The 102,238-nt window shown below is 35.0% G+C and overlaps 11 protein-coding genes and 1 pseudogene across 14 annotated transcripts; 6 read left to right on the forward strand and 6 right to left on the reverse strand.

Annotated features, from left to right (window-relative positions):
* Positions 1 to 8,879: 8,879 nt before the first annotated feature.
* LOC110684281 (60S acidic ribosomal protein P2-4-like) lies at positions 8,880 to 11,040 on the forward strand. The gene is made up of 4 exons (XM_021860721.1): positions 8,880 to 9,023; positions 9,109 to 9,198; positions 10,416 to 10,639; positions 10,750 to 11,040. Exons 2-4 carry the CDS (start codon positions 9,111 to 9,113, stop codon positions 10,774 to 10,776), a joined length of 339 nt encoding a protein of 112 aa, XP_021716413.1. The 5' UTR covers positions 8,880 to 9,023; positions 9,109 to 9,110; the 3' UTR covers positions 10,777 to 11,040.
* A 266-nt stretch (positions 11,041 to 11,306) lies between these two features.
* LOC110684280 (SKP1-interacting partner 15-like) lies at positions 11,307 to 13,092 on the reverse strand. The gene has a single exon (XM_021860720.1). It carries the CDS (start codon positions 11,992 to 11,994, stop codon positions 11,494 to 11,496), a length of 501 nt encoding a protein of 166 aa, XP_021716412.1. The 5' UTR covers positions 11,995 to 13,092; the 3' UTR covers positions 11,307 to 11,493.
* A 1,676-nt stretch (positions 13,093 to 14,768) lies between these two features.
* Positions 14,769 to 16,870, forward strand: LOC110684488 (serine/threonine-protein phosphatase 7 long form homolog). Its single transcript, XM_021860944.1, has 4 exons — positions 14,769 to 15,571; positions 15,645 to 15,732; positions 15,822 to 16,253; positions 16,335 to 16,870. The coding sequence occupies exons 1-4, from the start codon at positions 14,790 to 14,792 to the stop codon at positions 16,776 to 16,778; spliced, it is 1,746 nt and encodes a 581-aa protein (XP_021716636.1). The 5' UTR covers positions 14,769 to 14,789; the 3' UTR covers positions 16,779 to 16,870.
* Positions 16,871 to 20,227: 3,357 nt separating this feature from the next.
* Positions 20,228 to 23,755, reverse strand: LOC110684282 (SKP1-interacting partner 15-like). The gene is made up of 2 exons (XM_021860722.1): positions 22,149 to 23,755; positions 20,228 to 20,767 (listed from the first exon to the last, which is right to left on the reverse strand). Exon 1 carries the CDS (start codon positions 23,365 to 23,367, stop codon positions 22,204 to 22,206), a length of 1,164 nt encoding a protein of 387 aa, XP_021716414.1. The 5' UTR covers positions 23,368 to 23,755; the 3' UTR covers positions 20,228 to 20,767; positions 22,149 to 22,203.
* Positions 23,756 to 38,225: 14,470 nt separating this feature from the next.
* LOC110684283 (probable inactive patatin-like protein 9) lies at positions 38,226 to 40,682 on the forward strand. The gene is made up of 2 exons (XM_021860723.1): positions 38,226 to 39,462; positions 40,158 to 40,682. The coding sequence occupies exons 1-2, from the start codon at positions 38,491 to 38,493 to the stop codon at positions 40,371 to 40,373; spliced, it is 1,188 nt and encodes a 395-aa protein (XP_021716415.1). The 5' UTR covers positions 38,226 to 38,490; the 3' UTR covers positions 40,374 to 40,682.
* Positions 40,683 to 43,351: 2,669 nt separating this feature from the next.
* LOC110684284 (peptidyl-prolyl cis-trans isomerase CYP71-like) lies at positions 43,352 to 56,842 on the reverse strand. Of its 4 annotated transcripts, XR_002503750.1 has the most exons (15): positions 56,502 to 56,841; positions 56,063 to 56,148; positions 54,450 to 54,538; positions 48,848 to 49,087; positions 48,536 to 48,657; positions 47,698 to 47,773; positions 47,349 to 47,456; positions 47,071 to 47,247; positions 46,756 to 46,973; positions 46,484 to 46,616; positions 45,669 to 45,892; positions 44,726 to 44,879; positions 44,458 to 44,602; positions 43,767 to 43,994; positions 43,352 to 43,610 (listed from the first exon to the last, which is right to left on the reverse strand). XR_002503750.1 is itself a non-coding variant. In XM_021860724.1 (13 exons), exons 1-13 carry the CDS (start codon positions 56,720 to 56,722, stop codon positions 44,519 to 44,521), a joined length of 1,932 nt encoding a protein of 643 aa, XP_021716416.1. In that variant the 5' UTR covers positions 56,723 to 56,842; the 3' UTR covers positions 44,047 to 44,518. The 4 variants fall into 4 exon arrangements, 1 of the variants encoding a protein (XP_021716416.1); XR_002503751.1 differs by lacking the exon at positions 43,767 to 43,994 and having other exon boundaries at positions 56,502 to 56,842; XR_002503749.1 differs by having other exon boundaries at positions 43,352 to 43,994.
* Positions 56,843 to 61,285: 4,443 nt separating this feature from the next.
* LOC110684286 (serine/threonine-protein kinase D6PKL2-like) lies at positions 61,286 to 66,958 on the reverse strand. The gene is made up of 2 exons (XM_021860725.1): positions 66,081 to 66,958; positions 61,286 to 62,198 (listed from the first exon to the last, which is right to left on the reverse strand). Exons 1-2 carry the CDS (start codon positions 66,668 to 66,670, stop codon positions 61,355 to 61,357), a joined length of 1,434 nt encoding a protein of 477 aa, XP_021716417.1. The 5' UTR covers positions 66,671 to 66,958; the 3' UTR covers positions 61,286 to 61,354.
* Positions 66,959 to 73,687: 6,729 nt separating this feature from the next.
* On the forward strand, positions 73,688 to 75,767 carry LOC110684489 (protein MAIN-LIKE 1-like). The gene is made up of 2 exons (XM_021860945.1): positions 73,688 to 73,815; positions 74,604 to 75,767. The coding sequence occupies exons 1-2, from the start codon at positions 73,747 to 73,749 to the stop codon at positions 75,765 to 75,767; spliced, it is 1,233 nt and encodes a 410-aa protein (XP_021716637.1). The 5' UTR covers positions 73,688 to 73,746.
* Positions 75,768 to 78,311: 2,544 nt separating this feature from the next.
* LOC110684287 lies at positions 78,312 to 82,791 on the forward strand (annotated as a pseudogene).
* Positions 82,792 to 83,976: 1,185 nt separating this feature from the next.
* Positions 83,977 to 87,245, forward strand: LOC110684288 (putative low molecular weight protein-tyrosine-phosphatase slr0328). Its single transcript, XM_021860726.1, has 5 exons — positions 83,977 to 84,590; positions 84,710 to 84,845; positions 85,037 to 85,104; positions 85,219 to 85,305; positions 86,916 to 87,245. Exons 1-5 carry the CDS (start codon positions 84,204 to 84,206, stop codon positions 86,985 to 86,987), a joined length of 750 nt encoding a protein of 249 aa, XP_021716418.1. The 5' UTR covers positions 83,977 to 84,203; the 3' UTR covers positions 86,988 to 87,245.
* A 516-nt stretch (positions 87,246 to 87,761) lies between these two features.
* Positions 87,762 to 91,994, reverse strand: LOC110684289 (neutral/alkaline invertase 3, chloroplastic-like). Its single transcript, XM_021860728.1, has 7 exons — positions 91,698 to 91,994; positions 90,590 to 91,267; positions 89,774 to 89,939; positions 89,461 to 89,672; positions 88,794 to 89,287; positions 88,662 to 88,710; positions 87,762 to 88,335 (listed from the first exon to the last, which is right to left on the reverse strand). The coding sequence occupies exons 2-7, from the start codon at positions 91,208 to 91,210 to the stop codon at positions 88,009 to 88,011; spliced, it is 1,869 nt and encodes a 622-aa protein (XP_021716420.1). The 5' UTR covers positions 91,211 to 91,267; positions 91,698 to 91,994; the 3' UTR covers positions 87,762 to 88,008.
* A 934-nt stretch (positions 91,995 to 92,928) lies between these two features.
* Positions 92,929 to 98,413, reverse strand: LOC110684290. The gene is made up of 3 exons (XM_021860729.1): positions 95,143 to 98,413; positions 94,000 to 94,304; positions 92,929 to 93,607 (listed from the first exon to the last, which is right to left on the reverse strand). Exons 1-3 carry the CDS (start codon positions 97,845 to 97,847, stop codon positions 93,261 to 93,263), a joined length of 3,357 nt encoding a protein of 1,118 aa, XP_021716421.1. The 5' UTR covers positions 97,848 to 98,413; the 3' UTR covers positions 92,929 to 93,260.
* Positions 98,414 to 102,238: the final 3,825 nt, after the last annotated feature.

The raw sequence follows: 102,238 nt of genomic DNA on the forward strand, positions 1-102,238 counted from the left end.
CATTTAAAGGCAAATTGGATGGTTCCACCCAACCAATTGGACTCCCGAAAGATATTAGGGACCATGGTAAAAATTTCGGCAATTATTATTTCCGGGTGAAAAAAAGTCTAAAAATTCCAAAATTAAAGGCTAATATCCACGCTTTTTGAGAAATTTTGGAGGTCTCGGGGACCGGTATCGAAAAGCCTTGAGATTCTTGACAATACATCTCGGGGCCATATAATGTCGTTTGGAACCATATATGATCACTATTTGTTGTCAAAAATGTTCGTGGTAGGCTTCAGTTAATGAAATCAGGGTGCAAATTGTAAACCGGTAAATTGGTCGTTTAAAGGCAAATTGGATGGTTCCGCCCACCCAATTGGACTCTCAGAGGGTATTAGGGACCATGGTAAACATTTAGGCAATTTTTATTTCCAGGCAAAAAAAAAGTCAAAAAATTCCAAAATTGAAAGCTAATATCCGCGCTTTTTGAGAAAATTTTGAAGGTGTCGGGGCCAGGTGTCGAAAAGGATTGAGATTTTAGGAGATACATATCGGGGTCATATAATGCCGTTTGAAACCATATATGATCATTATTTGTTGTCATAAATGTTTGTGGTATGCTTGAATTAATGAAATTGGTGCAATAAATCGGTAAATTTGCCGTTTAAAGGCAAATTGAATGGTTCCACCCACCCAATTGGACTCCCATAGGGTATTAGGCACCATGGTAAACATTTCGACAATTTTTATTTCCAGGCCAAAAAAAGTCAAAAAAATAAAAAATTAAAGGCTATCCACGCTTTTTGATATATTTTTGGAGGTTTCTGGACATGGTGTCGAAAAAGGCTTAAAATTTTAGGGGATACATTTCGGAGTCATATAATGTCATTTGGAACTATATATGGTCATTATATGTTGTCATAAATGTTCGTTGTAGACTTGAATTAATGAAATCATTGCAAGTTGTAAATCGGTAAATTGGTCGTTTAAAGGCAAATTGGATGGTTCCACCCAACCAATTGGACTCCCACAGGGTATTAGGGACCATAGTAAACATTTCAACAATTTTTATTTCCAGGCAAAAAAATTCAAAAATTACAAAATTGAAGGCTAATATCCACACTTTTTAAAATTTTTTGGAGGTTTTAGGGCTCGATATCGAAAAGTCTTGAATTTCTAAGGGATACATCTCGTGGTCATATAATGTCATTTGGAACCATATTTGATCATTATTTGTTGTTAAAAATGTTTGTGGTAGTCTTGAGTTAATGAAATTGGCCTGGTGCAAGTTGTAAAATGGTAAATTGGTCGTTTAAAGTCAAATTGGATGGTTCCACCCACCTAATTGGACTCTTGGATGGTATTTGGTACGATGGTAAACATTTCAGCAATTTTAATATCCGGGCGAAAAAAAGTCAAAAAATTCCAAAATTGAAAGCTAATATCCACGTTTTTTTGAGAAATTTTGAATGTTTCGGGACCCGGTATCGAAAAGCATTGAGATTTTAAGGGATACATCTCGGGGTCATATAACGTCGTCTGGATCCATACATGATTATTATATGTTGTCATTAATGTCCCTGGTAAGCTCGATTTAATGAAATCGATGCAAGCTGTAAACCGATAAATTGGTCATTTAAAGGCAAATTGGATGGTATCACCTAGCCAATTGGACTCCCGGAGGATATAAGGAACCTTGGTAAACATTTTGGCAATTTTTATTTTTGGGTGAAAAAAAAGTCAAAAAAATTCCAAAATTGAAGGCTAATATCCACGCTTTTTTGAGAAAACTTTGAGGTTTCGGGTATAGCTGTCAATTCGAGTAAACGGGTCGGGTTTGGGTCAGTAAGAGTGGGTCGGGTCAATTCGGATTAATTCCATAACTTATGCGGGTCGGGTTTGGGTTGGGTCATACTTGAGTCGGTCACATCGGGTCATGCTTCTTATCGGGTTTGGGTCGTGTTAATAACAGGTCGGGTTACATTAGGGTCGGGTGAACAATAGATCGGGTTTAATTCGGGTTAAAATGGGTTAGGGTAATTCTCGGGTTCGAGTCGGGTTCAGTTCAAGTCAATAATTTGCGGGTTAGAATCAGGTCGGGTCATTCTCGGGTCTGAGTCGGGTTCGATTCAAGTCAATAATTTGCGGGTTATAATTAGGTTGGTGAAGGATTTATGTTTTCGTCAAGTTCAATTATTAGATATATAATGGATTTAATTATGGAGATAATTAAGTTCGTTATTTTGGGTCATTATTATCTGTTGCTGGACGTGATCAATGATCTTTGGGGTAGTCAAATAGTCCAAAGCCTAATGGAATGGATCCTATAAGGTCACACAAAATGGTGTTGGATTGAACAAAAGAAAGAAGCCCATTATTGGGTCTCATGGAGTGATCGGACATATGGGTTGTGAAGGGAGAGTATTGTGGGCTTGTACTCTAATTATACAAATGATGTATAAATAGAGGCCTTGCCAAGGGTTTGATATAACACACTTGAGCATTCAATTGAGAATAGACTTGCTAGCAACCAAACCCTAGCCTCACGCACATACTCTCTCCTCTTCCGTACGGTGGTGCACGGTGGTGGTCGTGGTTGTTCGTGGCTCGGTTTTCTCCTCCCCTCTCCGTAGAAGGTGGTTCGAAGTGTTCGTGCCCAACTACCTAGCAGTAATGGAGATTCAATCCTATCTCGTGGACTAAGTAGAGGAGCAACACTTGGGCCTCTATTATCTCCCTTATTGTCAGTCAATTACTGGTGAAAATCACGCGTCAAAGGTATGTATTATGTGATTCTTTATGTGTTATGCTTGTAGATCCTATTTAGGTGCAAGCGAATATGATTCGTAAAATTCCGCATTAAAGTACCTAAAACCCTATAATTGGGTCATTTTTAAGTCGGGTCATTTTCGGGTTCAAGCCGGGTTCGTTTCAAGTCAATAATTTGCGAGTTATAATCAGGTTGGGTCATTTCCAAGTCGGGTCATTCTCGGAGTCAAGTCAGGTTATGTTCAAGTCAGTAATTTGCAGGTTACAATCAGGTCGGGTCATTTCCAAGTCAGATCATATTCGGATTCTACTAACTATAAATTGATAATTATCATTTTTATCAAGTTAATTATTTCCTTTGACTATAATATACATGGCAATATACTAGGGAACTATAATTTATAATTTAGGAAGATTATTATCTCCTTTGACCATACAACAAATATATACTATATTTAACTCTTAAATTTGAGGATGATGCTCCTTTCTTTTGCTGGCGTGGACCGACTTGGTCTCCCTAGACAAAATGCTTTGATCAACAATAATAAGTTGGTCTAAATTGCATTTAAGGTGATTTGAAATCGGGTCAGGAACAATTTGGGTTGAATTTAGGTCGGGGCAATAACAAGTCATGTTGATTTCGAGTCAGGTTAATAACAGATCAGGTTGCATTTTTGGGTCGGGTTAGTAATAGGTCTATCATAATTCGGGTCGGGTCAATAACAAGTCGGGTTGAATTTGGGTTAGATTAATTACAAGCCGAGTTGATTTCGGGTTGGGTTTGTAACCGGTTGGGTTAAATTCGGGTCGGGTTTGGAACGGGTTGGGTTGAATTCAGGTCAGGTTAGTAACAAGTCGGGTTAAATTCGGGTTTTGACGGGTTAAAACGGGTTTGGGTTTGTTGACACCGAAATTTTGTTAGTTAATTATTAGGTGTCAGATGTATGTAAATAAGGAGATAATATAAAAAATTATAAGATATTTATCTTCTGAATCTCATAGATAGTACCAACGTGTCAATAATTTTTGATATTATCTCCTTATTTACATACATCTCACACCTAATAATTAACTAACAAAATTTCGGTGTCAATAAGGTTAATTTCGATTCAAGTCGAGTTCAGTTCAGGTCAATAATTTACGGGTTATATTCGGGTCGGGTCATCTTCAGGTCAGTTCATGTTTGGGTTTGGGTCTCACATACTCGAGTCAACTCGGGTCTAGAGTTGGTTTTAGGTCAGGTCGGGTTTAGGTCACCATTTTTTCGGGTTCAGATGGGTCGGTTAATAATTGGGTTTAAGTCTGTATTTCGGGTCGGGTCAACATTTGACAGCTCTAATCATGACTCATAATTCTATGTGGTAGTGTGTTATTTGGTTAATAATTGTTATTTTATTGTATAGGTATACAATTTATTTGATAAAAAAAAAAAAATAATTAATGTGGTAGGAGATGCTATCATTTTTTTTGAAACTTCTCGACCTTTAGTAATGTGAGGCATTAATGGCTAACAAAGTATTGTTGGAATGAAATTACGCTTAGCTGTAAACATTTTATCATATAAAAAAATGTTGTCTATTAGAACCAAACAAAGGCTAAAGTATAAATGGTACATTAAATCGACATGTTGGTGATAAAGTGTATAACACTAAAGGCATGTTCTGATTTACTGAACTGGATTGTTTATGAGAGAAGGAACTTAATTGAACTGAAATTATGCTGAAGAGAGCAGGTCCTAAAAACAAGTACAACAAACAGTTTACTACATTTATTAATAACTCGTAACTAAAGACGTAGCCGAGATTTTTTTTCATTTGATAGGTCATACCTTATAAGTTTTGTACAAAAACTGCATAAAAAATAGAAAAGACCAAAAAAAATGATAAGGATTGAACATACTATTATTAAGTGTTTATACGTTTATGTAAAAACCAACTTTTTTGCCATTTATTCACATCAATATAATAAATACTTCTTTCGTTTTTTATAATTGCAATACTTCACTGAGATGGAAATGTCACAGTAATTGCAACACACAACAAAATGAAGGTTTTGATGGTAAAAATTGTACTATTACCCTTCGCAACACCTCCCCCACCCCTTGTCAGCCATCCCCTCCCTCGACAATGCGTGGTTCCTACACCCAGGCGTATCATGCACATGGTACACCTGAATTTTGAATTTCAAATTTTTTTTTTTAATTTTTAATTTCATTTTCAAAATGTTATTATCCAAAATACTATATTTAGTTCCCTTTCTTTAAAAAAAATTAATATTTTTTTCATATTTTTTCACCAGATTTTTTTTTTAAAAATTTAGTTATAATATTTATTATAATGATTGTTCTGTGTACTTTTTATGAGGCTCTTTATATGACTATATAATGTTCTTTATATAAAAAGTAATTTTTATTCTCTAAAATTATTTCACCTAAAAATAACTTAAGATTTTGTTTTTAAATTTCAAATTTTAAATTTATAAAATTTCGTTTTCAAAATTTTAGTTTTCATTTTTTTTTTATTTCGTTCATATTTTTCACCTTTAATATATATAGTTACAATATTCATTTTAGGGTTGGTATATATAAATTTTTTGTGATGTTCTATATGTGATTTAATAATATTCTCTAATAGAAAACATGATGTACTTTATAGTTGTTTGTAATGTACAATTATTTTTTAAAACTATATCTTTTTCCTTATGTCCATAATTATATCATATAATGATTTTTATTAGATTTTTTGATAGTTTATTTTAATTGTCCATGTTTTTTTATTGTAATTGCAATGTACTTTTATCGTCACATAATATTCATTGCTTAGTGTGAAATGTTCTTTGAATTTTGTCTTTGGATCGTAGTAGGTATATATATAAGTTATGTTCATTAATATTATCATGTTCTTTAATAATATTACGGATGTTCTTTAGATTTGGAAAACAATCATCAATAGAAGAGATCTCAAAAGAATATCATCATCAACCTTCACGATCCTGATTTAAAAAAAATATATACGTAGTTAGTGATAATTAATATTATAAAAAATATATAGAATTAATAAATGATATATTATTTAAAAATACAGAATAAATCAAAGAACATCGAAGCAAAGAACATAAAGGATAAAAATAAAGAACATTCATATAATTGTTCAATAACTATAATAACGAACATAAGTACAATTTATAAAGAACACCATCTTCAACATTTGACAAAATATAAAGAACATCATCTTCAACCTTTGACAAAATATAAAAAACATCATCTTCAACCTTTGACAAAATAAAAGAACATCATCTTCAACCTTTGTCACATGGATCTCAAATTCATAAATATCAAAATTGAAAACAAAAACAACGATATTTTACAATAATCGTGCAAAATAATAACAAAATATAATCAACCAAATAAGCAAAATCCTGAAATTAAAATCATAACAAAGAAAATCAAATTACCTTCTCCGATCCATCGATTACAATTCTCGTAATTTGCTCTGTATTTTTCTCTCTACAAAATTCTTTATAAACTTTATTCTCTCTTAATTCGAAATTGAAATATGGTGAAATTTAATTTAATTTTGAATCCCATGAATTGTGGAAGAGATTATTTTTTCTTTTTTAAATAACAAACTAACAACTTGCAAATGAAATGTTAAAAACACATCATTTAACACTAGGTGTACTATGAGTATTAGGGGTGAACACGGTCTGGTTTGGTGTGGTTTGAGTCTAAACCAAACCAAACCGTAAAAGTTTGGTCAATTTTCCAAACCAAACCAAACCATATTAGTATTGAAACCAAAAACCAAACCGTAATAATGCGGTTTGGTGCAGTTTGGTTTGCGATTTATGATGAGGCGGCATTTTTTCCTAAAAATTGTCAAATAATCAATAAATTTATAATAAAGTTCAAATAATTAGCCAAAGAGATTAAATTCTACTACAAATTTTTAATCATCAATAACTATATACTAAAAGACACACCAACAATGACATGTGTCATTTTTGGTGTGTCCCTTAGTTTTTTTTTATTATTTTTTTTTACTGTATTTAAGGAAACAAATATTATATAAAAATAAAGTATAAAAACCTACACATAAATAAAAGATTTGATGTATTCTTGACAACTATATAAACTTATGTAAAAGGAAAACAAAAAAAAAAAAATCAAACTTAGCTTTAACATAATTTTTGCCAATCATAGTGTCATATACTTCAATAATTGCATTTTTTTATTTAATATCTTTATAAAATAATACATTATATTTAGAAGCTTCAAGAAAGTAACTAGAATATAAAAATTACTTTAAATAAAATATTTGATAAATCCTTCCACAAAAATATTAACAACGGCAGAGTATAAATTTTAGGAAAAAAAACGAAATCTTATATTTGACATATTGAGTGTAATGTACTACTCCGTATTTTTTACAAAACCAATTTACTTTCTAAAAAAAAATAGAAATATATTTACGGGTTAAATACATACTTCCTCCGTTCTTTTTTACTTGACCCGCTTTGACTTTTACACTGTTCACCACTCCTCCTTTGACCGTGTTTTGTGAATAATAATTAAAGAAAAACATATTCATGTAAGATATTTTTAAATTCGTCTCAACAATTACTATCATAATATATAACTTTTATAATTTTAACTTATCGAGAATTAAAGTTATTGATCGTTAAAGTTTTGCATTGGCAAGCGTGATAAAAGAAATAGGTCAAGTAAAAAAGAACAGAGGAAGTAGTACATAGCTTTAAAAAATTCATTTGGTTAATAAGCAAAAAAAAAAACGATACTAATATGTTGGTTAAATATACAAATATATATAGGTCAGGTTTTGTCAAATGTGTATATTAAAATACTTGTATGGCTAATGAGCTCTTTCATAATAAATACATCATACTATTTTAGACAAATTTATATTTTTTGAAAAACAAATGTATGTTTAATTAAATTATACAGTAATATTTATTTTAAAAAAAAATTAAATCATAGTATATTGTTTTTTTTTTAAAAAAAAAAAAATTCATTTTAGTATTTTTTGTTTTTGTTAACAAATGTATTTTTTTTATTAAATATTATTTTATTGAATAATTATTTAAAATTACCGTGTATGACACGGGATCTAATCTAGTAAAAATAATAACCAACTATTCAAGTGCTAAGTGCTAACACAATAACACATAATAAAAATAATAATACATAACAAATTAACAGTGGAAAAAAAATAATACATTTGTCCAGAAAAATAATTCATACTACATTATAGTTATATGACCTATTTAATTTTAGGTATTGATAATTGAGATTGAGTATAGAGTATAGTAGTATACTGACCGTATAGTCTTCTAATGATTTTTCTTTTTTTTTTTTTTGTTTTTTTATTTTTTTATAATATATAATAACTATTTTAATTTATTTAAAAATTATTTAAATATTAAAATGCGGTTTACGGTTTGGTTTGGTTTATAATTTTTGAAAAACCAAACCAAACCGCAAACCGCATTTCCCAAAAAATCGAAACCAAACCGTATTTTTCCAAACCGCAAACCAAACCAAACCGCTAAAATGCGGTTTGGTCTGGTTTGGTTACGGTCTAGACCAAACTGTGTACAACCCTAATGAGTATGGTACACCCTGGTGTACTATACAATTTTGCACTCCCTCGATACTATTTTCTCAACCCTGAAAAAACTTAAATCCCTCCCTTCTCCCCGTAAAATGGCCGGCTAGTCATCGTTCCACCCCTCTCCACCCTAGCGTCATTTGGATGGGGAAATGGTATTAAGGAAGGGGATGGGCGGTGAAGGGTGGGGGATGAGTGGCGAGTGATGGGGTGGTTGGGTGGTTGTCCAAGAAGGAGGGATAGACAAAAATATTGTTGATCTTGATTTTTTTTGATATTGTATAAATTTGTTGTCAAAAAAATATATTGTATAAATATATGGTTGGGCTTTTAGCATCTGCTACTTAATTAATTCTGGCTAGCCCAATCCAAAAATAAAAAACCCAAGAACAGAAAAATGACATAACAAACCCTAAAGGGCTAAGCAGTAAGAAGACCCAACACACAGGGGTATTATTGGAAAGACAAAAATGAACGGCCAGGATAGAATCCTAAAACAACTACAACATTAAACCCTAGAAATATATTTAAGCCCTCTTTCGCCTCCAAACCCTTTTCTTTTCCTGATTACAATCGCCGGACTTCTGCCAACTTCTCTCCTTCTTCCTTCACACTTTCTCGAACCCTAAAACCCAAATCCAGGTATTTTTCTTCATCTTTGTTCTGCAAATTAACTTGTTCTTCTGAATTTGTTTGGTGAATTGAATTTGTGTGATTTGTGTTGTAGTCATGAAGATCGTCGCCGCTTACTTGTTGGCTGCTTTGGGCGGTAAAGCTAACCCTACTCAGGCTGATGTTAAAAGTATTCTTGCATCAGGTAACGTTTTTTGAGTTAATTGCATGATAATCGAAACTTGTTTTGATAATGTGTGAAAAAAAGACTGATTTATAAGATTTTTTGTGCTAATTATTCTGCGAAAATTTGGCTTTATGTTCGTAACTACGTAATAATGTGTTGATTTCTTGTTCAATTAAGTTTAGATTCATATTCTATTTACATGAAATTATGATAAGGTTATCATTGAAATTGGGGTAGAATTTGTTGTTCGATATGAATGAGTTGAGTTTTGTTGGACGATTAGAACATTGGGTTTTGTTGAATTGTGAAGGGTGTGGGTTGGTTTGATTCGTGGGAAACGGGATGTTAATACTTCCTCTCTCCTTTTATTAGAGTCCCATTTATAAGACGGAGGGAGTATAAACCGTTTGTATACATGTATGATGTATATACACTTTGAATACTAGTATTTTGAATTGCGATAATATACTGGTTGTTCCGAGCATGTTGGACTTCTAGTATGATATTCACAAGTGGTTGTGTGAGTTGCGGGTAGACTGATACTGCAATTAGCATAGTGCACTTAGGCTTGCTGTGCGCTACTGCGCTCTGTATGGCACGGGCGCGAGTGCGTGATTATTGTTGTTGATCCTATCTTTTGCTTAGGATGTGCTATTAATGTGTGTTTTTGTCATTGTTTTTGAGATTTAACTTTTGGTCCTATGTTATTAATTGAATACAAGTTTATGACATAGTGTGGCAAGTTATTCGGCTTTTCTCCAATCTTGTTAGGAGTATGGTCACTGCATGATTTAGGTTGCCACCCTAGTCTGTTTAATAGTAAAATTAGTAATACCTTGATTGATGGGAGTCTTTAATGAGTTGATGAAATGTGAAGTTTGGTTGGTTGGGCAATGATACAACAGTCTAGTATGGTCACTGCATGATTTAGGTTGCCACCCTAGTCTGTTTAATAGTAAAATTAGTAATACCTTGATTGATGGGAGTCTTTAATGAGTTGATGAAATGTGAAGTTTGGTTGGTTGGGCAATGATACAACAGTCTAGTATATTCTGGAGGCTGGAATTTCATATACTTTCTAATAAATTATAGCATTATCAATGTTTGAGTGAAGAAAGTTTAAATTAATAGGCTAAGGGTTATGCTCCTTTGCTTTTGTTTTCCTTGGAGGAGCAGGGCTTGGTTGTCTATGACTGTATGCAGTAACTCTTAACTGTGTATTTGTTTGATTGCAGTGGGTGTTGAAGCTGATGAGGACAGACTTCAATTGTTCTTTGACCAAGTTTCTGGCAAAGACATCACAGAACTAGTCGCTGCAGGAAGAGAAAAGCTTGCATCTGTCCCAGCTGGTGGAGGTGCAGTTGCAGTATCAGCTGCTCCAGCTGGTGGTGCCGGTGGTGCTGCCGCCGAGGCTCCCAAGGAGGAGAAGAAAGTTGAAGAGAAAGAAGAATCCGATGATGTAAGAAAAGCTCTATGGTCATCCTTAAAATATCAATTTGGTCCATTTATTAATTTTGAAAATTTGATGTTACAATTTGCTAACTCCTCTATATATTATCTCTATTGCAGGACATGGGTTTCAGTCTCTTCGATTAAGTCAGAAGAAGCCGAGCTTTACATGAAGTCGTCGTCTTTTAAAAGTAGCTCAAGTTTTGTTTTGCTATTTGGAGATGTTTTTAGTTTTTTCTTGGAGATTTTACGTTTCTTTTAGCTAATGTTTGAGGGATTGGCAGACTATTAGTTATGTTGGATTATGTGGTAAGTGGTAATCAATCATCCAATATATATTATACTTTTGGCATCCTTGGCATTCATACCTGATTATTCTAAGGCACAGCTTATTGCTTTTGCTTGATTGCATCTAATTTTTGTCTCAATTACTTGGTTTCTTTATTCAAAAGTTAATATTGAATAGCTACTACATGCACAATATGTTAAATATTCTAGAATATTTAATGATGTCTATCTTAATTCATACGACTTGGGTAATATCTTAAGCTTGAGACTGTCAATTTATCATCAATTTACTGCAAATTTATTGAAGTGGTATGCTTAAACTTGCAATCTTTCTGTGTGTAGCAATCTAGCAACTAGCACGTTGGAATATAACTGTGACAAATTATATAGCAATGCAAACACCTTTGTAAAATGTTGTATTCTAGAAATACTATACTTGCATTCTCAAAGCCATACATTGGAATATAACCGTGACAAATTATAGAGAAGTACATACCCACCTCCATAGGGCCATAGTTATGATCAGATTTTTCCCATAAGCAAGAAGAAATCCAAATGAAAGAGTTACTCACGGGCTCACGGCATTGCACTAAGGCTTGCATTGAAGACAAAGCCACGCGACAACCCATCCCCGAAGTCAGGTGCCCCCTCAATCCACCGCCACTCGCTGCCACCCCCAATCACCCCCTTAGCCGAATCATCCCAAACAGCCAACCTCCCTCCAGGCGTTGAAAAATAAACTTTATCTCCACCTCCAAAATACTTATTGTACAAAATAGTTTCCTCGAAACACTTGTACATATCATAGGGCATTCTGCCTGCCTCTTCCCACTCCAAGCTCTCCAAATCCAGCCTTAGTGTTAATATTGCTAAGTGAGCATAATCGTTTATTAACATTGTTTTCTTTTCTGCTCCCACCAGTAAAATCTTGTTCCCAACCCCATTTAGTAATTTGGGATATCGTAAAATATCAATCCTAACCCCCCACTCTTTCTTCTTTACCAAACTCCACACCAACGACGTCGTTTCATTTTCAGGCAGTTTACAGGTGATTATATCATTACAAGATGACTCCATATGACGCCAACACAATGCATACACGGAGCTCCCTACGAAAATGCTTCTTCTAGGATTCAAATTTGTTTCATTCAACGAACACCTTAAATTCGTCGATAACTTGAGCCAATCTTCATTGTGATTGTCCCTATATAAGGTGGCAAACTGAGTGAACAAAAAAACTCGACCACTTGAACCAGCTAAGACTGACCCATTTTTTTACCATGCAGACCCGAGCTTGGGGAGGACTCGGTAAGCCCGGGTCAAGGGGTTGCATACAACAAGTGATCGAAAAGGTGAGTCAGGGGACTCACCCCAAAGGTAGATACACCCGGGTGAAGAAGTAACAAGGAAAAGAGAGGTGAAGGGAAGGAAGGTAAGGTCAAACTTGAGCCACTGGTTAGATGAGTGGTCAAAGGCGTGGAGAAGAGAGACAGGTGGCGGGGATACGAGTCGGTAGTACTTGTCGTGGAGAGGAGGACAGAGAGCGAGGAGAGGGAAGGGAAGGTTGGAGATGAGGTTGAGGAAGTGAGGAGAAGTGAGGAGGTGGTGGAAAGGTTTGGATATTAACCTGCAAATGATGATTTGGCCAAGTGGGTGTTTGATGAAGATCATGCATAGAATGTCTTGTGGAAGGCTGTACATTGGTGAGGAATCTGCGGATTCCATGCTAGAGAAGAATAGAGTTTCTCAAGGTTATTCATAAACTCTATAATGGTTGAAGATAGTTGGGTTTGGAGCGGAGACATGGTCAAGCAGTGAAGTTCTTTTAAGCAAAGACGTGCAAGCAACATATTAAGTTAAATAATATGCGATTTTGTCATGCAAAAGGCATACTATTCTAAAATATGTTCGAAAATAAGTCAAAAATGAATTGCATATATGATATATCCTTAGTTTGAAAAAACTTTTTACCAGTATGATGGTTAAATTTAATGAATCATAAGAAAGTCCCCTACTTCATAATAAATAAAATATTAAAAAAAAGGGAAAAAAAAAAGAGTAGCCTAATGATAACAAAGCTCGTAGTAAAATTTCAAGAACTTATAGTAATTTTCGAAATATAAATCAAATTCCGTCTATACTAATGTTATATGAAGTATAATGTTATATGAGGTTTCTAACAACAAAAATGGATAAGGGCGTAAGGCATATATTTCAGCAATACTCAAGGCCCAATAAGCCCAGTATAAATGGATGAAACGAGTAGTAGGATCCTTGTACGAATTGTACCAATGTTTGGTTGAGATATCTGGATCCAGATTCCAGAATCCATAAAAAATGATGATGTTTTAAAGTTAAGGTTGCACTTGTCGACAACTTGTTAGCTAAAATACAAAACCGTACTCAACCCATATTGATATTGTTCATCAAGGAGACAAGGACCCATTAACTCGAGCTCTTTCCCAAATTAAAGTCAAGAAGAACCGCAATTCTCAAATTGCAGCCAAAGTTTTAAGAATTCCCAAAGTACCGTCCACGTCACCGGTTCAGGGTGAAGAAATTTTAAATCCGGTCTACAGCAAAACCGCTACCTGAAGTAGCGGTTTTTACTAATAAACCGCTACTTCAGGTAGTGGTTTCTTTTTAATAAACCGCTACTTCAAGTAGCGGTTTTTGTTTAATAAACCGCTACTTCAAGTAGCGGTTTTCTAGCAGGTATAATTTCCCGATTTCACTTTCCTCTTTCATTTTCGTCTTCTCACCAAAATCCCATCCACGCCTTCCACCAAAATCACACCTCCTTCAACGGAAGCCGGCGCAGCCAAGGAATCCACCGACGCCGCCGGAGCATTCCTCAGCAACGAAGGCCGCCGCTGTTGACGCCGAGGGTTCGAATTTAGTGGTCGGCTTCGCTAATTTCAGAAGAAACGTGCTGATCTTCTTGTTTGTGGTAAGTGCCCTAATTATTTTTTGTATTCAGTTATTGGGTTTGTTGTTGTTATTGAGTTTGTTGTTGTTATTGAGTTTCAGAATTGTATGTATGTGTTGTTGTTGTTGGTTTTGGTTGTGTTGTTGTTGTTAGTGTTCTTGTTTATTGTTGTTGTTATTGAGTTTCGGTTTTGGTTGTGTTGTTGTTGTTAGTGTTCTTGTTTATTGTTGTTGTTATTGAGTTTCAGAATTGTATGTATGTTTGTGGTTGGTTTTGGTTGTTGTTGTTGATTTACTTACCTTACATATAACCCTTGTAGAATTATTAATGGTTTCGATCACATTACTCAGTTTAGGTTGCTATAATTGCTGATTTTGAAAGTGAAAATAGAGCTTCTATACACAAAGTACATGAGCTCAAAGTACATGTAGTCATGACTTATGCCCATGTTGAGCTTCAAGAGGTATTAAGACCTTCATAGCTCAGTTTAGGTTGCTATAATTGTGTAGTTTGCTTGCTTGATGTTAGGACATTGCCACACTGTTAATGAATTTTTGCAATCTAATATCTTTGATTAATAATGGTCTTTTCTAGAATGAAACATGGAGGTTCCGAACTACCCTCTATATTGCTATTGGGGTGGAGAAATTGTCCACAAAGATAGCGATATAACGTATAGGGGTGGGAATCAAAAATTTGTGTTTGTACATTCTGCGATGACATATTCACAAGTTCTGAACAAGCTATATGAAGAATTGAGTGTTGATCCTAGAGGTGTGGAGTTGAAGGTGGTTATGCGTTATCCTATGGCTGGGGCATATGTTGCAATTCCGTTAAATGACGACAACGCTGTTAGAGCTATGTGGATTGCTGTGACTCAGAGTTCTTCTGTTGCAATGTTTGGAGTGGCGTAGCTGATAGAGTTCTCTCAGTTAGGGAGCATATGGTCAGCGTGGGACGTGAGTGGAGGGTAGATGGCGGAGTACTAGAGTACGTTAGGCTTGCTGGGTTTTACGGTGTACATAGGATTTTGGGAGGAGGGTTTTTGCTTGATCGATCTCTTCTTACGGCGTTGGTTGAGAGGTGGAGGCAGGAGACACATACTTTCCACCTAGTGGTAGGTGAGGCCACCATTACTTTACAGGATGTCTCCGTCCTGTTAGGTATGAGAGTGCACGGCCCTCCTGTCATTGGACCTCCATTTGAGGGATGGCATGACCTAGTTGAGGAGTTGCTGGGAGTTCGACCTGGCCATGATGATAACGGTAAGCCGTTTCTGGAGGGATCTACTTTGAAGTTGACGTGGCTCAGACGTCACTTCTCACAGATGCCAGAGGGAGCTGATGACTTGACAGTTCAGCGCCATAGCCGTGCTTACATTCTCACTCTCATGGGATCTATTATGTTCGCCGACAAGAGTGGCGATGCTGTGTCACTCTACTACTTGCCGTTCCTTCGAGACTGGGGGACAGCTTCGACCTACAGCTGGGGGAGTGCGACTCTTGGTTTTTTGTATCGGCAGCTATGTCGAGGATGTCAGCGAGATTCAAGACAGATTGGAGGCCCGCTCATCCTACTACAGTTGTGGTCGTGGGAGCATATTACTATTGGCCGACCATACATTAGGAGGCCTCGAGATCCGCCACAGGAGGACCCTGAGGCTGAGGATGAGGATGACATTTTGGGGACTCAGCATCAGCGAGGTGTTGACCCTTTGGCGTGCAGGTACAATGTTTGCTTCAAGTTCATGTTCTTACAATTCTATCTTTCAAGAATTATTATTAACATGTCTTTACAGGTGGTTACGTGTCCATCTATCGTGTGCGCATACTGCTTCTGGACTACCATACTACAGAGATGCGTTTGACCATCAGCGCGAGGACCAGGTACAATCGGTGTTTCTTTTTTTTTGTGCATTGTATTTCTTCCATTATGTTAGTCATATACATGTTGACATACTTGTTTTGGGAATTAGATGATTTGGCAGCCATATACTGAGGCGGTGATGGATCGACTTCCGGAGATTTGTCGCTCAGACATGCACATTTGGCGTTCACGGGCACCTCTGATATGCTTTGACGTCGTTGAGTTCCACCTCCCAGACCGAGTCCTTCGTCAGTTCGGGTTAGACCAGCCGATCCCACAGGATGTAGACACGGACGTTGCTCTACACAGGAAGGATCGAAGGGGACAGCGTAATTGGGAGATTCGGCATTCGGACCATGTACACGAGTGGAGTCGACGAGAGGCATTAGTCGTCCAGGGATACCCGTTCACTGGGACTTCTTCCCCGGCCATGACAGAGTACATGGCTTGGTACCATCGCATCACGAGACTGGTCATTACTCCACCTTCGCAGGAGCGCCCCCCGAGTCATTACCAGCCAGCTACCTCGGACCTCCTGCTTGTATGAACTTCACTTCATTTCAATCTAGTTCTTACGTTTTTGATTTCATTTTACTAACATTAAAACTACACTTAAATGTAGGCACATGCATTTGCTGATTTGCACGTCCAGCTATCGGGAGCTACTGAGACCATCTCCCACTTGCCACCAGAGACGGCTATACCATTTGCCATACAGACGATGCAGGGTTTTACATCATTTTGTGGCCAAACCTTGTCTAGGGTGGGGCAGTCACACCTTATTCAGCAGCCTCGACCGTCCACGTCTTCATCTTCTACTGTGCACACTATGCCGATCAGACCACCACCTCATCGTGGAGGCCATTCAGCACGTGCCTTCCGTCCACCGACTCCTTCTCAGCATACTATCATGACATCTCCTCCACTAGTGCATCGCCAGTATCAGAGAAACCGACGGCGTAGCAACACTACGTCTGGGGTTGGAGTTGGCCTGGATGACATTCCAGAGGAGACAGCTGCATCATCTTCATCGTCACCTCATGGGAAGAAGCAACGCCCGAGCTAAGTGTATATTTTGGAACTAAACTAATTTTTTTGTAAATGCTTAGAATTGGATTTTGTTATATTTAATCAATTGAAAAATATTCGACTTTGCAATTTCGACTTCCTTAGATCTTCATAAACTTGTTATTTATGGTGGTTGTGTTGAAAATATGCTATATATCTCATGTTTTACAGGTACACAACTTGCAGGTTTTTTTTTTTTGAGTGATTATGCAAGTTTGAAAAAAAAACCAGTCCAGGGTAAACCGCTACTTGAAGTAGCGGTTTTTCAAAGTAAACCGCTACTTGAAGTAGCGGTTTTCCAAAATAAACCGCTACATTAAATAGCGGTTTTTTGTAAACAAACCGCTACTTCAAGTAGCGGTTTTAAACTAAGAAACCGCTACTTGAAGTGGCGGTTTATTGCAAAGAAACCGCTACTTCAAGTAGCGGTTTACCCTGGACCGGAAAAAAAAAAATCGGTTTTTTAACCAGTGCTTACGTGGACGGTAGAATGGGAATTCTTAAAACTTTGGCTGCAATTTGGGAATTGCGGTTCTTCTTGACTTTAATTTGGGAAAGAGCTCCATTAACTCACCTGTCTTTTTCCTTGTATTGTTTGTCTCAGTTTAGTTGTCACTTTGAGGTAAATTTTCTTTTTACCAATTTTGTATCACTATATTTTTTACCAAAATCAAATTGGGAGTAATAATTTAAAGAACTACAAGTATTTACATACAAATACAATTAGTTCACTACAAAATTTCTACTTCTTTCGTTTTTATTTTATTTTATTTTTTAATTTGATCACGCATGTTTATCAAGTATCAACAATATCTTGAACTAGATTTATTAAAATTATAAAAACTCGATATTTATTCATGAAACAAATCACATAAAATTTGCAAGATTTGAGCCACCTTTTCCGAAAAAAATACCGAAAATTCCTAAAACAAATTTTATGATGTCAAACTTGAAATCTCAAAATCATCTAGTCCCAACTCCACCGTCGGACCAACCTAAAATCGGTGATTACTACACGTACTTCCGAAACTTCCTCATCACTTTAAGTACATTAAATTTGATAGTTACGCATAGGGGGGTACAAAAATTGGCCCGGACCTGAAACCGGACCTGAACCGACCTGAACCGGACCGGACCTGACCCGGACCTGACCCGGACCTGTTGATTCAGGTCCGGTCCCGGTTCTTAAAAATCCAGGTTCCCGGTCCCGGTCCGGACCCGGTCCAAACCCGGGGTTTTCAGGTCCGGACCTGAAACCCGGGAAAATCGTAATTAAAAAAAAAAAAAAAGAAGAAAATCAAACTCTGAAAAATTGAAACTGTGTTTTCGTGGACTTATTTGTATTTTCGGTGGACTCATTTGTATTTTTGGTGTTTGAGAATCAGGACTTTATAGACTTTATGTAGTTTTGTAATTGATAATTTTGGTTTGTATGTAATTATTAAATTATGCAACAGGTCTAAAAATCACAAAACAGGTCCATATGCAGGTCCAACAGGTTTTGTATTAAAAAAAAAAACGAAAAAGACACAAAACAGGTCCATTCAGGTCCAAACCCGGACCGGACCTGATTTTTCAGGTCTGGCCCGGAACCGGACCTGTTAATTCAGGTCCGGTCCCCGGTCCTCATAATTACCCAATTCAGGTCCCCGGTCCAAACAGGTTCGGTCCAGGTCCGGTCCGGTTTTGGACCGGTGTACACCCCTAGTTACGCGTACATGATCGTAGTGCTCCTCATAAAAACCACGAGTAAATCATCCTAAAATCTTTGTGGACCAAAGGTACCATGTCCCTTCAATATCCAAGTTGAATTACCCTCCAATATCTCGACGACCAACCAATCTAGGACTATATACTTGCTAATGAGGGAAATTTCTTAGAAATTGTTTGTTGCAAAAATCTTTACAAATTCTTTTGGCATCTTAATATTTATTGGCATCTACATTTTTCATGTATAAAGACCTCGCTCTTTGTCGTTTGTTAGAAGCCAAAACTTTGCGTTACCCTTCAATTTTAGGCACATACATTGCATTCTACATGACATTTGCCAACTTTATACTATATTAATATTATTAAAATACCATATTTTATACTTGTAGCTTTTATTAAGTGGGGTACTTATTTTTTGGTTGCTTGCTAATGGATTTAATGGACCACCAAATTTATGCTCTTTTTATTTTATTTTCATTAGTAAAGTATAAAAAAATAAAAATTGTTTTTTTTTGTTGAATTTATAATATGGACTTGAATATAGAGCACGGACGGCAGCCGAAATAGGTGGGTATGAGAGTTTCTAAATGCAGAGGATTGGTGACACGTTAATGTATCACAGCTCATTCAAAATAGGAAACTGGAGTTAGTTCTGGAAACTGCGCACATTTTGACTGTGATGCAACAGAACTGACGACTGTGTGATTAAAACTCTACCTTAACTGCAGTGTCACTACTGTTTGGGACTCTCAGTTTTAGTTACTGCTAGTGCTACCTCTGCTTCAACTGTCATGGGTTGTTATCATATTATGTGGATATGTGATAGCTGCGTGACTATGGTTAATGAGGTCTCAGGGGTAGTTTCGTCATTTTAACAGGTATTTCCAAGGCCGTTTTAGAGATACCGTGGAGAAATACGATAACAACTTAGGGCCTGTTTTGATTTACTGAACTAAGCTGAACTGAACTGAACTGTATATGAACTAAGCTGAACTGAACTGAAATTAAGCTGAAGAGAACAAACCCTTAGAATAAATTTAGGGTAATTATTGATTTAATAGAAGTCGTGGAGTAATTGTTATGTGCTGTGTTAACATTCACGAGTATTCGAAATTTGTCTAATCATGTCAACTTGGATTACTATTATTTATTAACTTTGATTGACGTTTATTGTTAACTAGAAAATTCTGTGTTTGTCATTTAGTTTAGTCATTTTATACTTGTCAAAATGTTGAGATTTAAGAACAGGTGTTGAAAGCAAAAATATAGTAACTAGCAATGTAACATCAACATAACATTACTGTACTAATTAATGTCTTAAAAGAGACTCTCACTGATGGTAGAGGTATCTAAAGAAAGATGTAGATGAATGCAACCTTACTCCAATCATAGAGGAGAGGGGATATGCATATGCTGACCTTCAGCCTAAAGCACATCCATTCATCCATACTCAACTAAAACAACAAACACGCAACTTAAGCAACCAAAAGTGTTTTGTAGACCTTTAGTATTGATAACTCTTATGAAAGATAGAGACATAAAAATATGATTATAGTATTACATGTATGACGTTTTCTTTCTAGGGTAAACACTATGGTACAACAATCGTATGAGAAAATTTGCAGAAATTTGGTATCAGATAACGGGTTTGGATAAACAGTCGGCGAGAAAGTTGTGTCGTAAATGTGTCTGGAATGCCTACTGGCCTCTGATTGACACTGGAAACCTCTCAACATATCAAATGAAAATTTTGATTCAATCCCTGTACAAACTCAAATCAAAAGCTAATCAATATTAGCACCATTCAATCCTTGTACAAACTCAATTCTAAAGCCCAAGGCTTTAATTCATAATCAAAGTTTACATCATTCTCTTTTAGGAAAAATAAAAATACAACACTTTATAAACCTATGGTTGAAATTGCACAGAAAAATGCAATACTACATTCAATGTTTCTGTTGAGAAAATTCTGAACTGGTGCACACGTTTCATGCACATCAGATAATATGACGACCTATTGATTTTTTAATTCTTTAAGTAAAAGAAAAAAAAAACAGCCAGCTTGAACAAAGTAACTCAAATTTATCTGCAGGAAAGAAGTTGATCCAGCTTCATCTGCTTCACATTATGCGATGCATCTTACTATGAAGTTGGGGTTAAACCTCTGTCTCTATTTTCATCAGCCTGCAATTTTTCCATGAATCGCCATCAATGGTTGTAATGACTGATGGCTCGAGCTGGCTCATGGCTTTTTGTATTGTCCATCTCCTCCTTTTCCTGCATTATTGTGCAGAAATTGATACCACCACCGTTATATTTTAGACTAATCAGATTACTAACTTCATATGCAGAGATGATTATTCAATTAAGATTTTTTATTGGCATAATTGTTTTAAGAAATTAATCAGTTGACTACGATCTCACACTACATGTCTGTCTCTACAAGATTATAACAGGCTACCAGACCTCACCTGTTAGTAAGTACTTCATTGTCCAGAGTTTGAACACTAGTTTGGGATGTTCAAAGAAACATTTTACATTTCCTAGAATAGAAATTGATAAAACAGGGGATGGGAAGTAGACAAATATTGAAGGATATGTTGTGAAATCCTAGTGAATCTCTAATCATGAGGGGATGGTACGCACAGCAAAGATGGTAAATGTGTAGTCATATCAAATAGGCACAATACAGAACTATGTTAATGTATGTGTTCTTCCATCACAACATTGAAGTTCCAAAGAGCAGCATTATTCATTTACGCTGTATGAAACTGGTAGGCCGAATATATGGTGAAATTATGACATGTTATAACCAATGATTTCTACATCGTCATACATAATCCCATAAAGTTTTCTTTATCGATGATAAACCTATCTCATGATAAATTCAATGTCATAGCTCAATACATTATCACATCAACCTCTGATAATCAACAAGGCTATTGGAAAATGGGAATAGGAGTTTGGGGGTTGAAGAATGGAAATGAGACTATGAGAGTGGGAAATAGCAATTGGAAATTTCACTAAGTGTGGGAAGTACAAACTCTTACATTCTTGTCAACCAACAACATCCTAGTTTTCTGCATCTCGGGAAATCACACACGAAGAGTATTTCTACAATGATAAAACGACCACTGAATTGTTCTGTGATGGGGATAATTTGGGAATTAGTGCTAGCAATTTACGGAGTACTATAATGTCTTTCATCAATATTGTTGTTTCAACTCTGTCTATCACTCACAAAAACTCACCCCAATAACAAACTCCTCGGCTCCTAACCACTCTTGGTAATGAAAACTTGGGAACATGGCCTCCTAATTTCTACTCGTACTTAATTCCAATCCTAGTTCCTAAAACCAAACACGAGAATTGTAATTCCCATGAATCCCATCCACCTAACTATCCCATTTCCACCACATTGCCATGAAGGCAATAGCACAATCAAACTAATGCTACAATTTGGAAACAAATGCAAGTAACATGCCTTTCTTTATTTGTTCAATCCACAATTGAGTCTAACAATACTATCTCAATTATAGTCATTGCAATCTAAAACTAGTATAATCAGGCAAAACAATGTACAATTACACTACAACTAATCAATTTCATGCTCAAAACTTCACACAACATTCCAACCACACTAAAACTTAAAACATACCCCTATGATCAGATTGATAATGAATAGAAATCCACCAAAGCAACGAGCCACAAAGTCACAGCATTGTCCCAAGGCACGCATCGAACACGAAACCACGCAACAACCCGTCCCCATACCCGGGCGCCCCCTCGATCCACCGCCACTCGCCACCACTACCACTAAAAACCTCTTGAGCAGAGTTATCCCACAATGCCAACTTCCCAACTCTCTTAGCCGAGAAACAAACCTTATCCCCACCTCCAAACACCTTAAATTTCGAAGATTCCTGAAAACACTTATACATATCTAAAGGCATTCTTCCTGCTTCATCCCACTCCAAACTCTCCAAATCCAACCTAAGTATCAATATCGTTGAACATGAAGCATTCAATGAAAATGACGATTTTAGCCCTCCCACCATTAAAATCTTACTCCCAACCCCTTTAACCAATCTAGGTCTTTTCAAGATATCAAACACATCACCCCATTCACTCCTCTCCACCCTACTCCACCCCAACGACGTCGTCTCGAATTCCGGCAAATTACAGCTAAATAGCTTCCAGATGCTTCTCCAAGGTGAACCCACATCACAAAGCGCATACAACGAGCTCCCAACTAAGATGGGACTCCGAGGTTTCGACGGCAAATTCGACGAAAACTTCAACCAGTTATCCTGCTTATTAAAGCCATGATTGCAGTTGTTACTGTGATCACACCAATACAAGGTCGCAAGTTCAGTGAGCACAAGAACCCGATGACCCGACCCGGATAAGACCGACCCGTGTTTGGACCAAGCCGACCCGAGTTGGGGTAAGACCCGGTAAGCCCGAGTCAAAGGGTTACAAACAACGAGCGAGCGAGCGGGTGAGTCGGGCGAGTCACCCCAAAGGTAGATCTGACCGAGTGATGACGTCACAGGGGAGAGAGAAGTAAAGGGTAGGAAAGTAAGATCGAATCTGAGCCATTCATCGGAGGAAGGATCGAAGGCGTGGAGAATCGGCGGCGGAGGAGAGAGAGGGGACGGCTGACGGTGGCGCGTGTGGTGGTGAGGAGGGCGGAGAGCGAGGAGAGAGAGAGGAGGGTGAAGGGAGAAGATGAGGTGGCAGAAGGAGGGTGAAGTGAGGAGGTTGTTGAAGGGTTTTGAGATGGATCTGCAGATTATGATGTCACGAAGAGGGAGTTTGGTGAAGATCATGTGGAGGGTGTCTTGAGGGAGACGGTAGATTGGGGGGGAATCCATTGATGGAGGAGGAGAGAGAAAGTTGAAGGTTGTTAATGGCGGAAATTTTGGGGCTTTTAGGAGAGAGAAAGTGAAGGGGAGGAGTGAGAATGGGTGGGTACTGGGTGTATCCGAGTTAACTCGAGTATGACTCAGATGAGGAGGAAATGTTTTTTTTTTTAGTCAATGAAAAGAAAATTGAACCTATTGGAAAAAAAGGGGAAGGGTATGAATGAAATTGACAAAAATGGAATGGATTACACACTTACACATTGGGTGGAAATTTGATGGGGAGGAAATCTATCAAGGATTTGGAGTAGATTGGGGTTACACTAAAAAATTAATCCGATCGATCTATTTTGATATCACTTGTAAAAAACCCGTTTCAGATTTTGACTAGTATAAAAATTGTCATATTGGGTACAATAGCGACATAGCGAAATTACTCAACTTTAAAATAGACATGACTTGATCTGATTTCACCAAATCCGACCTTAGCATTGAATTGACAGGTTTATTTTCTCCTCATTTTCAAAGTGATTTTAATTTTTATGTTGTTGTTTTTGTGTTTATTGGTTCCACTTGGATTTGTCTCTTGACTATAGTCTTGCCGACCTCACAGTTAACCATCTAGCACCCACAACAAATTTAACGTATTTACTAATACTTTCTATATCCCTTATTAAAAGTTTATTTCTAATATTTATTATTTACATAATAAAGAGAAATAGAATTCTAACAAAAGGACGAGGGAGTATGAGTTATGGATTAGCTATGCTATTTAAAAGGGGGAGGGGAATTGAGGTTTAAATATGTGCATGAAAAAAACTCAAAGAAGAAAACAAAGATGGAACGCAATTGGATGATATTTTGATGGGGGGGGGGGATATATCATGGATGGGTAGCTTAAAATAGGGAGATATTGAGTAATTCAAGTGCTTTTGTAATTTCTTTCTACACTTCTAGCTGTTCTAGCCTTCTAGGTGTTTTTCTGTTTTAATTTCAAAATGGTTTTAATTTCTTTTGCCTTACATAGTTACATACTTACATGTACAAGCAGTAACTATAGCCCACTACCAGTTTGGTTCATACCAAGTACTTTTTTTGTTTTTGTTTATAATGTTATTACTGATAAATATACTGTTATTGTTGATTTTATATTGTTATTTTTTATTCTATAATGTTATTATTCCAACGAGAATTTCAATGAAGAAAGAGGGAAAAAGAAAAGATCCTATTTTTGTATTATACGTACTATTAGTATTAATTTTACACTGTTATTATTAATTTTTATATTATTTTCGTCTCTTGGTATGGACCATACAAGGTAGCGGTCCATCACGCATTCACGCCTCATGTACTAGTATGTTTAATTTGCTTCACTCGCATAGTGGCATTTGTATCCCCTCTCTAGTCTTTGCCAACCTCACTATTTACCGATTACCACCGGTAAGACTCTGTTCTCTTCAAATTATTTCCAGTTCAGTCTTTGCCAACATCACTATAATGATCACGTATGGTTCCACGCTTTTTGAGAAATTATGGAGGTTTCAAGTCCTGGCGTCGAAAAGTCTTGAAATTCTATGGGATACATCTCGATGTCATATAATAACCGTGTGGAACCATATATGATCATTATTTGTTATCATAAATGTTCGTGGTAGACTTGAATCAATGAAATCGGTGCAAGTTATAACCCGTTAAATTGGTCGTTTAAAGACAAATTGGATGGTTCCACCCATCCAATTGAGTTCCCGGAGGATATTTGGGACCATGGTAAAAAATTTCGACAATTTTTTTTATTTCCGGACGAAAGAAAGTAAAAAAATCCAAATTTGAAGACTATTATCCACGTTTTTTGAGAAATTATGGAGGTTTCGAGGCCTTGGTGTCAAAAAGTCTTGAAATTCTAGTGGATACATCTCGGGGTCATATAATGCCATTTGGAATCATACGGGCGAAAGAAAGTCAAAAAATCCAAAATTAAAGACTATTATCCACGCTTTTTGAGAAATTTTGGAGGTTTCGAGGCCTTGGTGTCAAAAAGTCTTGAAATTCTAGGGGATACATCTCGGGGTCATATAATGCCATTTGGAATCATATATGATCATTATTTGTTGTCATAAATGTTCGTGGTGGGCTTGAGTTAATGAAATCGGTGCAAGTTGTTAACCGGTAAATTGGTCGTATAAAGGCAAATTGGATGGTACCACCCACCCAATAGGACTCCCTGAGGGTATTAGGGATTATGGTAAACATTTTGCCAATTTTTATTTATGGGCGAAAAAAGTCAAAAAAATCCAAAATTAAAGGCTAATTTCCACGTTTTTTGAGAAATTTAGAAGGTTTAGGGGTCTGGTGTCGAAAGCCTTGATATTTTAGGGGATACATCTCAGGGTTATATAATGTCGTTTGGAATCATATATGATCGTTATATGTTGTCATCATAAATGTTCGTGGTAGGTTTGAAATAATGAAATCGGTGCAAGTTGTAAATCAGTAAATTGGTTGTTTAAAGGCAAATTGGATGGTTCCACCTATCCAATTGGACTCCCTAAGGTATTAGGGAACATGATAAACATTTTGGAAATTTTTATTTCCATGTGAAAATAGTCAAAAAATTCAAAAATTGAAGGCTAATATCCACTTTTTTGAGAAATTTTGGAGTCTTTGGGGCACGGTGTCTAAAAGTCTTTAAATTATAAGGAATACACCTCGTGGTCATATAATGTCGTTTGGACTCATATATGATCATTGGATGGTTCCACCCACCCAATTGGACTCCCGCAAGGTATTAGGTACCATTGTAAACATTTCGACAATTTTTATTATTGTGCGAAAAAAAGTCAAAAAATTCCAAAATTGAAAATCCATGTTTTTTTCAGAAATTTCGAAGGTTTCAGGGCCCAGTGTCGAAAAGAAATGAGATTTTAGGGGATACATCTCGGGGTTATATAATACCTTTTGGAATCATAAATGATGATTATATGTTGTCATAAATGTTCGTGGTAGGCTTGAGTTAATGAAATCGGTGCAAGTTGTAAACCAGTAAATTGGCCGTTTAAAGGCAAATAGGACGGTTCCACCCACCCAATTGGACTCCCAGAGGGTATTAGGGATCATGGTAAACATTTCGCTAATTTTTATATCCAATGCTTTTTGAAAAATTTTAGAGGTTTCGGGCCCCGGTGTCGAAAAACCTTTATATTATAGGGGATACATCTCGGGGTCATATAATGCCGTTTGGAACCATATATGATCATTATATGTTGTCATAAATGTTCGTAGTAGGCTTGAGTTAATGAAATCGGTGCAAGTTGTAAATCGGTAAATTAGTCGTTTAAAGGCAAATTGGATGGTTCCACCCAACCAATTGGACTCTCGGAGGGTATTAAATACCATGATAAACATTTCGTCAATTTTAATTTCCGAGTGAAAAAAAGTCAAAAAATTCCAAAATTGAAGGCTAATACATCCACGATTTTTGAGAAAATTTAGAGGTTTCAGGTAGAGTTGTCAATTCAGGTAAATGGGTCGGGTTTAGGTCGGTAAGAGCGGTTCGGGTCAACTCGGGTCGGATCAATTCGGATTAATTCCATAACCTATGCGGCTTGGGTTTGGTCATACTTGAGTACTACTACAACAAAATAAAGCAAAGGTAACAGTGAAAAATCATTGCCGAATATAAAAAAAGTGTTGTCTTGTAGCTAAGGCAACACATATGAGGCATAGTATATGCCCCCGTTGTCTATTCATAAGGCAACACATTTTTATTCAAAGGCAACAATTTTGAAAACCAGTGTAAATAATACATAAGGCAACACTTTTACAAAGACAATAAATGAAAAATGTTGCCATCTATGAAGACAATTCAAAAATGTTTCTAAATGTTGCCACTCCCAAGCATTTAGTAGGTTGTAGGGCTCAAACTTGTGACCTCAAAGTCACAAGGTGACTTCACCACCAACTCCACCAAACTATATATATATATATATATATATATATATATATATATATATATATATATATATATATATATATATATATATATATATATATATCTCACTCATTACACACACTCGCCATAAAAGCAATATCTTAAATTATGTTGTCTTTTTAATATAAATGTTGTCGTAGATGGCAACATAGATATTAATTTTACATTTTCAAGCAATAGTTTTGTTATTGTTATCTTTTCATGCAACAATTATTATGTTTGTTGTCTTAGACTAGAAAAAGGTAACACTTTAAGCGACTGTAGCCTTATATATTCTAGAGCAACACTTTTTTATCTGTTACTTTAGTTCAAGGTAACAAATAATAAATATTGTTTCTTTAGATTACTAAGAGTATCATTTATGTAACTGTTGCAATCTTAAGTGTTGCCTATTCTCATTTTTTTTGTAGTGAGTCTAGTCACGTCGGGTCATACTACTTATCGTGTTTGGGTCGGGTTAATAATAGGTCGGGTTACATTCGAGTTGGGTGAACAATAGGTCGGGTTTAATTCGGGTTTTCACGGGTTAAAACAGGTTAGGGTAATTCTCGGGTTCGAGTCTAGTTCGGTTCAAGTCAATAATTTGCAGATTAGAATCAAGTCGGGTCATTCTCGGGTTTGAATCAGGTTCGGTTCAAGTCAATAATTTGTGTGTTTTAATCAAGCCGGGTCATTTTCAAGTTGGGTAATTCTCGGTTTCAAGTCGGGCTCAGTTCAAGTCAATTATTTGCGGGTTATAATCAGGTTAGGTCATTTCCTAGTCGGGTCATTCTCGGATTCAAGTCGGGTTATGTTCAAATCAATAATTTGCAGGTTATAATCAGATCAGGCTATTTCTAAATCAGGTCATATTCGGGTTCAACTAACTATAAATAGATAATTAACATTTTTATCAAGCTAATTATTTTCTTTGACTATAATATATGGCAATATACTAGGGAACTATAATATATATAATTTAGGAAGATAATTATCTTCTTTGACCATACAACAAATATATACTATATTTAACTCTTAAATTTGAGGATGATGCTCTTTTCTTTTGCTGGCATGGACCGACTTGGTCTTCCTAGACAAAATGCTTTGATCAACAATAATAAGGTGGTCTAAATTGCATTTAAGGTGATTTGAAATCGGGTCAGGAACAATTTGGATTGAATTTTGGTCGGGTCAATAACAAGTCGTGTTTATTTAGAGTCGGGTTAGTAACAGATCGGGTTGAAGTTTTGGGTTGGGTTAGTAATAGGTCTAGTAACAAGTCGGGTTGAATTTTGGTCAGGTCAATAACAAGTCGGGTTGATTTCGTGTCGGGTTTGTTACAAGTCGGGTTAAATTCGGGTTTTGACGGGTTAAAACGGGTTTGGGTCAATTTCGGTTCAAGTCGGGTTTAGTTCAGGTCAATAATTTTTTCTAACACCCCTCACAAAGTTAGAGAAAAAAATTGCACCCTTGGAGAGCCGGTAAGTGAGCACTTGGCAATCCGATTCAAGAATGACTTCTTTAAAACTAAACCGTTGAGCAAGCTTGACTGCCAACAATAATTAGTACTTTTGTAATTATTTTCTACATATCTAGATGTTTTTAGTTTTCCCCTTTCTTCTCAAAGTTTAGATAATTAGTTCATTTTTGCATGAATAGCTCAATTTCGTCAAAATCTAGCTTTTTTGACCCCTCTCTCTCTATAAATTAATTAGTTTGATTGTAGTTAGCTAGTCTTGTACAAATCAATTTGTTGATGGAGATTTATGAATAATGGACTTTTTTATTGTTAGTATTGCACAAATCATTTCGTTGATGGAGATTTATGATTAATGGGCTTGTTTATTGTTATTATTACACAAATCATTTCTTTGATGGAGATTTTGTGCAAATTTAAACCAAATGTCATTTATTTGTCAACAATAAGAAAATCATATAGAAATCAACTTCACTACTACAACAAATTGTTAGGTCTTCCTTTCCAAAAAAGTTGTACTATTTGTATACAACTATGATTTAAACAATGACTATAATTACAAATTATCTAACATTAATACAACAACCATAATTTCACACAAAGAATTAGTTTGTTTGTTTGTTTTTTTTTCCCCTTTTCTTTTCAATTTGATATGTATGGTATTTATACAACTTGACCTTTTGCTATTGATATAATTAATTATAGAAAAAGATATCTTCAAATTCTGGCTTATTTTATAAAATAATTTTTTGGAAACAATTCTATAAACAAATATAATGCAAAGTATAAAATAAGAATATGAATATTATTTATTATTATTGTCAGGTCATTTGCTTTCATGAACTAATAAGTGTTATAATAACAAATCTAAACTTAATTGAAGCTAATTAAATTGTTTGAATTTATATTTTGGTTTTAGCTAGTTGAATGAACTTGGAAATTATTATTATTACTTCGCATAACTTACTTTTTTTTTTTTTTAAAAATAGAAAGGTACTTCATTCATTAAAGAAAATTAATGTTCACAAACAAGAGCATAACAGGTAAAACCAAGCCATGTTCCACAGTCTTAGGATCACTACTGTTTCTAAGCATCCCACCCCAAAAACTACAAATCATTTAAGCATATTAACCTTAACTTGAACATTTTCTCTTAAAACCACTAAAATTAAAATTAACAAAACAATACCTCAATATATTACTCGTATATAGATGGCAATAATAACTCAATACAAGGGTTGAATATTGGTTGTCATAGGTTTATCACAAGCAACTCCAAATGTCGCATAGGTTGGTTACTTTAGCCCATTTCACTCATAATTAAGCTAGCTATAATAAAGTGCTACTCAGCTAGTAGCTATATTTCCTACATTCAATAAGTTTCTAAGTACTCTTGTATTACTTCGTGATCCTCCAATACATAAAGGTGCCTTTCATCACCCAAAATAGACAAAAATAAAATAAAATGTAATAAATGTTAAATAATGGGGGAAAACTTACCCAATTTAGAGTCATACAATGACCATGCACTTATATGATTCACAAGTTACAGCATAATAATAAAAGCAGTATATATAATTCATAAACTAGCCATAATATGAATCAAACAACACAACTACACAAGTACTTCGAACACATTCAATAATCCAACTACACGTACAGGTTGAAAAGAAACCTAAATAAAGTTCAATCACTTGATTGTAACACAATATGAGGTAACTAGCACAACCCGACATAATCCAAAATTTATTTGTTAGTAACAGTTAAAATATTGTTTTATTTTACAGATGCATATTCTAGATATTAGGGGAATAAGAAAAATACGTTTATATATTTAAAATGAGAATTCATCTTACTCATAATACGAGTATAATTTATACTTTAATTTTGAACTTTATTTTGCAATGTGGGGCATTTACTCTTACTAACGAAATTTCCTCTCGATAACTTATTAAAAGTTTTATCAAATCGTCAATCTTTGGCTGTCCATGTAACAATTATTTCAACTGCACAATTTTTGTCGAAGGATAATCACTATGTCCTTAACATTTGTTCATCCCATTGCTTGTCGATCTCGTGAGTTATTTATTTAAATTTTCTCCATAATGACAAAAAAAAATAAAATTGTTTTTGATCCTTTGCATGCAATGAATTTAATACTATGTATAATACACAAATTATGGGATATGGATATTACTCCGTATAATATACGTACAAGGATAAGATGTTTAATTTATTTTATTTTATTTATATTTATCATTCATTATTTTTTTGCCAACAACCCACTGTATCATGTTTTTTATGTGGGTGTCACTGTAATTTTTTTTTCCCTGTTAGTTATCGTCGCTTTCTCATTGACGTTTGACTCGTGGAATTTTTACATGCTTTGGCAATAAAACGTTAAGAAAGTAGACTACTCAACTAATTTGTTTTATTTCATTATTTTGTATTAGAAATTAGAAATGTTTTAATTCACACATTTATGCATGCATGGCCTCTAACACAAACTTTATTTTAAATATAATGGATTATTATTTTAATGATTTTTTAAAATTTATTTCGGTAAGAATTAACAGGAAAATGATTCGAATTGAGACGAGATTAATTGCACATATTTAGTGAGAGCGTGAGAGGGCTATACTCGTATTAAGATGAAAGTTAGTGATTTATTACACATATAACTAAGTAATAAAGATGATTTAAACGGATCATTTTCTCTTATAAATTATTATCTTATTAATTGTGTGCTCATTCGTCATAATATGAATGTTGGTTCTTTCATGTGCTAATAACACTAATATGGTGTTGATGAGAATAAAGGGTTGCCAAATACATAGGAATATATAGATCAACCCAATATTCATAAGAATCATAATGATTAATTGTCCAAATTAAGACAGCACAATAATAATGAAGATATCTACGGCATATTGCTAATCATCGGAGATTAATTTAATACTAATAGTGAAGTCACCTAAAGTCCCAAACAATGTCGAAAAGCCATGAACGTATAAATCTCCTAATCAGAATATAAGATATGTTTTTTTTGGATTATTTAATAATGCATACTAAACAACTATATAAACTTCTTCCCTACTTGACGACTATTCTATGATGAGTAACATGTTTAAACGCTTTAACAAAAAGAATATAATATATATATTTGGAATTGTGAACATAGACAAAATTCTTTTGTTACTAATCTTATTATTATATTGTTGCGTCCAAGTTTAACGTATATTATTGGAAATCAAGATGAGTTAAGACTTAGCATAATTGGGTCCAATTTAGTCTATTAAACAAATACTAATTAAAGTATAACACTTGATTAGTCGATTTCCTTGCTTCATTAATTTAAACCTTGATTTTCTTTTTGGTCTCCAACCTACTAGTAATCATCCCAACACCGCCCAAATGAATAAATATAATAAGCTCCAAAATTTGTGTGCCCAATTTATGGGATGATTCTTATAAAAATGATGTTAGGTACCTCAATATCTTCAATCTTCGCCATCATCCATTGTATTTGAATATGAAGGAATTTTCCTAGATGTTCATAAAAGTTCTTAGCTCGTGTGTATTCATATTATAATTAAGGTATATTTCTTTCTCTAAAATAATATAATAAGGTATGATTTAGAGTTTGCGTAGATGCATCTTTGGATCAAAGTCATCAAATTTTTAATTGAACCAGAAACATAATTAACATGATGACTAATGTTCATATAATGTTAATACTATATATATTAACATTATAATTTATTCATTAATAAAACTATACAATTGGATCAATATTGGTTTTGTAAACACCTTTTAATACTATATATATATTAACATTATAATTTGTTCATTAATAAAACTATACAATTGGATCAATATTAACTTAAAATTATCAAGATTAAAAATTATATGGTTTTGTAAACACCTTTTAACACTATATATATTAACATTATAATTTAGTTTGTTGAAAATTTTAGTTTGGCCCACGTATTCATAATTAAAAAAAAAAATTAATTAATCAACAAACTAAATTGATCCATCAAAAAATTAAAAATTAGTAGATAAAATAAATAATTACATGACTTATTGGTAAGTAAATAGAGTTGCAAATTCTCATGCAAAGGTTGGTCATCAAATAATGTTGGTATCATAAAGTCGAATGCGTTCTATTAACCCCATTTACATTTAAGTACGAGTAAAATTTTATTCAACTTGTCTTATTTTACTAAGTCTTATATTTGACTATAGATTGTTGGATAATCTTTATTAACTCTAATAAAATAATCTATCAAAATTTATATTTCTTGAACGTGTCTAACTGACTAACGTAAATTTGCTTATACCTGAAATATACGAGTAAACAAAACATGCATGCCTTTAGTTCACAATGACATATCGTTTTCTTATATATATATATAAACTAGGACATCACCTTGAGAAATTGAGAATGCTTTGTATGAATTGATGAATTAAAACTTCTTCACACTTTACAAAAATAATCACATTTGGGGGATAACATTTCTAGTTCGAGTTAAAGCTAAAAGGCAAAAAATTAAAATTGAGTTTCCATCTCGATCTCTAATCACTTTTAAGAAATATTTTCTACTTTTATAGTTTTATCATCACTTATCTTTAATCTTTGCGCTAATTCCACTTACTATTTGTTCAAATTGTTGATGATGACTAGGAGAAAAATATTCTTTTGGGTCGCCAATTAGTCAAATGATTGTAGAAAAATTAAATACCATTTTCGAGATTAATTATAGGTGTTTACCAAACAATAGTGAAATAAACAGTGAAATTGGTAATTTAGATTATGAAAATCACCAAAATTTTGTATCATCTAAGCACTTTGTTGTCCACTAAAACAAAACGTAACAAATTTAGAATTCAATTTAACTCAAAGATAATTAAAGGGGACCATTAAAAATTTAACTCAAAGACAATTAAAGGGGACCATTAAAAATTATAACCACTTGATTTTTTTGCTTCTTTAATTTAAACCCTTAATTAGTTCTTGGTCAGTTGGTCTCTAACGTACCAATATTCATCACCAACATCTCGTCATCGCCCCACACATAATTGATTAGCTCCAAAATTTGTGGGTCTTAATTGGATATTAATAAAAATTAGTGTTAGGTAACTCTAATTCTTATTCTAGTTTCATCATCATCATCCATTTTATTCACCAATTATCAAATAATAAATGATTTTTCTTAGATATATTCAATAATTAACCCTTCATCAAAAATCTTCCCAATTGTTCTTAACATCTAATCAATAGTATGTATTCGTGATAAACTGATAATATATACTCCCTCTGTTTCGTAATTAGAAACCTATTTCTCTTTATTATGTGAATAATAAATGTTAGAAATAAGGGTTTGTTCTCATTGGCTGAACTCAGCTGAACTGAACTGAACTGAGTTGAGCTGAGTTGAACTGAAATGAGTTGAGCTGAGCTGAACTGAAATGAATATTTTATAAGAGAAGGAAATTAGGAGCTGAACTGAATTGAACTGAATTTCAACGTCTGTAAACATATCCTAAGTTTCTAATTATGAAACAAATGAAGTACTATAATGCTGAGTAATGTGCGTAATATTCAATTAAAACCTTTTTATGGGTAGTTAGAAAAACAAACCTTGCCTTGCGGTTTTCAAAATGGTATGGTATGATTCTTGATGACTTTACAAACTTTATGGTAAAAATAATTTACTTGTTATAATATAAAGTTTTTATTCTTTAATTTATATTTTTTTTCCCGGCAGTGGTGTTGGTTACTTGTTGGGTTGTTAGTGGATTAATGGACCACCATTTTTATTCTTTCTTCTTTTTCTAGTGCAAGTTTTGTTTAAATTTGTATTGTAACTTTAATTTAAGTTTTTTTTTTTTTTTTTTTTTTGACGGGAACTTTAATTTAAGTTAATCACCTTTATTTTTTCTTTTTAATTTTTTGAATATGGACAAAAGAGATCTTTTAAAAAAAAAAGTAAAAACTTGAAATACAAAAGAGGGAAGAAGGTAGGAAAACGAAGGAGTTTCCGTTAAAGTAGCCGAAATTGGCGGGAGTCAAATATACGATACGGAGACACGTCGTCACACGTGCGAAAGTTGTACATTAAATTGTACGAAAACACGTAGGAAACTACGAGTATAGTACTTATGTTTCAATATACGAGTACACTGTCTGTCAGTCAGTGAGTGTGATTGTGTGAATGTGTGAGTGTACACCAGTTCACTACCTACTGTCAAAATAGTCAAAGGGTATTCTTGTCTTTTCACAAAGGGTAAAAATCTTAGGAGTACGTATAATCTTGAAACTCGAGTACTCGTATTTAAGTACATTACAAAATTATACTTGAAACATTTAAGGTTTAAGATTTGATGCTATTCATTCCCTCGAACAAAAAAATTGATGCTATTCAAGAATCAAGATTATGGGATCAAGGAGTATGAGTGAAGAAGTTAAATTGTTTTTTTTAAGTACAATTATGTTCTTGAAACATGGTTTTTGTAGTCTTTGTACATACTTCAAAGAAAATTATCTAGGATTTTCACTTGAATGAAGTTAATAGACTTTATGCCTTCTCACAAGTTTGGTTATTCTCTAGAAATACTCATTTGAAGTAGCTATTTCGTTACCTGACACTTTTACCGAACACAACTAATACAAATAGCTAAACAAACCTGCTTATATATCAGTTACTCAAGCCATCTTTTTAAAAAAACAACAAAACTAACAACTAACCTATCGTTTTCAAAGAGATCCTAATAGTCTGTTCACATTTATTGAACTGAGCTGAACTGAACTGATTGGAACTGAACTGAGCTGAAATGAATATTTGATGAGAGAGGGAAACTAGAAGCTGAACTGAACTGATTAGAGCTGAACTAAACTGAAAAGAACTGATTAGAGTTGAAATGAACTGAAATTAAGTAAATGTGAACAGGCCCTAAGCCATGTTTAGTAAATATTTTTTTTGACAAAATAGGAGGGGCTAAAAAGTAATAACTATCTTTGTTGCTTGATTTCAACAAGATTAATTTGTTTAACCTTTTGATTTCTAAAAAGTTTAAATTGAAGCTTTTATGTAAATTCAATTTTATTATCTTACAGAGCATTTGTTATTTCACATGTTCAAGTAATTACAACAAATTCAAGTAATTAACAAAACAACTTCGAGTTATGAGTTAATTTTATCACACTTTTATAGAATTAGCTTATAATACAACCAATTTGCCAAAACATCTAATACAAAATACAATCCACTCTAGTTAGTCAAATCAGCTACTCGGCTACTCCGTATTATAACTAGCTACAAAATAGTTTAGATCATTAGTGAACAGACAACATGAAACAATGAGTAACAAAATGACAAATTACTTAATTTGTCATAAACAGTTGCGTAGATTTCTTAACCTTTTTTGATTTGTTTTATACAGTGACAATTTGGAGTAGTGGGCGAATTTGTTATTGTATGAAACGATTTTAAGGTGGAGGGTACAGTCACGGGAGAGGCTACATAGTTATAGGCTTATCGTTAGTGATTAATCTATTATTCATGTTTGGTGACACCACAAGTTGTTAGCTAAAGCCAATTAAGCATCATGTATAATATCATTACTATCCACTACTTCATTAATCTTATATTCTTGCTTCAATAACTATTTACTAATCAACCTTATTTACCTATAGCATGATGGCTAATGAAGTGAAAAATCGATCCAAAATGCATTTCATCATAATTTGCTGAGCCCATGAACAAAGCCACATGTGAGTGAAAAACTGAAAGTATATCCGACTTGTCCACATTGAAAATGTATAAAAGTGAAGATGAGTATTGAGATGTGTATCCCACATTAAAGAAAGTAGAAAAGTTACGTCCATATTTTAAGGCTAAAGAACTACTATGCCTTTTTTAAGTTTGCTCCATTTGACCTTTTATTTTTTTTTTGGCTTGCAATAGCTCATTACAATCATTCCATATTTGACAAAAGTGAAATAACTGATGGATTTTCACCGTTGCTGCACTGCCATGCAATATAAGGTTCACCTATCATTTATTCTTGTCACGACCGAACAGTATGAACTAAATGTTACTTATATACATACTGATATATACAGTAAATGTAATGCATGTCATCTGACAAAGTATTATCTAAAGTGCATTATTATTTTACTACTAGGACTGTTTTTTTACATTTTACTAAGGGTAATGCTATACATAGCCCTTAGGGCTATATATAAGCATTAAAAACACTCTTAGAAATTGTATAAAATTAGGAATTCATGACAAAATCACGCGTAGATCAGTGTAATTAGTATGAATTTGTCATGATTTTCTAAATTTAAACAGTTTTCAAGAGTATTTTTAATGCTTATATGTAGCCCTAAGGGCTATGTATAGCATTTTCCTTTTACTAAAGCGTTAAAAAAATGATTATATTGAAGCAAAGATTTAATAAGGTGCAGACTTAACTTCAAAAGACGAAGAAATTAAGATGGGAGCAAGTAGCTAGCTCTTATTTTGATATCAAAAATTAAATAACATCAATCAATAATTAATAAACTCTAACCATATATATTAATTTATCATATATATTACATGCCCTACTCATTTATAATCCGTACTAGTCCTTACAATTAACCCTACACCCTTTAATGAGCTATTCCATCTAGCTACCCCCCTTCTGCCTAGCCATGAATTTTCTCATTAAGAATATAAACTCTAGATTTTAGTATCAATTTAAACTTAACCTAACTAATTCATGAACTAATAAATTTGTAAATTAACCATTATCATGATAGTATAGGGGGTAGATTACTAAGCTAGGTTCACATGTTAAAAGTGATTATATAATCATCTTGTAATGACTACATCCTAAGTTCTAATTACGAGTAACACTACGCTATTCTATGTAGTCAATGTAAATGGGCAACGACTTTGATCTCTACCAATTGACCAACTATATAAGATAACACTTCAGTACAGGTAGAGAAGTAGATAAGGAATCATCTAAACCCAAGCATATATGTTGATGGTAGGGCTAGCGTGCTTAAAGTCATAAGGTGAGGTGAGCTCTCCAGTATCCACCTTCTCTACCAAAAATGCTTGGTTAGATTGTTCAAGGGCGTTAATATTAACTAGGAATAAAATGTGAAAAAAAAAAAAAAAAACAAAAAGTGGAGAAAGAAAATGTACATGTGGAAGAAAAAGGGATGAAAGGAAGAAATACGTAAGAAGGTGCCAACAAGACAACGACACCAAACTCAGTTAGTCAACAGTGCTAATTTGATAAACCCCATAACATACTTCCACCTACTAATACCTTCATACACAGAAAATTTTAATTAAATTTGTACACCACTAAAAACAAAAATCAACAAAATTAGAATTAAATTAAATTACCCCCTCATTAATTAAATTAAATTAAAAAATTAATAAAAACGCACGTCTATCATCAATGGAATATGACTCTCCTGTTCGTAGCAGTCCTCCTCAATACCAAGTCCTCGTTATATATAAACACCCAACTATGTGACTCTATTTATTATTATTACTCTCCATTTCTTCCACCACCACCATTTTCGTGACCAAACTCTCTTCTTCTCTCTCTATTTTCTCTCTCTTCTTACTTTTTTTTTTCTCTCTCTTCTGAGAAAAAAATAAAAAACTATCAAACTTCCATGGAAATGGAGCTTAGTAAGATGACAATGGAGATATTCTCCAAGCTCGAGCAACAATGGCTTTCAAGTAATAACAGCAATAACGGCGGAACAGCTAAGAAAGCGAGGATACTCAGCATCGACGGCGGTGGAACCTCTGCCGCTGTTGCGGTTGCCTTCTTAGTTCATTTGGAGGAGGCGATTCGTTTGAAAACAGGTAATCATGATTCACGAATTGCTGATTTTTTCGATATTGTTGCCGGAACTGGAATCGGCGGCCTTCTCGCGGCGTTTCTCACGGCGGCGGATTCTACCGGTCGTCCGATGTTTACGGCGAAGGACGCGGCGAAATTCCTCGTCGGTAATTTCTCGGCGATGTTTAAGCCAAAGCGCGGCGGAGTTCTCCGTCGCCGGAAATCTCGCCGATGCTCCGGCGAAAGTCTCGAGAAGGTTCTAAAAGGAGTTTTCTCGAAGAATGGGAAGAAAACTCCGATGACGCTGAAGGACACTTGTAAGCCGATCCTTATTCCGTGTTACGACCTCAACACATCTGCGCCGTTCGTATTCTCACGCGCTGCTGCTAGCGCGTCGGAGTTCACGTCGTTAGACTTCGAGCTCTGGAAAGTGTGTCGCGCTGCAATGGCGACGCCGTCGGTGTTTGAGCCGTTCGAGTTAACGTCCGTTGACGGCAAAACAGCGTGTTACGGCGTTGACGGAGGTTTAGTGATGAATAATCCGACGGCTGCTGCTGTTACTCATGTTCTGCATAATAAGGTTGATTTTCCGTCGGTAAACGGCGTTGAAGATTTACTGGTATTGTCATTAGGTAACGGAACGTTGAGTAGTAGTGGAAAATTAACCGTGAGCAGTAAAAATGGAGAATGTTCAACTGATTCTGTTGTAAACATTGCTGTTGACGGTGTTTCCGAGACAATTGATCAAATGCTAGGCAACGCGTTCTGTTGGAATCGTAACGATTACGTTCGTATTCAGGTAATTTCTTTGTTTAATTTAAGTCAAACTCGTAATTAATTATTACCGATTTTTAATTAATTAGGATTATTTGTTCGTTGTTGAGTAGATTAACCGTTAGAAATGGACATTAACGAATATGAATGATGATTAGAAATGATCGTAGTAGTGTATGATGTATGATGAAGCATGGAGTAATAAATTTTGGATGGGACAACAATTTATATTAGAGACCGACGAAGGTCGACAACTTCGTCAACTATGTTATATGTGTAATAATTGTGCAGTCGCATAATTCACGGATTTTATGTTTAAAATAATTTTGCCGACACTTTTGCTAAAGTAGGGAAAAAAAAAGAAATAGAAAAGGCAAAATCATATCTCAAGATTGTATTTAATTTTTTTTTAGCACATTGTTTTTATCCTGTTGAGTCACAAGTGGTATGTGTTAATCATTTTTTTGGATATGAAAATACACAAGAAGTTAGAATAGTTGGTAGTATAGCCTAACTTATTCCAGTTAGTAAAATAAGAAAATTTACTATCTCGAAAAATAATCGATATTATCTAGATGTACTTGAATGAATGTGGTGAATAAGACGTGCTTGGATAATGTAATTATGTTGTTTTACTAGGTAAATGGATGTAGATTAATAATGTATTGTGCGCATTTTACTAGTAATTGGTACTAATGTCGGCATTGTATGTATGTACAGGCAAACGGACTAGGAGGATTGGAACCAACGACGATGGAGGAAGTGTTGAAGGAGAAGGGTGTGGAGTCGCTAACATTTGGTGGAAAACGTATGTTGGGAGAGTCGAATGGGGAGAGAATCGAGGCGTTTGCACAACGCCTCATAGCTGCATCAGGAAAGAGCAGTCTGCCACCTAGTCCATACAAATCTCTGAGTCCTATGCTTGATGGGCGTTAATTAAGGCGTTAAATGACATTTTGTCTGGTCGAACTACCTGTCATTAGTTAGTAGTGTTTTTTGTGCCCCGTTAATGGTGGTGTAGAATATAGAAATGCAGTTTGTAAGATTGGAACCTACCTCAGGTTTAAGTAACCTGCTACTAACTCTTTGTGTATGCCAACGTAGGTGTATGAAATCTATGACTATATAATACGAGTACTCTCTAAATAGAGCCTCTATCTGACTATGTAATTTATATTTCTTTGTTTTTTGTAATCCAAGTGAGAAAAATATAGGGTCGATAAGATCCAGATTAGTAACTGATTACTCTTGTGTCTTTCCCTCGTGCTTCCGCTGATTAAATTAACCAGATCACGTAAAATGTGGACTGATTCGTGGATTAATTTAGAGATTCAGAGTTCACACTTTGCAATTCACAGCTCAGGTGTTACTGTTTAAGTAAACAAAAATTAAAAGCTTGATGAAGACGGTCAGAATCAAATCGCCGCGCTTATTTAATTTTAAGTAAGATTTAGTCTAGGTTTAATTATACAACAACTTGTAAAGTTCAAGTTGATAGATTAATTAAGCCCCGATGATTACGAGAAAATTGGAATCTAAATATGTAAAAAGAAGATTTGAGAGGTTAAGCTTTATTCGGTAGACTGTGGTTACTAAAGCAGTAAAGTGGGAATCTTGTAGAAGGGTAGTACTAATAGTACTAATGCAGTAGTACTTAATGTCAAAATATCACATTTTGTCAGTTAATGTCTGAATATTGCTCCACGCCGAAATGTCTCCTTTTGACTTGATTAACTTTTCCGTGAATATGCAGTCTAAATTGATAAGAGTGTTTCAAGCTTTCAACGAGTACTCATAACCAGATACTCTAAAAGACGATACCATGTTCGAAAAAGGGCTACAATCTGAACCCCCTCGAACCCAACTGATGGCAAAAGAGCACGACCATTATCGAAGCTATACTGGAACCTCATTAGACACGATTAATAGCGAGAGAAAACGAGTAGTAACAAGTTATAACGGTATGTAACACAGAATACAGCTCTAATGCCTCTAAGTACAAATTGGCACACACAAAGTATTAGCTAACCTACTCAGACACGACTAATAGTGAGAGAAAAAAACGCGCATAGCTCTAAGCTCTAACTATGGAATGACACCCAAAAAAAAAAGGTTTAAGCTAACATGAAAGAAGGAAAAGGGTTACTTTAAGGTGAATATGGCAGAGAAAGTGAAAATGTGAAGGTACATAATTTTGTAAGGTTAGATTGGATCTTCAAATTCAGACAAAACACGATTATATGATACATCAGATTCCCAAGATCTGAGAATACAAAAACATGGAAAGTTTATTATAGATCTGAAATAGCTTAGCTATGGGAATCAGAAGCTTCAATAAGATCTTGCAACTAAGTACTTCTATTAATTAGCAGAACAAACACATGTAACGTGTGGGAGCAGATGTTAATGCTGCTGGGACATAATAAAAAAGAAGATATTTGTCTTTCACAAAATTCGATATCCCTCCGTCGATTCTGAGTTTTAATTGTCATATTGTCCCAACATCGGTTTATTTCTTGTAACACTGTTTCACTAAAATAACCTATACATTGATAATCTCTTCCAAGTCCTGTATCCGCCACTCCATTATAGTAGGGATATGTTTGAAAATCCAACCATAATATCTTTCAATGCGATATACTACGTATCACTTATTGTATGTCACTATTATTTCCACACGGAAAGTTCTAATATAGAGAAAAAATCAATTTCTGATTTAAGATTTGATAGGATTTGGTGTACCATAATGAATTGATTTGTATCTGATGAGGGACCAACAATGGCATCACCAAATAAAATTCCCAGATATTTCATTACAAGCTGAAAAGGATGTGGGGAACAAAATTTTGAGCCCGGTACATGAGTTACTCAATAAAGTACACCAACAGCTCGAATTGAACAAAATAAAATAGAATGATCATCTAAGAAAATACCTGGAGCTAAATTCGACTCAAAAAATCTATGGAGTACTAATTTTACAGAGGAAATAACTATACGAACAATGAATGAACTTCTGCTGGGATATTCATGCTTCTTAATCCCGGAAGTTTCTGGTCGGAGAGAGGCTCATGGGATCCCTAAAGGAGAATGAATTTTCGATAAACCATCATAATATTATACAGCATGAACGTTTTTAACTCCATAAAGATGGTTTCCTCTAACAGTGTGAATGACATTTAGGAGTTTAATCAAGGATGAAATTGATCAGAACTACACTTGGTTCCGGTCCCTATCTCAGAGTAAACTAGGTGGAATCGAATATCCTTACTTACTGATGGAATCATAATCTAAACCGACAATGAGAGAGACTCCCTAAGTAGGAGGGCTGTCCCCATACCGCCTTCGTACCTATCTTAACATCCTGAAAATGGGGATAAATTTACCAGAAGTCCTTGTTTAAATTTAAACAAAGAAAATTTAGCTACCTCCATGAAGAAATAATTGTTATAGTAAAATAATTATGCATTTTAATCTAGTAATGCAACAAAAAGTTCAAGCTAACATACAAACACAATGCTAGTTAAAAATAATATCCTCCAACCACGGAAATCTTAATCTTAACTGCTATGATTTCAAAACTGCCATTAAACATTGGTTAAAAGTCTTAAAACTCCTTAAAATTCACTCAACCTTCTATGTACATGAATACCTTCTTCGCTAGAAGATCCCAAAAAAGTCTTTACATTCTGTCTTCATAATACCTAATGAGAATAAAAATTCTAGACCTTGCTATGTGTGACTTTCTTTACGAAGTATTTTTAGACAATTTGACATCCAAGAAAAAAAAATCTTTACAAACATTTAATCATACGAAGAAGTATTATACAGTAATTATAAACACATAAAAAAGCATTTACTTTTCAGACTGGCATGAAATTGCATTGCATGTAAAAATGTATAAATAACATAGATAATCAATTAAAGCTTAGAAATGCAATTTTCTGTAAAATGTGTTCCTTCTTCCATTGTCCAAAAAATACTGATTAAATATATTCTCTAGCCAAGAAAGACAAAACCTTCAACTTAAGACATGATCAGATTTTGATCTAAATAAATTGCGGTGGTCCATATCTGATCATCAACATATACTAGTAGTCTCATATACAGTACATGAAAATAAATAGCAATCCTCTCAACGATGACTTGATGACGATAGCAAAGCAAGAAAGTATCCTGTATCAGGAAGGGGTACAAGAATTCATGATCTGTAAATGAAATCAAACTTCACTATTGGTGGCACTGGTATTGTTTTTCATAAATAACCAAATCCATTCATTATTGTGTTCATGAACTGATTGGCACAAAAGAACAAAACCCCCAATAACTCACCAAGACAATAATGGGAGCATCAACAACCTCACAGCTGCCAACAGCTACTGAATAGCAAGTTTTGCAGCAACCAATTTTCAGAATTTGAACACTTCAACTTAGCTCGACTTATTATACAGGACTTGCCATAAAAAATATTATCTTGGTCCAAAGGCAACTGGCCGAACAGGAAGACATTCAGGAAATATTGCAACCAACTTTTTTAAAACACGGATGAGGCAGCATATTCTGACATATTAAAAAATGTATCAAGCAAAGAAGAACGAAGTAGACTTGTGAATGACATTGAAACAAGAGAGCAACATTTCTAGGGATCATTTTTGTTATTTTTTTTTTGTTAAAAAAAGGTACAAAAATAAATTAAGCTAGAAAGGCCATGTTTTGTAACTTCAAAAATTCTATTAATATAATAGTCTCTAACTCTTGCCCATAAGCAAAATAAGACAACAAGTCAACAGCAGCCCACACCCCCATAAAATAAAAAGGAAATGAACCCATTCTTAAGATTCACAGACAAATTGAGTGTATGATAGTTCCAAAAATCACCAAGCCCCTGTTGGAGTCTTCTTTAGTATAAAACTACATGCACTCATGCAGTCCAGATTTCGGAGAATTTTCTACTCATTCAAACATTAAGTTTCAGCACATGCTGACACAATATTATAGTTTCAAGGTAGATCACACTAAATACCTGGTGTGGACAACTTGCAGCAAGTAACAACCATCATCCAATTTGTAATACATAAGCTCTCCTAGGATTTGGGTACGGTCACGCTAAGAATCTTGACATCTTGGTATGGCTTGTCGTCTCTGTCAGTCTTCACTTTTTCTATGGCCTGTGTGAAAGTAAGAAAAAAAATTGACAATTAGACTAACTATTTAACTGAAAATATCAAAACTAACAATGTGTAGTCAAACATATAGCAGCTTAGGAAATTTTAAAAAGTGTCCTGTCATACCTGTACAACGTCCATTCCCTTGACGACTCTACCAAAAACTGTATGTTTGTTATCAAGCCATGGAGTAGCTACCGTGGTTATGAAAAATTGTGAACCATTAGAATTAGGACCGGCATTTGCCATAGAAACTGTGAAGGGCCTGTCATGCCGCAAACTGTACACCAGATTCAGATAACAGATAATGTTAATGAGAAGATACTAATATCATTCAATAACAAGAGATAAACATTTGTAAATGAACAAAAGCTTGCATCCTGCATCCATAATACATAATGTTGAATGAAATTCTTATTGATGATAACAGAACGTTACATATGGGAGTCCTATTTTCAGAATCAATTACCATCAAAACACAGATAAACACACATCCAGGCGTGCAAGCACACACAGCAACTTCATACATTAAACAAAAATATTGCATTGAGTACCTCCATATGAATCTTTCAAATTACCTAAGCCAATTCCTTTGTTTCATGATACCAATTGCAATATTAAGTCACCTCAGAATAACAAAGCAACAACTATCAAATCCTTTATCCGTGTGCATTAACTTTAAACAAGAGGGCAGCACATCTACCGGAAGTTACGAGATCGCGATTACAGAGTGAAATGCCTTCAAATAGACTATGGGGAATGTTCAAGGAATTAGCTCCTAAGAGTCTAAGGCAAGGTTCATCAAGAAGAGACATAAGCCAACCTTTTGTTCTTCCTTCTTTTCCATTGGGCGGAAGCCTGGTAGGCATAAGGTATTGCCCAGTAAATTTGTTTCAAAAATCAACTCTTAAACTACAGGTTTCTGTTATGAATAATTTTCCAGATTAATTAAAAAAATACGAGGATTGAATCTGTTAGGTGGCTGGCCATACTCCATATACATGAAAACTGAGAAATGAGAACTATTCAGATAGTCTAAGAAACCAGCAACTGGCATAAAAGAGGTCACCTTTTGTGAAATTCATCCTCAAATTCCCTTCCCCAAATTGATTGCCCACCAGTTCCATCTCCAAGTGGATCTCCTGTCTGAACCATGAAACCTTTAATGACACGATGGAAAATCAGATTATCATAATATCCATTCCGACAATGCGTGGTAAAGTTTTCCACAGTTTTTGGACATTCTTCTGGATAGAGCTTCATGTGAATGTCTCCCATTGTTGTGTTTAGAATCTGGATCAGAACAAGAAAAAAGAAAGGATGATAAAACAATAAAGAAAGACAACAGACATATAACTAAAGCTCCCAAAACCATAAAAAAGTTTAAAATAAAATAAATAAATAAATAAAAATCCTAGGTTATCCAAAGAATTGTTTATAATTTTATATAATCTGAATATAGTCAAAGGGATTAGAGCATGCAGGATCTTGAAGATACTCAGATAATAGGTCAGAGTAATATCTCCAGTGGAAGATGTAGTTAAACACAAACACTTGAGGACGCCAAAATTTTTAAGGGAAGAGGAGAGAAGGCTTTACCCACTCCACATTTCCCATCAACCCTTATCTATCCCACCTCCCAGCCGCTCTACCAAATTAAGGGCCTTTTTTTTTTTTTTTTTTTTTTTTTTTTTTTTTTTTTTTAAAAAAAAGAAAAATTAAATATTACCTGATGTAGATTTGTTGCAATATATTGGAAACATCTATCATAGGTGAGTCTTACAGTTTTAAGAAATCAAAGGAATTATAACAAGTTATGTGGTTTTTGCACACATGTATGTTAGAAAGGAGACCATACTGGGAAACATAGCAATGATAGCTTACCACGTTGTCTGGTAGGGATGTTGTTGCTGAATTTCCTAATTCTGACACAGCCAAGAGTTCATCTGCGGGAGGTTTTTCGTTAAACACATCCCGTCCCTTAGTGGCATCTTCAGTCTCTTCTGGTTCTCTCCGACTAGGTTAGACAATATCTTGTATGAGAATTAGATAATAAACCGCTAAATGTCTAAACCTCACCTCAAGCTCTTACGTACAAGGCTATTAGATGAGCAAGATCTACAAAGAACGACACATTGGATTCATTGAGAACATACCTAAATAAATACAGTCTGTGTTTTTTGAATGCACAACATAGCAAAGTTGGATCTATCAAGGGGTCTTTGCTTTCATTAACATTAACAGCAGCTGTAGGTATCTTTCTTGCTCTTTTATTACTTCGGTCACCTTGATACAGGGCAATCCTCAAGAACCTGTCATTACTTTCCACTTTACCAAGAATTCGCGACACAGTATTGGTGTGCAAATTTACCACCTGAAACAAATTTATTGATCTGAATCTCATAAAGTACCAGCATAACAATCTAATAGAAACAGTAAATACGCATCTACAGCATAAACTTATGACATACTTTAATACCGAGGAGTGTAGCATAGATAAGGAAGTTTGAGCTTTCATCAAAGACTGCATTTGGTTGAGGAACAGCCTCTGTTTGCTCAATTTGCTTTTCAACAGCCATTCTTCTTCCAAAATCAATGGCCTCCAGACGATACATAGGATTATCACTTCTTTGTAGATCTTGAGCCACCTAAATAAGAGAATAGCATAACCTCAGTAAAGATTTAAGAAATACAAGTTTAACGTAAAAATTCAATAAAAAAACAGAGGTGTTTTCCAATTTAACCCTACCTCAAGTGATTCATCATAAACTCGCCTCAATTTACCAGTTCTATACCAAAATACACGTATCCTGCGGTCAGGTGAGGTAACAGAAAATTGCTTACCATCAGGACTCACCTAAGGAATAAAACATCAATTCTTAAGTCAGCATAGCTAAAGAAAAAAGAAAACAAAAACAAAATTAAAAAAAAAACACTGTATCACATTCATCAGATTTACACTATCCTTTTAAGAAGATAAATATCAAAGCATAAGCAAAACCCACAATACCATGCATGACTACAACCACAACCAAAGTTAATGGGGGCCAAAAACAGTAATGCTAATGCAGATACATCTATTAGAAGAGGGATAGTACCTCTATTGCAGAAACTGTTGTTTTACACTTCACCATTTCAAAAAGATTTGTATCAGTTTTCAACTTGAAAGTGATTCTGCAAACAGGGAATAAATCTGTCAGCTACAGCTTTTAAAGTTTTAAGTTTCAAAGCTTGGGAGGAAACATTCTCTTCTATAAAGACTACATGAAAAGTATATTTGCATTTACATGCATACTATATGCAAAAGGCTCATAACAAACGGAAAACAGAAACCTTCTAGCTAACACTTGGATTTTATCATGTTACTGGTCTGGAAAGGGGATGGAGAGACACCATGCATTTAATAACACTTACTCTTCTACAAGTTCACGTTCCCTCCCCCCCAAAGCCACTTCTTGATTCATGACTCTCAAGTAAGAACATTGTCATAGTAGAGATGGAATAACAACATCCAAAATCTTCAATTGTGCTAACTTGTATGCTACCAGGCATTAAAATACAGGACATGATGAGTGCAATACACCATACTAACTAAAGTTTATTTTTATGCTACCAGCTATGGACCCTGTCCCCTATGGTATAGATAAAATAGCCAATTCATTAAAGACTTTTTTCAGATACCTGTCAGAAGATGTGTTATGCTATAGCCTCATCATGGTCATATAAATTAGTTGCAGATAGGAAAGAAATGGGAGCATTCTTACAGAAGAATGTAATAGGCTGACCTATTGTTAAGGATAGGTTGAGAGAGAGAGAAAAAGTATGTTGCGTTATATTTTAGATCTAGTTGCTTAGATGCATTCCAAAGCTATTCAATTATTGGAACATGCTCGAATACAACAGGGAAATCATAAAAACAACTGAAAAAGTACATACCCATTCTCAGAAAAATCAAGTGTCACAGGATCCCAGTACTCAAATATTCCCCTTGTATCTGCAGAAATAACGGCATCAAATACAGGGTTGTATTTCATGACTTTCACTGGTCCAGTGTGTATCTTCCAACAGAGGAGTTCACGTTAGCAAAAAAACATGAAAAATACTAACAAAAAGAAAGGAATGCAAAGTTAGTTTTTTTCATTATTCTGCTTTATCTTAGCTCCCCCTACACCCCCTAAACAAAATCCCTCGTGTCATCACTCCTATCCCTTTGATTATCATAAGCATCACATTAGCAATTATATATACCTTTTTGGAAATGATTGGATCATTATTTCCAGCTCGCACATCGTATATATGCACAAATGGAGAGTCCCGATCACTAATGGCCAGCTTTGCTTTAATATCTCCTTGTTTGTAAACCCATTCAACAGCACCCGGGATATATGGTAAACGAACCATGACCATCATGTCATAGTTCACCACATCATACACTTTCACAGATTGATCACTGGAAATTGTACAACAAAGCAAGCCATCAAAACTAACCTGCAAAACTGGATTAAGTCATGGCTGAAGACAATATAAAGCTTATAATCCAAAGTGTTAGCAGTGAATGTAACAATGTGCAAACACCAACAGCACCAGGGATATATTGTAAATGTATACAGCAACAATATGATAAGGAATCGGCTAACATGACTTATCACAAGCTATGTTACATGGACTCGGGGACGGGTGTCAGACACGAACACATGTCCAAGTGTTCGATCCAGCAAGTTCCAAAATTTTAAGACACGGGGACTCTGTTCGATATTTGGACACGGGTACAGGGACAAATCTATACATCACTTAAATTCATATAAAAAAAATTATAGATTACAAAAGCTTTAAATTTTCATTGCGTCCACCCCTATTTTTATTACTTAAATACTTTCCTCAATGAACCTAATAAATGGCAATCTTCTTCACTCCATCTTCTCTATATCAATGGTGGTCTTCGAACAAGATGTATTTTTTTTTCTCCTCTTTTTTCCTCCATACTCTTATTGGAAGTGTCCGAGTGCATAGTGAAGGGTCGGACATGTGTCCCGGGACACTTCGTCATTTAAGCCGTGTTTGATTAACATAGATCACAAGTAAACATAAATGTTGATTCATGTCCATAAGATGTGACTCAAAATTTCCCCTAGCAGATATATACCTAGAGCTGTCAAAAGTTGACCCGACCCGAAATATCAACTCAAACCCGATTATTAGCTGACCAATCTGAACCTGAAAAATAGTGACCCAAACCTGACCCGACCTGAAACCACCCCTAGACCCGAGTTGACTCGAGTATGTGAGACCTGAACCCAAACATGAACTGACCTCGAGATGACCCGACCCGAATGTAACCCGTAAATAATTGACCTGAACCAAACCCGACTTGAACCGAACTTGACTCAAACACGTTTTAACCAGTCAAAACCAGAATTTAACCCGTCTTGTTACTAACCTGACCTGAATTCAACCCGACCCGAATTTAACCCAACATGTTAGAAACCCGACCCGAAATCAACCTGTCTTGTTATTGACCTAACCCAAATTCAACCTGACTATTGGCTCGATCCGAATTTTACCAGACTTGTTACTAACCCGACCCAAAATTTCAACATGATCTGTTACTAACCCGACTCGAAAACAACACGACTTGTTATTGACCCGACTTAAATTCAACACAAATTGTACCTGACTCGATTTCAAATCACCTTAAATGCAATTTAGACCACCTTATTATTGTTAATCAAAGCATTTTGTCTAGAGAGACCAAGTCGGTCCAGAGCAAAAGAAAGGAGCATCATCCTCAAATTTAAGAGTTAAATGTAGTATATGTTTGTTGTATGATCAAAGAAGATAATTATCTTCCTAAATTATAGACTATAGTTCCCTAATATATTGTCATATATATTATAGTCAAAGGAAATAATTAGCTTGAAAAAATTATAAGTTCTATTTATAGTTAGGTGAACCCGAATATGACCTGATTTAGAATTGACTCGACCTGATTGTAACCTGCAAATTATTAACTTGAACATAACCCGACTTGAATTAGATAATGACTCGACTTGAAAATGACCCAACCTGATTATAACGCGCAAAATATTGACTTGAACCCGACTTGAAAATAACCCGACCTAATTATAACCCGTAAATTATAGACTTGAACCGAATCCGAGAATTACCCTAACCCGTTTTAACCCGAATTAAACCCGACCTATTGTTCACCCGAACCGAATGTAACCCGACTTGTTATTAACCCGACTCAAACTCGATAAGAAGTATAACCCGGCGTGACCCGACTAAAGCATGACCCAACCCAAACCCGACCTGCAAAAGTTATGAAATTAATCCGAATTGACCCGACCAGAGTTAACCCGACCCACTCTTATCGACCAAAACCCGACCCGTTTACTCTAATTCACAGTTCTACCAAAAAACTCCAAAAATTCTCAAAAAACGTGGATATTAGTCTTCAATTTTGGAATTTTTTTTGACTATTTTTCACCTGGAAATAAAAATTGGCGAAATGTTTACCATGCACTTTGCCTTTAAACGACTAATTTACCGGTTTACAGCTTGCACCGATTTCATTAACTCAAGCCTACCACGAACATTTATGACAACATAAAATGATCATATATGATTCCAAACAGCATTATATGACCCCGGGATTTATCCCCTAAAATCTCAATGCTTTTTGACACTCGGCCCCGAAAAATTCGAAATTTCTCAAAAAACGTGAATATTAGCCTTCAATTTTGAAATTCTTTGACATTTTTTCGCCCAAAAATAAAAATTGCCGAAATGTTTAACATGGTCCCTAGTACCCTCTGGGAGTCCAATTGGATGGGTGGAACCATCTAATTTTCCTTTAAATTGTTTACAACTTGCAACGATTTCATTAATTCAAGCCTACCACGAACATTAATGACAACAAATAATGAACATATATGGTTCCAAACGACAATATATTACCTCGAGATGTATTCCAAAGAATTTCAAAACTTTTCAACACCGGGCCCCCGAAGACTCCAAAAATTCTCAAAAAGTGTGGATATTAACATTCAATTTTGGAATTTTTTTTTACTTTTTTCCGCCCAAAAATAAAAATTGCCGAAATATTTACCATGGTCCCTAATACCTTCCGAGAGTCCAATTGGGTGGGTGGAACTATCCTATTTGCATTTAAACGGCCAATTTACCAGTTTACAGCTCGCACCGATTTCATTATTTCAAGCCTACCACGAACATTTATGACAACAAATGATGATCATATATGGTTCCAAGAGACATTATATGACCTCAAGAAGTATTCCATATAATTTGAAGACTTTTCGACACCTGGCCCCCCGAAGACTCTAAAAATTCTCAAAAAGCGTGGATATAGCCTTTAATTTATGAATTTTTTGACTTTTTTTCGCCTGAAAATAAAAATTGCCGAAATGTTTACCATAGTCTCTAATACCCTCCGAGAGTCCAATTGGGTGGGTGGAACCATCAATTTGCCTTTAAACGGCTAATTTACCGGTTTATAACTTGCGCCGATTTCATTAACTCAGGTCTACCACAAACATTTATGACAACATATAATGATCATATATGGTTCCAAACGTCATTATATGACCCCGAGATGTATCACCTATAATCTAAAGGCTTTTCGAAATCGGGTCCCGAAACCTCCAAAATTTATCAAAAAGCGTGGATATTAGACTTCAATTTTGGACTTTTTTTTTTTACTTTTTTTCGCCCAAAAATAAAAATTAACGAAATGTTTACCATGGTCCCTAATACCCTATGAGAGTCCAATTGGGTGGGTGGAACCATCCTACTTGCAATTAAACGGCCAATTTACCGATTTACACCTTGCAACAATTTAATTAACTCAAGCCTACTACGAACATTTATGACAACATATAATGATCATATATGGTTCCAAACGGCATTATATGACCCAGAGAAATATCCCATAAAATCTCAAAACTTTTCGACACCAGGTCTCGAAACAGCCGAAATTTCTCAAAAAGCGTGGCTTAATTTTGGAATTTTTTGACTTTTTTCGCCAAGAAATAATAATTGCTGAAATGTTTACCACGGTTCCTAATACCTTCCGGGAGTCCAATTGGGTGGGTGGAATCATCTAATTGGTCTTTAAACGACCAATTTACCGGTTTAAACCTTGCACTGATTTCATTAACTCAAGCCTACCACGAGCATTTATGACAACAAATATTGATCATATATGGTACCAAACGACATTATAAAACCCCGAGATGTGTCCCCTAAAATCTCGAGTCATTTCGCCAACGGGCCCCGAAACCTCCAAAATTTCTCAAAAAGCGTGAATATTAGATTCCAATTTTGGAATTTTTTGACTTTTTTCGCCCAGGAATAGAAATTGCCGAAATGTTTACCATGGTCCCTTATACCCTCTAGAATTCCAATTGGGTGGGTGGAACCATCCAATTTGCCTTTAAACAGCCAATTTACCGATTTACAACTTGCACCATTTCATTGATTCAAGCCTACCACGAATATTTATGACAAAATATAATGATTATATATGGTTCCAAACGACATAATATGACCCCGAGATGTATCTCCTAAAATCTCAAGTCTTTTTGCCAACGGGCCACGAAACCTCTAAAATTTCTCAAAAAGCGTGGATATTAGACTTCAATTTCGGAATTTTCTGACTTTTTTCCGCCCGGAAATAAAAATTGACGAAATGTTTACCATGGTCCCTAATACCCTCCGAGAGTCCAATTGGGTGAGTGGAACCATCCAATTTGCCTTTAAACATCCAATTTACCGGTTTACAACTTGCACTGATTTCATTTACTCAAGCCTACCACGAACATTTATGACAACAAATAATGATCATATATGGATCCAAACGGCATTATATGACACCGAGATAAATCCCCTAGTATATTGTCATATATATTATAGTCAAAGAAAATAATTAGCTTGATAAAAATGATAATTATCTATTTATAGTTAGTTGAACCTGAATATGAACTGACTTGGAAATTACCCGACTTGAAGACAACCCGACTTGAATCCGAAAATGACCCGACTTTGAAATGACCCAACCTAATTATAACCCGCAAATTATTGACTTGAACCTAACCTGACTCAAACCCGAGAATGACCCGACCTAATTCTAACCCGCAAATTATTGACTAAAACCGAACCCGACTCGAACCCGAGAATTACCCTAACCCGTTTTAACCCGAATTAAACCCGACCTGAATGTAACCCGACATGTTATTAACCCGAACTAAACCCGATCCAAACCCGATAAGAAGTATGACCCGATGTGACCCGACTAAAGCATGACCTAACCCAAATCCAACCCGCATAGGTTATGGAATTAATCAGAATTGACACAAATCGAGTTAACCCGACCCACTCTTACCCGACCCAAACCCGACCCGTTTACCCGAATTGACAGCTTTATATATACCTACTGCAACTTTCAGTGTAAATGGCACAAAGTGATTGTAACAATGTGGCTATTGATTTATTACAATCTATGCGACTTTAGCGCACACTGCTATTTCAGAGTAAACTTGTGAACCATAGAGTGGACAATAATTAAGGTTGAACAAATACATCACTCATTCTCCAACCTCAATAAAACACACACAACTAAAACTAAAAACCATACATATAGATTACGGAAATATTACATGCTTATGGCAATGCCAATGCATATGCATATACAAAGTATTTCTTTAAGAATTATGACAGTGCCTTTAAAATAAAGACAGCAAAGGCAGCATTTAGAATTCTTCAATATAAGCAAAAACATGGAAACAAACCAAGACAAGATACAAATATATGAACAAAGAGCACAGTAACTCACAGCTAATCCTTCAATGGGCCCCAGATGAGATCTAAAATGCTTTGCAAACTCAATGCCGATTGGCTTCTTCTTCCAAAACTTCAGATGGCCTACAGAAATGGACACAATGAGTAGGATGTCAATAACAAGAATGATAAATAATACTACCTCCGTTTCTTTTTAGTTGACACGTATTCCTTTTTAGGAAGATTTTTTTTAGTTGACACATTTCCTTTTAGGGTAAATTTTTTACCTTGCATTTACAAGGTACCCCACTTACTTTTTCATTCTCTTTCACTCTCTCTCCTCTCCTTAATGTATGTGCCAAAATCAAACGCGTCAACTAAATAGAAACGGAGGAAGTATTTTAGTTTATTTAAAAAAAAAAAACCCTTAGTTTTGATGAGCTGGTAGCTAAAACACGTTGAATCTCACGCTTAATTATAATAAATTGCCAGATGAACTTAGTTTATATAATGCATACGGGAAACCCATAAAAAATATTAACAAGCTAATAAACATGACATAGAGAAGAATTGAGTATAAATCAGTGATAAGATCATAATGGAATTAGCTTTGAGAACATCTATTTTTTTATTGAGCTAAAAAAAAAAACATTTTTCTTGACAGACTCATCAAAAATATCATTAAAATCAGCGCAAACCAAACAGTTTTCTTGTTTTTATATTCTTCGACAATTCTAGAACAAGTTCAATGAATGACTAAATGGCAGCGTTTTATAAACAAATTATGTAAGCATTATTCCACACACTAGGTTAAACACATCAATCACCAAACTGTGAAGGACGCATGGTTGCATACAATAAAGTTTAAACCAACTTTTGCAGTAAACCCAAGACTTACTTCATCGCTTTGTATTTTGTTTGATCTATAGGGTGTTCATTTGCATATTTTAATATTTACTTGTTAATTTGTTATTTTGTAGCGTTGTCTTCACATTTTGGGCATTTCTTTTTTTCTTTGATCCACCCTTTACGTGCTCCATTGACCCATTCCCTAAAACATCCCTATTTCTCAAAAAAAAAAAAAAAAAAAAAAAATTGTATTGGCTAAGTACAACAAATTTATTTGCCAAAAAAAAAGTACAACAATTTTTTTCCCAAATTTTTGCATAGGCAGCATGAAATTTAGACTTTAAACATAGCAGTAATCCACATAAACAACGCTACTTGTATATAGAGACAAAAATGACTATTTTGGTTGATAGATATTTCTACTACAATAATTATTGTTGAGGATCTTAAAACCCAACTTTGCTTCTTTAGAGAAGTTTGTACAAACCTTTAATTAAGTCATCCACAACTCCACAAGGCACAAGCCACCCTTTGGTACTGTGAATGTTATCTATTTACAGTTATTTCTGTCATAGCCTATATTCGAGATGTTTGGCACAAAGTAACCAATACGCAGGCTTATAAGAGTAGCAATTAAGAGACACCTAAAACTAAACTAAAGGGCAGGATACATCAGGTGATGCCTAGAGAAGCGTTTACGTGTATCCTCCATAACAATCCAAGCTAACCCAAACTAGAATCCAACAAAACCAACAACATAATTCAAAGCACATCATATAACAGATTGAAATCCAAAGCAAGCAAGGCCATTTCACTCACCATCGTAACTTCCGGTTATGAAGAAATCAGCACAAGAAACCGCGACATGGGTGACCACATCTCGATGCATATAACTCTTCTCATACCTGTTTAACCACAAACACTCACATTGTAACTCCTCCACCAAATCTCACCGTCAAACACCCAATTCAGGTAACACAACCAAATTTAAGCAGAAAATTAAGAATTAAGTACACTGTACACATCAAATTACAGCATAAACACTAGGAAAGTAGGGTTATACCCAAATTAAAATCACTGAATTGCATCAGAACCCCATTTTCTCAGCTAACATACCCATTTCACTCAAATTCTAAAATATCCCAAAAACCCCTTCATCCCAATCATAACAAACTTAAACCCCATTATAAAACAACAAAAATAATTGAAATTAAGAACAAGAACCCTAAACCCAAAAGAGGAGTGCGAGAGAGATTACATATTGGCGCAGGGAAGAGAATCGAGGTAAGCATGCTCGAACTGAAGAGGGCGCTTAGGGCGACGTTGAGGAGGAAGAGCTGGGCCCACCGCCACTTCCTCTCCTTCTTCTTCAACTCCTTTAACTGCTGCTGCTTCTTCTCCATTGCTGGGATTTATTAACTGGGTTTCTGAAACTTCGGTCAATTTCCCATTCTCGATCTCAATTTGAGGCTCCTCCATTAATTTGTGCTCTAGTTTCTCTGTATAACAATGGCGGTTGAAGTTGGATTTGAGGTTTCTGGAGTTCGAGCAAAGAAGTGAAAATTTTTCACTTTTTTGAAGGTGAAATTAAATAAATGAAGAGGATGAAGAAAAAATGGGAGATTTTGATTATGGGTTTGTGTAGTTGGGCTAATGTCCAATAAATTGAGTAAGAAATTTGGGCTTTTTTGCAACAAAAATATTATGTCAATTTTTTGGATTTTGAATTTTGATTGTTGTGATGTACTTGGGTATAATTAGCATTGGTATGTTTTTCATGTGGCCAAAATCTAGGCTTCTAGTATGCACTTCAAGATTAAGATGGCCTTCTTAAATCCCACATTCAAGGCTCAACACTAAACCTTTACTCTACCCCTTCCCTCACTATGCTCTAGTTATTGCTAACTAGATTGTGCACTTCAGTGCACAATTTTCATGGTGCACTCGGAACATAGCTTAAGTATAAGAAATGTGAAGCTTTTTGCCTATGTTATTTGATTTTGAATTGAATGTTCTTTGGATTCGAATTCGTTCTTTCACTTTATATTTCATTCATTATAACCCGTGTTCTTTCACAAATGCAAAATAGACATTTTCTTTGAGTTTGGCAATAACTTAATATGGTTTGAACTATATATATGTACTTTGGGCTTGGAGTATACATGCTTTTGTGTTTGAAATGTGTGTTCTTCTATCCACGTTTTTTTTTGTTGCATTTTTCCTATGTGAGATCCTGAAATGGGTGCACATTGAGTTTTGCCTTATTACTAGTGAGTAGAATTGTCATTGTGAGAAGTTGAAAACTATTCATCAATACTTGAAGTGACATGATATAACACTCTATTATGTTGAACGCAGTAATCTTAACATGATTTAGCCTGAGCCATACACTTGATTTGACAACTATACTAATGAGTAATTTAACTTTGAAACATTTGATGGGAAATGACTCGAACGAGCCATGGAATGTATAGGAGCAGCTATCATCAAACTTTATCCTTGCCTTCCATCTCAACTTCTCAAGCAATTAGGCTACATTATAAAAAACATAAACTATACATAGCTACGAGTAGTTAAGAAGTATAACTAGTAGTATACTAGCATTTAATTTTGTAATTTGTAGTTTTTTTTTTTCCTACACAATGAATGTAACAAAGTACATAAAAATATATATAAAATGAAGATTGTATCAAAACATGTATATCAGTATATACATAGATTACATACATGTCCAAATGAAGAGCATGCATTAGTTTAGTAATTGGTACTAGTAATGGAAAAGAAAGGGAAAATAAAAAATGAGGGGGAAAAAAAAAAAAAAAAGAAGAGTAAACTTGCATACATTCTTAAGCTCATGCAATTATGCAAATGCATTTACTATATTACAAAAGAAATTTTTTATATAATAAAGTCAAATCTTGATTTTAAAAGATTACATGATTAACAACTAAGTCACTAATTAACATCTCCTAGATCTTAGCTATGCGTCCTTTCATGCAAATAACACTAAAGCAACTCACATGGGCGGTCCATTTGGACTTTGGGCTAAAAACAAAACCTTTTTTATTCTAGTAATAAAAATTTATAATTAAATTCCATAATTTATAATCAAATAAAAATGGTTAGATAATCCAATCAAACCCAAGTTAACTGGCATTGGACCCGGTTAAATCCTTGTCACGGCGTTACCGACCGGTTTTATCGGCCCAATTAAGTTGAAACTTCTTCTTGTATTTGTTTATACTCACCTTGTCGGGATCCTATGTCTCCTCATTTCCAAACTTTTGCATTGACTTTGATGCTATATTACACCAATACCATATGCTTTTGTCACTAATCATACTAATAATTCTACTACTTACTTCCTTTGTATTTTATGTTTCATACTCTTGTGTATGTTTTAGCCATTGCTAAAGTATGTCGTAAGGACTAAGGAGGGCCTAGCCGGATATTGGCTTGTCATGCTTACGTTCGTAATGCTGTAATGCTACATTTCAATGTTTTGTGCTGTGTAGAGGTTATGTTATGATCGATAATTTATATCTTGTGAGAATAACTACATTTGACGGGGTGATTTTTTAATTTGTTTATAATAATCATTTCAAATATACAACAATTATTGTTTCAAGAAATTAGATGAAAGTGATGACTGATAACATCTAGCTAATAAGATAGAAAATGATCCATGGAAATAAATTTATAAAATACTTTCTCCGTCTCATAATATTTTATCCGTTTTGACTTGACATATTTGTCAACACAAAATATTATTGATCAAAGTGACATAAAAAAGCAAGACAAAAAGAATTAGCAAAGCAAACACCCTAACAAATTGACCTAATCAAGTAAAAAAAAAAAAAACACAAGCTACGTTTATTTACTATAAGAGGCTATAGATGGATCAATAGATGTAAGGGTCAACTTTGTAAACAAGCTAGCTACATTTTTTCTCTATATTTTTAAGAGATGTTAACAAAAAGTAAATTGAAGTGTAATGTGTAAATAAATTATGCTGCTGGTTGCATCACTTGCATGTTACTTCATGCAGAAGTCTTGACTTTTAGAGATTTAATCATACATTTAAATGTATCTAAAGGAGGGTACATTCAATGATGTGTGATATGTGTTGTGCACTTCACCATATATATATTATGCAAGCATAATTAAAACAATAAAAATTTATGGTACTACTTGCATAACTTCACTCTAAACATTGACAACTAGTTACAATGAAATAATATACGTAGTTGAGGGTAATTATCAAATCATCTTCTTTTCGCAATAACTTGCATGTAGGGACCGGAAAAAAAAAAAAAAAAAAAAAAAAAAAAAAAAAAAAAAAAAAAAACCTCCATAAAATAACATAAGTAGAAATAAACGGAGAAAATATATTTATTATAATCAGTAGTAGTTTTTTATGGGACATATAAAAGAAGGCCCCCCTATAACCTTGTACTATACATGAACAGCCGATATTGTGGAAAGTTTGGTTTAGCATGCATATGATCAAACATTTGACCCAATCTACCATGGAATTTTGCATGCACGTCTATTTTCATGAAAACAATATTTAACCCTACTCATAATATAAATTAAAGCATATTCATGAAAAATTAAAGACACCATTTATAATATGTGGCATTTATTCATTATACCCTAGTACCCTACTTAACTTAATTATTCTTAGCCTAGCATAGAGACAACTAGTATATATGCTAAGCTATAATATGAATTTAACAAGGAAACATCACTTGTCTAACGATAACAAAGACAAGTAGAGAAATCAAATCTTTAATTTTGTTTATAAATGTTTGTCATTCTTTGCCTCAAAGATTACACCTCTCGAATTTTATCAGATAATCACAAAACGAACTATATATATCAAGCTAAATTATTTTGATAAGAATGAAATTTGGTAAATGCAGCCACGAATTGCAAGATCCAAACGTTAAATGTTAACATAATTTGATCTATTTGATTAATGGGTCCCTTTATTGTTGGCTATAATTTTCGCCTTCATTAGTTCATTTTCTATAAAAGTAGTCCAAATTATAACATTTACTGTTCATTTTATTAGTCAAACTTAAACTACATATGTGGTAAGTCTCTTAGAATATGATGATGCCTTTTTTTTTTTGTTGATAAAATCATTGTATGAAAAGCATTTAAAATATGAATATAACAACATACGTAACGTTTTAAGTCTCGGGATAATATAGAGTAACATTCTGAAGTGAAAATGACACTTTCTCGTTTAAAATTCACTTATTTTAAAAAGAAATAAATTTAGATAATGAAATTTAGGACAATAAAAAGATACAGAGTGTACGTTATGTACAATAAATTCAAATCACAATTTTCCATTAAAAAAAAAAAAGTCAAGTTCATAATTATTTCCTAAAAAAAAAAAAAAAAGTTCATAGTTATATTTTGTTAAAAAAATAATAGATAGTTTATTCATTATTTAATAGACAATTTATCCATCAAAATATATATGGAAATTTCACATGGACCATAAACAAAATGATGTGCAACAAGTTTACACAATTTAAGAGTTTGTATCGATATGGCCTAATAATGTCACCTTACAAATTGACGAATCAAACTAGATTCTATATAACTATATTTGTTCTTATAGATGAGAGTGAAGTGGTTAGAGCTTTCCTTCCGATTTCAGGAAATCTCGGGATCGATTCTCACCCCTGCCCTTGTGGCTCTCTCTAAACACCAAAAAAAAAAATATTTGTTCTTATAGATTAAGAGATATTTAGAAGATTCTATCTTATTTCAAAAGTAAAAAAAAAAATAGATGATTTACAGCTCAATTATGCAACAACGAATGAAGTTAGAATCATAGAGTATTTTTATTTTTTAAAGGAAGATGTAGTAAGTAAAATTAATTGAAGATGACATTTGGAATATTGGAGTTTTGGAGATCATTATCTATCTTCCACTTATGTGGTTCCAATGGATAAGAAAGCCAAAAGATTTGTGTTAAAAATCAATAAGAAGAAAAGATTATGTACCAAGGATCGATACCACTAGTAATAATGAAAATTATACCATTTCATTAAAAATATAATTTACCAATATGTTATCACTAATTATTCACTAATAATACTCCACAGGTGTATCAGGACAACTATCATCCGAAGCAACCTCCCTACAGCCGCCGCTACAAACACTAAATGGCGGCGGTACATATGGTGGTTTCATACACCGTAACAACGCCCAATTTACGTTGCTAAAAAACGGGTGTTGTTTAATAGGCGTAGCACCCATTACCGAACCTAACCTCCGGGTCGGATCCTTAGCTAATAGTTGTGATATCAAGTCCTTCGCTGAGCTTGGGATTGAGGGCTCTTTTGGAAATTCCAATGCCCGAGCCACAATATTTGCTAATGTCATCTCATTATCCGAACCTTTAAACGGCGTCGTTCCATAAAAAAGCTCGAATATAAAAATGCCAAGTGTCCACCAATCAACCGCGCTCCCATGCCCTTCCCCAGATACAATCTCCGGGGCTAGATATTCGTGGGTCCCGACGAAAGACATGGACCGAACATCAACAGGTTCGGCACAAAACTCTGGCTCGAACCTACGACCGGGTTTTCTCTTTGTTTTCCACTTTTTCTTCCAGTTCGGATTAAAACATGATACAGAAGGGACAATGCAGCTAGGTATGATGCATGAAGAAGAGTTCGAGCTAGGGTCGCGACCCGTACCAAGTAGGTTCGGGTTTTGGTTTGATTGTTGAGAGTTTTGGTTTGAAGAGGAGGTAATTATCTGTGGTGTAGGAGTAGATTGTTCATCACATTTTAAAGAGAGATCAAAATCGGTGAGCATAATGTGGCCGTCCGATCTAACTAAGACGTTTTCCGGCTTAAGATCACGGTATACTATACCCATCATGTGGATGTATTCCAATGCTACAACGACCTCTGATGCATAGAACCTGCATAACATTAAGGAAATTATTAGAGTGCTAACATGAAACAACAATACTCAAACAAAAACGGAAATGTGACTACTTTTTTCGGACTTCCCAATGTACACGTATGTATGTTAGGTCACTATGTTATTTAAAATACTTAATTATAAAAGGTTGAGACAATATGATAATAAATATCAAATCAGTGGTTAGCGTAAAGCCGTAAACTAATCAAGGAGTGATAATTTGATGGAAGGTTGGTGGGGCAAAATTTATGGTCTAGAGTGTAGAAAATGAAAGTGGGACAGTGTTAAATAACTATATTAATCAAATAAAGAAGATTAAGTAGTTGACAAAATTAGGAAGAGGGTGGTCTTTATCTAACCTAAGGGTCTAAAAACTTAATTATGCAAACCATATGATACAATAATTGAAAAGGAGGAAACTTCTGCTACTAAATATGGGTAAAACGCTAGTTGGAATGATTGCCTCTAATACTTTGTCCTTGTACTAAATTCACCTCATAGGAAGAGGGCCACACAATGTACTAATTCATATATCTATCACAAATCAATGTTAGTTAGGTACGTGATTTATCAAGGTTTTAAGGGAGGTCTGCTCAAAAACTCAGACTTTTTATATTTGTCTAAATAAATCACATACTGTTGTTTTTTCCAAAATATTATTTTGAAAAATGGGTTTATAAAGTATACAAACAAAAACAACATTGTCATTGGACCATATCAGGTTTTTTTGATTGGGTGAAAGTGTAAGAACAATAGTGTTCTCATAAGAAAGCAGTCATTCAATGTCCACATAACAAATTCATATAACACTATCTAAATGGTAATTAACGATAATCTTTAAAGCTTATATAACACTATAACACTATCTTCACTGTAACCGTATATTCATATAACACTATCTTCACTCTAACCGTATATTCATATAACACTATCTTCATTGTAACCGTATATTCTATTGGGACATCATGCTCTCAAGTGTATTTGTAGTAAATATATCCCGTTGTTTTATTGTCGATTCAAGTTTCACTTTCAAAATTCAACTTACACTACCACAGTCCACAAATTAAGGAAAAAATAACAATACAACAAATGATCAACTAGGCAATTAAATAAAGAAAATCAACAAAGAAAGGTAATCCTTAAAAGATGGAGGAATAGAGGAAAAGAAGAAGCAAACAAGCATAATAAGACGACCCTTTTTCCATTAAACGTCAAGTCTAATTGAAATACAAGTAATATTGACAAGGTAGGGTTAAGTGTAGCTTAGCAATTAAGAGAGTAGGCATACGAAAATAAATTAACAGAATATACCAAGTAACTAAGAATAGAAAAGGCAGGAAAACAGGGCAAGAATCCTTGAACAAACAGAGAGATATCCCACTTATCCCGGCAAAGTTCCGGGCATATCATGGGGTGCGGCTGCCTATAAACTAGGCCCATAATTGTCTGTTTAAAAGGTTGCTACTATGAATAAGACAACCATAGTTTCCTTAAATCCTTGATTCTTCCTAGTTTTTGTCTAAACAAGCATGTTGTATACAATACACTTATCTTGTATAGTACTAGTCCTATCATACAGAATAAGTTTTTTAACAAAGCATAAACATCTTTACATTTTACTATGTATTGGTCTTCTTTCATTACTTACAATTCCCATGGGCCATGGCTTCTTACAACCAAACAATAGCAAAGTGCATTAGGAAATTGAATGGATAAAAGAGCTAAGAAGTCACTATCAGTTGTTTGGTTTGAGTAGAAGTACATACAAGTTGAAGTAATATTACCAGGACCGTTTTATGGTTGACAAACTCGAAAATATTTTCCATAATTCCCGTGAAATGAAAGTATATATTAAACTTAAATCGCATGTTTCTAAGGGTGCAACTTCAAATTTCCTTCATGCACTACAAAAAACCACTTAAATTCTAAACTTTCAATTCCCACCCAAGTATAATTGATTAATTGAAAGTAGCAAGGCAGGCAAAAAAACACTTGTTAGAATTCAATTTTATCTACAATGACAAAATAGAGCTGGCTTTCATGCCAGTACCAGCTGTACTGAGGATTTCTAACAGTACAAAGCTTTGAAAATTAAAATACAAGTACACTCCAAAATTAAATTTTTTTTTAAAAATGATGAAAACTGCAACGTGTCAAGCATTAAGTGGACAAAGAGGCATTGACTGAAGAGCAAAGGTCAAAATCAATGAAGAGCTAAAAACATGTAAAGGGATCACGTAGAGTCGAGCACGTAGGATAAAACCTTGTTAGTGTTTCACATGATCTCATCTCCTAAAAACTGAATTAAATCTACTGAAAATATTATTTATTTCACTAACATTATGTGACACTGACCAGCATTTCTTGGGACCCATTCCCTGACAGACACGTATATCCATCAGGTGGTGGCTCCCACTCTTTCACACAATTTTCCCTTCTCCATTAACTAATCCTCTCATATTTTGGGTCCCCTTATAATTTCAAATATGCCAAAATTTTGGAAAAAAAATTTAATCTTAAGTAATTAATTTGTAGTTAATTATGATATAATTATACGAGTAATAATAAGAATAATTAGTTTGTGGCTGCTATTGCAAATCTTAGAGGTTGATGCACGTGGATTATGGTACTCAACTAATTAGTTCAAGCAAAGTGGATCAAATAAAAAACAAGCTATAACATTAGTAAATCTTGCTTGAGAATAAGTTGGATAAAAATAAATTCAGTCTATTTAGAACAAGAGAAATTGAGTAAACATAGCAAATTTTAAGCTACCATCACCATCATTAATCCCTTACAATGATATTTTCAGATATTTTGTCAAATTATGGGACACACGACGTAATTAATACTTATTTAAGGTTTAATAATCATCTAAAGTCTTAGCATCATACTCTTTGGACAAATGTTACAAAATGGAATTTGAGTGTAAAGAGGTGAATTTGGAGTATTGGACTATCATTACTTCATCACGTAGTGGAGATATGAAGTTATGTTACAAATCTCCAATTTGAAGCTAATTTCCTTATAACCTGGATGTCGAATACAAATAATTAATCATTTATTTGCTTTTATATTGTTTAAAGCTTATTGGTGATTGATGATACAAGTATGATCATCATGAATAAGTACACTTTCCAGGACATTGATTACAAAGCTCATTAGTTTGAATATATAGCAAAATTTACAACCACGATTTAGGGAATTATGATAGGAAACAGTCTCGATAAAAAGATCTCCTAGCTTTATAACTTTACAAGAAAATCTAATTATTACTTTTTTTTTTACCCTTACTGGAAAAAATAAAATTATTATCACAAAAAAGATTCATTATTACCAAGTTTAATTAACTAAGTTTTCCTTCATTACATAATCCCAAATGGTCACATTACTTTCATTTTTTAAGTCAAATTACATGATCGAAGTTTATACAATAGTAAAAACTAAGACCGTTGTAATTACAATTATTAGTTGTCAAATCACATATATGGTTTAGAATATCCCAGATTATGTTAGCCAAAGTTGAAAACACATGGAATACTTTGATATTATTACTAAACAAAACCAAACATATAGCATTAAAAATTATATTATACACTCGTATACTATACCACTTTGTTGACCAAACGAACCGTTTAAGAGGTGCCATTAATAAAACTCGATAGTAATGTTAATGTACAATATTCCATCTATATTTATATTGGAAAAGAAAGTTACTAGAGTGAAAAACAAATTTACTACTTCCAACACAGCAACACACGAGGAGCAATAATGACAATAACGTGGGGAAGAGAAGAAGAGTCCGGGAGTTAGATTAATTAAATTTATTAATTAATTAATGACAAGTAATTAAGTAAAAAGAAAATAAAAAAAAGGGTACCTGACGGCAGAGTCTTCGAAGCGTTTAAACGGCTGACGTTGACGGAGAACATGAAGATCACCGCCATTACAAAACTCGGTCAACAAACAGGACCATTTAGGGGAGTCAAGACTAGCGTAGAGAGTAGGCAAGAAGGGGTGATCAAGCATTTGAAGAATCTCGCGTTCAGCCCTAGCACGGCCGTGTTTATTACGAGCAGCAAGTTCGCGATTATCCATTACTTTGGCGGCGAAGTGGATGCTGTCGTTGTCTTTGATTTCGGAGAGGTAGACGGCGCCGATGTCGCCGGAGCCGAGGCGAGAGAGGAAGCGGAGGTCGGAGAAGGAGAGAGAAGGGAGGGATTTCACGGCGGACCACCAGGGGTCGGAGGAGAGAGAGAGGGAGGGTTGGGGGTTGTGGTGGGAGGAGGAGGCGGTGGTCCATGTGGTGGTGGTTGTTTCGGAGGAGGAGGAGGTGCTGCGTGGTGCGGTGGTTGTAGTGGTGGAGTTGAAGCTCATGGATTGGAGATCGTCGGTTAGTTCGTCGAGTGGTGGGGTCCATTGTGGTGGGGGTTGGGGTTTTGGGTCGGGTGAGGGTGGGGGTTGATCCATGGAGGAGGAGGAGAGAGAGAGAGAGGGGTCAAGGACTCAGGGGGAGAGTGAGAGTGAGGTTGGAGAGAGAGGGAGATTTTGAAGGGGGGAAATGGAGGTGGAAGAAATGGGCTGAGAAATGGGCTTTTTGAATGGGTGTGAATGTGGGGTCTGCTGTTTTTGAGGTTTGAGCCTTCGTGGGGGTTTTCTTTTTACTTAATCATTTTAACCAAAATTAAAAAAAAAAAAAATGATTGTAGTTAAGGGCGTGTTTTGTTTAATAAACTAAAATGATTGGAGTTGAACTAAACTAAATTAAACTGATTGGAGTTGAATTGAACTGAACTAAACTGATTGGAGTTTAATTGAACTGAACTGAAATTAAGATGAAGAGAATAAGCCTTAATTGTGGGGTTTTTTTTTTCACTTTCATATCTTGGTGTTCTAGGGTGATTCGGTGTTAGGGCGATAACAAAATTCACATGCAACTAACTACATTGTGAATTTTGGTGTTTTGGTGTGTGTTTTGGTCAGAGGTTACTCAATTGATCAAGAGTTGTCCGATCAGTGTTTTGGTATGTGTCAGCCGACCACACGGTATGACCAACTAAACATAAAAACGAGCTACAAATTTAACATTTGTACGTAAAACAAATCATTTATTGATAATTATAAGTTCACCTACTTAAACTAATTAGCATTATATGCTGTTATATACTCCATTGCTCCATTATAAAATGCTATAAACATTATGATTTTGGCCCTACTCACACTTCTTCTTATTAAGTCATAGTGTCATTTATATGGAAGAAGAAACAAAATCTTATCACGGGTTGTCTTGTTGGATTCATCTTAATTATAATTGATTACACTACTTTTATTTCCGATGATTTTGATATTTTAAAATATGTCCAGTGTTAGAAGCTTTGACTATCAGCTCTAATCACTATCACGTATTTCAAAACATTATTGCGTGACATCTTGCTCGATTCATCTCGATATCTATTTTTTAAATATAATTTTTTTATAAAACGAAATCAATGCCATTAATAGTAAAAAAAAATGTAAGAGTTCGTCGATATAGTAAGTAAAGAACATTCAAGAATCGTACTATCAAAACACAACCAAAAGATATAAATTGTGTATTGGGACATTGGCATGTTAAATAATAGAAAAGATGCTTTAATTTTATTTCAATTCACATCGCATGTCTCCAAACAAATTACCATACCGTATATTCCGTAAATTATATTCCAACGATGTGCATGGGAATTGTCTATCAGTGTAGAAACTAATCAATGATTGTAAATTTGATGAGGAAACCAAAAGCCTCGTACATAGGCAGGAAAATGTGATTGTTGTCGCATGGGTAAGCCTTAAAAAAACATAAAGTAAGTTGACAAGGATTGGTTAAATGGCTAAAAATGATCTTTTAAGGTACGGACTACGGAGTAATAAGCTAAGGTTCATGCAACAAATAATAGAAAAGATGAATGTACATTTTACGGGGTAGTCACTAATAGTAATAATGCATTGTTATTGTGGAACCGCCATGAAAGAATTAGTGTACTGTTAGACCTACAAAGAAGAAGCAAGGATGGTGCTTTAAATCCTTTAATAATCCTTTAAATGAGTTCTGCAATCTCTAATTAACTACTTTTAAAGTTGGATGACGACGTAGCTTCAACGCTTACCAGAATTTTGTTTATGTTGGGACTTGGAATTAATACTATATTTACTTTACTCAAATCTTGATTTTATTAATTAAACTAAGTAGTATTACTGTATTATTGAGATTATACATATATATATACGTACTAGTAGCGTTCAAATTACTCACTCCATTAATTTCACTTCCAACAGTTATAATTATTCACAAATAAAAAATGTCTCAAGTTAATTACCGACCACAATACCATGTATACACATAGTAGTAAAGATTGAGCCTAACAATAAAATGTCGTATCAGATGATATCACATAGACTCGTATCAAAAATTCAAAAAAAAATAAATCAATTTGCATAGCTGTAGAATTTAAACTGTCTAAACTGTAGTTTTTACTCGTTAAAAAATAAACTACTTTTAAAAAAGATAATAAATGCCGGTTGGGTTGGTCCGACCAAGAAAGGCATGGGAGTTTTGGGCATTGCTTGGGCCTCCTGACCTTCTAATCAACCTGAAACTTTTTTTCTCGTCCCCATTCGGTCTTACCTGATTGGCAAAGCAGAACAGTGCTTTCGAAAAAGCCATTTAGTTAGCAATTAATATTAAATTACTTAGATGTCAATTAGGTGGAGATAATTATGTAATATAACCTCTTCTTCTTCTTCTTCTAATCTTCCGATTTTATGAGTATCTGTTTCAAAATATTAATCTTTTCACTTACACCGTTTCATATTTATTCAATTACCGGAATATTATGCAAAGTTATTACTCCAATATTGTGCATGGAGACTTATTATTCAAATAATTTAAGTTATTTTCATTGTCTTATATTTAAAGCTATTGCGTGTAAAAAAATTTGTTTACGTAAGGGGCCCTTTTCTTACATTATGCCTAGGGCCCATAAATTTTTAAAAACGGGGCTGATTTAATTTCGTTATATGAAACTATCTTTAATTTAATTGCCCTTCTTCTTCCCAAAAATAAAACACACACACACAAAAAACTACGGAATATCTTTAACTTAAATTATTAAAATTATCAAAACTGACTAAATATATACTTAAATTAATAGTTCTATGTATATTCTTACAAGGTAACATAAATACTAGCTTAGCAAATAAAATGTAATCAAATTAAATTAAATCATGATAAAATTAAACCATGATAAACTCGGATATTTATATACATATTCAAATGAGGAATAAATTCTTGAAAAAAGAAAAGGAAACCAAGCGAAAACGAAAGCAAGCAGCTACAAATCAAACAAAAAAGCTAGATTAAGGGGGAACTAGGCGTGGTAAAGCCACACCCCTAGCATCTTCCTCCAAGATCCTACTAAAATCTAACGGAACCAACTCAATTAAAAGTATTCTGATGTTTTGGAAGACTCTACGGTTCGTCAACCAATCCGCAGTGCAATTGCTTTATCTATATATACTCAGATCTAATTAATCACCTTGTATATATGTATATATATTATATTGAGTATGATAACTAAACATATGACAGTTGGCAAACACCAAATACTACTCTTTAGTATAAAACTAGTAATTAATGTTATAATTAAACAATAGTATGGACACAATAATAACAAAAATGTACATACATGAATCATGATGTTTATTAAGTACAAGTAAGACAATTGAGACTATAAAGTACAATGCTCCAATGTTATACAGAGTAATACAATATGGGTGAATTTTAGCTTTTAAGTCCAAAGTACTTTTTTTCACAAATATGTATAAGATTATATATTTCACTAAATATTAGCAAATATATCGATCAATGTTGACTAGTACTCGTAATCAATTGGATTGTTACCTTCAAATCAACTAATTCAGGTTTAGATCGAAATTGGGGTGGCACACGCCCCACATACACATATACATATATCCGTATCATAATTTATAACGTTTACATTTGAAAGTTTCTTATACACCAAACATTTGAGATTTCAGTATTATGAAAAACATGATCCACAAATAATAAAAATGAGTATATTTAGTAAGCTGGCAATTGACAATTTGACATTAAGTCAACTACCTTCTTAACTACCAAAGAAATACATGCCATGCAAACTTATTTTGAGTACACTGTTCATCATGCATGCATTATGTATACATTTATCAAATTAATACTGTAGATTTTTCGCATATATAAGTTCCAAAAAAAAAAAAAAAAAAAAAAAAAAGTTGCCAACCACCAAAGCCGATTGCACTGTTCCCCTTTAATCATACACTTAAATGTCTCTCCTTCTATTTTTTGGTCTCCTTGTTCCCTTTTTTGATAGATATACTATACTAGAAAATGTCTAAATGTACATTTTAATACACTCATTATTTGGGTAGGTTTTTATTTAATTTGTATAATGATTAGCTAGAAAGGTATGTTGTATATATAGGGGTGGCTCTATATATTATAAACATCTAGTTTTCGGTGTATATGTAATTCCGTATGAAGTTACGTCGAGTGACTTTTACGGACTAAAACATAAGATATGTATAGTGTTTGAGGTCAAATTTTGACCATTAATTTCTCTCAATACATAAATGTAATTAAATATCAATTTCATAGTTAAATTTTTAAAAATAAAAATCATGGAAGACATAATAATGGCTTTTGATCAATTCTAATAAATTATCTATACATGGTAATTTCAAACACAGATATAATTTAACGTAACAGACTAACATATGTGAATGTGAAAACCCTTTTTGAGCATTACATACTTAGGTAATAAATAAGGAGTACATTTCATCCTTTGATAATTTCAAATGACATGAAATTACATTATTTAATTTAATTATAAATGATACGTAGTATATAAGCAATATGACTGTTTATTGAAGAAAAAAAGAAAAAAAGAAATTTGTATTCAGTAAACAAAACCTTTATGATGGGACCATAGCTAAGTTGCAGATTAGAGGAATTATTTTAATTAATTATGTTCATACTAATTAAATTTATGTCTTTTGTGTGTTTGATCCTTAAAAGCATAAGTGATTATAGCCTTTTACGCTGTTTAATAATCTATTTATCTCTTGGTAATCAAATTTTATGTAGGGGAATCTTTGAACACATGCATGGTAAAATTTACTCAAGTTTGTAGTGAAAATTATCCATTTTACCTCGTAAGGTTCGAGTATTCAATTTCCCTTTATCTTACTTTCTTTGGGGCATGACTTTGCTCTTATGACCTTGTCAACAGAACTACATCAAGATAAAAAGGAGTATGAATGGGGAAAAAATAAAAAAAAATGTAATAATTAAAAGTAAATGAGATATTACAAGCACAAGATAGTCTAAAATCATCACGGTTTTGAACTTTATTTCATAGTGTTATACGGGTACCAATATTATGATCAGAAAAACTTTTAAAGCAGCATAACATTTTTTTTTATACAAAATGGTTCTTGTTTTATTCTTGATGATTTTTAAAAGAGAAGCTTTTGTATGAGACCAAACTCATCAATATAACGCTCAATACTAATGTGAGACGTTATCAGCATTAAAACTCAAGTCAAATATGGAGTATTAAAACTCTTACAATTAGTTGTGTTATCAGCATAACGTTAAGGTTTTAAGAAAATGAATTAATGACTAATGTGAGACGTTGTTTAAATTACATTTCCATGTAAACTAAAAGTGATTGTTTTTGGTGAAACTAAAAGTGATTGTTAATTGATACAAGGAACAAATATCTTGAACATTAGCAACCAAACAACATGCAATTGACCGACCAAGATTTGAAAAAAATTAAGTTGCAATGGGCCAAGACGATGTTTATGAGAAAACGAAGTCGGTATAAATCGGATTATAATTTCAAATGGAAGTGGGTCTGCCCGTTTAACGAACTGGATTTGGATAGAATGATGACATATTATTATATTATTGGCCCAAAAATTAACCTATCTTATGGTAAAGGCCCATAATAGGAGTAGATCCAGGTGGCCAACTTCTTTTTTTTTTTTACAAGAGGGGGCCAACTTCAATATCTCCTTGTCCACTATAAAATGGGCCGTTATGTATTGCTATTTGACATCACATGTAAACGGCTTTGGATAGAAAGATGTTATTGCTTTCTTTATCTTGATTGAAATATTTAAGGTTTGTTTGACATCATTTTTGGTTTTTAGTTTTTTGTATTTTTTAAAATTAAAAACCAAAAACAGGAAACAAGAAAAAGGTGTGTCTACTTTTCTATTGTCAGTTTTCAAAATTATCATCATTTTAATAAGTTTAAATAATTTTTTATTCATTATGTGACATATATCATATACTTTTAAAAACCAAAAAACAGAAAGCCACAACGATGCCAAACGAACCCTTAGTTTTTCTCCAAGTCAAATATTTTGTACTATATCCGCTTCTTATTACTTGCAATAAAGAGATGTTATTTATGAGATATAATATATTCCTTTGTTGCGAGTAATGTGAACCGTATATAAACTTGTAATATTATATACTGACACAACAAAAAAAAAACACTCCAAACTTTCATCCAACTAGTGGTATAACTTATAAGCCAATAAGGAGTGACAATCTCTCTTCCTATACTTAATTACAGTGCTATTAATGTATGCAAATTGCAATTCATCAATTAAAGTTACTCTATTATGTGAGTCAGAGATGTACTTATATCAAAGTATGCTTACACTTTAATTTTCTATTGCATTATTAACATATGAAAACAAAACTATAAACATTTTTTAAACATTAATAAAGCAATTAAGAGATTATGATTCCTACTTTAGAATTTTTGTACAAGTATGGTGAGGGAGAGATGCTCTAACCAATTAAGCCAATATTAATGCTCTAACCAATTAAGCCAATATTGATGCTCACACTCTTTTTTTTATCATACTCCTAGAGTCATAGACCAATATGAACACAATAGAGATACAAATATCTGAACCTTTTTTTTTTTTAAAAAAAAAAACACTATCCTATTTTTTATTTTATTTTATTTAAGTAATCATTTGAAAATAAAACAATTAGTATGCTTAATAGTTTTTGTGATTGACTTAATTACTTATATTCACCTCTATATCACACTACTTCTATTCGAATTTGAATATCACATTACTCGTCTAACTTAAACCGTAGTGACCGATGAGACGGGTATAGCTTAAAACTGAAGAGATCTATTGTACGACCATATTGAATGGGGCACCCACTATTTGCGTTGAAAAAAGACACCCAAAAAAATCAAAGTGATACTGATGACAGCCTCTCACTCTCACAGGTATCTTGTTGCATTTTTTTGTCTCCCTCGCTTTCCTTTTCTCAATTGCTAAACATCGCCCGCGAATCTCCACATAAAGCCCACAAAATTAGAGTGAATTGTCACTTTTGCCCTCAAAGTAAAAAACACAATTTCTTCTCTCAATTCTCTACTTCCACTTTCTCTCTCTAAAAAACTTTCCGAGCGATGTCGAGGCGGCCCGGCAAGGAAGTGGCGGCACAGGCGGCGGGTGGACAGCGGTTTTCCGGCGAGAAGGTATTTTTTATTAATTTTGTGTTTAAAAATTAAAAAAAAAAAGGTCGGAGGCGGTGGCGGCGCCTAGGCCAGACGCCACCACCACGGCGGCGGCGTCTAGCCCAGACGCCACTACCACGGCGGCGGCGCCTAGGCCAGACGCCGTGACGGTGGCGGTGGCGTCTGGCCCAGGCGCCAGAACCACGGCACCGACGTCTGGCCTAGGCGCCGCCGCCGTGGTAGTGGCGTCTGGGCTAGACGCCGCCGCCACCGTCACGGCGTCTGGCCTAGGCGCCGCCGCCTTTTTATTTTTTTTTTTAATTTTTTTTTGGTTTTAAATTTGAAATTTAATTTTCGAAAATAATTATTTTTTTTTTGATTTTTTTTTAAATTTGTTTTTCTTTTTTTTAATTTTAAATTTTATGTTTCTGATTTTTTTTTTATTTTGTTTTAAATTTTGTTGGTTTTTTTTAAAAAAATTTTATGTTCCCTTTTTTTTGTTATAAATTTTTTTTAAAATTTTGATGTTCTTCTTTTTTTAAGTTTTTATAATTTTATATTTTTCACTTTGTTTTTTCCAATTTGTTTTTTTTGGGTAATTTTTTTTTTTGCTTTGTTTTTTCCAATTTTTTATTTATTTATTTATTAGGTTATTAATTTTTTTATTTTTAGGTTGTTAATATTTTGTAATGTTTTTAATTTATTTTCCATCATATGTATATTGTTTTATTTATTTATTTTAATTACTTTTTTTATGTTTATATTACATGTTTATATTGCATATTACATGTTTTGTTATTTTGTGTTAGGCATCGTATTTTCGTTCTGGGGCTGGGAAGAGTATGGACATTATGAGAAGTACGATGAACTCAATGGAGAGCTCGGGGCCCAGACACGTTAGATCCCGTGGTATTTCGGCCTCGGCTCGTAGAGAACGGGTGCACTATTCTGAGGATGATGAAGATGATGATGGTGATGAGGAGGAGGAGGAGGAGGATGCAGATGAGGATGTGGACGATCAGAGTGGACCATATGATGATTACGGTCCATTCAGTCAGAGGCTTGATGATGTGTATGAGACGCGTAGGGTAGACGTGCGTAAGGGTAGAGATGGTAGATTTGTTAGTAGATCTGGCACATCATCTGCGTCCACTGTGTCTGCGGTTAGCAGAAAACGGTCGAGGGCCGTTAATGATTCTTGGGTGGTGAGGGGCGAGGTGGCTGGGGGACCTATAGACGGGAGTGTGATTCCTAGCTTTCTAGGACACATCGCTACCCGTATTTGGGAGGACCAAGAGCGGGCTTTGGATAGCGGCATTTTGAAATGCCAAACCCGGGAGAGGACTTGTAACTTCTTGTGTAGTTGGGCTGAGGCTTGGCCGGAGGAGAGCGAGATGGTCGGCCGATTGAGGGCCACTAGAGTGAGCCACCTTCCTGCCACCATGCATGAGAGGATTGACTCGACGCTGATCACGGCTTTCGTTGAGCGATGGCAGCCGGACACGAACTCTTTCCACCTTCCGTTCGGTGAGATGACGATCATGTTGCATGACGTCGAGGCCATCCTTGGGATTCCCGTAGAGGGAAACCGAGCATCTGTTGTCACAGATGCGGATCAGGCAGATTTATTGGCGGAGCTGTTGGCGGTGGATAGGGCTGCGCTGTACACAGCGGCACTTGGTGTGTGGGATCACGGCGGTGTTAAGATCGCAGCAGTTTTGCAGCGATGTTTGCACCCCACTTCACGTAGGACGCAGGACACACAGCTGGCTGCATATGTTTTTCTTCTTCTCGGGTGTACCTTGTTTCCGGATAAGAGCGGAAACAAGCTCAGGCCACGCGACATAGTTGACGCGTGTGAGCCCGACAGAGTAGGCCAGTTTTCTTGGGGGTCGGCTACATTAGCGTACATGTATCGCCAGTTAGGATTCTCGAGCCGGGCATTAGACTTTTTGAGGAGAGGGACAACATGACGACTGCAACAGGCAGAGCTGTTATTGATGAACTGGAACGGGCCCTTGAGCAGTGGCAGTGGGCGTCACAGAGAGATTATTGATATGTCGGCAGTGCATTTATAAAACATTTTCCTAGTTGTTTGTAAAAGTTAACATTATCTGTTCTTATAATTATTATTTTAAGTTCTTAGAATTTGACATTATATTTTTAGTTTTTATAACTTTTATTTTAAGTTGTAATTAGTGGGCATACGAAAACTAAATACAGGTTCACATTTAAATGGGAAAACTAAATACGAAAATTAGAATCCGAAAATTAAATAAATGGGAAAAACATAGCAATAGCAATATTAGGTCACATAGAAAAGGCAACTAGATTGTTCCACTGCTGCACCCGGTCATGATATAACGCATCCCAGCCCTCTACGCTTGCTGTACGAATGGTGTACCACGTTGGTATAATCGGTGGGACCGGAAAATCGGGTGACAGGTCCAGTCGGATGAAATGTCTGTATGACGGCCCCAGAAATCCAATAGCAACCTCTCTTACCGGTCTACGATTGCCGGGCACCATTGGTATGCATCCTTGAAGTTATCCAAGGCTCGGTCGTACTCTGCCTCCGTGGTAGCTTGCAGGATCTTCCGCCACTTACCATTTACCAATCTCTCTGCTGAATCTAAGTTCTTGTTGAAAAGGTTGTAGGCTTTGACTTTCACGCATTTGTTGATGTGCCATGTGCACAGTAAATGGCTCGACTCCGGAAACAGCTCCGCTATAGGGGCAAAGAGACCTCCCTCACAATCGCTGACGATGGCCGATGGCTGAACACTTGGGCCGATGTAATTTCTCAACTTCTCCAACACCCAACGGTAACTCGCAACCGTCTCATCCTTCATAACTGCATAACCAATCAAAAAGTTCTGGTTCGTTGGAGTCATCCCAACCATCTCAACCAGTGGAAACTTATACTTGTTTGTCTTGTACGTTGAATCGATCAGAATCACAGATGGCCAAGACGAAATCATATCAGCACAATCAGGATGCACAAGGAACAAATGAGTCACCTCCGATGTGTCTTCATCAGATTCAAACCAGTACAGGTAACCACGTGCTTGTGCCTGGTGTAGAAGCTGCTGTATAGGGTTCCTTCCCTCTGACCGTTCAAACCTCAATTTATGTCTGACGTTGTAGATGTGTCTTCGGTTTGGCTGGTCTTCAGGAAATTTCTCCAACACAGATGCTAATATTTTAGCAGGCTTCACTTGAGCATCACTCATTTCTTTTACAATTAGTTTCGCAGCAGGACTTAGGCCACTTAACTGTCGATGACCCACTTCATATGCGATCATCTCATGGTTGTGATACCCCCATTTACCGTAACTCTTCACTTCCCAACCGTCACCCCTTTGCTGTTGTCGAACCTTTACTCTGAACTGACACCCACAACCTTTCCGCTTTGTATCAAACCGAATCGCTTGACTGAAATCTCGTTCCTCCCTTTTGCGATAACGGTCGCATCTCAAAATGCGATCCATTCTACCATCCCGTTGAGATTTATGAGTTGCTACTACTAAACAAAAACCTGATCTAATTGCAACCTGTTTCGCCCAATCAACCGCTTGTTGAGCATCTTCGAACAGACCATCGTGTACAAAAATCCCACTATAATCATTTCCGTCTCCACCATAATCCTGCAACAATAACATATAAATATAATCACATAAGAGTAGATTAAATTAATACATTTGACACAACATTAGCACAAAAGCAAAAACAATAATAAATTATAAACAACAAACAAAGAAATAAACAAAAAGTATTCAAAAAAAAAAAAAAAACAAAACACAAAAATAAAAAACATAAACAAAACTTTAGATTAAATAAATAAAAATAAACCAAAAAAAAAAAACAAAAAAAAAACATAAAACGAAAAAAATTGTAAAAAAAAAAATAAAAAATAAATAAATTAAAAACAAAAACAAATTAAAACAATTAAAAACAAAACAAAAAAAAAAAGAAAAAAATTGTAACACAAAAAAAAAAAAATAAACAAATTTTAAATTAAATTAAAAAAAAAAAATAAAAAATAGTGGTGGCGCCTAGCCAGGACGCCGCCACCGTGGCGGTGGCGTCTAGCCAGGACGCCTCCACCGTGGCGGTGGCGCCTGGCCAGGACGCCGCCACCGTGGCGGCGGCGTCTTGGCCAGACGCCACGGCCAGGGTGGCGGCGTCCTGGCCAGGCGCCAGAGTTACGGTGGCGGCGTCCTGGCTAGGCGCCACCACTACGGTCACGGCGTCCCGGCAGGACGCCAGCCGCCAATTCGTGGTTTTAGATGGCTTCGTACCTCCTTTTCCGGCGTCAACGGCGTCTCTCCGGTGCATCTACCCGACGTTGAGGGCTCTTCGGTTTCACTCGGCGATCCAGTCCTGCTCCACATTTTTTATGAGTGAAAAATTTTATTTTCGGTAAAAATTAAAACAAGGGCAATAATGTCAACATTTTTAAAAAATGTGGGCTTTATGTAGAAAAACGCGGGCGATGTTTAACAAATCCCTTGCTTTTACCCCCTTTGCTCCCATCTTTCTCAGTTATTACACTTGAATTTAATCGCAACTATCCCAACTATTTCTCGTGATTTCTCCATTTCACCTTTCTTTTCTCCTCCTACTATAGTTTCAACACGGACCCTTTACATCACATCTTCCTTGATTCAAAACTTTTGAACTTCCCCCTTTTTTTCACCTCTTATAAACCCTAATTTCCCTGTTTTTCTCAACACCCATCTAAAAAAAATCCAATTTTTGTTGCTGGGTTCTTTATTTCTGCCGATTTTTGATGTTGGGTAAGTTTTATTTTTCGTTATTTATGCTGATTTTTGGTGGTTCACTATATTTTACAATGGTTATTGCTTTCTCTGTTGTTAGTGGAGGTTTTATGGTGTGATTTTTGACATTGGATTTGCTCTTTATATGATTTAATTGATTAAATGTTGTCCTGTATTATGGGAATTATATCTAATGTTGTGAATAGTTTGCGTAAAATAGACTTTTTTTTTAATTCACTTTTTACTTAAATTTTAATTTTAATTATTGTTTTTTGGGGGAGTGGGATGGAATTGCTTTGTTTCAAGAAGAAAGCTTGTGTTTGAGAACAAAACTCTAGGTTTAGTGGAGTTCATGTGTGACCGACCCACTAAAGCATGACCTTGATGTTAGATATGTTGGTGGAAGTCAATTTTAGAAGTTTAAGAATAGGTGTTTGATGCTGAAATGAGTTAGCTGAGTGGACATTTTGGTGTATTGGCAGCTAGCATTATAGTGAGTAGTGAAATGAAGCTGGTTTTCGTAGCATTAGAGAATTCATGCTCACAATTGCAACTTCGACTCTTTGTTATAGTCTATTGAACCTTTATTATATGTAGAATAGCTATTCTATTTAGAGGTAGTTGTAGGCTAAGTGAATTATGTGCAAAGGAAAATATTGAAGGTGCTAATTATAAGTTGTTTCTTGTTAAAATGCCCCTTGTTTGATATAATAAAATTGAAACAATCCAAAAGTTATTGCTTTAGATCTTGGCTTATAGTCGATGTAAACATGGTATGAATGGAAAAATTGTTTAGGTTTTAGTAGCAAGTAGTGTGAATCTGATGAAATTCTGCAATACTTGCAGGTTAGTGTTCCTTGTATACATGTCACTTTACAGACAGATGTTAGTTGTGGCTCTTTTTGAAGTGGTAGAAGTAGCTGTTGCAGTTTTACCTACCTAATGTGCAGAACTGCTTGTTCTAGCAATTTCCTCTTTCAATATGATGGAAGAGCTCTCTGGAAGTTCTTTGGCATGACCCTTGCTTCTTGCACCAATTTATCTTTTGGATACATCATCTAAGATGGGTTAGTGTTGAGTTCGCTGGCTATATTTTTGGGTCATTTTTTGTAGACTTGAATGATTGCATCAAAGATGGATACTTTGACTGGCAATTGCGAAATTGTTGAGGTCAAGGAAGAACTTAATATGAATGATAAAGTGAGAAAGCATTACATGTTGAGGCAAGGACGTGTTTATTCCGTTGAAGATGATATCAACCAGCTATTTGACTCTGTGAATATAAAGACTTCAATAAAAGGGAAAGCCTTACAAAGGAATCCTATGAAACGGCCCATTAGGGCTAATTCGCCACAGGCATCGGGTATTGGAATTTCAGAAACTGTAAATCTGAAACAGGCACTAAGGGGATTAAGTCTCTCACAAGCATCGGAGATGGCTGCCTTGAAAAAGCGGACGCAGAAACCAAGAGGATCGTCTGGGATGTCAGATGTGGGACCAAGTAACCAGTTACACAAGACAGTAGTGGTCCAAGTGAAGGGATCTGAGCTACCAGCAAATGAAGGCAAAAGAAATCTCGTAGAGATCTCTTTTCCTGGTAAAATTATGGCCAATCTCTCTGAGACAATACCAGAATTTGTTGAAGCTAGCTCTCCAGGTTCATCAAATCAGGCTTGCAACCCCTCTACTTCGTCTATTCAGACAGACATGACAAAGTTGAAGATGGTCAGAGTATCATCACAGGATAAGATTGTGCCTTTGGCATCAGAAGCCATAAGTGAAAAGTTTAGTACAGATCAGGTTCAGAAAAATAAGCTTAAAACTTTACAGGGGACGCGTACTATTAAAAATGTTTTAGAGGTAGATGACTTAGGTTCTGCCCGTGCAGATAAAGATCAGTGTTGGACAGATGCAATTAACAAAGAGTCATGCCTAAGAAGTGGTGTCGTTGGTGACAAATTTAAGAATACAAGTAGTAGCCCACGTCTAATGAAGCCAGCCTTTTGGAACAAGAACTTTGTCAAGAGGAAAGTAAAAGCAGAGTTTGATTATACTTCTTGCAAATCTCATGCAGCTAAAGGAATTGTTAATACAGATTCGTGTCATCATCCCAAGACTAGGGAGCTGGTTGGCAAGGAAATTAGCATTTCTTTGAAGCATGAGGTTAAAATAAATGGGAAAATAACTCCAGCGTCCAATAGTAGCATTGCCTGCGCTGAGCTCAGTTCAAGTGGTCTTGATGCAAGAGTGAATCAACTATCTGTTGCAAAAGCTGATGATGGTCCAAGTGATGAAGGTAAAGCTGGTGGAAAATCAAGATCTAGAGAGAAGGGGGAGTTTTCTCAAAGTTCGAAAAGTAGCATTGGTGAGTTTAGTAGCAGCACAAGCGAAGAGAGCAGTACAAGTGGGTCTAGCCGTTGTTGTAATAGGCCACATATGTCAAAAGACACAAGATGGGAGGCTGTACACTGTGTTCAGAAGCAGCATGGATTCTTGAGTTTGAGACATTTTAAGCTGCTGAGGAGGCTTGGTTCTGGGGACATTGGAACTGTCTATCTTGCAGAGCTTGTGGGCACTAAGTGCCTATTTGCTTTGAAAGTGATGGATAATGAATTTTTATCTCGGAGAAAAAAATTGGTGCGAGCTCAAACTGAAAGGGATATCATGCAGATGCTGGATCACCCATTTCTTCCTACATTGTATGCCCATTTTACTACGGAGAAGCTCTCGTGCTTGGTTATGGAGTATTGTCCTGGTGGGGATTTACATGCTATCCGGCAGAAGCAACAAAAGAGGTGTTTCTCAGAGCATGCAGCTAGGTATATCTTGTTTATTCTGATTTGCTTTATGATGTTGCCATTAAATTTTTTCATTAGAGTAAACTATCATACTAGCAACCAGTTATTAATTTTCATGTTGTGTTTGCCTATTTATGAAGAGATTGCTTTAGTGATTCTTATAATTAGCATCTTACCTACTAGATTAAATATCCTTGTTTCATGCCCTGTTTAATTTTGTCATTGGTGCTGCATATATATATATATATATATATATATATATATATATATATATATATATATATATATATATTCTTGGGTATATCTCCTGTCTTTTTCGCTACGAAGTCGCCTGTCTTTGCTTCTCGTGTCTGTTTAATTTTATACTTGAGTTTTGTCTCATAAATGTCAACCATGATCAGGTTTTATGTTGCGGAAGTTCTCCTGGCACTGGAGTACCTTCACATGCTTGGAATTGTGTATCGAGACTTAAAGCCTGAAAATATCCTGGTCCGAGAAGATGGACATATTATGCTATCTGATTTTGACTTGTCCCTCAGATGTGTTGTCAATCCAACACTCTTCAGGTCTTCTTCACCCATTATTGAGCCTGCAAAGAAGACACCTTCCGGTATATGTTCTGAATCTAGCTGCATTGATCCATTTTGCCTCCAACCATCCTGGCAGATGTCATGCTTTACCCCTAGACTATTAACTGCTGCATCTAAAACCCGAAAGATCAAATCTGAACAAGCTGTTCAGGTTACTCCATTGCCACAGCTTGTAGCAGAACCAACTGAAGCCCGCTCCAATTCCTTCGTTGGGACTCATGAATACTTGGCTCCTGAGATTGTCAAAGGGACGGTCATGGGAGTGCTGTTGATTGGTGGACATATGGGATTTTCTTATACGAGCTGCTATATGGTAAAACACCCTTCAAAGGATCAAGTAATGAAGAGACGTTAGCCAATGTGGTATCACAGCCTCTCAAATTTCCAGACACCCCTCTAGTTAGCTTCCATGCCAAGGATCTGATTAGAGGGCTTTTAAATAAACAACCACAGAACCGTCTGGGATTTGTGAGAGGTGCTGCAGAGATAAAGCAACACCCTTTTTTCGAGGGCTTAAACTGGGCTTTAATACGCTGTGCTGTTCCCCCAGAACGACCCAAGTTCCGTGATGTTGGTAAGGGTCTCTTTTCAAGCAAGAAAGATACCAAAAGGTCTTTGGGAGTTCAGGGCAACGAGCTCATCGAGTTTGAGCTATTTTAGCCACACTGCTATCACAGCAGCTGAAAATATCGCGAAAATTTTCCCAGTTATTTTCCACAGTGAGGTAGTTAGGTATCTCATACATGTAACACAAGCATAGCTCCTAATGTAAATGTAAGAAATTAGCTATATAATCTATGGAAAAGGATTTTTCCTTGTTCATGCGTATCAGGATTATCAGCAGATGCAAAAAGCTCCATCATATCGGGTAGCTGGTGTACTCGAACATGTTTCTTTAATCATAAGTTAGTAGGTGAATAAACTAATCATGGTAGGTAATTAAGGAGCTTAATCATACCATTTCATAATGGTGAAAGTATAATTAGGATGAGCATGAGATAAGGATCTAATCATGCATGCCGTTGGGTTGCGTTAAAGCGTTCATAAAAAAGCAGGCCAAAAGTAGACACATAGTCAAATATAGAAAGCATAAATGGTGGTTTTTCTAAGGATGGTCTAGCTTTATGCAAATGATGGTAAAACCTAACAGATAAAGAAAGGACAGTGAATTGAAATGGTGGAAAAGCTTTTCCTCACTCACAAGTTTCCTTTGCCCTTTTTTCCTGCAATTTGTAGTTGAATTATGGTTTAAAATTCAAACGGATTGACACTCACAAGTTATAACAAGCTAGAGGTGTAAATGAACCACAATTTCTAAAGCATGATTTAAGGCAAATGTCATTTTCTCTTGCTCAAGAATGACAAGAAATAGAGAGGGAGTTGGACATAAGGAGAAATTTTTGGTTGGTGACATTAGTTGGCCAAAATATATGTAACTACACCACGTGAAACAAAGGAATTTGGTGAAAGTATTAGCCTATCATTTCTTATTTTTTGAGGCGTGATAAATGGTGTAATTTTGTTTAACACTATATTCATGACAATTAGTCGGTTCACTTAAGTACACAATAACCAACTTATGAGCAAATAAACCAACAAACAAAAAGAATTAATCTAGTCTTTTTAAATAAATTTGTTCTTGTGTTTGCCTTCAAGGAAAGTCATAGAATTGGGTATGCTTGATGTAATAGGAGGACTTCACTGGAAAAATGGCTATTAAGCCATACAAATTCTTTTTCCTAAAACTCTATCATATTGTTTCCAAAACTCTACCAATTAAATTAATTGACATCTATAATAAACCCACATTCTCTATAAAATCAATTTGAAATTAACTGACATCTATAATAAACCCACATTCTCTATAAAATCAATTTGAAATGATGTTGGGTTAAACAGGTTGATACTACAACAAGTATATTCATTAGTAGGTATTATGGATTAATGTGCATCATAATCAATTATCTTCCATTGATTCATCCCAATTCCATCCAAATTTCTCATAATGGACCACTCTAAAACCTTTCTTGAACCCAATATTACTGGATCATGGGAAAAAGCCCAATTCAACCAACAATACATCAGTTGGTCCCACCAATCAATTCATAAGCCACAACAACAAAACTAACAAACAAACAAATATGGATAATCCATATTATAGACCAATCCAAAACCTTCAAAACCCCAAAAACACCATCAAATTATTTTAACACAACACTTTCTTCCAACCCAGAAAAAAAATGCAGGCCTTACATTGTAACACCAGAGTGTTGGCACCAACTGTAAATTCCCAATTTTGTCATTCCACTCATTTCTCTTTTATTCCTCAATACCCTTTTGCTCCAATTTCATGCCCATCTCAATTCTCTCTTCAAAATCTAAACTTTAGTAGTAGTAATTGCTCTTTTAGAATCAGACCAATTATCCAAGCTTCTTCATCTTCATCAATGGCTTCCTCTGAAACTCCTTCATCTACTGAAGCCAAGCCTTTCTCTGTTCTCTTTGTTTGTTTAGGGAATATCTGTAGAAGCCCAGCTGCTGAGGGGGTCTTCAGAGATTTGGTTAAAAAAAGAGGGCTCGACTCTAATTTCACAATTGATTCTGCTGGCACCATTGATTATCATGAGGTGTTGATTGAAATTTGTGTTTATTTTGATTTATATTGGTAATTATAAATGGGTTTTTTCAAACAACATTTGGGTTTCTGTGTTCCTGAGTTTTTTGGTTATTGTTTGTGATTTTGAAGGGTAACCCAGCAGATTCAAGAATGAGATCAACTGCAAAGAGGCGTGGGATTGAGATTACTTCAATATCGAGGCCAATTCGGCCGTCTGATTTTAGGGATTTTGATCTCATTCTTGCAATGGATAAGTCTAATAGAGGTGGGTATTACTGTATAATACTAGTACTATCTAGGTTCCGATTTAGTTGTTACATTATTTGTTTAGATTACACTATCAATGTGATGATTAATTTGGTTCAGAAGAGATATTTTACATTGTTGAAGCTCTTTGTGTGTTAAAGGTGGTTCCAATTAATCTATGTGTGTGCTTTTATTGATGATTGTTTGTAGCTGACATACTGGAGGCACTTGATAAGTGGAAACAAAGAAACAACCTCCCTCCTGATGCTGATAAAAAGGTTATATGCTTGTCACTTTGTCAGTCATAGTTGATAAATTTGAATGTTTAAGCTCATATATTACTATGTGTTTAAATTCTGAAATTTATGATCTCTGTTTTGATGGCAATCTAGGTTAAGCTAATGTGCTCCTATTGCAAGAAACATGACGAAACTGAAGTACCAGACCCTTATTATGGTGGACAACAAGGCTTTGAGAAAGTAATGCTTGATCACTTTACTTCTAGTAGTTTGATAATGCATTATGAGTTCACATTTTGCTGGTTAATGAATGTTTTAATTGCAACAATTATGTGTATAAAATTGAAACTTCTATTTCTTTTAAGGTTGGCATAATAAGACAGCATTAATCTTAATCTATGATATTTGAAATTGCACAGCATGATGAACTTATAGGATCTGTTATACATACAGTTAACTAAATCACTTTCATGCCCTAGCAGTTAGATAATGAGCCAGGGCATGACGATGATGCCCTAACAAGCATATTCTTCTTTCTCAGAACAGCACATCTGCAATTTAACACTTTAGACTCATACTTGGCCTGAGATAGATGTATATACTTGAACTTTACATTGTTTTCTGACTTATTTGCAACCTTTCTCTTTCTTGGCACCTTGTAGCCATTCCGATGTGGCACACTCTTGTTTTCTTTTCAAATAACTAAATTATTGACTCCCATGAGTCATATATATACTCCCTCACTGAGTCACTTCCATAATAATCTACCGCATCTCTAGTTTAATTTGTCCCAACTCCCAACGTATAAGCTACTTTTAGGACTAAGTTGAGCTTCATTCTATCCTATATAGTTAAAGATCCTCTGCAACTCATATCCAAGAGTTCCAAAGGTTCACTGTATTGGTTGTGGAGATCTAAAAGTTTAAATTTTGAAAGATAGTTATGAACTTGTGATATGATAGTTCCTTTCCTTAAAAATGTGTGAATGACTCAATTTAAACGTGACCTGTCTTGTAAAGGCAGAAATGCAGAATGATTATAACTAAACGTAGCCAAAGTCCGGGGCATGTAGTTAGTCTCAAATTCAATATATTATCTGCCACCCTTTGCTAGAGATCCTTAGAAACTGTAGAGCTGTTAGCTGTGTTGTCTCTTTATGTGATTTGTTCTTGCCTTTGGTAAATCAATCACCAGGCAGATATTCATATGATTTCAACCACTGCCTTTCACTTTTAAGGGATGGTAAATTAGGTTGTTGGTGTGGCTAGCCTCAGTTTGATTGATATAGTACATTAATTGAGATCATTAGTTAATGGTGCATCTAAATGCACTGTATAGTCATATTTCGTTGAAATCTGATTTCTCTCTGTTGCTTGCGTGACACTTTCCTTGCTAGTTTGTTTTTATAGGCTTCATTTTTCATTGCAACTCCTTTGTAACGTGAGGTTGCTTGCAATTGGTTAAGAGATAGATAACATTAGACACTTCCCATTGGACCCATTCCACTGATTTTGAGCAATCTTTGTGATTGAGGGGGTTGAATAAAATGCGCGGAGCTTTTTTATGCTATGCTTTCTTCTTAATTGGAAAATATTATGATTATTGAAAAGAGAAATGCAAACATGTCTATCCCATGTTTTCACCTTAATATTGACTAATTCTGGGAGGTAGGAAACCAAATAAATTAAGAAGACAATGATTTATTCCATCTTCATTCATGGCTGTAGCCAACACTCCTGATTATTTATTATTTTTTTTTTTTTAAAGACATTGCTTCTTATTGAAATTTGCAAAAACTTCATTAATCCTTTCACTGATAAACGTTTGTCAATCTTGTACTCATTCTACAGGTTATAGATCTTCTCGAAGATGCTTGTGAGTCCCTGTTGGAATCCATACTGACAGAGAGCCATCAGACTTGAGGATTTTGTGCCCATTTTAAGCTTGTTTATACTGCGAAATTAAATGGACGAGTGACAACAGTAATGACCCTGTCCTGTTGAGTCTCCAATATGTAAGGAGTTGATTGGGGAGGGACAGAGGGTTCCAGTATTTGAGATTTGACTATGTAAATGGGAAATAAACTTGTAAAAGGTTGAATTTAAAGATTGTAAAAATATTGATTTTAGACAACTGATTCAGTTCAATGCTAAGTCTCAATTCTGCCATATTTTAAATCATCCCGTGTAAATGTTGTAGTATATTAGAGGAAGGTATATAGGCTAACCGACTGTTATGAGATCAAGACCTACCTACATAGCTAATGCATGATGTCTTAGTACAGGTGACCATGGGCTGGCTAGGCCATGGCAAAAGTTGCTTGCCTTAAACTGATGTTAAAATGGCCTATAATACAATTAACTAATTACATTTAAATCGTCTTTAGAACCATGTTATGAGATGTCTATTGATTATTTCACCAAAATGTTATGCAGGGAATCCAGAAGCCATACGATGTTCAACTTGATATTTCCTAAATGTACATCAATACATCCTACAGGCTACAACTAGTAATGTATATCGCTGTGCCAGTTGAGATCCCTTTACTAATTTGGATTTCTGCTTTTAGATAGCCTTGTCTCTTGGAATCTGTTGTCTATTTGCTTGGTTATGCTTGAGTGATTGTTCAATTGACTGCTGAAGGACTATATATGCCGGTTGTATTGTCAAGTCAAATCATTTATTTGGGGGCAAAGTTTGAAAACATATCTGCACTTTTATTACAAGACGTGAACATATTTACAACAAAAGCATGAATCATGAAAGTCATTAGCTCCACATCTAGATGTGTATTTCAAAACTTAACTTATATCATACCAATATATAAGAAAATGATGTTGCACAACTGATTTTTTTTTGGTCAATGAAACATGGCTTGCTCTGATTTGCATTTGAACTGGCTGTGGAGGTGGCTACTTCATCCAGTGAAAGGTGCCTTGCAACTCAGACAATGTAACTCCGTTTGTGTCCCTTTCTAGATCGTTTCCTACTCCGTGAGTTAGCACTAATAGAAGAGAAAGCATTAACAAGATCCAAGTCCTCTTCATTAATCAAGATCTTGGCCTTCTGAGGTTGGGCAAGGAGGAGTTTGGCTACCAGATAACCTGCGATAGACCATGTCTGAAACATGCGTGCCTGTTTACCAATGAACCTAGCTCCCTTTGTGTCGTAATATTCAGGCCATCTGTCTCTGGATAAACGCTGTTCAGCAATTTTCACAGCTTTCTCTGCGATCTCTGGTCTGTTCATCTTGATGCATGCCACAGTTAGCTGAAAAAACATTGTAGTGTTCTGTCAGCTGTTTTGCCCAATATTATTACTCTTGTAACACTACTGCCTAATGGAATCATTAAAACATTTTAAAGCACTACCTGAAAGCCTCAAACTGCATGCAAGATAAATAAGTCTTGAAATTTATATGCTCATCTTCTTACTCTAATTCTATTTCCCAGTCAACAAAACATTTTCCCACTCTATTCCGTCTCAATGTTAATATTACCAGTACTATATAGGGTATCCGTGTCCTAAGTTACATTCTACCTAGTTTATCCTCAAGACATTCTTTTTTTCCTAATGTTGAGATGATATTAACTGACCTGCCAGAGCAAAGTAGGCCATGAACCTGCATTGTGATATGACCAAGGACTGCACAAGAAACAACATGAAATTAAGATCAAGAAGCCAAATTGTGGGACAAGTAAAAATATTTCAGCAAGTAGGCACATTACGTGTTCTTTGGATCACCTCCTGTGACAATTCGCCACTCTTGGTCTTCAAGGGCAGGATAACAAATTTTGAAGGGCATATCTGCCACGAGATCAGCCCACTTTGCTTCAACAAAATCTAATATGGCATGTGATTGAGTTGGTGTTGCCAGATTGCTTACTATTGACCAGAAGTTTCCGAGTGAGAAGAATCTGAAATCCATGTGAGCAGGTTGCAGGTTTCCTATCAGATACCCACCTATTTCAGGCATCCACTCTGCTAACCATGGTGGGATTTGTTCAGGGTAGATATTGAACTTGTTTACTGCATCAAACGAATATTCTTCAGTCTTGTAACGGTAAATTTCATTGAGTTTCCTCATATCAATCCAGTAGTACTCCCTGATGTGAAATGATAGAGCAAACAACCGACTGTTAAGTGCTCTTATAATTTCATCTGATCCATCTTCAGTAGTGAGCATCTCACGTGCACAGAGCAATGCCGAATAAAACAATGCCTACAAAAATAGGTAGATTTGAAAAGTATTTAAGCTATAAGAGGCTATTTCGCTTTGAAATGAGGAAGAAAATTTTAGTAAAGTATATCAAAAGACTACTTATCAGCCTGAATTTTCAAGAATATCAACATTGATCGATTAATCCTAATGACTTAAAGTAATATTAAATCCACCTGAATTTCAAGGGGATGACCGTGAATTCCCATACGACGATCTATCATGCAAGAGCCATCAGTCACCAGCAGAGTTGGAAACATGTCAAAACCATCAGCAAGACACAGCTTCAAAATCATTTTCATTCCAGTCTGAACATCAATCCTTTCTTGTACTGAGAGATCTCCAGTGCATTTTCCATACGCTCGCAACATTATAATCCACCAAAGTCCTGAATGGAAGTCATAGCAAGAAACATAGAGGTAAGAACCAGCTCATAAACCAGCCTTTACTTCAAAACAACTATTAGATCTTGAGAGCTTGTACACCAACCAGAGTCAACTGGAGCAACACGGCCAATTGCTGCCTCACCAAAATCAGGATCTAGTACTTCTTCAGTAGCAGAATCATCGCTATCTAGGGCAATAGTTCGTACTTTAAAGCTGGCAGGCATCAACCCTTGCCCTGGACTATGGCAATCCATGGTTTTCTCCCAGCTCTGGGATGACACAAGCCATTAAGATCTCTCGTCAAGCCAAAAGAAGGAATTATCAGAAGTGACTAAACATATTTAATTGTCAAAGATGTGAATATGAGGTGTTGAGGTTCAAGCTCTCCTATCTTCATGGTCACATATACCAAATCAACACATTATGACATGGATTGCAATATCAGGGTATAGAATCTAGCCATACTATCCTCCTCTTAATCTCTCTTGTCCCACCCCTCTTGTTTCTGTTTCTATAAAACAATCTTAAATTCATAAGCCACTTTCTTCATGAGGTTAACACGCACAGTTACAATGAAATGAGTTAATATGCAAAACGCCAAAATCACTCACATATATTATATTACTCCTAGTCTTTGTTCTACCTCAAGTACACATGTACACTTAAGCCAAGAGTATGAAATGCTTCATTTTCAGGCAAAAATATGCTGGTCTGACACTTGAAGCTGAGTTTGGGTAACATAGTTCATATATATTCATATATAAAGAGGAGCAAGGCAATGCCTGTACAATCTCCCGAATACTTTTCATGATATTTTTTCAAGAGATGTAAGAAATTCCACATGAAAGATTAAGATGAACAACTTAAGATCTTGCAACCAAGGTATAATATGGCTGAATTGTAACTGTATCATACATACCTGCAATTGAAGGGTGTGAAGGATGAAGTTCCGAACAATTTCATACTCGCCCTTCAAAAGAAATGCCATTGCAGAAGGCACAAAGTCACGGATGAAGACCTGGTCATAGTTCAGAATACTTGTGGAGGTTGGATCATTAGCTGCAATCGTTCCCACAGGACTACCGCAATAGTAAACAATGGATTCTCTAAGTAGCTCCCACGCCTCATCCTCTATTGAATCCGCATTAACCCTCAATGCTTTCTCACTTTTTGCTGCTGCAGCAGCTAACTTTTCACTGGATATGACTTCATTAACATGTAGATTAGCATTAACATCATTTGAATTTGGTTTAAACTCGTCATCCCCACTAGAATACAAGGGTCCATTTAAACCATCTGAACTCAAACAACCAAGCCTCTTAGCTCTACTACTTCTCCAAGGAGGAACATAATTTATCCTCCGGTAACAACTATCGAATTTCAGGAGATTTCTCTTCCCCCTTGAACCCTTTAAATTTTTAGTGCATGTCAAAAAACCTGAGTAACTCAAGTTGGATTTAAGAACAGAATCAGATTGAAGGATTGGATGCCAAAGAGCAGGCCCAGAAAAATAATGCAGAATTCCTTCTGCAATAGCCATTCCTGATCTTTTTTCACTCAATTTGTACTTCTAATAATACTTTTAATAATTTGGGACCTACCAAAAAAATCCCACATCATAAGCTCAACTAGGAAACAATTCAAAACATAAATTACCTAAACAAAATAGATTAAACAAGAAAACATTTATCATCACCCAAGTTATAAAAAAAAATTAAAAATAAAAAGATTACTAGTCTTGGGTCGTATACAAGAACTAGGATCAAATTCCGTCTATATTAAGAGATTAAATACTAACCCAGATGCAAAATAATCTGCAAGTTCATCAATTAAGATAAAGTATGTAATTATATTGCCGCACCCCATCAAACCACAAAGCAATCAAATTCATATAATCACGCGGAAAAGGGGAAAGTTGTAATCTTTATATACATAAAATACAAATCTTCCACTATATTTTCTATAAACAGACAATAAATTCATGGGAAATTTTGATATTAAAAAAATGAATAAAACATTAAAATTACCTGAATCATAGCTGATAAAAAGAGGGATTTTGATTAATTATCTTAGTCGATGATGTATGATGAATTTCTTCACCATTTAATGAAGATAGAAATGAATAAATGTGTAAAAAAGGAGTATTTTAAGATATTGGAAGTTGTAAATATGGCGGTTGCCTCTGGTTCGTTACTTTGTTTGCACAATTTGTAAGAAACAGAGGAAGAAGAGAGAAGAGGCTACTAGAATATTGCCACGACGTCGTTTAGTCGTTGAGTTAACGAGGTCGTTTATGGGAGTGCAGACCCTACCCAAATAAATTTCACTTTCATACTCTTAGCATCATTTTCATTTTACAACATTCTTATGTTTATCATATAACTATGTTATGTTAATATGTTATTAATGTCGTTGCACCAAAAAATATCTATTAATGTTGTAAGTAAATAAAAAAAAAAATGGTGAAAGAGAAATTAGAGAATGAAATGTTATTAATGTCATTAATTATTAATAAATTAATACATATTGGAATTTCTTTTTTGAGAGAGTACATAATAGGGTACTGCAATTTAGATTGTATTACATGATTATGTTGTTTAGCTAATCAATATGCGGTGCGATTAACTTCTCTATAATAGCAACCTCTTATTCTCTTCTACAATTAAGAGTTTTGCATTTACGTATGATGTGTGTGTACGATTGTACGTAGAGTTAGGTCGAGTTTCTTTCCTAAAAATGCACACAACAACTTCCAAATCAACAGAAAGTTGGATATTTCTATATCCTTCATTATTACCTAAGCGTTACACCCTCATTCGTATAACTCACATTATGGTTACTTTTTTTTTTTTTACAAAGTATTGTTACTAGTAATTAAGTAGTCATATATGACGCAATTTTACTTGAAAAACTTTTATAACCATATTCATACTCTCCACATTACTTGATTATAAAAAAAGATATAATTGTATAATTAATTGTAAGACATTATGTTATTTCAAGACATCTTGATTAAGGAATAGGAACACTGTGAATTGTTGTCTTTTCTTGATCACTACTGATATCCATTGAATCCACTTAATTTTATTTTCATTATTATACAAGTAAAGCAAATATAGTGTAAAAAAATGTTGCAATTATGTTCATAGTTTGGGAATACATTGTTTAAGTACTCCATATTGCTGATATATTCTAGTTTTGCTGATTGATTACTTTGTTTTGCATAGAATTGCAACCAAGATATGACCATGATGATAAAATGTACGAAGTATTTGTTCATAGATGCTTGAAAGAGTTGAAACAGAGTAAACAACGCGTCTAATGTAAACATATATACGTGCCAATTAACAAAAGAAAAGCTCCACAATTTCAACACTCCAAAAATTGATTTTGGCACCCTAATTCTGATTGTCAACTAACTAGGACCTGCACTGGAAACTAAACGTTCAAAAAAAGTTAAATCTTGGGACGACGCCGACTGCAAAGAGGTAGTAGCTTCATGAAACTTTACAATTGAGCTGACCAAAAACAAAAGATTGAACGAAAACAGAGTCATCCAGTTGGGGCATGCTACAGCTTCTCTTCAACTATTAACTAGCAGTATCCATGCAAGCAAGAATATCCTTCTTACTCTCTGCAACACAATGTCGCCTCATATCATAATTCAGTTTGTCAAAGTCCTCCACAATCCCGAGATAGCCATATAGTGAATCTTCAGCCTTGTCTTCTGGCTTTTGAGAATCTCCCTCATTGCTCCCAATTCCAGCATCTATCTCTTGAAGCTCAGCCCTTCCATGTTTTTTCCGAGAAAAAACGTTATGAAGTCTTTCAGCTTCTTGCAAACCAGAAAGAGTACCGTTGAACTTTGCCAATATGATATTTGGATTTCCAGGTTTTCCATGGCATACTGTCGTCTTTTCTTCACTCAAACCCATATCTGAAGCACATGCCGGAAACACACAACCAAAGACACGAGAAGGATCAAGCAACACCATGAAGTAGATTATAAAATATTGCACGAAGATGTATAAAAATTATAATTAAAAATAAATATGCATAATAGAACAAACCAACTTCATCATGTCATATTGTTGTCAGGCAACTAACAAAAGGGTAACCAGTCAAGTTGTACTCGAGATAGTGACAAATTAAATCACAGGTTCAGCGATAAAACTTGGATTCGTACCAAATGAAGAGCCTCACCCAAGCAAAATAATGGCCAGTTTAATTGGAGCTAATATTGGAAAGAAAGATAACAAAAAAGAGGATGGAAGCTAGGAGGAAAAAAGAAATAAAGGGAGGAGGGGTGTTGAAAGATTAAATGCTTACCTCTCAAGATATTCTCAACCTGCTCAATTGAAATCTTCACTTGCTCATTGTTATAGAAGTCTCTAGCAGAACCATTGTGAATGATTACAACAGGAGGCCACATAATAATATCCTCCTTTAAAGCCCAAGCTTCTGCATCAGGTAAAGACTGACAAACCCACCGGCCATTAGAAGCAACTGTTGGATCCCATCCCATTAAGATACATAGAGCTCTATGAAACCCTAGATGTGCTGCTCTAAACCCAATCTTAACAGATGTGAATGCATGTGATGCAACATCTTTTGTTTGAATAAACTCTTTAGAGCTGTTGGAAAAAGGCACATCACAACAGTAAGTTAACTTGCTAAAGAACAGTTAGTAGCATCCAGGTGATCTAAGTCCAGCTTTTGTTCACATATTTAGCATCAGCACCTTACAAAATTATTCTTGATCATACTACAAGGCTTGCAACAACTACTAAACCCAAAATTGACAGCATAAATAAAATAAAACAAAACAAAAAGATAAATTTACACCACTACGGACAAAGAAACAAGGGAGATGTAACAAGCTTGTTTTCAAAAAAAAGAAAAAAAAAGAAAAGATGTAACAAGCTCAAACAAAGACAAGAGAAGGAAGCTAATTTAAGAATAACACATATAATGCTCAAAAGGGGAGTGTCAAATGGCCAAAAGAATGATTCAAAATAAGGATTCTAAGCAGGTTTAATATTTTAGAAAACTTAGTGGACATAAGAATATAAGATATATGTTATTCCAGTGTCAAATCTTGGGTAAATACTTTAAGATCAGCAATGTTGGCACGTTGTCCAGACCTCCTAAGAATAGATAAGTAAGAAAAAAGAGAAATCCTCGGTCTCAGGGCTCAGTTCACAGCTTAACATAGTTTTTTTTTTTTTTTTCATCTAGCTCTCAGTATCAATCATCAAGAGCTACCCTTATTCTTATAATGATAAAGCATCACAATAGCAGGCATCTTAGGACCTAAGATGTTTATTTACCACTCATTAAATCATACTGAATATTTAATAGCCAAAAACAACTGTATTAATCAAAATATTCACATAGTTGCAAGGTTGAGGAATATACTGATTAGCAATAGGGCATCTAATTAAAGAGAATCAAATCAATGTCAAGACAGACCTGGAACATATGACGCACTTCAATGTACCAGCTTTTCCTTGCTCCTTGAACTTTTTCTGTCGACCTAGGTTTGTATTCAAGTAAAGCATGCATTTTAAACACCAATGGTCCACTTGACGCTTAAGTTCTTCAGTGTTTTCTGGAGGATCTTTCTCCATGGGTTTCACCTTGAGTATTGAATGGTCTGGATCAGCTTCTTGTGGAGGACCTGCCTCTTTTGTACTCCCAGAGTTTTTAGCAGCTAGCTTCTGCTGAGACTCTATGTCAAGTCCAGAATGTGAAACTGGAGTATCAGATGAAGAAACATCCATAAAAGATGGTCGCTTGAGCCTCTTTCTAGTGCTGTTGCACTTTTCTTTGCCATGAGGTTGTGAATCAATGTGGTTAACATTCAGAGAAGGCTTGACAGTGCTTCTATCATTGCCCTTCAAAAATTTCAAGGCCTTAGGTCCATAACAACGAGGTATGAAATGAGGGTACTTAAGCCGGTTTTTTATATCATTGCTGTCAGTTTCACCAGGTTTGCTTAAACGGCTTTGCAATCTCTTGGACAAACCACCAAATAGCTGTTTAGATTCAGTTTTAGGCTTTCTTGCAGTTTCATTTGAATGAAAATACTGACTTAAACTCCTATTTGAGTGACCTAACTCGTTATCAAGATCAGCACTTAAAAGCCTATTATCATAGCTCAAAGCACCTCTACCACCCAAGGTAGAAGTTCTGTGCTTAGACCCACTCATCTTTCCAACCAACCCACGCTTTCTTTTAGAAATTTTCTTGGGATGGTCATGCAAATCAATCTCTCTTGACCTCAATACCTGCTCTGGATCTTCATCAACAGTTAGAGTTCCTTCCTCTAAAGTTGAATAGTTCCCGGTTTGGTCTTCATATGATGCACCATATGCATCAATTTCATAAGGATACTCTTCTTCATGAGGTGTTGTTTCATAATTAGTCTGTGTTTGATGTTCACGATAGCAACTTGTTGGTTTCAATTCAACCCCACCATATTGTATCTCATGGGGAGTCGTTCTAAAGCCATTGCCATCCGTGATAGGCGCCTCTCGCAGTGTGTGATCAGAACTATGCCGTCTATCATCTTTATGTCTGGGCAAGGCAGGATTTAAAGTGTCATTTTCAAATGTTTCTCCATAGTTATTGTAACCTTGGACATTCTCATATTTGTCATAAGCATCTTCTGATAAAGCTCTTCCATAATTCTTTCCAGACCTTTGACTCTCTGAATGCATGCACTCAGCATGCCTGCCTGTATTTGAATTAGGCCCTGCTCTTAGATAAACACCATCATTGTTTGAAATAGATAAAGCATTTGTACCAGCTTTAGAGTATAATATGCCATGGGAATCATAGCAACTTGAAGATGGATTATTCCCACTAGTTCCAATCCCATCCGCAGGATGATGGAAAACTACTTGGCGTGGAACGTCCAAATTTGGAAAGGTAATTCCTTGCGATGGGGTATGTTGACCACTAGACTGTGAACGTGGAGTCAAACTACGAGAGCTATCCTCACCCTGAAACCTATGATAATTTCCATCCTCGTAAGGATTTGCTGATGAAAATTCCCTATCCATATGCTGAGAATAGTTCCTTGCCAGATACCTCCCACCATCTTCAGCCGGACGACAAGTCATCACACTCCTTGTGCGTCTATGATATTCAGCATCTTCAACTGAAAGCCCAGTCTGTTTCCTAGAGCTTCTACTGTACTCGACATCTTCAACTGGATGACCAATCATATTCGTGGTGTTTCCATTATAATCAGCCTTTTCAATCCGAAGACCAGTCAAATTCCTAGTGTGTCCATTATAATCAGCATCTTCAACCCGAAAACCAGTCACATTCCTATTCTGTGTATGATACTCAGCACCTTCATTTGGAAGTTCAGTCATAACATTCCTAATACGTCCATGATAGTCCGGATCATCAACCAAAACACATGTCACATTCCTAGTACGTCCACGATATTCAGCATTACGAGCATTATATTCATTAGTTGGTAAATTCCTAAACACCTCGCCTTCAACAAGTATCGTTTCCCTACCATTATTTTCATTCCCACTGATTCTCTCATCAACAACCATAGAATTCCCTGGTTCTCTCATCAAATTCTTCCACTGAAACTTCGATGCCGTATCACCATCCCTAATTGGAATATCCTGATCATTAAACCGCGAAAATGTCTGCAATTGTCTATCACCATTTCGGCTCATTCTAACCAAGCCAACCCCTCTCTCTTCAGCAACAACATCCCTAATTGAAATATCATGATCATTAAACCGCGAAAATGTCTGCAATTGTTCATCACCATTTCGGCTCATCCTAACCAAGCCAACCCCTCTCTCTTCAGCAGCACCATCCCTAATTGCAATATCCTGATCATAAAACCGCGAAAATGTCCCCAATTGTCCATCATCATAACGGCTCATCATAACCAAGCCAACCCTTCTCTCTTCAGCAGCACCATCCCTAATTGGAATATCCTGATCATTAAACCGCGAAAATGTACGCAATTGTTCATCACCATTTCGGTTCATTCTAACCAAACCAACCCCTCTATCTTCAGCAGACAAATGTCGACTACTACCGCGTTCTCTTTCCCCAATTCTCTCACCATGATAATCCATTTCTCTTCTACCATCATCATCTTGTCTATCTACAATTCTTCTTCCCTCCCTCGTCATATTACCACAAAAACTTAAACCCAGAAATTCCAACTATTATAAACCTAATTTCCTCAAGTAACAGCGATTAACATAAACAACATGCATCTACGCTAAATCATAGCAATCCTTCGCAAAAACAAAGTGAAAACTCGGAATATATTCAGAAATTTAAAACGAAACCATTGCGAAAAATAAAATCAACATTTAAAAACAAAAACAGCAATTGCGAAATTAAAGAAAAAGAGAAGAAATTACTTTAATTTTTGCGAAGAACACTTCTGATAAAGCAAAGAGCAAACCCTAAGACAAAATTCTTCTGGGCGGGAAAACAAGAAATGTCGAAAATTTACCTAGAAAACGACGGGAAATCAGGGAACGAAGTTGTTGATAGAGGTGAAAGAATCAATCCAATGAAACAGTAATAAAATTTGGGGGATTTTGCAGAAGATAAAATTCATGCGAGGTTAAGTTAATTGGGGTTTTGGGGAAGTTTCTAGAATTTCTGTAGAACAGAGGAGAGAGAATATAGGAAGATGAGTGTTCGCATTTTTATAATTTTCGCTGGGATTTTTCAACTTTTTTTTTTATTTATTGGACGGAGGTTTTGGTATCAAGTATCAACGATTAGGGCGTATTTAGATTTTTTTTTTTTTTTTTTTTTTTTGACAAAAGGGCATATTTAGATTGATTGAACTGAACTTATTAAAACTAAACTAAGGCCCCTTTTGGTTTCATTTTCAATCGAAAATTAGTTTTCAGGGAAAACATATTTTCAAGGAAAAACACAATTGCAAATTAGTTTTCCTTTGTTTGGTTGCATACAAGAAAAGTCCAAGAAAAATAAAAAATAAGAGTGGAAATGTAAGGATGAGTGAGAGGGAAGTAAAAAAAAAGAGGTAAGGAGGAGAGAGGAAAATGTGGCTTCCCTTGTTTTTGGAAGGAAAATGTTTTCCATCATGAAGGTTGGAATTTTCCACCCTTGAAAAATTGTTTTCCACTCCTTAACAAACCAAACAAAGGAAAATGGGAAAAAATGGAAAATTCATTTTCCATGAAAACCTTTTACATCAAACCAAACAGGGCCTAAACTGAAAATAATATGGAGAGAATAGACCCCTTTTTTTTCGGGCTCTTTGTGTTATTCTTGAGATATTTGTGAATGTTTTGGAACAAGTTTGGGCTATACTAGTATCAGACCTGATCAATGGGCGGGCCGGGTCGAGGCATAAAATCAGTTCATTTCTCGGGTCAAGCCTAGTTTCGAGCCAAAATTTTCATGCCCAAACCCGCCCAAAATGGACGGGCCGTGCGGGCTTTTCGGGCCGAGCCAAAAAAATGAACTAAAATAGCTTTTAAATGCAATCCCAAGCCCGCCCAAAAAGATAAAAAATTCGGGTCGGAATATGCTGCCCAAAACCCGCCCAAAATCGGGCCGGGTCGCCGGGTCAGCGGGTCGGGCTTGTTTTGATCAGCTCTAACTAGTACTAGACTTAAAACCGTAAATAATTAGCCTAAAACTTGCACCATATGTCAATATTCATGCTCTGATAAGTTCAGTTTAATTTCTAATTTCCAATTTAGTTCTAACTAGTACTAGACTTATTTTAGAACATGCCCTAATAAGAGAAGGAAATTAGAAATTAAACTGAACTTATTAGAGCTGAACTAAACTGAAAATAATCGTAAATAATTAAAACCGTAAATAATTAGCCTAAAACTTATTAGGGAATGTTCTAATACGTTTATTTTCAGTTTAGTTCAGCTCTAATAAGTTCAGTTTAATTTCTAATTTCCTTCTCTTATAAAATATTCAATCCCAGTTCAGTCCAGCTCTAATAAGTTCAGTTTAGTTCAGTTCAGTTAAGCCCAGTTCAGTCAATCAGAAAAGGCCCTAACTCATATGTAAAAGACATCTATGGTAGCCTTATAGGCGTGTTACACTGGCAACATTTAATATATTCAATTTTCTATTTGATACGGAGTGGTTTGAAAAAGGTAATAAATCCTCAACATCCAAGTAGTAATGATTCATAATGGCATCTGTAATTTTACTTGAAATGTATTAATATTGTTTAATTGTCAAAAATAAGGCTTGAAACATAAGATGCAAAATTTTATAGGGTTGTCAAAAAAAAATTATAGGGGTTGCAAATTGGGTAGGATATGACAATATTGTGAGAAATTATATTTATAATTTCTCACAATATTGTCATATCCTACCCAATCAAGAAATTTTGTAATTTCTCACAATATATTGGAAAATTTAGAACCAGTATAAGATGGTTGCACCCAACACTTATGTTGGTCGAAGAAAATAAGAACAATGAGATTTGTTTTAGACCTAATAAGTAAGAATCACTTCATATTTGTTAAAACAACTAAGGGCCTGTTCACATTTACTTAATTTCAGTTTAGTTTAGTTTAGTTCAGTTCAGTTCAATTTAGCTCCTAATTTCCTTCTCTCATAAAATATTCATTTCAGCTCAATTTAGTTCAGTTTAGTTCAGTTCAGCTCCATTCAGTTCAGTTCAGCTCAGTTCAGTAAATGTGAACATACCCTTATTCTTTATCATTTTGATGGAAGTAAGGTTTAGTTTCATACTTGGTATACTTGTTGCAAACTTAATTCATTGTACCAAATGAGAATCAAAGAACAATAAATATTCTTTGGCTGAGGGAGATAAGATGTAGTAACTTGTAAGGAAACCATTGGCATACCAAGCTAATATCACTCGACCTTATTTAATCTCTTTTCCCTTATTTTTCAATGTCATAATATCAACTTTATGAACATGCACAAGCTTGCTACATTTACAATGCTATGCTTGAATGAATTTTCTGTGAAAGTTGCTACTTTCTCCAATTCATAAGGCACCCTCCCATACTGTGAATAATGATTATTAATTTTAAGTTAATGATAGTTGTTAAATACTTTAAACTAGATACAAAGTATATGATTCGATGCCATACAATCGGATGTCTGTAGTTTGATAGCTAGAGGCCTAGAGTTGTAGTCTTGCAGGTGTAGTTCTAGCCTATTCATGTTAAGTTTATTTACGTTCTCAACTTTTACTGCCTGAGATATTTAAATAGTTTGATTATATAAATTTTGAGGGTTTTTTTTTTTTGCCACAAATATTAAGCTTGTTTTATACGAAGTAAAATCTAATCGTAAAAAATAAAGTGAAGTGAATAGTTTTATTTATTTATTTATATTCCAAGTTTTGAGATGACCGGTATCAACCTAAAATGCTTACAACGTACTTGCTTCGAAACGTGAAGCACAAATCGCATGGATATATAGATCTTAGTGTGCTAAGAAATAAGCCTGAGGCAAATGCAAAGGCAGCAATAGCAACCACAACCAGCAATTGGTAACCAAAACAAAAATTGAGAAAAGTTCCAAAAAGGCAGAGACAGTTACTCTATGATTCTAACTACTCTGTCTCTTGCAATTCAATGGCCTACCACTACTATTTTTCAAAATAAAAGTCATGGCCAAAAAGCACAACAAAAGCAAAGATAACATTAAAAAAGTTGTTACTCAACAAATTTGTGCAAAAAGAACATGATTTAGAGCCTTAATTCAAAGTTAAATACAGCTACAATCAGAAACACCTGTCAATTGAATCTTTGTCATTTAAATTCAGAATTTTAAGATTTTGGATTCCTTAATAATTACTGATAATTTGCGGTCATCTTTGGGACAAAACAAATTATTGCCTCATCTTTTTTTATGATCTCTTTTAAATCCTCTAACCAATCAATGTCAAAACTTTTTTGAAAAACAGTTTAAGCTATGATAGAGAGCTAAGTAATTGTATACAAAAGGTGCTACATTTAATGATTACTTTGCATTATAAATCAGCGGATTTGAACATAGTATTACATTGAAAAAATTTGAATTACTAGCAGCATACAGATCCATTTGTAGGGGCTCTTTCTTTTGTTTAGGCCTAAAAATATGGAGAGTTAGTTAGAAGAATGATGGATTATTTGGATATGCTTAATGATATTACTAATCTTTCATGACTTGGAAATATTTATATACTCCTTTTATTTAAATCATTTGTTTTTCATATTATTAGTTCAAATTACACTATCAACGTGACTATTAATTCTGGACAAATAAGAAGCTACATAAAGTAAGAAAGCCAAGCTTGATAGAATCTCAGCCAAGTTCATTGCGGAACTAAAGTTATATGATGAAATAACTCTCCAAAAGGTGCAAGGAATTTCGTTCCCTTGAGTCAATGTGAAGGAAAGTTTCACCGGTCATGACAAAGTAAGAACCTTCGAGTCTACCATAGTGGTTAGTCACATATTGTTAGGATAATCAAGCCTCGAGTTAAAATCTAGACACAAAGGAGAAATATATAGCTTAAGTATGCCATCATATGTAGTCACAA

Source organism: Chenopodium quinoa, unplaced genomic scaffold (genome assembly GCF_001683475.1).
Source record: "Chenopodium quinoa cultivar QQ74 unplaced genomic scaffold, ASM168347v1, whole genome shotgun sequence".
NCBI lineage: Eukaryota > Viridiplantae > Streptophyta > Magnoliopsida > Caryophyllales > Amaranthaceae > Chenopodium > Chenopodium quinoa.

Coding starts and splice junctions, on each gene's coding strand:
- LOC110684286 (XM_021860725.1), bottom strand. CDS start 66,670: ATGGATCAACCCCCACCCTCACCCGACCCAAAACCCCAACCCCCACCA. Junction 62,199..66,080: donor TTCGAAGACTCTGCCGTCAG/GTACCCTTTTTT, acceptor AATGTTATGCAG/GTTCTATGCATCAGAGGTCG.
- LOC110684290 (XM_021860729.1), bottom strand. CDS start 97,847: ATGACGAGGGAGGGAAGAAGAATTGTAGATAGACAAGATGATGATGGT. Junction 94,305..95,142: donor AAGTGCGTCATATGTTCCAG/GTCTGTCTTGAC, acceptor TTTTTCCAACAG/CTCTAAAGAGTTTATTCAAA. Junction 93,608..93,999: donor GGTTGAGAATATCTTGAGAG/GTAAGCATTTAA, acceptor CATGTGCTTCAG/ATATGGGTTTGAGTGAAGAA.
- LOC110684489 (XM_021860945.1), top strand. CDS start 73,747: ATGTCGAGGCGGCCCGGCAAGGAAGTGGCGGCACAGGCGGCGGGTGGA. Junction 73,816..74,603: donor AGCGGTTTTCCGGCGAGAAG/GTATTTTTTATT, acceptor ATTTTGTGTTAG/GCATCGTATTTTCGTTCTGG.
- LOC110684283 (XM_021860723.1), top strand. CDS start 38,491: ATGGAAATGGAGCTTAGTAAGATGACAATGGAGATATTCTCCAAGCTC. Junction 39,463..40,157: donor ACGATTACGTTCGTATTCAG/GTAATTTCTTTG, acceptor ATGTATGTACAG/GCAAACGGACTAGGAGGATT.
- LOC110684284 (XM_021860724.1), bottom strand. CDS start 56,722: ATGGAGGAGCCTCAAATTGAGATCGAGAATGGGAAATTGACCGAAGTT. Junction 47,457..47,697: donor CAACAGTTTCTGCAATAGAG/GTACTATCCCTC, acceptor TTTATTCCTTAG/GTGAGTCCTGATGGTAAGCA. Junction 44,603..44,725: donor AGGGAATGGACGTTGTACAG/GTATGACAGGAC, acceptor ACTTTCACACAG/GCCATAGAAAAAGTGAAGAC.
- LOC110684289 (XM_021860728.1), bottom strand. CDS start 91,210: ATGGCTATTGCAGAAGGAATTCTGCATTATTTTTCTGGGCCTGCTCTT. Junction 89,673..89,773: donor TGTTGCTCCAGTTGACTCTG/GTTGGTGTACAA, acceptor ACTTCCATTCAG/GACTTTGGTGGATTATAATG. Junction 89,288..89,460: donor GTCATCCCCTTGAAATTCAG/GTGGATTTAATA, acceptor CTATTTTTGTAG/GCATTGTTTTATTCGGCATT.
- LOC110684280 (XM_021860720.1), bottom strand. CDS start 11,994: ATGGAGTCATCTTGTAATGATATAATCACCTGTAAACTGCCTGAAAAT.
- LOC110684288 (XM_021860726.1), top strand. CDS start 84,204: ATGCAGGCCTTACATTGTAACACCAGAGTGTTGGCACCAACTGTAAAT. Junction 84,846..85,036: donor AATGGATAAGTCTAATAGAG/GTGGGTATTACT, acceptor GATTGTTTGTAG/CTGACATACTGGAGGCACTT. Junction 85,105..85,218: donor CTCCTGATGCTGATAAAAAG/GTTATATGCTTG, acceptor ATGGCAATCTAG/GTTAAGCTAATGTGCTCCTA.
- LOC110684488 (XM_021860944.1), top strand. CDS start 14,790: ATGGTCAGCGTGGGACGTGAGTGGAGGGTAGATGGCGGAGTACTAGAG. Junction 15,572..15,644: donor GTTGACCCTTTGGCGTGCAG/GTACAATGTTTG, acceptor ATGTCTTTACAG/GTGGTTACGTGTCCATCTAT. Junction 16,254..16,334: donor CTACCTCGGACCTCCTGCTT/GTATGAACTTCA, acceptor ACTTAAATGTAG/GCACATGCATTTGCTGATTT.
- LOC110684282 (XM_021860722.1), bottom strand. CDS start 23,367: ATGGATTCCCCCCCAATCTACCGTCTCCCTCAAGACACCCTCCACATG.
- LOC110684281 (XM_021860721.1), top strand. CDS start 9,111: ATGAAGATCGTCGCCGCTTACTTGTTGGCTGCTTTGGGCGGTAAAGCT. Junction 9,199..10,415: donor TAAAAGTATTCTTGCATCAG/GTAACGTTTTTT, acceptor GTTTGATTGCAG/TGGGTGTTGAAGCTGATGAG. Junction 10,640..10,749: donor AGAAAGAAGAATCCGATGAT/GTAAGAAAAGCT, acceptor TCTCTATTGCAG/GACATGGGTTTCAGTCTCTT.